The 144,179-nt window shown below is 43.4% G+C and overlaps 3 protein-coding genes, 1 long non-coding RNA gene and 1 pseudogene across 12 annotated transcripts; 2 read left to right on the top strand and 3 right to left on the bottom strand.

Annotated features, from left to right (window-relative positions):
* Positions 1-8,215: 8,215 nt before the first annotated feature.
* PYGB (glycogen phosphorylase B) lies at positions 8,216-71,993 on the bottom strand. Of its 2 annotated transcripts, none has more exons than XM_069955473.1 (20): positions 71,627-71,993; positions 48,637-48,738; positions 37,765-37,843; positions 36,032-36,135; positions 34,188-34,319; positions 33,169-33,280; positions 27,780-27,862; positions 27,125-27,268; positions 26,645-26,737; positions 25,762-25,908; positions 24,264-24,427; positions 23,429-23,543; positions 22,838-22,939; positions 20,462-20,609; positions 13,333-13,391; positions 12,278-12,419; positions 11,252-11,459; positions 10,457-10,591; positions 9,463-9,529; positions 8,216-9,378 (listed from the first exon to the last, which is right to left on the bottom strand). In XM_069955473.1, the coding sequence occupies exons 2-20, from the start codon at positions 48,706-48,708 to the stop codon at positions 9,226-9,228; spliced, it is 2,259 nt and encodes a 752-aa protein (XP_069811574.1). In that variant the 5' UTR covers positions 48,709-48,738; positions 71,627-71,993; the 3' UTR covers positions 8,216-9,225. The 2 variants fall into 2 exon arrangements, with proteins under 2 accessions (XP_069811574.1, XP_069811573.1); XM_069955472.1 differs by lacking the exon at positions 71,627-71,993 and adding an exon at positions 59,201-59,551.
* On the top strand, positions 71,602-85,632 carry BANF2 (BANF family member 2). Of its 6 annotated transcripts, none has more exons than XM_069955474.1 (4): positions 71,602-71,853; positions 73,309-73,397; positions 78,449-78,579; positions 85,421-85,632. In XM_069955474.1, exons 3-4 carry the CDS (start codon positions 78,454-78,456, stop codon positions 85,568-85,570), a joined length of 276 nt encoding a protein of 91 aa, XP_069811575.1. In that variant the 5' UTR covers positions 71,602-71,853; positions 73,309-73,397; positions 78,449-78,453; the 3' UTR covers positions 85,571-85,632. The 6 variants fall into 6 exon arrangements, with proteins under 6 accessions (XP_069811575.1, XP_069811577.1, XP_069811581.1 ...); XM_069955475.1 differs by lacking the exon at positions 71,602-71,853 and adding an exon at positions 72,091-72,209; XM_069955476.1 differs by lacking the exon at positions 73,309-73,397 and having other exon boundaries at positions 71,604-71,853.
* Positions 85,633-99,658: 14,026 nt separating this feature from the next.
* Positions 99,659-105,534, top strand: LOC138774057 (uncharacterized). The gene is made up of 3 exons (XR_011360244.1): positions 99,659-99,832; positions 101,072-105,154; positions 105,391-105,534. It is a non-coding gene; the product is annotated as an uncharacterized lncRNA (long non-coding RNA).
* Positions 105,535-113,362: 7,828 nt separating this feature from the next.
* Positions 113,363-113,563, bottom strand: LOC138774613 (U2 spliceosomal RNA; annotated as a pseudogene).
* A 2,011-nt stretch (positions 113,564-115,574) lies between these two features.
* Positions 115,575-138,481, bottom strand: ENTPD6 (ectonucleoside triphosphate diphosphohydrolase 6). 3 transcript variants are annotated; one of them, XM_069954803.1, is made up of 14 exons: positions 138,385-138,481; positions 135,172-135,422; positions 132,950-133,026; positions 130,500-130,643; positions 129,231-129,306; positions 129,073-129,108; positions 128,018-128,106; positions 127,295-127,374; positions 126,680-126,744; positions 125,285-125,386; positions 122,627-122,767; positions 122,462-122,518; positions 118,988-119,100; positions 115,575-118,680 (listed from the first exon to the last, which is right to left on the bottom strand). In XM_069954803.1, exons 1-14 carry the CDS (start codon positions 138,390-138,392, stop codon positions 118,594-118,596), a joined length of 1,326 nt encoding a protein of 441 aa, XP_069810904.1. In that variant the 5' UTR covers positions 138,393-138,481; the 3' UTR covers positions 115,575-118,593. The 3 variants fall into 3 exon arrangements, with proteins under 3 accessions (XP_069810904.1, XP_069810903.1, XP_069810901.1); XM_069954802.1 differs by having other exon boundaries at positions 135,172-135,425; XM_069954800.1 differs by lacking the exon at positions 138,385-138,481 and adding an exon at positions 138,263-138,349 and having other exon boundaries at positions 135,172-135,425.
* Between the last annotated feature and the right edge of the window lie 5,698 nt (positions 138,482-144,179).

Consider the following 144,179-nt stretch of genomic DNA (forward strand, 5'->3'; position numbering starts at 1 on the left):
CATGTGATGAGAAAAAATTACAACATGCGCCAGTACACAACCGGTTATACCAGGATAGATTGGGATCATCAGAGGAGAAACTGAAGGTCCTTCCTCCAGCTATATAGAGTTGTTGTATGTCCCATTTAATTGCTGAGGAAGCACCATTGTATAATAACTTTGGCAATTCATTGCCAATATCCGTGGGAAACCCAGCAGGTACAGCACCACTAATCAGAAAGTGTTGGTCTATCCTATCAATTTGCCATCATAATTACCTTTAACTTTAGATGGGGTTGTCCACTGCTAGAACTCAAAGTCCTTGGGGGGAAATTTATCAAGGGCTTTGCAACAGTTTAAGGTGAATAATTGGATTTTCCGCCTATTATTGGTCTTCAATTCTATTTCTGAACCAGTTTTTGACGGGAGAATATTTTTTAGATGCAACTTTCTTTTTAATCTGCCTGTCTTGAGTATTCACCCAAAGGTTTGCATAATCTGATAATAACGCCCAATTTATAATTTGTGACTTTTTAAAAAGTTGCATAAACTGGTGCAGGCCTGCGTCTGGTCAGTACCAGGTGAATTTATTTGCGACTCCTCATTAGGAGAGTCACAAATTAGACTTGGTGAAAATGAGACTCCCAATGTCAAAAGATACCTAGCTCTGTGCACCTCGAGGCCTGTCTCCTCAGTGCCTAGGACAAATAGGAGAGGGAGTGGATTGGCTTTTCTACCCTGAGAACATCATCTACAAATGAAGATTGGTACAAGGGTTTCAAGTCCCGTAGTCTAGGCTTTAAGAAGGCGATTAGTTGATTGTATACCAGAAAGTGCCCCGCATCCAGACCATAGATTGTATCTCTTCAAAAGTCAGGTATCTATAATTGACCATAACAATACCCTTGTCCCTCCATTTGTGCAACAACAAACTCCTCAAGCAGGCTGGAGTTCAGGATGAGACCACAACAGCATATCCTTCCCAATAACAAAGGGTAGCCCCACCTCCTTCTAGCTAGACTTCCAGGCCATTAGCGTGTCCCTAAGGAGTACACTCCTTTTTATATGTGGGGGCAAGGCTGGCAATTTAGTATATAGGAACGTAAGTTTGAGTACTTAGCAATGCAGAATAATTCAGTGGCACTCACCAGGGTAAGTTGCAAAATCAGTGAATATCTTTATTTCATTTTCTGGTCACTGGGATGGGTGCAGACGGGCGACGATCGTTTCGCGTGCTCAGCTGACGCACGCTTTGTCTCAGCCTAAGTTTGAGTACGTACCTCCCCCCTAATCCAAACTACCCCATGTCGTAACAGACACAACAAATTTATAGCGCCTGATGTCAGGGAAATTAAGCCCTCCCTGCTCACAGAATAACTGTAGCTTTTTCATGGAAATACTTGGGTGTTTACCCCAGGTAATGCAGGTATTGTCTGCATTGGATATAGCAGTCGTGAAGAGGCTATCATTTTCATTAGATGACACCTTGCCAAGAAAGGCAAGGGTAACTTTTTCCACCGATCCAATGAAGACAATATGGATTGGATAAGAGGGGGGGGGGGGTGATTAAGTATCCCCAAGTATCTCATATTTAGTCCTTGAAACAAGGTGCCCGTTCCCACTGAGCAAAAGTAGCGGAATTCCGCTACGGAATTGTCCGCCGTGGAATGCCGTTAGCCTCCCGCACATAATGGGAGTCTATGGGAGGCGCGTGCTCCTGCTCTGTCCGCGCTGAAGAATGAACATGTTCATTCTGCAGCGGACAATTCCGTCGCGGAATCCCGCTACTTTTGCTCAGTGGGAATGGGGCCTAAGCCTGGGCAAGCTGGCCCGCAGCTCTAGCAACGTGCTCTTTGAGATATTTACTCAAAAATCCTAACGAAGGCCAAAATTGAGCAAACACTCAAAAAACAGTGGTAGATCCCTAACTGGTTTATCCAGGAAAACGAGAAAGTCGTCCACGAATAGTGCAGCCTTCACAGGGATGCCCCCTACCTCTATCCCATCTACTGGCAATTGTTGAGCCAGGACTCTGGACAGAGTCTCGATGGCTATATTGAACAATAGGGGAGATAGCGGGCATCCCTAACGAGTACCTTTTTCAGGGTAAAAAGAGTGTAAAAAAAACGGGGGTGCTCAACCTCGCTTGTGGGTGAGTGTACAACGAGTGAAGGTAAGACATAAATGTCCCCTCAAAACCCATAGCGCCCATAACATCCCAGACCCACCGCACGTTGTCAAACGCTTTCTCCGTGTCAATTGACAAGATAGCCGGGAAGGGGTGTAGGTCGGGTCTCAAATGGACCTCATCTAAAACACTGTCTTTTCAAAGGTTGGTCACTGCAGAGCATCCCTGAACAAAATCCACCTGGTTTGGGGAAATCAATCTAAGCAGAACTGCGAGTCTGTCCGCCATGATTTTAGATATAACTTTGAGGTCGATATTAAAGATATTGGCCTATAGCCACCAGGAGATGTGAGGTCTTTCCCTTGCTTAGGGAGGACCTTTATGACCGCCGTGTTCATATCCTGCGATACAGGTAGGCCTTCCAGGTAGGAATTTTAAAGGGACATCAAAGAGGGACCAACTTCGTCAGCCAACAATTTGTAGAAGTCTTCAATAAACCCATCCGGGCTGGGGGCTTTGTTAGGTTTCAGTTGTTTAATAGTCTTTCCAATGTCCTCTTACGAGATAGGGGCGTTCAATCTCTCCCTTTCTTCATCTGTGAGCAAAGGTAAATCTCTTCAGAGAGATCATGTTAGGGGGATCTGAGTATAGCTATTGATAGAAAGCCTTAAGGATGCCATTGATTTTAGCTGGATGATTATGGAGCAATCCAGCTTGGTCTCTAAGCGACTGGATATGATGAAGTGAATAAGGCCACTTCGCCAGCTTAGCCAGAAGTCTCCCTGATTTATTACTATATCGAAAAAGGGTAGCCTCAAAGTCAGAGCCGTAAATATTTTCGTTCTGTTCTATTCAATGTTCATATTCAGCCTTATCTGACTGCCACTGCTCTTTAGAACTAGGGGAAGGGGAATTAGTAAAAGCAGTGTAAGCAGAGCGAAGCGTAGTACTATGTGCCTTGAGTTGAGTTGACCCCACACACACACACACACACCTCAAACAACTTGAACTGTCAGCTGCTTTTAATCCAAGATCTGTCCTGCGTTCCGTTTGGCAGGTGATGCAGTTATTGTCCTAAAAAACTACTTTTAAATTTGCAGCCCTGTGCCCAACTGTCGGGGCTTAGATTGTGTATGCATTAGGCTGGCACAACCTCTCTGTCTCTCCTTTCCGCCCTCTTCATCATTAGGAATGCTCCAGGCAGATTTTCTACTATTCATCACCTGTGTCAGTACGGCACATGGGCTGGATCGTTAGGGAACCTGTGCAGTGTTCACTGCAGAGGAATAGGAAAGAGGGTGAGGAGGAGGGATTGAGGATGGTGCAAAGTTAGGGCACAGATACTCCACGCCATGGCCATTGGGCACAGGGCTGCAAGTTTAAAGGGAACCTGTCACCTGGGATGCGGGCGCAGAGCCTGCCAGCCCCCCTGGTGCAGCCGGTCCCGCTACAGAGATATCGGCGTGCGCTGAGAGTTGAGCGTGCGCTGTATGCTAATCAGCAGAGATGAGTCCGATGCCCATACATCATGATTTCTTTATCTAACACCAACTTAGTCCTCACTGCTTTACTCAGCTTGTCATTGTCCCCATTAGGGCTCACAATCTAAATTCCAGAATGCTAAGAACAAACCCACGGAACCACAGGAAGAACATAAAAACGTTGTAGATGTTGTCCTTGGAATGTGAACCCAGGATCTCAGCGCTGAAAGGCAACAGCACTAGCCCCTTGCTAAACTTTTATTCGCTTGCCCATACAGTTTTATTAGAGGGGAGGTGTGAGGAGGAAACAGATGGGAAGGATTGGAAAAGAACTGAAAGCAGAGATGGTAAAGAAACAACACAAGAGCTTATACCCCAGTGCTGGAGTCCCAGCTTACGCTGTTTAGTACAGCTTTATAGTGTCCTCTGTGGTTCTGAATGTGTCCTATAGAGAGGTAGTAGAGGGGGATCTCCTGTGTGTGTACAATGTATGGAGATATCATAGTGGCTCATCTATACTCAAAAGCTGGTGAAAATAGCACTACTCATGTCACAAGGCAGCTTATCGTGAAACAACAAGCATGCCTTAAATCACTAAATTCCATTGCAATAAGTAATCCATTGTAATCATCAATAGTATAATCCATCAGTTAAAAAATAATCCATTACAAACATAAAGCATCCATCATAATCATGTAATCATCCATCTTAATCATGAAATAATCCATTGCAATTAGTGCTGCTCTCTCCTGGGTGCCTGAAAAAGCTGGATTTAGCTTTTCCCAGCACGGAGCAGCCGACTGCCGAGATAACGAAGTGCTTCGCTTTGTTATTACTGTATATTTGCTCATCTCTAATTGCAATCATAAATCAGCTATGACAAATAGAAGTCACCTATACATCAGGCATTGCAGTCATGAATCATCTATCACAATGGTAGGTCATCCTATGTACTGATGAGCGAATCTACAGTAGGATCGAATTGCTTCAATCCTATCTGTATTCCACTCATCAGGCTGCGGGGCTTTGAAGTCTGCTCCGCTTCCTGCCGCTCCTCCCCGGGTGCTGGAAAAAAGATGGATCCAGTCCTGGGAAACTGGGAGAAGTTTCCCAGGACTGGATCCATCTTTTGCCAGCAAAAGGGGGCTGAGTCTAGTGCTAATGGGGTTACTAGACTACTGTATGCTCACTTTATGGCCATTGTGATGGAGAGTACCGCCCAGCACTACACCATGTAGTTGAGGCACTCACTTGAATGGAGTGTTTTCGAAGGAGTAGGTACAGGCTTGTACAGTTTGATCAAAATGTATACTAACTAGCTGATGTGTAACACTAAGGCTGGACTCAACCTAGGATTTACTATACAGAGTTTCCTTTCTCTTATATTAAGGCTGCTCCGGTTCAGTATTAGGCCACACACACACTTATCCTCTGTTTTTGTCCTAGGGAAAATGGGATTTCGGAGAAGAATGGAATAAAGGAAAGCTTTATGTTTTCTGGAATCTTTTTCAGTTTTTCTCTAAAAATAGAGCTGGGAAATGCTGCAAACTATTCCTGTACTGACCCTTAAGGGTGCGTTCACACTGAGGAATCTGCACAGATTCTGCAAAGAATTGAAGAGAAAAGATTTCTGCTTGAAATTCCTCGCCTTTTCAGCTCTGGCAGAATTTAAGCTCAATTAACTTCTATAGGATTCCTCTAGCAGAATCTGCCCACAGAATTGACACATCAATTCTTCAGGCAGAATGCAGATCCGCAGCGGAATTTTCCTGACTGAAATTCTGTTATGTGAACAAATGAGGGTAAAGCCCATTCAACACAATTGAAAAATTTTTGTTAATTTTTTATGGCCGGCATTTACGGGCAAATTCTGTGCGTATTCCATAGTGTGAACGCACCCTTAGAGCACAGAGAAGCGTACAATGTTTCCACAAACAAGTTCTTTGACCCTTATAGATGTACACAGCACAATGCGAAACCTTCTCCAGAATCTGTGATAAACGTGTGATAAATGTGCAAGGTTTTCTCTGACACATATCTGATACATAACCTCTGGTGTCTGGATCTCAGGTTGGAGTTCGGCTACAGCAAAGGTCATTCTATTATACTACAGTTATCAGCAAACAATAAAATGATTAGATGAATTATCCTAATTTGACCTTAACAGTTTGTACAGTATAAGATGAGAAAATAAAGAGAAAAACCTTATATAAACAGCTGTAACAAACCAGATCAACACAGGATCCTACTCAGATCAGCAATATTTTCCCTGGATTCAAGGCCTCTACATCCTAGAGTTTCTGTGCTCTAGTATCCCAACACAAAACCTGCATCAATCCAACTATATACCGGATGGTTGCAGTAATGTCATAATCTTCTATTATTTCTTTGTATTGGGGGTTGTATATCCTTAAAGGAGAACTCCAGGCAAAATGTATTTTTTAATATGTTATTACATAAGCAAAGTTTGACAAATTCCTAATGTACACTAATTATGGGAAATGCACATACAGTGCTATTTCTCTCAATTTAGTAGTTCAGGCAGGCTTAAATAAAAAAAAAATAAAATAAAATAGGTGACGTCACGAATCAGATGTATTTACATGAAGTGTCCAGCAGGGGTATATGTAGAAATTACACGGTAATAATAACTGGCCTTACCTGTGCTTTAAGGCCCTACTCCACAGAATGATTATCGGGCGTATTCGGCCGATAATCGTCCTGTGGAATAAAAGCCAACGATCAGCCGACATCGTTCATGTCGGATGAGCGTTGCGTCGTTTGTCTTTCAAACATGTTGAAAGACAAACTACCAGGATAGAAGCAATCTGCTGTCAGCGCTCTGTGGATTAGGAGCGGCGGCAGCAGACCGTCCCCATCCTCTATGGGCTGCCAGGACGATCTAGCGATCACCTGAGCAGCCCCTCCCGCGCTCACTGCTGCCGCATGGAATAGTGGTGGCAGCGAGCGTGGAACGAGCAGCAAACAAGCGCTAATAGCGCTCGTTTGCTCTTCACTGTCGACCCGTGTAATAGGGCCTTTACTCTAGTTACTCACAAAATTTAGCTACTGTGCCCCCAACCTCCCCCTGCTCTGACAGGAGCCCTGTAGTGAAAACCGATCTCCCTGATCTCATCCCAGGTAACACAGCAGCACACCAACCCTATCCTATGTTGGGGTGGCCAGGAGGGGGGGGGGATGTTGTCACTGGGGGCTCCTTTTAGAGCTGGGGTGGGGGGAGGCAACATAGCATGGGGTTGCTGTGCTACCTGAGATGAGATCGGGCAGGAAAGTAAAGCACAGGAAAGGCAAGTTGTTATTACCATGTCATTTCTACACCTGACTTTTTTTTTTTTTTTTTTTAGAGAGAAATAGAAGCCTTCCTGAACTACTAAAGTGAGGGAAATAGCACTTTATATTAATTTCCCATAATTAGTGTTCATTAGGAATTTGTCTAACTGCTTATGTAATTAAATACTAAAAAATACATTTTGGCCGGAGTTCTTCTTTAATGGTTCCTAAACCTTTTTCCATTAGGAAACACTGTGCAATGTCTTTCTCTACTTTGCTGCCATCTAATGGTGAATATGTACAGTGCTTGGGATATCAGGTCCCATTGGTGTTAGCCCATGCACTTGAAAGCCATGTTTACACAGAGTATGTTTTCCATCCACTCCTGGTTTTCGTTGCAGAATACGGACCAAAATACTGTGTGGGAACATAGCCTAATGGTACATTTTCCATACCTGTAGTTGGAGTGTTCCTAACCCAGCCTCACAGGAGAGGTCAATCATCTGACCAGATAGGTGTCTAGCTCCAGTCTGTGCTGCATGTTACTGAGAGCCATGTGCCCCATGTAGTGTGTTGTACATCCACCTAGCTCATCTGTCAACACAGCTATTTAAATATATAAATGGCCCCTACAAGAAATATGGGGAAAAGATGTTCCAGGTACAACACCCTCAAAGGACAAGGGGGCACTGCCTCCGCCTGGAGAAAAAAAAAGGTTCAGTCTCTGGAGGCGACAAACCTTCTTTACCTTGAGAACAGTGAATCTGTGGAACAGTCTACCCCGGGATCTGGTCACAGCAACAACAGTGGAGGGCTTCAAAAGCGGCCTAGACAAGTTCTGTATCCATCCCCTCCTGGTATATCCCCCTTCCCTGTATCCATCCCCTCCTGGTATATCACCTTTCCCTGTATCCATCCCCTCCTTGGTTAAACTTGATGGACATGCAACTTTTTTCAACCATATAAACGAAGTAACTATGTAATGAGAAAGCACTGGAGGGCTCAAAATAGTCATGGGCTGGGAGTGAGCGTTCCTCTGCATCCTGCCATGTGTTTGTGAGAGAATAAAACTATTGAAAGACATTACACTTGGAGTGTCCCCTTATTGAGAGTGTGTGCACTAGAACACCCAACTCCAAGCTACTGCGACTTAAGCTTGAGTTATGGAAGTCCCAGCTGGCCTTCAGCATTGCAGTTGTATATTCCTATCTGCACCCTGCAATTGTGTTGGCTAAGCTTCCATTACAAGTAAATCCTATGGAATAATAATCATCTTAGATGAGAATGTTCACATGTCCCAACAACCAAATCCTTAAATAAATAACACTGCACAGGCTGAAATTAGGTACTAGGTTTATTGAAGATGAGTCCCACAAGCATGAAAGTGGAGTTAACGTGCAAATCTTTAGTCAGAAATACAGTACTTTGAAATCACACAACAAATGCTAAAACAACGGCGTCTTTGCAAAGACAAACACATGGAATATAATGCTTCACACAAAGCTAGCTCATCCTCTCCCACCAATGTGAGGCTATGCGGAGAGCATGGATATGACTCCCACATACTGGTGCACACTGCGGCACTGGAAAGTGTTTACTCTGTGTGGTCTGACGCCTAGGACTAAGCTTGAATGAGGGTTACTCCCTACTACATCGCTTCTATTACAGTACTTAGAACTCTGCCAGGGCTTTTCCCAGTGGCTTATGTCATAACAGTAGTCTATGGGCCATTCTACTGCTTAGAATACTCCATCCCATAACATATTGGGCTCCTCTCTGCTTTTATTGCCCAAAATATCTCCTAAAAACTAAGTCCCCATCTTGTTTCTCCAGCAATTCATAAGAAAGTTATACACTAAAATAGTAAAAAAAAAATGTGCTAAAACCGTAAAACAATGATACACTTGTAAGTGTCAAATGCAAGTGGAGAGGTGTAACATCTGTGCGTCCCTTTTGATCATACAGGGCAAATCGACTCGGTAAAATAATCCTGTGTGAATGGGTATTGTGGCGTACAGTGGTTTGATCATAGATGAACTTTGCTGCTTAGCACGAAGCACAGTGGCAAACACTGAGATGGTGACTGTGTTACCTAACCATATAGGTTGGGAATGGCTCCTCCTCTATAATATCCAGGCAAAGCCAATGCTTTGTGACACAGCACATATCTATTTATGTGGTCAGTTCTACAAAAAGTTAAAATAAATAAAAGGTTAAAATCATTCTGTTTCCCCCAAAGACAAGACTACGCTTTTATGGGAAGGCGATCACAACCGCTGAACAAACACTAACCCTGAGCCAACCAAACTACCAGCGGAAACAGTGAGCACATGCATCTCCCTGGAGCTATTCCCTGGGTATGTTGGGTGGAGGAATCTTCACAGCTGACGGTTCCACCCCCCAGATTTCAGTGGCGTATTCACTAATCGTCCTGTCGCTAGAAAACTTGCCGGAGCAAGCAATATTTTTGATGACTTTCTTGGTCCATTCCCTGAGATTCTGCAAAAGAGACATGAATGTCAGTATCTCGGGAACCATGGAACAGAATATGGCAAGTCGCTATAGCCAGTTCTTATGTCTTACCATGTATAATTGGTCCACTTTCTCTTGGCATTTAATATAGGCCTCAAAGTCTGCAAATACCTTGAACCTAAGAAAAGAAATACATGCTTAGGCATAGCATAGGGTCAATGATCAGTGCAGTAGTGCATTTGTGTGTACATGTATGAACTTTACTGAAATGACCTTTAGGGTATAAACCCACACACCGTATACGCAGCAGATTTGTTGGTACAGATTTGATGCTGTGTTCAGTTATTTAGATCTAATCTGCTGCGAGTTTGCTGCGAGTTTGCTGCGTATCGCAGCTGTAAATACGCTGCATATACGGTGTGTGGGTTTATACCCTTAGGGTAGCTTAACACACACCGTATCACAGCGGATTTTCTGCTGCGGATTCGCAGCAGATTTGATCTAAATAGGTGAAAACAGCATTAAATCTGCACCAACAGATCTGCTGCAGATCAGGTGTGTGTGAAGGCACCCTTAAATAGTAAAATTCTATATAGGCAGTGCACATCCTGGGTTCAGTTAATACCAGTAGAGATTATCGAACAGCGGGAATTTTCAGGTTCGTTCGAACTTGAACCATCAGCTTTTCATTCAAATCTGATGGTTCGAGTTCGAACGAACCTGAAAATTCCCGCTGTTCGATCATCTCTAAATACCAGTCCCGGCTATAATGCTGTCACTTCAGACTATTAAGCAGGCCACACATTTTCAATAACTGTTATCTCTTAAGGCAGGGGTAGAAAACTCTGACCTCTCCCAGAATAGGGTCAGAGAAAAAATCCAACAAGTTCAACCCTTCTCTCCACTGACATTAATTGCTGGTAGAGTCAGGAGACCAAAGTGTATATCAGAAAGTCAGCTGACCTCACAGCTTTAGTATAAGGGGTATGGACACATTTAGACTTACAAGAAAAGCTTGGATGTGGTACTATAAAATGGCTGTAAAATATAGCAATACACTTTCATCTAATTTGGACTTATATAGATAGCTGAGGCCTCTTCTTACCTGTCATGATACATCAGCATATTTACAACATCCTTAAACAAGTCTGGTTCTCTAGGTGAAAAGCGTCCATCTCTAATCTGATTGATCGCTTCCCGCAGCTCTGGAATTCTGTCATAGTAATCCTTAGCATTGTATCTAAACAAAAAAACAAGAAAAAAGAAAAGAAAAGAAAGAATTTATCAAGTAACAGGCAATCTAAGGAAATAGCCCTAAAACCTTCCGTCTTCAGGACTTAAGTCCTAATGGTCAGTGCTTGTGAAGGGCTGAGTGTGTTATATCCATTGTAACATATGTAACTAAAAGCCGAAAGAGTCACTGTCATAATATATATTTTTTGTTTTTTGCAGAAACCAATAGTCCAGGCGATTTTAAGAAACTTTGTAATTGGATTTATTAGGCAAATATGCCATTATCTGAATTTAAAAAGCCTTTTCCCAGCCCCCCCCCTCTCTCCTTTCTGTCATCCACTGCTCATTATCAGGAAATCTCAATCAGACGCGTCCTGTCTGTTCTATGAAGAGGGGAGTGCTATTCAGAGGTCAAAGGTAACATGAGAGGAGAGAGGACAGAGGGTAATGTAGCTTTTAATTAACTCATTGTTGTCCTTTTTTTTTCTCTTTTAGAGAACAATGAAGACAGGGGGGAGAGCTTCAACCTGCTTTTTCATGATAAAAATTCATTTTTCGGCTAATAAACCTAAATACAAAGTTTCTTAAAATCGCCTGTAGTATTGATTTCTGCAAAAAAAATATTTCACGACAGTAACTCTTTAAGCAATTATGCTGGAATACAAACCCTTTCTTATCCAGAGCTTCTACATCCTCCACCCTCATGCCAAAGATAAACAGGTTTTCTTCTCCTGCCTCCTCTGCCATCTCCACGTTGGCCCCATCCATTGTACCAATGGTAAGAGCTCCGTTCAGCATGAACTTCATATTCCCAGTACCAGAAGCCTCAGTGCCTGCTGTAGAGATCTGCTGAGACAGGTCGGCCGCAGGAATCACTACAAAAAAAAAAAAAAGATCACTGTTTAGTTTCTAGCATTACAGATCCACTAGAGCTTGTAAACAATGGTTCACAGGGCATAACTGCACTGCAAATAACCTTGATGCACTGCAAAAAAAAATTTTTGTGGATTTTGGTGCTGATTTTGATCCAGCTTTTTCTTTTAAAGCTCCAAATGAGGTCAATAGTCCGAAATCAATAAGAGTTCTCATGTGGAACTGCCCAGAAAACTGACATTTGACAAATAAATACAGTTTATTTCAACATCTCCCACTGAATCAATGGGAGATGTCCTCTTTAAGGTAAAACCATGCAGTTTTAGATGAGGAAACTGGCACCAATTTCACGAAAAACTAATTTGTTGCACGTGTGAATAAGTGCTTATTGTAACTATAAAATATAAAACCAATGTGCTTCAAGTGTACCTGACATGAAAAGAAAACCTTCTGACATGTCAGAGAGACGTGTCTAAAGTTTTGGTCAGTTGGGTCTGAGTGTTCAGACTATGACCGATCAGGAGAACAAGCCGGGAGAAGTCAGTGTGCTGCGCGTTCTCTCCCAACTATGTTGTGTGACCTGGACAACTGCATAATGAAAGTCTATGGGGCTGAACAGGTTGGAAAATGACACAGAGCTGGAGGTGAACGTGCTGCGCACAGACTTCTCTAGGCTCGCTATCCTGATCGGTTGCAGTCTGAGCAATCACAACCTGATCGGTCAAAACTTTAGACATGTCTCTCCGTCATGTCAGATTTTTTTTTTTTTATTCACGATAGTGCCCACTGAAAATAGTTTTTAAATAACAATAAAACCTACCCTTCTCTGCCAGAGAGACTCTGTAGTTCTCCAAATATATCACCTTTAGCCTGTCTCCAACCACTGGATCATTGTTCACAATGTCTGCAACAGATGTAATTAATTTGATGATCATTTTCGCCATATGGTAGCCAGGAGCTGCCTGTAGAATATAAAGAAGATCATTTGTAGACATATAACAAGTTTAGGAAAGAGAAGTCCTGAAAAGTCTTGAACATAAATGACCATTTACAATATGACAATTAAATTTTTTTTTTAAAAAGTGGAGGTAATGCTCATAGCAACCCAACAGGGCCATGCTTTCATCTTATGACTATGTTTACACACAGTAAAATAATACCAATTTACAGCTGTAATTTTGAGTAAAAATAAAATAACGTGAACAGGTATTTTGTAAATAATAAGCATGATCACTATTTGGACGGTCGCAATAAATTACAGTGGTTATTCTATAGGCTGCGTTCACACTACGTATATTTCAGTCAGTATATGTATATTTCAGTCAGTATTGCAACCAAAACCAGGAAAGGATTAAAAACACAGAAAGGCTCTGTTCACACAATGTTGAAATTGAGTGGATGGCCGTCATTTAATGGCAAATATTTGCTGTTATTTTAGAACAACGGCTGTTATATTGAAATAATGGCCGTTATTTACTGTTATATGGCGGCCATCCACTCAATTTCACCATTGTGTGAACAGAGCCTTTCTGTGTTTTTAATCCACTCCTGGTTTTGGTTGCTATATGAGGACCACAATACTGACTGAAATATACATAGTGTGAACGCAGCCATACTGTGTGTGCACTGCCAATTTCCCACTGACTTCAACAGAGAGCATTATTATAGTCAAAATGCAGCCGTATTTTACTCTTAAAATTACGGATGTATTTTTCTTTATTTTACAATTTGGGAACATAGCCTATAACTGAGAATACAATCTAAAACCCTCTCATTCTTTAAATCTCAAAAAAAATCTTATACACCAGCAACAGAAACAGCCAACAAAGAAGACAGTGAATTCTAGATTTATAGATGGGATTTATCATACTGTACCTTTCCCCCGATCATAACTGTCCTTGGCACGAATGTTTTGGATGGATCTTTTTTGATTCCTAGAAAATAGTCAGTGTGTTACGAAAAGCACACATTATAAAGTCTACAAACTGCTTTGGTGATGACACCTATGACTTATAGTTCTCTGTTGGGTAATCCTGGTCTTTAAACTAAATATTTTTCTGTCATATACCTCTGGGATTTATTCTGAATAGCTGCATCTGTGTCATTGTATACAAACCTTAATATTCATAGTTCACCATAACAATCTCATACAGTCATATATCATATTACATAATAATCATAGTTGCTTATAAGGATCCTGACAGCAGTCACTATAGACAGTATCCAGGGGTGACCTGTAGTTTACTCTGCCCACAAGGGTTGAAGCAGCTGTAATCTATAACCTACTGACATTTTTTAATATTTGGCTGTGGGCACTTTAAAGTGAATGTACCATTAGGTACATAGCATTTTTTTTTTTTAACGAGTCAATCCCGGCAGGGTTACATGAGCCAATGTAGGGTTCCCGGTGGCGTGTGACCACCTAGTTCATGTTTTCGGCGCTGTTCCTTCGCCATGCTCCAGCCCAGCCCTATGCACTGGGGGCAGGTCTGTCGCCCCCCCAGTGTGACCATATCCCCTCCCTCTTGTGACGCAGCTCCATTGATATGAAAAAATATGTCTTCAGACAACCACTTTAAGGCTGTGCACCATTTAGACGATGCTCACACACAGCAGATTTATTGCAGACATGGCTGCATAAAGGGACTTGCGTTAATCCATATACATGCTACAAAACCAACCACAGTTCACTTCAGGGGGTACTCTCATGTGGAGCACATCTATATCTACTTTTAGTTTATATTACCCTATGGCCATGTATAACTTCACTCTCTCAGCCCCATAAAGACAGTAATGTTAGCAAGAAGATGGGGCAGATGGAAGGGAGTATTACAAACCTACAGAAACAGATTGCACATGGGTTTTGTTTGTAGTTTGTGACGCATGACGCTTAAGAACTAAGAACTGGTGTGAACAGAACTTTACTGTTCCAAAAAAAAGATGCCCTCTTTATGCATGTAGGGGTTGCTCTTTTTTAAGCCCTCATGCAAATGAATGTATTTGGATTGGTATCTCACAGATTCCAAAACTAGCACCATTCGTACTTCTGTGCGCCATCAAGGCTGTATGCAAAAAGTTGCAAAAATGTGAAACTTTTTAGTCTTTTGCGCCCTATGCCACTAGCCTATGCCACTTCTAGAAAAAAGAGGATTTTTTACTCACCGTAAAATCTCTTTCTCGTAGTCTTCATTGGGGGACACAGATACCATGGGTATAGGCTGCTGCCACTAGGAGGCGCTGACACTAAGAGAAACAAAGGAAGTGACTCCTCCTGAGCAGGATATACCCGCCCACAGGCACTGAGCTAAACCAGTTTGTACAAGAGCAGTAGGAGAAGTCAAGAACAGGTAAAGTAGGAATAACACCAAAAACGGAGAAAACTACCATACCGAGGAAAAACCCCAAAAGAAAATGGGTGGGTGCTGTGTCCCCCAATGAAGACTACGAGAAAGAGATTTTACGGTGAGTAAAAAATCCTCTTTTCTCGTGCGTCTTATTGGGGGACACAGATACCATGGGACGTCCAAAAGCAGTCCATGGGGTGGGAAAGATAACCGCTAGACAAGAGCGCTTGGTGAGAAGGCACAGAATAGCACCAACACAACCATCAACTAGGAAGAGAGCAAGGGATGATGCTGAATGCATCAGAGAAAACCCCTACAGGTCCGCAGCAAAGGAAAAAATGTCTAGTCCCTGGAGCAACGTGCTGCACGGCAGACAGAGTGGGTTGTGTCCGTCCTGGAAGCCAGCAACATGATGTAACATCGAGTCCAACAGAACTAGTAGGCTAGATGTGGGGAAAAAAAGCAGACGCCCAGCCAAGTGGGTGACCACAGGCGGCAGGGACTTACTCTGAGGTAGAATAGAATAAAAGGCAAATACAACCATGACGGGAGAGACTGGAAAATGTTTCATGGCACATAGAGGTCTAAGGCGTCAAATAAAGGAGAGAGAGGACTGAGCGTCTCTCATAGAAGGTGCCACATGAGATGCAGGAGAAGCTGCGTCCTTGACTATGGAGCTGGGAAGAATGGCCAGGCTGGAAGCTCCATGGGCCTAGGAGTACAGTCTTCACTGAGAAGACAAAACTTGAGCACAAGAGAAGCCATGGCCTATGACATGAGTTATCCCATCTGAGAAACACATGTTAATAAGAAGAATCAAGCTGTCCAAGCATAATGCAGTCCAGGGAAGGAAGGAAAAACAAGATCAGAATCTTGAGTAAGTTGTCCTGGAAGGAGTACAGTAGTACCTGGTACCCCGCAGTGCCCGGCAGAAAAGAGGAGCAGAGGAAAGCCGGTAAGCCGGGGAAAAAACAACTCCATGGGCTGTTAGAGCCTTAGAAAGGAGGTTGATCATATAAAACACTCCGCTCCAAGGAAGCCTAGAGGTACTCGAGAGCCTGGAGTCCCAGAAGAAAACTGTCAAGGGAGGTCAAGGTAAGGCTGATGGGCATGGGAGTTGTCACAGGACAATGGGCACAACAGGTAATACATAGACTAGAGTCCATATGTAAACTAGATCCAGAAACCAACGCCTCAAAGGGTGAGCAGAGACGTTACTTGGTAAGAGCAGAACAGCAAATGTAAGTCCTGCCAGAATGGGCCAGTGAACAACCCTGTTTCCAAGGAGAGGAAACCCTTAAGGGATTAAGTTCTCAAGGAATCCACATGGGAGACAACATAAGGGAGGGGGATGGCCAGTCAACAACAAGACCAAGGACAAGGAATTCAAGCAGGAGTGCTCATAGAGGCCAGTGAGGGTCAGAAACCCACACCTGCCTGTCGGAAGAAGCTATTACGGAATAGCAGTCCTCAGGAGGATACTTATACTAAATATTCCATCCTCCTGGAGGAGGGAAGGGCTGCTTGAAGATTTTCTGAATGAGTGGTAAAAAACCAAACCCAGGATGGGGGGGTCATGCACAACAGTGCATTAAGCCAGGGAGAAGGAGTAATGGTGTAAGCGGGAGCACTGCAAAACCCTGAACTGAGAGCAATGCTTCATAGTCCATATGGCCAAGCAAGGACACCTGGAAAAGCTAGACCACGAAGAGACCATACACCTATGCTTAGGATGGTAGAGAAACAGTGCAGGCAGTAAACATGAAATCCTCACCCTGTGACACTGCAGCTGCCTAAGAGAGAAGACTAAATACTTGCCATGTTGGCCATAGGCAGATGCAGAAGGAGAAGTCCTAAAGTAGCACTGTGATAGACATGTAGGCAATTGATGTCCTACATACACCAGGGGTAGAAGAAACCCTTTACTGTTTTACCTGAGGAGCAGAGAGGCCTCACTTCATCCAGATCAAAGAGGGGACGGCCTAAGCAATTCAAGCCATACTACTGGGGAACAGCCAGCGAGACAAATGCCAGAACATGGTAGTTATGCCCAGACAAAGGACAGAAGAACTACCCTGACAGTACCAGGATGAAATAGTGACCGGATCTGTATGCTGCCGGCCACTCAGAGGACCAGAGTATGAGAGTCCAACAGTCCAGGGGCAGGTAAAGCGAGGGGTTCTGTACCTCGTGTAGTGGGACACGTAGCAGGATGCTTGGGCTTTAGAAAGGATACAGCCCAAGAGGAATACAACAAGGTTACGCTGCCTGAGAGCAGGTAATGAGACTTGTTAGTGGAAACATATAGAAGACAACATGGTGTAGTAACAAGTTACCCCATGATGATCCCCTGAAGTGACAGGCACAGATCATGGAAGTCCTACGAGGATGAAAGGTAATATACAGGGTAACACGAGCAGAGTAGCTGCAAGCAGTAAGTAACAGAAGACCAGCATTCAAGAGATACAAATACCTGGACTGGAAACAGGTAACGTGCCTGGTCAGACCTGTAAACAGAAGCCTACAGTGTGTGCTCTGGGAGCAGGGAAGAGAACAGGACTGTGTCCCAATGTAAATGAGGACTGGATACGAGAACTGCCCAGCATCACCAGGATAGTGAGCAAACCTGAAGGTTGTGTATTACATCGTGTAACAGAATACCACAATCTGTGCACACCGAACTACAGGTAATGTAGTTGGAGCCATATCATGCAGCAGAGGGGAGAGGTCTGAATAACCTTGTACCACCACCTGGGAGGGGGTAACATGTCCAGTTCTATGTCTGTGACATCATGTAGTAAAGGAATCTATGTCATGAAGATGAGAGGCAGGTCTGAAGCACCGCCCGCTAAGGGGTGATGTGAGTGACAGGACTGGAAGCTCTGAGTAACACCGGAACAACGACTGGCAATGGGTGATGAGTCTGGTCCCATAACCTGTCTAACAAACCATGTAGCAGACGGTTCTGTTGTGAGAGCACAGGAACACAGCATAGTAATAGGTAATGTGTCTGGTTCCATGTCCTGCTTGCGACATCATTTAGCAAAGGATTCTGCCTCAAGAACACAGTAGTCCCCTTAGGAACGGTAATGTGTCTGGTCTCATGTCCTGCTTGTGAAACCATGTAGCAGAGGGTTCTGCTCAGAGATAGTTTGTCAACGAGTAACGTGTCTGGTTCCATGTACATACCGTGACACTGTGTAGCAGAGGGTTCTGCTCAGGGCACAGATACACTGTCTGGAAACAGGTAACATGTCTGGTTCCGTGTACTTACCATGATACTGTGTAGCTGAGGGTTCTGCTCAGAGCACAGATACACTGTCTGGAAACAGGTAACGTGTCTGGTTCTGTGTACTTACCATGACACTGTGTAGCAGAGGGTTCTGCTCAGAGCACAGATACACTGTCTGGAAACAGGTAACGTGTCTGGTTCTGTGTACTTACCATGACACTGTGTAGCAGAGGGTTCTGCTCAGAGCACAGATACACTGTCTGGAAACAGGTAACGTGTCTGGTTCCGTGTACTTACCGTGACACTGTGTAGCAGAGGGTTCTGCTCAGAACACAGATACACTGTTTGGAAACAGGTAACATGTCTGGTTCCGTGTCCTGCTCGTGACACCGTGTAGCAGAGGGTTCTGCTCAGAGCACAGATACACCACCTGGATAGCGGGTAACGTGTCTGATTCCATGTACTTCTCGTGACACCATGTAGCAGAGGGTTCTCAGAGCACAGATACGCCACCTGATAGCGGGTAATGTGTCTGGTTCCATGAACATCTCGTGACACCATGTAGCAGAGAGTTCTCAGAGTACAGATACACCGCCTGGATAGCGGGTAACGTGTCTGGTTCCATGTACTTCTCGTGACACCATGTAGCAGAGGGTTCTGCTCAGAGCACAGATACACCGCCTGGATAGCGGGTAACGTGTCTGGTTCCATGAACTTCTCGTGACACCATGTAGCAGAGGATCTCACTGAGGGCACAGAAACACTGTATGGTGATGGGGAATATGTCTGTGCGTATGTGGTTGGAGGGGAACCAGAGTGTCTGTATATAAGTATTAATGTAATCTTATATATATAAAATCTGACACAGAGGTGTCAACCAGCACCAAAAATGCTGGATCTGCAGACCAAGGGTTGCTGGAACATTATATGGAACATTGGCCATAATAAAACATGATGCAAGCCATTCTCATATATGTAATGGTGTAATAACCACTTCCACCAGTAGGTGGCAGGAGAGATGCATCAAGTGTCCCAAGCTGCTGGAATAGAAGGGTAGTGTGTGTGGTAGCTCCATCAGGAGACCGCACACACACACATGGCAGGGGGAGGGGGAAGCAGCATCCCTCAGTGCAGGCTCTGGAGAGAGCCAAAAGGGTGAATGCCACGGTCCGCGCTGCACCCGAAAAGGGGCGGGGCCTACCGGGAGGGGGCGGAGCATCTTACTGTGAAGGCTCCACGGAGAGCCACAGGTAAGATTAAGGTGGGATGCTGAGGCCCACCCGACTCCCGAAGGGGGCGGGGCCTGCCGGGAGGGGGCGGAGCATTCCAGTGCAGGCTCCACAGTTAAGAAAAAAGGCGCAATTCTCCGGGCCGCGCGGCACCCGGAAGGGGCGGGGCTTACCTGAGAAGGCGGGGCATCCCCAGAGCAGGCTCCAGTGAGAGCCAAACATAATGAGAAGTAATGAAGAGGGCCGCGCAGCGCCCGAAAAGGGGCGGGGCATATCAGGAGGGGGCGGAGGTAGCCCTGTGTGTACTCTGGAGAGCCACAATATAGGGAAAAAAGGGCAGGATGCCGCGGCACCCGGTAAGGGGCGGGGCTTAGGGAAAAGGGGCGGAGCATCCTTTAGTATGGTCTCTAGAGCCACATGAAAAGGAAAAGTGCGGGAAGCTGCGGCCTGCGCAGCACCCAGTCAGGGGAGGAACATCCCTCACAGTGGCACCCAGAGAGAGAGACACTAATAAAAATAAAATGGTGGAGAGGGCTGGCCTGCTACCGACTGAGGGGAGAGGAGTATCTGCCTGGGGAGGGCTGCAAGTGACTGGAGAGGGAGAGCTGCCTATGTGGAGTAAAATGGCGGCCTGGGAGGGAGGGCAGGGGGAATATACTCACCTATATAGGAGCACATACTCACCATTGTCGTCTTCAGCCGGTGGGTGCCTCACCTTAACGCGCCAAGCTTTGGGGGGCGAGGCGGGAAGGGGCTGTGCGGATACAGAGTCCGCAGAAAGGCGACCAGATAGTCAGACTGATCTGGGGCCCTGGTGTCACGTTGCCGGCCGGTGGCGACCGAGGGGTCACAGCCCATTTACATTTATGGTCTGTTCCCTGGTCGCATAGTGGGGGGATCAGGGTGAGTTTTAGATAACCCACCGTGCCCAAGAATCCATAGGACCTAGAAGGAAAAAGAAAAACCAACTAACTAAACATAAAGGAAGAAACTGGTCTGGAGAACCCAGACCTGTGTCTGCCTCCTACTGACACTAAGCTAAACTGGTTTAGCTCAGTGCCTGTGGGCGGGTATATCCTGCTCAGGAGGAGTCACTTCCTTTGTTTCTCTTAGTGTCAGCGCCTCCTAGTGGCAGCAGCCTATACCCATGGTATCTGTGTCCCCCAATAAGACGCACGAGAAAAATAGATTGTACTTACTGTTGTACAGAGTGATGACGTGTAAGCAATTCAGAATCTGCCTTTTGTATTCGTGAATTCTCTTGACTTGGACATCAAACAAGGATGAAGGGTTAATCTTCACTTTGTATTCATTTTCTAGGTAGGCCGAGAACTTCAGCTTGTTTTCCTGGCAATTAGAAAAATAACAGCGCACTTACTGGAAGACCCTTAACGAAGAATATGGATCAAAGAGGCATAGATACACATGATGAGGGAATAGTTCTACCACTGTACAAAGTCTAGCCACTACTCAGACCACACATTCAATACTGCGAACAGTTTTGGGTGCCAGTGCACCAGGGAGACATAATGTAGCTTGAGCCGATCCATGGATGGAAAACCTAAATAATCAATGGTATGGGCAGACTACAGTACTACAGTTATTAAAGTTAGGGTTATTCAGTTTAGAGAAAAGATGCCTCAACACAATACCTAAGCAGGGCTATATCTTCTATTATGGTGTGTGTATTTATCAGTTGTGAACTTCATACATTAAGACTTGTTCACATGTCAAATAATAGATCCTGTCCTAATTTTGTCCAGAAAGCCTACGGAAGCATCCAGAATTCCGGATAGCTCTAGATGCACATCTGGAAATTGCCTGGAATAACGGATACATTGCTAGGCACCCTGGGCTGGCATCAGCAAGTACCCCTGAGGCTATGTCTGGCCCTATAACTGTATGCAGATCGCATGTATGCGGATACAAGTAAATGCGGCGCTGTGTTTGACAGGAAGAGGAGCCACTGCCTCTAAGCCCTATCAATCACTTTGTGGCTAGAGACAGCATTATATCTACAGCCACAAGAGGCCACCCTCTCCGCTAGCACTTGACACAGGAGCAGAGGAGAAGGAAGTGAGGAAGAGAAGCTCAGGTGCATCACATGCAGCAAGTTTGTCTTTTTATTATAATTTTTTTCTCTTCAGTTTTTACAGTCAGGAAATACTGATTGTTTCTTAAAGCCTCCTGAAAGTATTTCCTGACCATAAAAACTGACAAGGACGTATGAATGAGGCCTTACACTAAACTTATGTAGTGATGGATGGTGTATGTTTAAGTCTTTATGAAGGCCACTGTACTTTCATGGAGCTGCTTACTCAGGTGGCATAGGAAAAGAAAAACTCTACAATGACAAGGTAGAATAAAGGCCCTATTACACGGGACGATTATCGTGCGAAAAATCGTTATATCGTTCAAATTTAAATGATAATCGTTCTGTGTAATTGCAGGCAACAATCGAAAAATCGTTCGTATGTTGTTGATAGTTGATTTAGATCTGAACCTAAAATTATCGTTAATTGTTCGCTAATCGTTCGCTGCAATTCCACTTTGTTCCCTCAACTTCCGCATCTTTTCACTAATCATTCAGTGTAATAGCACATTGCCCATTATTTTCCTGAGATCAGAAGGAATAAACGATCATAGTAACGATCGCAATAACGATCGTATCCAACGTCCATCGTTCTGTGTAATATGGTGAATGATTTTCGTTCATCATTAGTCGTCAAAAATTGTTCCGTGTAATAGGACCCTGAGGGCCCTATTCCACAGAGCGATAATAGGCCGAATCGGCCCGATTTGGCCGATTATCGCTCCATGGACTACAGACAACGATCAGCCGATGATCGTTGTCATCGGCTGATCGTTGATATAGGTCCAGACCTATATTTGTCGGGCGCCGACCGCGTACCGCTACGGCGACTGACGATATACATTACCTATTTATGGTGCAGGGCTCCTCTTCTCCTGCTTTTTCCCGGGTCCCGCACGCTCCTCCAGCGTCAGGGCGGCCTGTGTCAGCTGGCAGGCCGCTCAGCCAATCACAGGCCGCAGCAGTCCCGGCCAGTGATTGGCTGAGCGGCTTGTCAGCTGACACAGGCCGCCCTGAAGCTGGAGGAGCACGTGGGACCCGGGAGAAGCAGGAGAAGAGGAGCCCTGCACCATGAATAGGTAATGTATACTAGTTAAGCAAGAGCTGCAAGGACATCGGTAACAATGTCCTTGCAGCCCTTGTTTAACGATAATCTGGCCCGTGGAATAGGCCCAGTAAACGAGCGCCCATCTGCGGCCCCATCGGCCCGTGGAATACCACTCTAAGTTTCAAAGTCCCAAGTAACACCCAGAGTATTACATGTGCAATATGTACTATAACCCTGCATTATAATGAACAGCATATACAGAAACATGGATCACTTAGCTCTTACTGTATCTCCCATGTACTATAATGCAGAGTGATTGAATATTGCAGCTCTTTCTCTGCTACAGCATAAAAACGGTATGTGCAGCCCTACAATAATAATGTGTATATTTTTTATGTTGTAAGACAACCAATCCCACAGGCCCAGCACACTAACCTGCTTGACTTTGGCTATGTCATGCACGAAACTCTCGTCATCTACGAAATCCAACAATTTCCTCAGCTGGCTCAAGTCAGTCACAAAATCTTCACCGATTTTCTTCATGGGGAAAAAAAATAATCACAAATAATTATAATTAAATGCACTATACACATAACATTACTATTATATGTAGAAACAAGCCACAAAAATATATTTTAAATAAGTTTCCATTTTAATAATTCCTAGCAGGAGTGTCAAACTTGCAGAAGGATAAAAAAAACTATAATTCCCATCATGCCTGGAGAGCCAAAGCTTTAGCTGTCCAGACATGATGGGTATTGTAGTTTTGCTACAGCTGGAGGGACGCAGTTTGAGACAGCAGATTTATAGTATAGTTACAGTCCCACTCCCACTCCTGGGACCCTAACCAACCATAAAGACCCCTATTTGATTTTTTTTTTTTACACACCAATAGGCTTGATAACATAACATAACATAGCATACATAAACGTAAAATGCAACAGACTAAAAAAGGTTTGCAAAAAAAAAAAAAAAAAGACCATAGTTAAATTCACACCACTAGGGGGCAGTATCATGGCAAATTACCTCAGCAATGATGTCTGCCAAGCCAGGGTTGCAAAGCATAAGCCATCTCCTTGGAGTGATGCCATTTGTCTTGTTCTGAAATTTATGTTGTTCAATTTCATAGAAGTCCTTGAAGCTATAACATAAAAAAACACATATTAGAACGTAATAGCTGTTGTGGCACGTTAGTAAAGGAGCTGGGTTAAAGGGGTTATTGCTGGCTGGCAGACGGAGATCCAAAGGATGGAGGTTCCTGGTCACCCAGAAGACAAGCTCAGTAATCACTCCATTTACTGGCCATGGGACTCCAAAACACAGGTAAGCACTGTAATCTGTGAGGCCTATACAAAGTCCTGAGTAAAGATTAGCCCATTCACAGTAGATGACTATGCCCCCCCCCCACACACACACACACACGTACAATGATCTGAGCATAGGTCACACAGCATGCCTAAAACACTCTCCTATGAAAGATAATGAATTATGTTTCAGTATATGTTGTTCAGTAGTAAAATGTATATGTGATACTGTACATTACCTTAAAAGTAGAGTTTATGTACAGGTGAATATAGATTATTGATCTCTGGCATGAGCCGTATCTCACAGGAAATGTTAATTATCCAAATATAGAGTAAGCATTAGCTATATAGAGGTATATGGTATATTTATACAAAAACGAGTTGGCACTCTTTATAATAGTATAAAATTGAAGCGTCAGACAATGTTATCAATAAAGGTCCATGCACTGAGACCACCACAATCAGCACTCAATGACCTCTACAGATAACACGTCCCAGGTTACTCACACTCTAATCCTTTCAATAATGGTAGAGTCTATTTTCTCCCAAGTACTTACACTGAGTGCTTCACTATATCCGAGTGGATCCTAGCCACACCATTGACAGCATGGGATCCGATCACACATAAATGTGCCATGTTTATCCTCTTACAGTCGCCTTCTTCTATGACAGACATCCTACGAAGACGATCCATATCCCCAGGATACAACGCTGCCACTTCCTGCAAATGTGTGGGCAGAAACACAATTTTATAGACAACTTTTATAGTTGAGGACAATGGTATTACTACAGATGAGCGCACGCTTGAGTTCGTCCGAACCTAGAAGTCTCTGCATTTGAATAGCAGTGGGAGAAGTTGGAAGCAGCCCCAATGCTGCCTTGAAAACACGAATACAGACTATGGCCATAGGTTGTATCCATGTTTTTCAGGCCTGTCTAGGGCTGCATCCAACTTCTTCAGCCACCCGTAATCAAACATAAGACATAAAGAAATTCAGGGTTCTGTATTCCAGTAAAGCTCGTCTCCTTGTCTGAACAAGTTATAAAACAGCTTGTCCCTTTTAATAAAAAACTTCCCGCTAGGGTTGTCCTGTGAACAACTATATGTGTTTAATCTCCCTGCTGTGCCTACATAGTGAAGATTACATAGTGGACAAAACCTTCAAGATGTTAGATGAACACTCAATATGTTCTAAAATATATATATATTATATACCTGAGGGAGTACGTATCAGGGTGGTTTGGTGCTCTCCCCACTAGGAGGCACCCCTTGGCAATGGGCTTCCTTCTCTGGAGAGAGGGATATCTGGCTATTCCCGTGTTTTGAGACTCGTAACTGAAGCTCCACGGACCCCTTTTTTGCATATTCAAATTTTGTATGGGACAATCAATGGAGACTCGTAAATGAGTACTCCATTGGAATTTTTCACTGTTCTCCCTGAGTTCAGTGATTGTTGTGTTTTGTTGGTCTATTTATCATTGCCCCAGTAGCCAGAATCCTGCTCCACACTGACGAGGGGCAAATACCCCGAAACTGCAGTCTGTGGATGGATGCCTAGTCTTGGTTACCCTTGTCTTATGTCGTTATACTCGCCACAGAGTTAGACTTTGACTCACAGGGGCCACCCTGGTGTTTCCCTATTTGGGTCCTAAAGCTCGCAACAGAGTGAGGACCTGAGGGACTACGTATCAGGGTGGTTTGGTGCTCTCCCCACTAAGAGGCACCCCTTGGCAATGGGCTTCCTTCTCTGGAGAGAGGGATATCTGGCTATTCCCGTGTTTTGAGACTCGTAACTGAGGCTCCACGGACCCCTTTTTTGCATATATATATATATATATATATATATATATATATATATATATATATATATAGCAAGCTGACTGCTCACTGGTATTTCTACGTTTTATCATCAATTATGAATATTCCCACCTGCTCTATAACAATGGGGGAATCAGAAATTCTTGGCTTTGACTCGAACCTTCTACAAATGCCCCTGAACACACGTAACAGGGGAACACACGTAACACGTAAACACTGAACACATAATCCCTTACATCCAGGTGTTTCTGGTTGATTGCATAGATAATCTCAAGGTGTCGGGGCAGCAGCTTCTCAAACAGGTGAACCGGCCAGCGCTCCAGAGCCTCGGGCAGCACGGTGTGGTTGGTATACGCACAAGTCCTCTTTGTTACGTCCCAGGCCTGGGGGAAGGAGCACATATCATCAGCACACTAATTACACTGGAGACGTTGACGTTGAATTTCAACCCATTTCCTTGGTTCTACTAAGAGATAAATTGCCACTAGAGTTGTCAGGCAGCAGCTTATCCTAATCTCCTATTGAGAGTACACGCACACTAAGCTGAGCCAAGTGTGCATATGTATGGAGGGGTCAGGAAAATAGCTGTTGGCTGAACAAACGATCCGCTAACAAACAATGACAAAGAACCTTACAGTGTAGCTATCATTCAAAGAAACTTCTGACAAGTCGTAGTGATATCTCAGAAGTTCGTATCGGTCGGGGTCTGGGTGCTGAGACTTCCACCAATTACTAGAATGATGGAGCAGACACACTCAGCAGAGGGCGCTCTGCCACTCCACTTTTAAATACTAGTGGTCTGTGTTATAACTGAAGCCTATGAAACTTACAGTAAACAGAATTACTGAAAGTTTCATAGGCTTCCATTATAACATACACTGCTAAAATTAGCAGTTTAGGATGGAGAAGAAAAGGCAAAGCATGTGCTGCTGAGCTTGTCTGCTCCTTCAATCTAGTGATCGGCAGGGGTCTCAGCCCCTGGACCCCCGCTGATACAAACCTCTGATAAGTCGTTATGAAATCTCAGGACTTTGTTTAAATGATAAGTTCACTTTAAGAATATATACACATTTACTACTAATCTGTGGATACCAGAGTAGGATTCTGCTGTAGTCTCACCTTGTCCCATTCCATGCCCTCCACATCTACTAAGATCCTCATAAGCTCAGGAATGGCCAGTGCAGGATGGGTATCATTCAGCTGTATAGCAACCTATGAAAGAGAAGTGTGGTCAGACAAGTTCATCTCTGGGGAACGTAGCAATATCTTGTATTTAGATCAGTTGAGATTATAGGTACAGAAGTAAAATGATCTTTCTATAACATAACATTACATATATAACCTATAGAAACACTCCAGGGCCTATTCATTTTTATATACTGTTACTGACATTTCAAAAGTCAAAACCAGTGGAGGTCTCGGTGCTGAGATCCCCTCTGATCATTAGATATAGTGAGGTGCACTGTCGCACCCAGCTATAGCTAACAATAACAATCAACTCTTTTTCTCATTTGGTGATACAACCTTACCAAGTATATACTATTATCGCTTATTAACAATGTCTCTTATTCCATACAAGCCATAAAAGCAGAAATTTACCTTATCAGGGAAGGTGTCAAAGCAGGTTCTAACTGGGTCCCGGCATCCAAACTTGGAAGACTTGAACCGCCTGATAATGTCTTGCAGGGTGGCGGCCACCACAAAGTACTCTTGCTTCAGCCGCAGCTCCTTACCTTCAAAGAACTGCAGAGAGAAGGCACAGAATATGTTCTTTATTCATATACATTCTGGGGTTTAACAGCAAAATTTACAGCAAAAGGGGTTATAAAGCAAAATCTATTGACGACTGATCCTCAAGATGAGTGAGTGCCCACACCTGAAATCCTGGGAGAGGAGCGGTTTTCCAAACCGTGATGCAGTCGTATACAGTGAAAATAAGCAGGAAGCAGACAGCTCCGTACACTGTACAGTGGCCAAGCCGGGTTACTGCAGGACAGCTCCCACTGAAGTGTATGAGGGCTGAGCTGTAGTACCCCAGCATGACCACTACATAATGTACATAGCTGTCTGCTTCCTGCTGGGTCTCCCCATGCATACATATGCCCCAGCTACAGAATGTAAAGGAGCACGGAGGTACAGTATAAGCTATAGGTGCCACATCCCAGATATGTACACCATGGATTAGTAATATGATCATGTGTATGAGGTCTAAGCCCAGACTTCTAACTTGTTTCCATACAAAAAGGCAACTTACATTATCGTTGGGGTACAAAACCCGGGAGATATTTTCAGCCAGATTCCTATCCAAAACAGCTTGTATGTAGTCACCGACATTAACTGTAAGAGAAAGGGTTCTATGTGTTATCATATAGGATTGTAACACTAAAGGGTCAGGACTCTGGCTGATGTACTTTATGGGGGAGATTTATCAAAGGGTGTAAAATTTAGACTGGTGCAAACTGCCCATAGCAACCAATCACAGCTCAGCTTTCCTTTCACCAGAGCTGGAAGCTGAGCTGTGATTGGTTGCTATGGGCAGTTTGCACCAGTCTAAATTTTACACCCTTTGATAAATCTCCCCCTATATGTACACTGATACATTGTAACTATCAGGACATATCCACTCTAAAATGTTGATAAATCTCATGATGAAAAGACAAAATACCACAATAAACTGTAAAACTACAAGACGTCAATCAAATGTTACTCAACTACTTAATGTTACTGCAATACAAGGTTGTCACCCAGGAGCCGCTTGTTGCAGTGAATAGATGGTATCTATGCAACATTTTACCTGTAGCTGGAACCTTCCCACATAGAATAAATGGAGAACAGAGGTCACAGGAACTATCACCTAGTAAACTTTGGTTTAGCCGGGTGAAAACTCAATACAGCTAAGAGTAAGTTGGAAAAAACGGGAAGGAAAGCATGCTTAAACAACATGGCATCCAGGTCCTACTAAAAGAAGGTAAATGACTTGTATACTCTGCGCTTTTAGGCTATGTTCACACTATGTAAAATTACGGCCGTAGTTCTCGCCGCAGAACTACGGGCGTAGTTTTGCGGGGTGTAACAAAGCCTTATGTGCAATGGGATCCCGGCCGGAGCGTACACACATCATATATGCTCCGGCCAGGATCCCATACGGCGCCGGAAAAAAACTGACAGGTCAGTTTTCTGCGGCCGGAATTCACTGAAAAGCCCTGTAAGTTTACACAGTGAAGCAAGCGGCTCAGGCCGTATGCTTCACTCTGTGCTATGGGAAGCTCTGATGCGGGCGCACGCTGATGCGCCCGCATCAGAGCTCTGTGGCCGGAAGGATCATCCAGCTGGTACTTAAGTACGGGCTAAGAACAGCCGTTCCGTGACGCAGCCGGGGTCACGGAACGGCCGGTTGTTCACGTAGTGTGAACATAGCCTTAAGATTAGCGAAAATCCTTTTCTTTGAAATCAACTGATATCAGAAAGTCATATAGATTTGTAATTTACTTTAAAATACTTATTAAATAATCTCAAGTCTCCCCATACTTATCAGCTGCTGTATGTCCTGCAGGAAATATTTATTTTCAGTCAATGCTCTCTGCTGACATCTATGACAGAGACAGGAACTCTGGCTCGGTTTTCTATGAATCGCCATAGAAAACCTCTCCTGCTCTGGACAGTTCCTGTCTCGGCCAGAGATGTCAGCAGAGAGCACTGTGTCAGATTGAAAATAAAACAACACTTCCTGCATGACACACAGCAGCTAATAAGTATAGGAAGACGTGAGATTTTTTAATAGAAGTAAATTACAAACCTATATAACTTTCTGGCACCAGTTGATTTGAAAGAAAATGATTTTCGCTGGACAACCCCTTAAAGGAAATAATGATGGAAACCCTGAAGGATCCAACTTTAAGTCAGTGGATTCTGAGTCCGTTTTTAGACTCTGTTGTTTGATGGATTTGGCAATAAGTTGTGGCCTACATTATAGATAATAACCACATAAGAGCGGCCTCGTGGTTGGAGTAGTACCTATAGTGTATAGTATACCAGATCCTTACATGAACGTAAAGGGAGAGCTAAATCCCTATCTCCCTGCAGTGCCTGTTACTAAGCAATAGCCTGGGTAACATATACAGGACATTCTTCTATAGAGATCACATATCATCAGAACAAAGCAGGGAAATGTTTCCTTAAAGGGAACCTGTCAGAACAAAAGGTAGCAAATATGCCACAATCATACAAATAAGAAATAAAAGTATAGATGCAAATGGGTACAATGGATTTCCCATTGTTATAATACATATTTTTTTCTTTTAGAATCTGCTTAACAACCCACTTTCATATAAAACTAATAAAGCATAAAACAACCTGATGACCTTGCCAGATTTCCCTCTTACATAGGGCTGCCTGGGGGTGACGCAGTTACCTTTTATAGCCATTGTGAGCTGCTGCTGCTTCCAGACCTCCAGTGATAACCAGAAGCACTCAGAGCTGTCACAGCCCTTGTAATGTTTTCTAATAGGGAAACCTGTTTATAGAAGCCTCTATCTACACTATTGTGTCATGCCAGCAACAGTGCGCTGCAGAACCAACATCAGGAATAGTCTAGACCAAAATAGCAGAGTGCTGATAGATGTGATCAGGGTCTAGAGATCCCGGAATGCAGAGCTCGCCTATATTAAAGATAGTCAATTGCTTCAATGAATAGTGGCTGCACAAAACTGACATGTCAGTTTTTAAATTGGAAATACTAATACTGTCATTATCCACCAACATTTGCTGCTGATGTCAGAACACCCTTTTACACATTAGTAAGCCATAGTAAGGCAGTCCCATAGAGGTTGCCAGAGTGACTAAACATATATATAGAATAATATGGGTTTAGAACAGTGAGATTCATTAATTATTACTCGGCTTTCAGAGAAGTGCTTCCCGGGAGCCTACTTTAAAATTCCATTAAAAGTAAAGAAAATGAAGAGTGACATCACTTTCCAGGACCAGTTCCAGAAAAAGAGTCACTTGAAAGCTGAACAATGTGATTGTGCCACGGGAGAGCCGCAATGGTAGCAACTAACAGAGATATTATTTATGGATTTCTCCTATACTAAATCTATTTTCTAAGACTCGGTGTACAATGTGAGCTGAAGCAGTAAGACATCATGTTTAGTGATGACCAGTGGATGTTAGGTTCAACAGGTTCGGCCAACCTTGAAAAAAAAAAGGCCGGTTCGGACACGTGTGCCCAGTGGTGACAGCCTTTTAACAAGCTTTATTTAGTAGCTGAACGCGGAACAGACCTCCGCGATAAAGTCTGTGTTTGGGTCCGGGTACCCTAACAGACAGATTCAGGCACGGACCCGGAATTTACAGTCCAGGTTCTCATCACTAATCACGTCACAATGTCTAGATTCCTCTCTCTTTGCCTTCAGTACAAGCTTCTAAGGGCCCATTTAGACAGGTCAGCCACTGACAATCTTTACACTACTCGATCATCTAGATATTTAAAGTGTCACTATGATATATATATTTTTTTTTTTTTTTTTTTTTTTTGCAGAAATCAATAGTACAGCAGATTTTAAGAAACTTTGTTATTTGGTTTATTAGGCAAATGTGCCACTATCTGCATTCAAAAAGACTTTCCCCAGCCCCCCCCCCCCCCCTCCTCTCTCTCATTCACTGCTCATTATCAGGAAACCTCGACTCTTTTACATCATTCAGGCCCTGTGCTACCTATGGAGAGGGGAGGGGGAAGGAGGGGGATTAGTCGCCAGCAGAGAACAAATGATTACACTGCGGGACCTGTGTGAAAGCCGGTATTCAGAGGTCAGAGAGGTCAGTGCTGGCTTCAGAGGAGATAGCCTGGTGATGTAGCTGTAAATTAAGCTATCACACCGATACAATCAGAGGTTATACAATGGGTGATTAATTCAATTTGTTTATGTATAGCTGGGATGAATGGCTTCATGAAATAGCGATTATGTGACAAACACAAACTAGTGATCATGTGACCATTAGATCTGGTGGTAAATGGAACACAGACATGTGACTCCGGGTGGAGCGCAAGCTGGGTTCTGGTATATACTATGGTGGAACACATGTCTGCTCATGCGCACTGGATGACATGCACGTGGGGATCTGCCATCATGGCGACATGCAGATGCTCCCCTTTAGCTGACAAGGTAACGGACACCTGATTTTTGTTTAGTTTATTGACTTTCCGGGCAAATGGATATATAAGGATTAGAAATGAACCCGAACCTTCAGCATTTGATTAGCGGTGGCTGCTGAACTTGGATAAAGCCCTAAGGCTATGTGGAAAACATGGATATAGTCATTGGCTGTATCCATGTTTTCCAGACAACCTTAGAGCTTTAGCAAAGTTCAGCAGCCCCAGCTTATCAAATGCCGAACGTTCGGGTTTGGATCTACTCTAACCAGAATCCGGTTCGCTCATCTCTGATAAGAATGTATGTATTGTTTAACCGTTACTCTTGACGAAGTCACGTGATGTGATGATACGCGCAGGGTCTGCAGTCCGGAGCCCCATTCCAGAGCCCTGGGTAATATGTTATGTTATAAGATCTTTGTTCAGTATTGACTCTCTATTTATGCATTTCTGTGAGCACGTGCACTTTAGGAGGTATTTATCATGAGTGTCATTATCTGAGACATATTCGGTTATAGAGTGTATAGGGCCTGGATATATTTTCTGTGTTGGGGCTGCGGTGGGAGTGACATATATATTTTCAAGTGTGCTCCCTGTGATGGTTTACCCTTATTGGGCTTTTAAGTGTTTTTAAGTGTGTGTCCATTTGTTGTGTTAGTTGTTGTATTTTTCTGATAATAAAGAAGCTATTGAGATATTGATTTTCTTGTTATACGTTTATGGCATTGCGCCATTTATCGTCTTTCTATGTCTACCTAAAACATGTTCTGTGGTTTGGACATGGGCAGCATCCCGTGTGTAGATTTTCGGCAGCTCCCACCTTTGTTTGTATAGGAAGTAGCTGTAAATTAACTCTTTGTTGTCCTGTTTTGGTGCCTTATCTCCCTCCACCCCTCCCCTCTCCATAAGAGAACCATAAAGACAGGGGGGAGAGCTTCAAACTGCTTTTTCATGATAAAAATGCATTTTTTGGCTAATAAACCCAATTACAAAGTTTCTTATACTCGCCTGTACTATTGATGTCTGCAAAAAAGATTAAACGACAGTGACACTTTAATTATTTGCAACTCGAAATATTTTTTTATGGGCAAAATGTTTAATGCTGGATGTCATATAATAAAGAGTTGTCAACTACAAGCACTGATAGCACTTCTTTTAGGGGCCCAATACATGAAATCCAAAGCTGGCATGCCATAATATGAGGGACTGTCCATCCCATGGAAAAAAAAACTAAGACGATCTAGAAGTTGAAAACACTCTAGTATTTCGATTCCGCCTACTTTCTAAAAGTGGCGCTGGTCACACAGCACTTGTCAGATGTCTCTGTCACCTGCCAGCGTATTGCCTACTGTAAGGGTGACACGTCATCCATAATGTTATCACCAATGCAGACAGCGTTTGTCTCTAGAGCACGGCCAAATGTCATCTGCTGGTTGAATAAAATGTTGGTGGAAATAAGCAATATATAGAGTAGGATCCGAAGATAACTTACACTCTTTCAGGTCAAACTCGTTTGGTGCCTTTGCTGACCAAAGCCTCATGGTGTTCACTGTGTTGTTCTTATAGCCAGGAACTGGAGTGTCATAAGGCATTGCAAGCACCATCTACACAGACAAAAAAAGGGTCATTTTGTTACACAGTAAGTATAGTTACGGGGAAAATAATAATAAAAGACATTTTAAGGAACACATGAAGACTAGTGATTAGCGAACTTGCCCAATGCTGAACCAAAATGCTTTGTGTTTGACTCCAGGTGGCTGAAAAAGTTGTATGCAGCTCTAAGAAGTGCTGTAAAACATGGACACAGAATATGGCTGTATCCCTGTTTTCCTGGCAGCCCTTGGGTTGCATCCAACTTCTCCAGCCACCAGGAGTCAAATACAAAGCATTTTGGTTCAGCGTTGGGCAAGTTCGCTCATCACTATTGAAGAACCAATATTAATATTCATTAATTCTATGATCCTAAACAAATTGGTAACCAACAGTCAAAGACAATTTTCCTTGCTTATAACTTGATTTCAAATTAGAATGTGAGACTGGTTATACCAATTTATCACAGGATCCCAGCACTTGCAAAACCAGGGGCAGCAGTCATTGAGACAGCAATTAAGCATGTGTTCTGCCACAGGGGACTGATGCAGATAGCTAGAGAGTGAATACATTTCATTCAAATGGGAAAGAAGAGACCCCACTGCTAACAATCAGGTGGGGTCCCAGGAGTCGGGCCCCACTAATCATAAAATAATCACCTGCCCTGTGGATAGGTGATAAGTTGTCATCTTGTCATAACCCCCTTCAACATGTATTAGTGTAAAATATATGTCTTTACTGTGTGTAGTGGGGACAACTGCTATCAAGCAAAATAGAAAGAGAAGAGTCACTGTATATACATATACAAGTAAAATTTTTATTTTTTTTTGCAATTTCAGTTACATTTTTTGTAGATGAGTTCTAAACAGATTCATTGCAGTTGCGGGTATAGTACAGGATGAATAAAGTGTGGATACAAACCTGAGTATCGACCCACTTTGCACCTTCAGCCGAGTGCTCTACTTTGCCATAGAAGTGTACTGGAAGCATGTACTCAGGACGGGCCTTCTCCCAGGGATTACCATACCGCAGCCAGTCATCGGCTTCCTCTACCTGTTACAAGAGGAATAAAAGCAATTTCTCACAAGTGCATGTGTGTTTTCAGCTTTTTATCTATTACATAAGTCAGATCACTTACTATCATGGCATCTCTCTATTATATATGCATCTTTAGGTACTCAAGCTTGTAAAAAATGGTGCATAGCGTCTATGTAAAACGACCTTAAAGGGGTATTCCAGGAAAAAGTAAGAGATTGTGGGGGGTGCAAAAGATGTATAGTGCTTTTATCTATAGAATACACAGGCTGTTTCCATAATTTGTTCATAGTCACTGAGTGATCGGGATTTAACTTTGTTGTCAATATTACCCATATTGCTTTTTATGTAAACCTTCAATTTAAAGTAAGTCTGTGGCTGTGAACTGGGCCGGCATCAAGCTGAAACAGACAAGAGGGTGCGCTGTAAGGAGTGCAGTGTCAATCAACAGCACTAAAGCTGATTGGCTGCTCCCATTCATGCTCCTCCCCAATGTCCATTCTAGGTTGATGCAGGAACAACAGTACATAGGCCTCTGCAGCTACACGGTAAATAATCAGTTTTTTCTTTATTGTGCGATATAGATATATTTGGCTAAAATGGATTAATAGAGAGGAATAGGGCTACTCACATAGTATTACACAGCAAAAATGACTCTGCACCAACCTTCTCAATAGGAAAATGTACAACCTCAGGATTTACAATTTTAATATTCCTTATAGTAAAAGGGAGTCCTGAAATGTTTGCTGCTGCTAATGTAAATGTGACCCATCTGTGTTTCTAATAGAAAGGATTCCAAATGTACCTGTCATCTGCAGCTTTTGAACCAATGAGCAACCTTAAAGGGATTTTCTGAATATTTTATCCTATGATTGGTATAGGCCTTTAATATGAGATCCGTGATTGGCTGTCTCTCTGCCCTTTTATTGATCATCAATTTGAATAGACCACATGTGCTTGGGACACTTCAATGTCTACGTGGGCCAGTACACCTAGAGAACATACACTAAAGGTTCTTTAAGACCAAGAGATTTCTCGGCCGTGGGGACAACAAATGAGATCGTCGGCTTGTTTGCTGGGCCTTTACACAGCTAGAGAAACTGAGCAGATGGGCTGCATGAGTGATCCTTGTATCGCTCATGCAGCCCTGGAAACTGACAGCACAGATATGTATATATTGGGTTCTGGGCTATTTATATATCCATGCTGTCAGTTGTCAGATCACAAGCAGCAATCTATACTGACCAGCCACTATACCTGTGATCCCCCATCTGTCTCTCTGGTCTGATATTCAGGCCCACCTCCTCCAGCTGTCAATCACTCTGAAGGAGGCGGAGCCTGGAGCTATAGCAGCAGCCAGAGGTACCAGTGAACCAGATGCCAAATCACAAGCAGCGTGGCTGGTATAGACAGGAAACTGACAGAACGGATATATACATATGCCAGACTCCAATATTTACATATCCAGAAGCCAGCTTCTCTTTTACACAGGGAGGTATGCAGCCAGTCCTTTTACACAGGCCGATTATCTGCTGCTGCAGTAACATTTCTAGCAATGCCCTAGCCGATAATCGAACTGTGTAAAAGAACCCTTAGTATGCACTTGGATGTGCATGATATAGCGGTGTTAACACATTCATCTGAGGATGAACTACTAATATTGAGATCAAGATATGCCACATTGTCAGTAATGGTGAGTGCGTTCTGCTCATTCAGTTTTGTAGATTTACCTGCCAGCCATTTATGATCCTTTGGTTAAATATCCCAAACTCATAACGAATTCCATAGCCATATGCAGCTAGTCCCAAAGTGGCCATAGAGTCCAGAAAACAAGCTAGATGAAAAAAAAAGGGAAGAGACAAATCATTGCAGAGGCAATGCTTTCTGCTGAAGTTGCATTGAAATAAAATGCAGACATTGTTATACAAAGAGTCAATTCACTGGGAAGGAATGCATTGTGTGTTTCTAAGTGTCTCTATGGTACTTAAGCTGGAAGCCCAGAAATGCTTCAGGGACGGTATCTTCTCTTGGAAAAGGAAGCAGCCATTAATGCACAGTGTGAGCCTGCGCAAAGCTGGCACACAACCCAAACAAGCAGCACATTAGCTAAATCTAATTCCTAAACTACAACTGGGCTGTGAAAGTTTAGGCCTATGGTATCTAAGATCTGCAAAATATCAGGTCCCCAAGTCTGACACACTGGTCCCAGGACATGACAAGTGAGGAGGGCAGCTGTTCTTCTTTGCTTGTGCTAAAAAAAATAACTTTGTACGGTCCATGTCAAGACTGATATCCAGTAACAGTGGAGGAGACTAGGCAGCTCCTGTCTCCTCCTCCTGCCCAGATGGGCTTGATTGACAGCCTAAGTGTGTAAGAAGAAGCGCTGCCCTGTCAACCAAGCCTGACTGGTGGGATAAGGGGGCAGTGAGTATGACTGAAGAAACAGAGATTTGGTTACTAATCCTCATGTTTCAAGCCTCTTGAAGGGTTCAAGTTGCAGGGATACCACCATCAACTTAGGGCATTAAAGCTCACTTTCTTCTGGAGGAGAGCTACTTTGCAACAAAACCATAGTGTGTAATACAACATCCTGATGGATATCCCATAAGACATTCTTAGTAAAACCTATAAACTGTTATGTCAAGTGCTTGAAAGTGTGGTATATGACTTAAAGGGGTTATACAGACGTGATAGCCTAGGCCATAAGAAACACAGAGTAACACCGAATATTAAAGTTCCTTTTTGTTCCAATAAAGAATATAATGTACAGAAGAACAAGTCTCTCTAGTATTAATAGAAAACCCAACTTTCACTGCTAATATAACTCTAGACCTGAGTCGCTTACACTGCCAGTAATATAGTATGGACAATACATACAGAGGAAGTTTTGTGAATATCGCACAGTATGGGAGCAACCTGACAGCAAAAATTAACATTACAGACATTGAAACCTGGGCATGCGGTAGTGATACTTCTATAAAACAGCAGCAGGTGAATAGGGAAATGAGATTACCTGCTGGCCCTGCTGGCTCATTTGCTTCCAGATTAGTCAAGTACAAAGTTTTACTATACAAAACTAACTGGCCCACCCCAGTATCATAGCTGTGTGTGTATATAACACTGGCTGCAGTATGGGAGGCTAAATGGGATAGACCGGTGTGCCTATAAATGTATTCACACACTAGGTCCATGTGTAAATACGTGTATGTGGTTTTCTATGCAGTCATTAGACGTGAGGACACTGTAATAACAATTTGCCATAATTCCCTGTAAAAAAAAAAGCAGATGTCTCATGCAGACTGAACACATCACAGTAGAGGATGGACCTGGATCTACACATACATCATTTACATGTGCACTGCTTATGCCTATGTGCACAGATAGTGTTATCCTATGATGATCCTGTGTTACATCATTTACAGGCTGTGAAATATGTTTAAGGAGAGAGAAGAGGATGTATTACCTGCCAAGCGTCCCAGCCCTCCATTTCCAAGACCTGCATCTTCTTCTATCTCCTCCAGCTCCTCCATGTCCAGGCCCAGCTGTGATAAGATGAAAGAGTAAAGATCAAATACATTGAAAGGGTGTTTATTACAATGGATGATACTCATCAGAACTACAACTCCCAGCAAGGGACTAGCAAGTTTTACGGAACAACCCAGATATCTTAGATTTGTCCAATGTCATATGTTATTTAACACAAAACTTCTGAACTTTGAACCCCACTATATGTTTAGGTGAAGAAATCTCCCCTTGGCCCCTAATCGTTAGGGTTGTTTCTAACTACAGAAGTTCTGACTGCTTAAAAAAAATAAAAAAAAATAGTGAACTATCTGGTTACAAAAGTATACTGTATGTCCATACGTGCTTTATTCTCCATACATATTCTAGTGGATGTCTATTTAAAGGGGTTATCCAGCGCTACAAAAACATGCCCACTTTCCCCCTACTGTTGTCTCCAGTTTGGGTGGGGTTTTGAAACTCAGTTCCATTGAAGTAAATGGAGCTTAATTACAAACCACACCTGAACTGGAGACAACAGTAGGGGGAAAAGTGGCCATGTTTTTGTAGCGCTGGATAACCCCTTTAAGTAACCATCTCACCATTAACTAAACTAAATCAGTCTAAAAGTTAGGAGATGTGATTCAGCTTTATTTACTGCCAAGAAAACTTTCTCCTCAAGAGCTTCAAGAGATGTAGAGGGGACAGGGTCAGGTCGGACATCCCAGGGGGTCGTGCAGCTGCATCCTTTGAATAACAGGACCCCCCCCCCCCATCTATGATTGTAGGAGGATACAATTGAAAACTGTTTTTTTTTTCTTTTTATTTTGCAGCCTTACCATGTTACAAAACTGTATATACAGTCACATAATGGTGTGTTATCAGATATATATGCACATAACAGTACAGCTGTAGAACAAACCAACTATAGGGCACTGACTTTTAGTATTAGGCAGGGTTTCTGTCTGTGGAGTGCCTATGTCCATGCCCAAACATATATGTTAGGAAAATTACCCAAATGTAGTGACTAGTTGACTATGCTCAGGCCATTAAAGTCTGCACAAAAGATGGTGGTATGCCACAAAGTGAAAAGATTAAAATTCACTTTGGTTATTGAGGCCCTGGCACTACTCCTGCGGCAAGATCCCTTGGCTGTAGGAATGACCTTTGGAGAGAGGGAAGATAGGATAGGCTTATATGCCGACAATTTGGTACTTTTTATGTCCCAGCCCAGAACTACCCTGCCCCATTTATTTCCCAAATCAACAAATTAGGAGAGACGTTGTTCCTTGCCAAAAAGACAATAGCCCTCCAGGGGATGGACTCCCGATCCCCAACGCTTTCTCAATCGAAACATTTGTGCATTGGTTTCCTTTTATTCCTTTTAAGTCCCCCACCATTGTAAATATTTAGGTCCCCTGATGAAACTCCTGAGATAAAAGAAATGTGTGGGGCAAGTATATACAGGGGAACACTGTGGAGCTGGGCTGATTTACCCAGCTTTCACCTAGAGCAAACTATGGCTGCTTAGGGTATCATTGTGTTTACTACCTATCACTCCTCCCGCCAAGTCTGCTTCAGTAAATTCACCTAAATTTACACATATTTTATTTGCATTATTTTTGCTTTCTCAATTACTAAAGTCATAAAAACAAACAAACAAAACAACAACAACATGGAAAGTGAGAGGGGAAGGAAAGGCACAAAATAAACAAAAGTGGAGAAAGGAGAAGGGAATGATGGGTACTGAGGAAACAGAAACCTCCAGCACCTGAAACCTCCGGGCAGGGAACGAGAAAACATAAAAGAATATCCAGATCTGCACATAGTCTATATATCTTGTTATTTGTTCATGTTAATAACAATAGCAGAAAAAAAACATCAATCATTGACGCCGGTTTAGTAGTCACAATAAGTCTATACAATATGGTTTAATGCCAGAAGAAAATGAGACGCTGTGGTTGCCCAGGGAAATACACAAAACAATTATGCAGAGATACAAAGAGTATAATACAACATAATATACCGCTACGCCTGAAACATTAGCAAGAATGGTTTATAGGTAGGAGAGGGCAACAAGACTAGCCAAGGTCTCCAGCTAGGTACTGTATATGAGGATGGCTTGCTGGAGTACCACCATTCTCTGGAGGTGTGGGATTTGGAACCACTCGGCTATGATAGGAGAACATGGATTCCTCCACAGGGGTGGAATCGCAGAATCACAGAAAGTAGCACAGCAGTAACTTGGAATACTACAGTGGTTCTCTTGTATTGTAGCGGGCAGAAACCTCATATCAAAGAACTTCACCGAATCCTTTGAAGAAAAGGAGATCTCTCCCCCAGGTGGAGAAACAAGTGTGTATTTAGTATTAAAGAGTGGACATTGTACTAGTCAATGGTAGAGAGAAATGCAAAATATTTCAAGTTAACAGGGTAAGCGCCTATCCACAGTACAATATCCAGCACCTGGCACCTCAGCTGTTTGGCAGAGCCATGGCCTTGGCACACACACAATGAATAGCTGGAAGAAACTGGTTCCGCTCATTATGTAGTGGTGACAATGGGTCACTGCAGCAATGCTACCATTGCAGTGAACAGGCGATCAAGAAGTAAAATGGACGGAAACCACTTTAAGAAATACTTACTGGTTTCATAAAAATTTCTGAACAGTGGATTTGTGAAAGTCAAGAAAAGTCTATCTGCTAGGCTTATGGATCTAGGTAGGCTTATAGGTAGAGCATAGCTAGGGATTAGAGATGAGTGCAACTCAAGCATGTTCAAGTCCAAACACTGGTGTCTGAAGAATTTGGATGCAGCCCTATGGAGTCCAGGAAACACTGATACATCCTATGGCCCATGGGCAACCTAGGGCTACATCCAACTTCTTCAGCCACCAGTAATCAAATGCTGAACGATCAGACTCCAATATTCTCAAGTTACCTTCATCTCTACTGGGGATAACTGTGATATGAACCTAAAAATAAAAAAAGGTAGGAAATGTGCAATGTTGGAAAATGCACTAAAATGGATGTGGAAACACTTGGGGTTTTTTTGCGGCACGTAGTAGGTGACAGATTGTTTTATAAGAATATGTTACTGTGAGATGAAAGAAAGAGAGCCAACCTGGGATGTAACAGGATCTGCACAATACACAATGGCAGGACTGTGAACGTGCCGCTTGATGTGATCTCACACAGGAAACTGGAGAGCTGCAGGCTGACAGATCCCACAAGCTGTCTGCATTATTCCCTGCGCACGCATTACTGATAACGTCACCTGGACGTAAACTTTCCATTGTTAACCCTTAACACCCCCCAGTGTACAGCTGTGGAAAAGTCAACTTTTATTGAAATGAAGAAATAAAAGGCAGGAAACAAAATGCTGAAAACTGGGCTTAACCCAGTTCTCAATATGTCATTCCTGCTGGCAGCTAAAGGATTACCAGTGTTTAGTATATATACACATACTGTAGTGCTTTTAAATATGTACGCCTATTTTACACAAAGACAACAGAGACTATAGAAAAGAGAGTGGAACAAGTAAATGTAACCTGAGCCAGTTCTAGAAATACACCTCCAGAAAGTCAATAGGTAAAGAGAATAGATTGAAGATGAACAAATTAAAGGATGAACACAGCGCTCATGTTCCACTTGGGCTCCTGTTCCCAAGATGGTGGTGGTGAGGGGGGGGTCCTAGAGGTCAAGCGTGCCGTTATCTGTCAATTATCCCTCACCCTGTGGATAAGGGATAAATATTTTAAGCAGGGACACCCCTTGCTAGCTCCCATACTGAAGACTATAGCTTTGACCTCTATCCTCCATTTGATGACTGTATATTTTCTTGGTATAACAAAGGTGTAATTTTATTTTTTTTTCCAATGCTATATGTATGCTTGTTGTTGAGCACCTTGGGAAGTGTAGGTCTAAGTGTAGATTTTAATGGGGTATCATGTCTGGCAAAGTCCTTGCTAATGGGAACAGTTGATTCTATCGGATCTCTGTTCTGGCTAACCCACTTTCACATGGCAGCACTTTGTATCAGTACTGGTAAGACAAAAGAACATAGAGAGAGAGAAGTCTTTCCACTATAGTTCTTCTCTTTGTGGGTTCCACTCTTCATTTTGGCTTTATAGTGTAGACTAGAGATGAGTGAACCTCGAGCATGATCAGGTTTAAAGCAAGCCGTATTTAACGGGACGACAATCATTCGAAAAATCGTTAGTCCGTTCGAATTTAAAAATAAACATTTTGTGTAACAGCAGGCAATAATTAAATGACCAAAGTGAAATCGTTGATTGTTTGATAGAATCTGGACCTATTTTCATAGTTGATCGTTCACAAATCGTTCGGTGTTATAACACATCACTCGGCCGTTCCCTGGTCTATCAGTCAGGAAAGGACAATCACAAGAACGACCGTAAGTTATGATCATCATTCTGTGTAATAGGGTGAGCGATTAAAGATCGTTCGTCATAGCGGTTATTTGAGATTGTTTATCGCTGAAAAATGGTCCAGTGTAATACCACCCTCATCTAAACCCGAGTGCGGCATTTGATTACCGGTGGCTGAAGAAGACAGAGATGGATCTTGAGCAGAGGAACCACCTTTATGATCTCCATATGCCCAACCAGGACAACTACTACTACGCAGGGTGGATAAAAATCAATGATTTTTTTAAAAAAATCAAAAAAATCTGATTTTTTTGATTTAAATCGGATTTTTTTGATTTAAATCGGATTTTTTTCAATAAACTGCTTTTTGAGGAAAATATTTTACCATCCAAAGGTTCTTCCATCATGAGATAAAGCTGAGTTGTTTAACTCAGTAGAATAAAGGCTGTATATGTTCTCAAATGTTACAACATGAACAGAGTTGAGAAAAAGACCTTAATCCTATTGTTCTACAAACCTATGAATACAGAATCATCCCCTTCAGTACCAAGTCCAAGAAGTTAGACAATATGTTTCTGATTGTTTGGACTATTTTTTTTTTTTTTTTTTTGTTTAGCCAAATTAGTTAACATGGATGTTTGTTTAAGCAAATAACGTATGCTGTAATGTTGTTATTGTTTCAGTTGAATAAATCCATTTAAATTGTTATTAAGTTCAGGATTATTTTTCTCCTTCCTAAGTACAACAGAACAGTGGTGTCCAAATATGAATGATTAACCCATTAAACTGGGGAGAAAAAAGTAATATAAAAAGTGATTCTAAAAATCTTCATCTACTTGCATGTTAAAGTAGCAAGAACTAGTTTAGGTAGAAACTTTGATTTAAATCACTGATTTAAATCAAGCCTTCCGGACTAGTGATTTAAATCGTGATTTAAATCGTGATTTAAATCAGTTTGATTTAAAACAAATCCACCCTGCTACTATGGCTATCAAAGTTCAATACCATATAAATATTTTTTTGCAGGCTAATTCAGTTCCTGGAAGCCTCCTTATAGGTCGCTATTAATATATATATATTAGATAGGTAGATATATCAGAGTGTTAAAATAACATGAAAGGCTTCCTTGTTTTCCCGTTTTGTTATGAAGCAGACAGCTGTCACACAGTCCGTTCATATCTTGTGTGAACGAAGCAAAGTACAAATGCTAAAGCTGCTCACAGGCCTTTCCAATTAGATTTCCTAATGTTTTAATGACAGGGTTAAAGCTGTCAGATGATAAGTAAAGAGAAGCAGTTAGCTGAAAACAATAACCAACCTCAGTCTGTACTGTTCAGAAAGTCACAAGAAACTTGGCAGCAAAAAGGCAATTTCCTTCCAGGCCCTAAAATATCATAACAAAGAGGAGGAATCGGAGCTGAACACCGAACCTGCGTCTGGATGGAGACAAACAAACGTGCACCGGGAAAGAATAAATGTATATAAAAGTAATGTCCTTACCTAAGTCTGGATATATTTTTTATAGTCCTACGTTAAACATGACTTTACATTCACCGCAGAAGCAGTATAAGCCAATGTGCATACTGCTGTTTTGTTAAAGGTCACCATTTACACAATCTCCTATGTGCTGGGCAGGGCCCCACAATCTTCAGTCAAGAGATTCACAAGATGAGGAGGTCCATTAGCTTTGTGGGGAGCAGATATCTTCGGCATTACCAAAAATGGTCTCTCTTTCTATAATGTCTTTGCCTTTTTCCGGTCAATATTACCCCTTAGGCGGTGTTCACAATAGGGAATCCGCGCGGATAACATCCCATGGATTCCGCCACTCGCCCCTACACACTTCCGATTGACTCTGTGCCCTCAGCATGAATCATTTTGGAAAAACTACCACAAAGCCAAAAAAAAAGTCCGCAAAATGCCACAGAAAAAAAAAAACTTCAAGCATTTCATAAAATTAGGGGGCAATGTATTAATGGAGGCTCTAGAATGAGCACTCCATTGGATATTTTTTGCTGATCTCCCTGAGCTCAGTGATTGTTGTGTTTTCTTGGTCTACTTTTAATTTCCCCCGTTAGCCAGAATCCTGCTTTACAATGACGAGGGGCAAATACCCCGAAACAGCTGTCTATGGATGGATGCCTGGCTCTGGTAATCCCTTGTCATGTTGTAATACTTGCGATTGGAGGGATATCTGGCTATTTCCGTGTTTTGAGACTCACAACCTAGGCTCCATGGACCCCTTTCTTGCATATTCATTTTTATAAGGGGCAATGTATCAATGGAAACTTCTGAATGAGTTCTCCATTGGAGTTGTTTTGCTGATCTCCCTAAGCTCAGTGTTTTCTGTGTTTTGTATTTCATAAAATTCCATTGATTAACGGCTAACAATAGTTAAATTTAAAGACTGTTCAACTTATACTATACAGTCTGGCACTATTCTGCCTTTTCCGTATGTTTTCTTTTCATCTTGGGGGCCTACGGGTGATTTAGGCCATTGTATACCTAGACATTGGAATTTGTTAGAGTCTTTTCCTTTGGGAATCACTCCAACCATACACTTAGGACAGAAGGCTTAAGGATGGCATAAACAAATATCATAAGACACAACATTTCTGGCTTTTTACTTCTATTGCTATTGATTTTGCTTTCATTTTCTATAACGGTCCGTACACTTTTAAATATTCAAGTGAATCATGAGGAAATTAGTTATTTTTACAGCTTTCTAATAAATAATTCAGAGTGTTGGCAAGCCTTCATGAAACACCATTATTCTGTGGCAAGACGGGCGGAGGAAATGTGCGCTGTGTCTGTATGTATTGATCAAAGGTGGAAGCAGCTTTATGCAAAGAACTTTTTCAGAAAAAAAGATCATACAAAGAACAAAAACAAAACGAGTCCTCCATATCAGAAAGAGAGAGAGAAACCGTGCCTCCCATATCTGTAACAACTGTGGTGATTCCTGTAAACCTGACAGGTCCTATATGGGAAGCCAAGATGCCTCTATGGGGCTAGATTTATATTTAGCTCATTGGAGCTTATATTGGTTCACAGGCCCTAAAGCAAATGCTTGACTTGGGCCCTTGTCCGATCTATAGTCTTATAGATATGCTGTCTCCAATAAATACACACACACACACATATATATATATATATATATATATATATATATATATATATATATATATATATATATATACACACACACATACACACACACACATATATGCTTTTCTTCTTGATAAGATAAGCAGCCGCAAGAGGTGATGCTCAGGCAGAATCAGTGAGGGCCTGTGCGGGTCTTAGCCTATAGATCCGGGATCTGTAATGCTAATCTTGCCCTGGTACTAGCTATAAATACCGAAACCAATCTATATAATAAAGAGTTAAAAATCATTTATTTTTAACCCTTGTTAGTGAGCAGCATAAGCTGATACCAAATTGGGTAGACGGGGTTAAGGGCCGCATGGGGGCTGATTACACCAAACGATATTGGCCGGCAATCGATATTGGCCAGCAATCATCCAAGTACGTCCGATAATCGTTTGATGTAATAGGGCCCTAACACACAGTTCTTATTTCCTCTGCTCCAGTCATGCAGCCTCTTATTTTATGACTTCTCTCACCTTTAACCTGTGTGACACCTCTGCAGCACAGACCTCCATATACTGCTGAGCACTGGAGCAGATGAATTTTAGCAGGTCGGCTATAGGCAGTAAAGCTTAAAGTAATGGGCCTGGCTGCAGCTGCAACCCCTATAGCTACTCCATTGTTGATTCCATCATGAACCCATACAAGGATTCAGCATACAGCTATGATTAAGAACAAAAGGACTGTCCAAAATGCATTGGTGGTGGATGAGACGAGAGCATTTATAAAGGTGCAATAAAGAACTGACATTTAGCACTTGAGCTGCAGACGTTTTATTCGGGTTGGAAGAAGTAAAGTATATACAAAGTATATGTAAAGTATATAAAAAAATTGCAGATTCTGTCCCAAATCATGAGCAGAAAATTAGCTAAGTAAAAAAAAAATTATATTGATTTGGGGATTTGTAGCACATTTTGATTTCCCCAAAATTCAAACCCATACCACTGGTCAACAGTTGTGCAGAAATTGTGCAGGTTGATCCCACAGTGCATGGATCATCCACATTGCTGTGTAGTGTAAATGCTATGGATTGTCCGCATGTGATATAGACGTACACGAACAGTTCCTATGAGAGTTGGCATTCTGCAATGTCTCTGCAATGTCAAAGCACTTCTACATTAGATGGATACATCCAGCCTGTTATATGGCTGTGTTTGTCCTTCACGTATTCCTAATGGAGCACATAAAAGGCAAATGCTCCATAGAGATCAATCTATAAAAAGACTACATCATAATTACAGAATGGCAAAAACTGTTTATGATTCCATTTCTGCTTTTAGTAAATGGTCTAAGGCTCGAAGCAGACTAAAAACTGCATGGGCTTTATGAGATGGACAAGACTTTATTATTTAAAATATCTTTAAAGGGAATCTGTCAGCTCCTGGGCCCTACCTGAGGTGCTGACAGTGTGCTGTAGCTGGCGGTCCCCCAGTAAGCATGGTGCCTTTTTGGTAATTTTCCGTGCAGCGGATTATGTACAATCTTATGTCTCCTACTGTCACAGAGCAGTTGTTTGTGCCACACTTGTCATGCATCCTCCTCCCTCTTCATGAATAATCAATGCTGCCCGGCCTCCTGCTGGCTCAGCTGTCAGATTGCAGATCAGTCCTCTTTAGGCAGGTTATGTCTGAAAGAATCTTTCCTCTGTAATGTGTTGGAGCTGTGGTCTAGAGGTAACTCACCTGTCTAGTGACATGCCAGCAGTTCATTTTCTAGTTCAAATCCACTGATGGAAATTAAATAGATGTCTTTTTCCCCCTATTATTGTATCATTTTTAAGGCTATGTTCACATACACAGTACTTTTGCTCAGTATTTTGCAACCAAAACCAGAAGAGAATTAAAAACACTGAAAGGCTATGTTCACACACTGTTGAAATTGAGTGGATGGCTGTCCTTTAATGGCAAATATTTGCTGTTTTTTTTTTTAAAAAACAACGTCCGATATTTGCCATTAAATGACAGAAATCTGCTCAATTTCAACAGTGTGAGAACATAGCCTTTCTGTGTTCTCAATCCACTCCTGGTTTTGGTGCCAAAATACTGAGCAAAAATACTATGTGTGAACATAGCCTTAAAAATGATACAATAATGAGAAAAAAGACATCTATTTAATTTCCATCAGGGGATTCAAACCAGAGAATGAACTGCTGGCAGGTCTCTAGACAGGTGAGTTACCCCTAGACCACAGCTCCAACACATTAGGGAGGGGAGATTCTTTTAGAGATAAACTGCCTACAGAGGACTGATCTGCAATCAGCTGACAGCTGAGCGAGCAGGAGGCTGGGCAGCATTGATTAATTATGAAGAGGGAGGAGGATGCATGACAAGTGTGGCACGAACAATTGCTCTGTGACAGTAGAAGACATAAGATTGTACATAATCCGCTGCACGGAAAATTACCAAAAAGGCATCATGCTCACTGCCAGCTACAGCACACTGTCAGCACCTTAGATAGTGACCGGGAGCTGACAGATTCCCTTTAAAAGTGTGGAGTAATGGTTTGCATACCCAGATTGCCGTGGAATCCCACCTGCCTCAGTATCAAACAGTGTCTCTATGGGAGGGCTTGCGCGCCTCCGCTCAGACAATTGAAATGTCAATTCTTTGAGCGGAGAGCAGAGGTGCGCGAGCCCTCCCATAGAGACACTGTTTGACACTGAGGCAGGTGGGATTTTGCGGCGAAGAGACAAATTTGCTCAGTGTGAACATACCCAATTCTGAAACAAACATCAATACTTCGTTATGACAGATAATGGCTGCCACAGGAGTAGTCTGAGTGATTGTTTTTTATTAAAGGGGTTGTCTAGGGTTTTACAACACTGATGGCCTATCCACAGAGCAGGCCAACAATGTCTGATCGGCAAGGTGCCGACACTTGGCAGGGTGTAGGACCAGTGTAGAGTTGTTATCCAGTAGTACACACACTGTTCCACCCTTAGTTGTCAAGCCAGTCACAGCAAACACTCAGTTTATACTGCTCCACCATTACATAGTACTGGTGAAAGTCCATTGGACAGGTTGGCAATGTGCTGGGGAATGATTTACACAGTAGATGGCATGTGGAGGGAAAAAGGGTTACTGATGCGTTGGGTTTGCAAAGTGCTGTGTGAGCAGAAAGAAACAACAGCAGCGTTTTGGTTCCTTTGTTGTGAAGGCAAGAACAGTCCTGTGTGATGCGGTATTCTTGTACACTATCAGAGAATTTGCAATGGCATCTCTAATGCACATATCAACAGTCATACTAACTGGTCACAATGTCAGTAAAGTTATATAAAAAGATAGGAGTGCATACCTGATATATAGCTTCATCACAAGCGTGCTGCAGACCTAAATTTAGCATGGTGTTCTGCAGAGTGCGTCCCATGTAGAATTCTAGAGAGAGGTAATATATACGCTGCAGGGGTAGAAAAGAAAAACAAATTGGGGTTAAAACACACAATATTAATGAATATATACACACACATACACATATGTGTGTGTGTGACGCATCTGCAATAGATAGTAAACAGGGTTGTGATTCCTTTGACGTTCAGAGTCAACAAGTTAAAAGTAAAAGTCAGTCCCTAAGTGACCTGGAGCTTTATCTGGGCTTGGGGTCAGTTGTCATTGGGTATTGTATCTTTAGATCTACAAGTTAATAAAGATAATGAGAGCGTGTACAGATAACCTTTAACAATAACCAAGTGAATGAACAGAAGATAATAGAAGAATATATACCAAGCGCTCCCAGAACAGAGCAGACTGCAGTTCTAATTACTGTAATAACCTTTGGTAAAGCATTAGGTGGCTGGAGAAAGAAGAAGATTAGAGGTAATTCTCTGCCTGATGGCATAATATGCTTTTAGGTATGAAATTAGATGCTCAGCCCATACTTCAGTGTGAAAGTATAGTTCAGGGACAGTAGCAATGAAAGCCTGCGGGGCAGATGGAAACTCTGCAGTCTGGTCATGGAGGTCAGTACTGATGGTGACTGGAGGATGTAAGCGGACCTGGGAGGGGGAGAATACTTCATTATAGGTGTCTCTCCAGCATAATTTTCCTTAGGATTGACATATAAAACACTGACTGTAATTTATTCCCCTTATGCTGCGTTTACACGGAACGATTATCGTGCAAATTCGCACAATAACATCGAATTTTGAACGATAATCGTACGTGTAAACGCAGGGAACGATCAAACGACGAGCAAGAAATCGTTCATTTTGATCTTTGAACATGTTCTCAAATCGTCGTTGATCATTTGCAAAAAAATTCGCAGATCGTTCCGTGTGAACAGTCGTTTGCCGATTTAACCAATGTGTGAGATAGGCTTAAGCGATCGCAAAACGAATTTTCCGTACGATATATCGTACCGTCTAAACGCTGATCGTTATGAAAAAAAAACAATTACAATTTTCATTTTGGCCACCAGACTACAGGCTGTATTACACGGCATGATGTAAAGAGGAAGTAAGTGCCAACCTGTCAGTTCAGGGCTCGCTTGCCCCTCGTTCCCCACATGCTGCCTGTGCTATTACATGCACAGACAGCGAGCAGAACACAGCGGGAGGGGCTGCCCGGATGATCCTTAGATCATTCAGGCGGTCCATTGCAGTCAGGGGAGGTCTGCTGCCACTGCTCCTATTACACAGAGCGACGAGCAGCAGACTGCCGAATCTCACCATGTTGATACAACAACCAACTGTCATTGTGCATGTCAGCTGATCATGGTTTAAGATGACCTATTACGCCAAAAGATTATCGGACATTCTAAAAGGTAAACAGCCAAGTACAAGCGATAATCGTTTGGTGAAATTAGGCCTTAAGCTGCTGGAAAGTGATTTGTAGCTAGCAGCAAAAGATGACACTACTATATAAAAAAAGACTATAACATCGCAGCTTCCCCCTCCCTGTGGAATGACCTTTGCACAGGTCACAGGAGTTACTAAGCATGCTTATAAATGTTTCCTATACAAAGAATAGGATCTGGAGATGTCCATTGTGTCTATGTCATAAAGCATGAACTAAGTGCTGTGAAAAACAGCTTAGGCATGATGGCTGTCCCCATAATAATGTAATAAAATAAAATAAAAAATTAGTGGTGTGCACTACCGTGTACACTACACTACACTAGAGATTCATCTAGTCAAAGACTTTGTTTCCTTGAACTAATTTTCAGAGAGTGTGTAATGTCTTAAACAGAATCAATCAGTAATAATGTCACTCTTCTCTCCTGTTCAGTGTAAGGCCCAAGCTAAGGAAGCTGCTGAACCTCTCACGCAAACCACATAAACATTTCTTTTTTTTCATCCAGCACAAATCATGTTTCATTGTTCAATTTACTGGGTTTATTCTATATTTGAATTCATTTTTTAATTGTTAAAGTGTCACTGTTGTTAAACTTTTTTAGTCCAGGCGAAGAAACTTTGTAATTGGGTTTATTAGCCGAAAAATGCATTTTTATCATGAAAAAGCAGTTTCAAGCTCTCCCCCCTGTCTTCTTTGTTCTCTTATGGAGAGGGGAGGGGTGGGGGGAGATGAGGCACCAAAACAGGACAACAAAGAGTTAATTTACAGCTACATCACCAGGCTCTCTCCTCTGACCTCAGCACTGACCTCTCTGACCTCTGAATAAGGCTTTCAGCGGCTCCCCGCTGTGTAATCCTTTGTTCTCTGCTGGCGACTAATCTCCCTCCTCCCCCCTCCCCTCTCCATAGCACAGACAGGATCGGAATGATGTAAAACAGTCGAGATTTCCTGATAATGAGCAGTGGATGATAGAAAGGAGAGGAGGGGGGGACCTGGGAAAAGTCTTTTTAAATGCAGATAATGGCATATTTGCCTAATAAACCCAATTACAAAGTTTCTTAACATCGACAGTGACGCTTTAAGGCCTCACGCAAGAAATACGGCCATAATTTTGAGGATAAAATACAGCTGTACTTTCTATATATTCGCTGCACTGAAGTCACTGGGAAATTGGCTGGCAGTGCACACTGTGTAAAATGGTTATTACAAATAATAAACATTTCATTATTTAACCCCTACGTTTGCAAAATATGGCAGTTTTTCCCCCTCATCTATTCACAGCTTTGCATTTAGCTTTTATTTTACTGTGTGTGTGAACCTAGCCTTAGTCACGTGTATATTATGGTCAGTATTTTGCTTGAGAATTCAGTCCTCTCTTCATGTTTCACTTTTGGTTTTGGCTTACAAATACTGATGCAAAGTATTGTCCAAAATATGCAAATGTGAATACGGCTCAATACTGAGCAATGCAGTTGGCTATCCATTACATAACAACAATAGTTGGCTTAAGAAAGTAGATGTCTGGTTGTCGTCTCAATTATTTATATTTACATTGTCAGTGCCCATAGTTAGTGGTTATATGCATTTGTGTTCACTGCTTTACTTCACGCACATATATTAGATTTCTGATAACTATTTACAATGACATCATAACTACAATATGTAGTACACATGTTTATTTCTATAGAAAGAAAAGAATACAGTGAAATCCCTCCAAAAGACCATCCCGTTATGAAGATCACCATATGCATAGTGACTATATTGGGAGATTTGACTATATCACTCTGGTTGAGGCCTATCCCTTTGGGAAACCACGAATGGGGCATATAAAAAACAACACACTTGGATGTCCACATATACTCTTCCACCCATTGTGACATCAGGTGTGGAGAGATGCAATGGCTTGCTAGGTTTGGGTTTCAAGGTACCTCTCAGATGCCCGGTGAGGGTTAATTAAATAATGTTTTTATTTTAAACATTTTGAAAGAATTTTTGACAATGTTTTTCTTTCCCATTTTTTTTAAAATCTTTATTATTAAATAAAAAATTATTTTTGCAGTTTTCATTTTCACCACCGGGACTAAAACTAAGCTGAGACTTCCTGTTCTGTTTGTGTTGATAAGAAGCAGTAAAGTGATCTGTACAGCAATGCAGTGACATGTGACACCAGTGGATAGACGAGACAATAGCGTCTCCCTGTGGAATGACCTCTTCAAAGGTTACACAGTACGCTCAGTAATGTCTCACATCTCAAGGGGACAGGCTCTGTCTATTGTCATCTATGTCCATGAGTCTTGCTGTAAAGCATGTCACTAAATGCTGTTAAAAACAGCTCAGGCAAGATGGCAGCCCCCATAATAATGTACAAAAAGTGAAATAAAAAAAAATTAGTCAGAGAATAGAAACAGATTAGAATAAAAGCTTTTGTATTTATAAACATTCTTTCTTTAACCTCTTAAGGAAAAGCAAGCAAAGCTTTTGCTTTAGATGTTATGGTCTAAAACCGGGATGGGGAACCTTTGGCCCCCCAGCTGTGGCAAAACTGTCCAGGCATGATAAGAAATGTAGTTTTGCAACAGCTGGAGGGCTGAAGGTTCCCCATCCCTGGTTTAAAACATGAGATCCATACAATGAAACATGGATGCGTGGAGCATCCAGCCCAGTCAATGACTTCAATGAGGTCAGCCTGTCAAGGTCACTTTGTTATTGTGCAGAGCCTCCTACTGTGAAACAGCACCAATCCAATAAAGATCTTAGCACTAACCATAAAACCTATAGTCATTTGTGCTGTTAATTTGATTTAAAGGATTCCCTTACTGATTTATATACAGTGCAAGAGTATTGCATGTGCTACATGGGGAATGAAATCATCTTTTGTGGCTCCTTTACTAGCTGCTTAGATCTTATTTGGATGCAGGAAGGATGTCATTAATCCCTCTGAGAGGTATATATAAATGACCCCGGTGTACAGGGAATCCTCGCCATCATTATAGACCTATCCAGGCATTCTGCTGGGAGATCAAAGAATTCAGTGACAGCAATTCTCTATTTTACAATCTTAACTACTAAGAGAAAATACTGGCAATAACTCTTTAAACTCTAAAATAACTTTATTTAAAATGTTAACTTGTTCTGTTGTCCCCAAATATTGTTAAAAAACATATGCGAAATAAAGCAAATCTAAAGATTAAATACACACTAAGGGTGGTATCAGAGCGATTATCGTTCGAAAAATCGTTAAATCGTTCGGATTTGAACGATAATTGTTTCATGTAATAGCAGGCAACGATTAAACGACCAACGAGAAATCGTTGATCGTTTAATAGGATCCGGACCTATTTTTATCGTTTGATTGTTCGCACATAGTTCGGTGGAATAAGAATTCGCAGCTGAAATGTACGCAATAGCGACGACTAAACGACCGCAAGAACGATCATAAATAACGATCATCGCTCCGTGTAATTGGGCGAACGATTTCGGGTTGTTTGCCTTAGCGGTCGTTTAAGATCGTTTATCGTTAATCGTCAAAAAATTGCTTGGTGTAATAGTACCCTAAGGCTCCGTTCACACGCAGCAAAACTGGCGGAATTCCGTGACGCAATTCCCCACCGCGAAATCCTGCCAGCCTCCCTGTCATATTAACAGTCTAAGGGAGGCTTGCACGCCTCCTCTCTCCGCGCTGAAGATTTATCAAACATGGTGTAAAGTGAAACTGGCTCAGTTGCCCCTAGCAACCAATCAGATTCCACCTTTCATTCCTCACAGACTCTTTGGGAAATGAATGGTAAAATCTCATTGGTTGCTAGGGGCAACTGAACCAGTTTCATTTTACATCATGTTAGATAAATCTCCTTCTATGTGTTTTTGTATATTTAGGCCTCATATATCAGTCTCTATTAAATCATTTGGGCTATGCTCACATCTGTGTTGAGGTTTTATTAAAGGTACACCTTATACACCTTACAAAACTGCCAGCCATAATTAATGGAAGAGGAGGAGTAAATCTAAGTCTGCTCTGGTGCTGGCTTATCCCTCCAAGAACAAAAGGGCTGGGGGGCAAAAATCCAGCACACCTGACTTTTTTCTCTGACATCCTGTGTAGAGTCAAGAGGCCCCCTTATACCTTATACTACTGGCCAAATACAGGTTTGGCCCAGTTCAGTATAAGGAGTATGGGCACCTTATCATCCTCTTTTAGAGACTTTGTTCAATCTAGTAAAGCTATTTTGCATCTTGATAAAAACCAGACAAACTATTATAGTCAATAAGGACTGTCAGGTGCCGCTGGAATCTGGCTCCGCTGTTATTTTCATTGTTCTTTTACACTGAACAATGGAAATGCATGGTGTGGTGTGAACCTAGACTTACTATAAAGAATACTAATTGTGCCATTGTAATACCAGTTTTGTGTCCTGATATCTATTGATAGACTACAGGCTGATCTACAAACCATTCCTGACATCTCACATATAAATGTTTAAGGCAATGTGGGGATAGTTGTACAATTATCTTCAATAATAAGAATTTTATTTAACAATACAATACATTTCATCATTTACTGTAGAAGTTTTTATGTTGTTTATCTTAAAGAGAGAAAAAACGTAGGAAATGAATGAATGAATGAATGAAGTATTTTGAGGTATAACCTATCTAGGGTAACAGAGATAATACGTAGAACAGCACATGTATGCACTGAATAGTAAATGTGTGTAAGGAGCTTATAGCTAAAGCAGATGAACCAATTACCAGAAAGCAGTATTCTAGTCACTGAAGTAAAAATACTGTGCACACAGCTGAGTCATCACACCACATATAGAGGGTGCAGGTGTGACATACACACAGTGACACCAGGATGCTGGGTATGAATGGCCGGCCCCTACTAATAACCAGCAGCTGACAGCATCCGTCTACAGGATTAACACACTACCCTTCATCTGACCTACAGATGGAGAACCTAAAGGCCCCTGTTTATAGTCCGTTCCTGACTGGCAGAAAAAATCTGTCAGATAATTTGGTATAATAGGGCCCTAAAGGACTGCAGCATATAAGCCTAATACCTGAAAATTATAAGGGAAAAGCTTAAAGGGTTTTTTGGTGTTATGCAAACAAACTATAACTATCCTATAAGGGAAGTTCAGTAACATTCTAGTATTCTATGTATAGGACTCTCTCAATATTTTTAAGATTTTTGCTGTAAGGCCGGGTTCACACTAAGTTTTTGCAATCCTTTTTTTTTTTAATTTGTTTCTGCAAAACACGGATGGGAAAACGGTTGCATTTGTGGTCATCCTTTTTGATCTGTTTTCCTATTGACTTCCAGTATTCAAAAAATGGATCAAAACATATACTTATAAGGTCAAGTACGTTTTTGTGTACTCTAAAAAAAACGGATGTGTTTAGATCCTTTTTTTTTTATAATAGAAGTCAATGGAAAAACCGGATCAAAAAGGATGCACACAATTCCATCCGTTTTTACATCGTTTGCTTTTTTTTTTGCAAAAACGGATCAAAACAACGGATTGCAAAAACGTAGTGTGAACCCAGCCTAAGATAACGAAAACTACAACTCCCATTATGCCTGGACAGCCAAAGCGCTTGAGTTTCTGCTATTTATTGCCAGTCATACGAGTAGTGCCAATGACTCTGTATTACCATAAACATGACTTATAGATGTACCCTACTTCTGCTGTCAACCAAAGGGCAATGTTAAAGCTATAGGTGCTAAATCAAATACATTATAATAAATCAAGTCAAGATGCCATGGAGCTATCCATATATAATTTATGCATAGGCTTTTTTAACCTCACAACCTTCTATCCTGAAGGTCACTTTATTGATCGGCCATCAATATTCTCAGCTCTCCTATACTAAATCATGCAATAGACACCATATTCTATCATCTACCCACACCCAGCTCACATCAACCTTTCCTTCACCGATCAGAGATAATGATAACTGGCATTAAATATAATATATCGATAAGGCGATGTTGGCTAGTAACTATAAATAATATATGTTATCTATAGGAATGCAATAGGGATGTATCTATTCCCTGGCATATCCCATGGTCAGAGGTCACTGTACAGTATATAGATGCGGACACATGCATTGTTTGGAGCTTCCACTATCGTTGGTTTAGTATCACGCAATGTACAATTACTAATAGGACTCTTATCCAGTATAAGCTCCCATCCAGTGTAAGGGTCCTATTACACGGAACGATTTTTAACGATTAACGACTAACGATAAACGATCGCAAACGAGATTGTTTATCGATAACCTGAAATCGTTCGCCATATATTACACAGAATGATAATCGTTAGATACGACAATGGGTAATGTGCTATTACACTAAACAATTAGTGAAAAAATTTGTTTCTATTTTCTGATTGGTATTTTATTTTTAGGACATTACTATGTATTATGGGGGCAGCCATCTTGCCTAAGCTGCTCTGAACAGCATTTAGAGACATGCTTTATGGACATAGACACAACAAACATCTCCAGTCCCTGTATGCTTGTAAGTATTATCTGTGGACTAATTCCACAGAAAGGGGGAAGCAGAACTGCCATTGTATTTGCTATCAACTGGTGTCGCCTTTCACTGATAGCTGTGGAGATCACTTTCCATCAGTCTCTACTTATAATCGCAGAATAAAACAGGAAGTGTCAGCTTAAAGGGGTTGTTCACCAAACAACACCAATCAACTGGAGCCAGAAAGTGTTACAGATTTGTGATTTACTTCTATTTAAAAAATCTAAAGTCTTCCAGTCCCTATCAGCTGCTGTATGTTTTGCAAGAAGTGATGTATTCATGCCAGACCAAAACAGTCCTCTCTGCTGCCACCTCTGACCATGTCAGGAACTGCCCAGAGCAGCAGCAAATCCCCACAGAAAACCTCTCCTGCTCTCTAGACTGGAAATAATACACCACTTCCTGCAGGACATAAAGCAGCTGGAAAGTACTGGAAGACTTGAGATTTTTTTAATAGAAGTAAATTTCAAATTGCTGGCACTTTCTGGCCCTTTTACAAGAAGCAAATATTGGCCTTATTTGTCATGCACAATGTCAGCTGATCGTGGTCTTTCAACATGCTGGAAGATCCCGATCGTGTCAGCAACGGTCAGCAGTGCATCACTCCGTGTAATAGGAGCAGTGGCAGCAGACCTCCGCTGACCTCAATGGGCCCCCTCTCCCCGCGGCCCCTCCCACTGCTCCCCGCTCGCTGTCTTTGCTTGTAGGGAAGTGAGTGCTGACATGGAGGGTAAGCGCTTGCCTCCCCCGGAAAATGTAAGCCTAGTGGTCTAAATAAAAAGATTCCAGGATTCGTCTATACTGTACACAGTACAATTTAAAAAAGAAAAAAAAAAAAACATAAAATTAAAATTAAACATAAACCCTGTATTTAGCAATAGGTTATTTTCTGATGACACATTCCCTTTAAAAAAGTGTGGATGAGAGGGATGGGTATGGGTACCTTTAGTGCAAGAGATGAGCTGCAATACCAGGAGTAACCACTAACACATGTCTTACACTGTGGTAGGTAGGTGTAAAACCAGCACTGGTGGTGGGGGGTCGGACCCCCACCTATCTGACAGTGATAGGTGGGGGTCATCAATACAAAAGTCAAGATGGACCACAGGTTTAAAAGGGAACACGCCACCACTTTTTTGTGCTTCCTAAACCACAAGTCATCAGGGTGTGATCCCCAGTGGATTTTGTCTACCCCATAAGCCTTGACTAATCAATCTCTTCATCTACCCAAACAGGGACAACAAATCTATCAACCTGGGCTGGTGGTGCAGGAAGAAGCCCCTGGGAACCACCCCCATGACTCCTGGTTAATGTAGAAAAAAAGTAATAACAGGTCTCTTTAAAAAAAAACATTGTATGCATCAACAACGAGACATTAAAGGTATATTCACAAGGGCAAATATCACTCTAAAAACCACCTCAAAGTCATTATGGATCCCGATACTGACGTTCAGATGGTTTTTCATGCATTTTTTTTTTCTTAAGATCCATTGATTTCAATGGGAGGTTTCACATGGAAAAGCACTGAAAAGTGAGTGGTCACTTTTTTTTTACATTTTCCATTGAAACCAATGGAAGATTAATTTTTATTTTTTATGTGAAATGTTGTGGTTTTGATGCTGTTTTCCCCTTGTAAACAAGTTAAGCATTTATCCAATAGAAACAAACTGTAACAACCCATCCTTTATATATATAACATACAGTTCTGTAAAATAAACAATGTATAGAGCCCCGAGCTGCCTGCAGAGGATGTGCAGATGATTCCCTCAAGGTCAGGAGGATACACTGTGGCTTCTCCTAGAGGAGGCCTCATCTATAAATGGCATTATATCCCTCCTCCACCAGCACCATACACATCACATAGTCACAGGCACTGGGGTGTGTGGCATCAGACAGACCCAGTATCACACCAGCACCATACACATCACATAGTCACTGGGGTGTGTGGCATCAGACAGACCCAGTATCACACCAGCACCATACACATCACATAGTCACAGGCACTGGGGTGTGTGGCATCAGACAGACCCAGTATCACACCAGCACCATACACATCACATAGTCACAGGCACTGGGGTGTGTGGCATCAGACAGACCCAGTATCACACCAGCACCATACACATCACATAGTCACAGGCACTGGGGTGTGTGGCATCAGACAGACCCAGTATCACACCAGCACCATACACATCACATAGTCACAGGCACTGGGGTGTGTGGCATCAGACAGACCCAGTATCACACCAGCACAATAACATGTCTCCTACAGTCTCTTCTAAGCCTACCCCCTGCAGTGCAATCCACATCCACAGATACTAGTAAAACCTGTTGGGGACCCCCCAGCTATAACAATGGATGATATGCATCCCTACCCTGGCTGCTGACATCCATATGAGTGCATGTAGTGATGTGCCAGGAGGGCAGGAGCTGGCACCAGGGATGCTGCAGTCATTCTGCACTAGCAGCCAAGATGGAAGATGTTGTGCAGTGAGGCTGCCCCCCTATACACGGCCATGGAGGCTGCTGCCCTTACCTTGGGGTCCTTCTCGTAGTAATACTGCTGGGTCCTGATCCATCTCCCCACCAGGTGGTCCCTGACAGTGTGTGCCAGGGCAAAGTAGTAGTCCCTGGGGGTGGAGACGTTCCTGTCTTTCACCAGGGTGAAGTGCAGGTGCCTGTTGAAGCTCTTCCTGACCTCGGACACATCCCCGAGCCCCGCGATGCCCCGGACACTGATCTGCTTCCTCTTGTCGCTGTCAGACAGTGGGGCAGCCATGGCTCTGCAGTGGGGACGTGACAGTGCAGCGCTGTGTGTGTCGTCAGGCTCGGCTCCCTCGTCTAAGCTGCTGCTGCAGAAGGAGGAGGAGGGATGCGCATGCGCCGGACCTGCCTCCTGTACACTGATCATCAATAACAGGGGATGTGCAAATAACAAGCACTACTGAATACCCTGCTCCTCCCCTACCTGCTGGCGGCCTCCTCTCTACGACTACCTGCAACTACTGGGTACGGATCTGTCTCTAGGAGATCTGCCCTGTGTGCTGTCAGTGTAGGTGCGCTGTAACATCAGTGGTCTCCTGCTGCAAAACTACAACTCCCAGCATGCCCGGACAGCTGGAGAGCCACAGGATGGAGACCACTCATCCAGAGGGAGCAGATCCTGCTGTGATCACATGGACATTGTGTTACATTCAGCTTTAAAGAAGAGGTCCGACAATTTTTTTTTTATTAAAATATTGTATTGCCCCCCTCCCCCTCTCTGAGCTGTGCGGGCTGTGGCTGCTGGAGAGGATGATGGCAGAGGGATGCTCAGTGTCCCCCCAGTGCCCTGTGTCCCTCAGTGTCCCCCTGCCATCATCCTCTCCAGCAGCCACAGCCCGCACAGCTCTGGGAGTCGGGTTGTGACATCACCATGTTATCCAGGTCGTGACATCGCCATGTTATCCAGAAAGTGAAGCCTTGATGCAGTAGTAAGTGCAGGGAAAAAAGCACTTTATGTGCATTTCCTGTAATAAGTGTATATTGGTGATTTGTATAAGTTGGGGGGCAATACAATACTTTAATAAAAAATTTTAGCTGGACTTCTACTTTAAGAGAAAAAAAATTAAAATCCTGAAAATTAAGCAAATCCCTGCAAAAAATACAATAATACGTGCAATAATTTAAAGTGACTGTACCACCAGGCCCAGGCTGAAGCACTGGAGGCGGGCCAACCTACCCTTAGTGGGAGGAAACCCCCTCCCCCCTATGATAGGGTTCCATTGATTCTAATGGAGTCACCTCATGGAGGGGCTGGGGTTTCCTCCCACTAAGGTGGGTCGGCCCCCTCCAGTGCTTCAGCCTGGGCCTGGTGGTACAGTCACTTCAATGTCAAAGACTTTTGTAAGTGATGGATTCCCTGTGTATCCTACAATACATTACACAGGGATGAGAGGTTACAGATCTCATCCAACCAATGCAGGCATCTTCTACACTCAGATTGATCACATTTCATAGCAGATTTTGGGCACCCTCACACATAGTCCGCTGAAGATTTCACATTGCATCTTTTATGGTATGTATAAAATATCAATAAACAGCTGTGTCTGTGGCTCCCATAAGAGAATGAATAAAGCAGCAACTCGCTTGGACGACCCGCAGTGTTAAGGTCCTATTACGCAAAGCGATTGTCGTCCATATTTGGCCGATTATTAGCCGTTACGGCCGATAATCTCTTGGTGTAATAGGTAATGTTAGAAGGCAACGATCAGCTGACATGCATGATGTTGGCTGATTGTTGCCTTTCAACGTCTTGCAAGAAAACAATGACGCTAGCGACAGCCTGCTGGCCATCACTCTTGTGGAAAAGGAGCGGCAGCAGCAGACGGTTGCTTCCTCCTATGGGCCACCCAGACAATCTAAGCATTATCTGGGCAGCCCCTCCTGCGGCTGCAGTCAGTGTAATAGCACCGTCAGCAGGAAGAGAACGAGGAGGGGAGTCAGTGCTCACTTGCTCCTTAGCATTGGCCCGTGTAATAGGGCCTTTAGGCTGGGTTCCCACTACGTATAAACAACGGCTGTTATTGTAAATGAAAATTTGAAATCTATGAACAGCGCCCGAAAAAAAAAATGAAATGAAAAGACATGAAAAGATGGGAAAACATATTCCTCCTACATCTGTCCGACATTCCACCCAGGAGCTATCGTCTCTCGGTTCTCTGACACCTGATCAACACTGCCCGGGCCTGTATTCCCGCCCTGTGGCGCCAACCCAACCCACCCAGTCTCTCCATGTGGATCCGGAAAGTAGAAAAGACCAAACGCATGGAGGACCTTACTGCATAACTGCACAATCAGAATTCCCGATTCGATCGGACCTGGTTTTACTGGGATCAGTTCACCGACACCGCCGAATATAGATCTGGCTCAGTGAGGAGCTATCTATTCCCCCACTCCCCCCTTTCCCTGTACTCCAATTCACGGCCCTATGGACGCTGTGTTCCCCCCTCTCACTCTCTCTACTCCTTTCCCTCCTTCTCCCCTCTTTTTCCTCTCTCCATCCTCCCCCCTGGTCTCGTGTTGAGCGCTAGCTCACTCCCTACCCTTACTGATGGTAAAAGTTAGTTTTGTATGGGAGCCGTGGTTTATCTTGTTCGGCCCGTTTTCCCGGTCATGGGCCTATGTTTGTCTGCATTTCTTCTGTTTTCAGTTGTATGTGTGTCTTGGCGCCCGTAAGGATGCCAGATGTTTCTTGTTTCCTTTTACCGTAAATTGTAAAAATTGAATAAAATTTTGAATTTAAAAAAAAAAGAAGAAAAGATGGAAAAACTGCTTTAATCAGGTGTGACTGTAGCCAATATGTAGGGGACGTTGTTGCAAATTGCAACACTGGCTGTGATTAATTGAAAATATACATTGCATTGAAGTCTACAGAATCCCGTCCGGAGTGTATACACTCTGTATACACTCCGACATGTCAGTTTTTTGCAGCCGCTATTCATTGAACTGACTGTGCAGACAATGTAAAGTCTGGCTCCAGCCGGACTTTAAATTGTGTGCAATGAGTAATTGGAATGCGGGCACACCGGAATGTGCCCACATTCCAATTAGAAAGAAATTAAGTTCATCCGGCCAGTACCGCCCGGGATGAACTTCACTGACGCCGGCCAAAACGGCCAGTGTCTTACGTGTCTAGAAACGCTTTCTTTTCTCATTCTACTCGGAACACATCCATGCTCAGCGAGCATGCTTCTATATGGAGTGGATCAGGAAAGATTTAAAGGGGTAGTGCGGCGCTAAACAATTATTCACTAAATAACACACATTACAAAGTTATACAACTTTGTAATGTATGATATGTTAGTGAATGGCCCCCTTCCCTGTGTTTCCCCCCACCCACGCCACCCCGTGTTTCCCCCCACCCACGCCACCCCCGGCCGAACCGCCCCGACCGTCCCTCGTGCCGGCCGCCCTCTGCCGCGTCATCAGCTGCTCAGCCGCGATTGGCTGAGCATAACTGTGCTCAGCCAATCGCGGCTGAGCAGCTGATGACGCGGCAGAGGCCGGCCAGCACTAGGGATTGTCGGAGCGGTTTGGTCGGGGGTGGCGTGGGTGGGGGGAAACACGGGGAAGGGGGCCATTCACTAACATATCATACATTACAAAGTTGTATAACTTTGTAATGTGGGTTATTTAGTGAATAATTGTTTAGTGCCGCACTACCCCTTTAATTTATATGTAAGGCTAAGGCCCAGTTCACACTACGCTGAGATTCCAAGTGGACGGAAAACCTCCCCACCCCCGCAGACTCGGTGTCGAATCCTGCCTTTTTTCAGTTTGAATGGGAGGGCTCATGCACCTTCGCTCTCTACGTCTCTCCGCTCAAAGAATGGACATCAATTCATGGCATGCATGCAAGCCCTCCCATTCAAACTGATAGAAGGCAGGATTTGATTCAGTAGTGTGAACAGGGCCTAACTTTACTGCTGCTGATCTCCAGGGTATAAAGCAGAGGTAGGGAACCTTGGCTTTCCAGCTGTTGCAAAACTACAACTCCCACCACGCCTGAACAGCCAAAGCTTTAGTTTTGCAAAAGCTAGTGAGCCAAGGTTCCCTACCCCTTGTGTAACGCCAGGAAGGATAGCTTGGGATTCTCTTGTTGTTTCAGAGCCATCTTGGAGCAGTTACAGAAAACACACCTGATGTTTTCTTCTTTCTGATAATTGACTAGAGGAGCCAGCACACAATGGAATAGCTGTTGGAAATTAATGTTGCTGTTCAGGTGCTCATACACTTTAGGAGAGATTTATCAACCCCTAGACAACCCAGGACGTAGAGTTACGTCATGGAAGTCTGTCACCAGACGACCCTGGACGTAACTGTACGTCCTGGGTGGTTCTCCCGCTATGAAGCGCGCTCCGGAGCGGAGCACGCTTCATAGGAGGTGGGGGCCGGCTGCAGTGAGCAGCCGGGACCTCACCGGTAATGACACGCTGCAGGGATCGCGCTGCTGCGTGTCATTAACCCCTTAAACGATTGCGGCGCGACCGCAGCGTTTAAGTGTAAGTGACAGGGGGAGTGTGACTGCGGGGGTCCCGATTGTTGAAACAGACCACCGGAGGTCTCTCACCTGCCTCCGTGCGGTCCGATCGGCGATCTCCTGCACTAAGCCTGCACAGGCAGGCTCAATGAGCAGAGCGCCGATAACACTGATCAATGCTATGCCTGTGGCATAGCAATCATCAGTGTAGAAATCAAACTAGTGTATGTAAAAGTCCCCCAAAGGGACTTCAAATGTGAAAAAAAATAAAAGTTCAAAACACTATTACACTACCCCAAAACCCCTCCCCCAATAAAAGTTGAAATCACCCCCCTATCCAATTATATAAATAAAACATATAAAAATAAATAAATAAACATATAATATACCGTAGCGTGCGTAATTGTCCAATCTATTAAAATATAACAAGCGTCATTGCGAACGGTGAACGGCGTACACGAAAAGAGGGGAAAAAGTGCGCGGATTACCGATTTTATGTTACATTATATATTTAAAAAAATCAATAAAAAGTGATCAAAATGTCCGATCTTCACAAATATGGTATTAATAAAAACTAGAGATCCTGGCGGAAAAATGACACCCCATACAGCCTCATGGGTGAAAAAATAAAACTGTTATAAGTGTCACAATAGGCCCATTTTATTAATATTTAATTGCCAAAAAAAAGGATTTTATAAAAAAATATATATATAACATTAGAGAATCTGTGTAACCTGCATATGGTTGTGTTCGGGCTGACCTATAGAATAATAGTATCATGTCGCTTTTACCATATAGTGCATTACGTAGACACAGGAACCCCCAAAACGTTACCATATTGCATTCTTTTTTACGATTTCACCTATTTATATCTTCATAAATAATATTTTTGGGATTCCATCATACATGTTATGGTAAAATAAATGACGCCATTACAAAGTACAACTATTCCTGTAAAACACAAGCCATTACATGGCTTGTAGATAGAAAACTGAGAGTGCTAGAGCTCTTAGAAGGGGAGGAGGGAAAAACGAAAACACTAAGATCAAAATTTGCGCGGTCTACTGGGTCATTTTGGGCCTGGTCCTCAAAGGGTTAAAGGACAACTCCAGCAAAAACATATTTTTTGATATGTTATTACTTATGGAAGGTTAGACAAATTCCTAATGTATATTAATTATGGGAAATGCACATATACTGCTATTTCCCGTAATTTAGTAGATCAGGCAGGCTTCAGATTCTGTAAAAAAAACATGATGTCCCGAATCAGTTGTAATTCCTATGGAGTGTCCAGCAGGGGGCGTACTATATGTAGAAGTCTAAGGCACCGTATTGTGTCTATGGATGTCTATGTAAAGTAATGCAATGTACAGTATGCCTTATTGATTGAATACATTTATGGAGTATTGCATAAATATATTCAATTAATATATTTGGAGGGTACCGATGATGGGGGAGTAGTACCAGGGCCATCCCCATCACCATAGAGCCCCCCCCTGCCGCCACCAAATATGCATTGTACTACTACACAGTATGAGAAAATGATGGGGAGTAGTACCAGGGCTATCCCCATCACCAGCACATCATCCCTGCCGCCGCTGATGCACTGCAGTTAACATGCCCTGCGGGGTGACATCAGGGAACGAGTCGGCAAGATGCGGGGGCGGCATTGAGCTCTGCAGTCCCCACCAGGGCATGTGAGCTGCAGTGCATCAGCGGCGGCAGGGATGTGCTTGTGATGGGGATAGTCCTGGTACTAGTCCCCCATCATCTGCTCATACTTTTCATGAGCAGATGATGGGAGGAGTAGTACAGTGTATATGTGTACATATATCGAAGAAAATGAATGCCGCACTCACTAGGTCCAATATCAGGCTTAGGCTTTATTCGTCCAGTCGTTATTGTTACATTTCACTGGTCACATGCACTTAATCACAATGTATTTTAGACACCTCCTCTCTGCAGGACGTAGACTCCTCAGCCGGAAGAAGGGGTGGAGCCCCGTAACGGCCGTAGCAAAGGAGACGCGTTCTGCACCCTGCATCATCCCCTTCCCATCGTGTATGTCCGACTGGACGAATAAAGCCTAAGCCTGATATTGGACCCGGTGAGTGCGGCATTCATTTTCTTTAATATTGTATCATCGTGTCTCTACTCTGCATATGCATAGCACCCCGGTTGGCTACTTTATTGCAATTAGTATCGCCCGCAGCAAGAGCTTCCTGAGATACAGCCTGAGTATAGCAGAGTAGTGCCCCCTGTACCTCTTTCATATTTTAGTGTATATGTGTCCCACAGCTCCCAGCAGGGAGGGAGGGGGGAGGTAGTTAGTTGCACAGGAACCTCTCTCCCTCCCTGCTCGGTGCCCTCCAAATGTATTGATTGAATACATTTATGGAATACTTTTGGGAGCAAGGACACTTGCTCCCAAAAGTATTACATAAATGTATTCAATCAATAAAGCACACTGTACATTACATTACATTACTTTACATAGACATCCATAGAAACAATACAGTGCCATAGACTTCTACATATACTGCGCCCCCTGCTGGACACTCTATAGGAATAACAACTGATTTGTGACGTCACAGTTTTTCACAGAATCTGAAGCCTGCCTGATCTACTAAATTAAGGGAAATAGCAGTATATGTGCATTTTCCATAATTAATGTATATTAGGAATTTGTCTATCTTTCCATAAGTAATAACATATTTAAAAATACTTTTGGCCGAACTTCTTCTTTAATAAACTCCCCCACTGGCACAGTTGTATGGGTGATTGTCTGTACGCCTTATGGCACTATAGTGGTAAATATCGGAAAGATGGCAGCACTGTGTAGAGAGTTTAAGCCTTTGTTTATACATAATAGCTTGGAATTGAGCGGAGTCATTTATAACTCTGGGTACACCTGTTGGGAATACAGAATCGTCTTGAGGTTGCTGTTAGGGTTGGTTTTGGATGCCTGGTCAGGATAATGTAGGTTAAAGTTAGTCACGACTGAGCATTATGACACCCAACAACATTTAAACAGCATCCTCTCATGAGGGATTTCCGTCACTGGGGATGTCACACACCCCACTGTAAACAAAGGACCAGCTGACTCAATAACCCCCTCCTTAGATTGGTTTATTATACTGTATTTCCAGTAAGAGAAACAGGGGATGCAGCCAGGTCCTCACTTGATGCTATATGCAACCAGGTCCTCACTGTTAATGATGAGGCGCCTACGATCACGCCGCAGCCCATCATTAACCCCTGCAGCGGCACTTACATCAGTGACAGACCGATCAGTACCCCCGCAGCAAGCAATGACATGATGCAGCACTGCAATGAAATCAATTACTGCAATTAAAGAATGCAGTCACATTGCATTTTCATTCCATTACTGCATGTGTGAACATAGCCTCAGGGCAGCATTCAAATTACTTGTAAATCCGGGTATGTAGTTCAGGGTTGAAAACCAAAGTTAATTTCAATTCCTGGGGGAGTATTACAATGCATGACTTCTGATTTATTTGTAGACCAGAGAGATTCCAAAACTGGTCCAACAGGTGTGTCAGGTTTGATAGTGAGATGAGACCGTTGGTGAGTGTCAATAATAGGTCATCAGAGACAAGGTTACGTTTATAGGCTATATTCCCACAACGTCTTTTTAGGTAAAATATTATACCCAATGATGGCCGTAAATAATGATTATCAAACAACAGACATTTTTTTTCGCCTGTTTACATCCAATGACTGGGATAGTGTGATAATAAGGTTAGTTTTGATTGCAGCAGCCTACAACGCAAATGCACAAGCAAAAAGGGCAGGAGAAAGGGAGCTTTATATTCCTTTCAATCTGCGCCAGCGTATATTTACAGCGTGGGCTTCAAGGGAATATATCAGCACGTTTGAGCATCCTAATTTACTGATAGATCCTAATAGGGGACATTGCAAAGAGATAGGGCCCTTTTACACAGAAAGATTATCTGACAGATTATCTGACAAAGATTTGAAGCCAAAGCCAGGAATGGATTTGAAAAAAGGAGAAATCTCAGGCTTTCCTTTATGACCTGATCTCTGTTTATAGTCTGTTCCTGGATTTGGCTTCAAATCTTTGGCAGATAATCTGTCAGATAACACAGGTCAACAAAAAAAAAAAATTTTACTGGTGTCCAAAATATTTTAATGATTTTGGGGTATTTTTGGGGTGCTGATTCTGAATATGCTATCAGTTTTGCCAGATTGGCTCAAGTTTTTTTTCATGTCTTGTTCATTTTTGAAGATTACTTTCTAAAACTAGTTAAAATAAACTAAAATCAACATTTACTTTGTAAAATTTATTGTATTCATGACAATAGCAATAAAGTTAATGTAGCAAATTATGTCTTTTGTTTTTTTACACATTTCACGAAAATTCTCAAAAACTTGAGCCAATCTGGCAAAACTGATGACATATTCAGAATCAGCACACCAAAGTTACCCTAAATTCGTTGAAATATCTTTGGCCCCAAAAATGCTGTTGACCTGTGTAATCTTTCTGTGTAAAAGGGCCCTTACATGGTACATCTCTTAGGGTGCGTTTACACAGACAGATTTATCTGACAGATCTTTGAAGCCAAAGCCAGGAACAGACTATAAACGGAACAGGTCATAAAGGAAAGACTGAGATTTCTCCTTTTTTCAAATCCATTCCTGGTTTTGGCTTTAAAAATCTGTCAGAAAAATCTGCCTGTGTAAACGCACCATTAGAGAGATCAATGCAGTACATATGTACTAAATTGATTACTATGGGCTGCTGGAACTTATTGTAAGCGATTGCCGAGCTAGGATCAGCATCAGCGTCGCTGTGGCCCAGCTCGAAGTATGGTTACGTGTTTACTGGAGCCACATACCACTATCCATTCTCATATATAGAGCCCAGGTGCCTGAGGATTAACGCTATATTCACGCGTTGTATTACTTAAGTACTGGCCGGATGATTTTCCGGCGGCAGGGTTCTCCCACAGCAGCCGGAGCCGCTCGCTTCATTGTGTGAACTGACAGGGTTTCCTACGGCTGCAATTTACTGAATTCCGGCCGCAGAAAACTGACATGTCAGTTATTTGCGGCGCCGCATGGGATCCCGGCCGGAGTGTATACGATGTGTATACGCTCCGGCCGAGATCCCGTGGATCAATAGGCAGTGTTCACAGGCGCATAAAGTACGTAGTGTGAACATAGCCTAAGACTGGTGCTATTCCCTTCACCCTCATCACTGCATAGCCATTTAAATGCTGCTGTCAGTTTTGACAGTGGGATTTAAATGGTTAATTAACTGGGCACAGCGATTGATAATTTCTGTGGTCCCTGTCACAGTGTGACCCCTATCTAACCTCCTTCCCGTCCCTGGGTATGTGATGGGGCAGGATGTGTATCCAGAAAGTTTCTGAGGCTTGCAATACACAGGGGGTAGCCAAGCTGCTCCAGAAACCTTCTCACACTTTGTGAGATATGTCTAGACTCACTACTAACTGGTGGATAGCTGGATTTTCTCTCTGAGGTTTGAGAAAAGTTTGAGTGAGTGATCTCACACTTCCTAGGGCTTCTTACCAAATAAACCTATTGGCTCGTGTGGTGCATTGCTCCCTTCTTGCAATACAGTCTTACCACAATACATCCATTAGATGGCAGCAACATTCTCAATGAACATATGGATATCAATGATGCATTGACGGTGTACATGGCATGAAACAAAAGTGCAGTACACTATACCTGGCAACTATTAGGAAGTACAAACAACATGCATTAGGATACTGCCTTATGTCTACGTCTAGTCCTACGTCTTTTAAAGTGATTGTACCACCAGGCCCAGGCTGAAGCACTGGAGGCAGGCCGACACACCCTTAGTAGAAGGACACCCTAGCCCCACTATGATAGGGTTCCATTGATTCTAATGGAGTCACGTCATGTAGGGGCTGGAGTTTCTTCCCTCTAAGGGTGGGTCGGCCCGCCTCCAGTGTTTCAGCCTGGGCCTGGTGGTACAGTCACTTTAAGTGTCTGTCACAGTACATAACAGAACTTACCAGCCACAGTATCCACCTGACCATGCCGCCCATACATCTGCAGTTTACCTATTGGATCTCAGCTAACAAACACAGCATCTTATCAGGGAAAAAAAATGCTGTGTGTCATCCGTAGTCCCCCTCAGAAAAATGTGGTGTGAGAAACAACCCTGAAGGTATGTGCACACTACAGAATTACACTACAGACCTATAAGCGGAGTTTCGCCTGTCCCATTGACTCATGTTTTCTTAAGTGCAATCTGCAATCTGCCCAAACAAGTGACAGTTGTTTATGCATCATGCAAAATCAAGCTTGGGTTTGTTAAGAAAATTATATTTTGCTGGTGAATTTTTTTATTTTTATTTCGGAAAAGAAACTCGCAGTAGGGTTTTCACCTGTTTCCATGTGTGAAAATTTATTTATTTCCCTAATGACGGAATGTAATTGATCTGGTAATTTTGGTGCGTTTACACGGAGCGATAATTTGCCCAATCGATCGTTTAACGATTTTAAAGCAACGATTAGATTTTTATAACGATCAGAGTTTAGACGAAGAGGAAAATTATTTAAAAAATCGTTATTGCAATCGTTTTAAGATCGCTTAAGACTACCTCACACATAGGATGAATCTGTGAAAGACTGTTTAGATGAAGCGATCTGCGAATTTTTAGTGAACAACCAACGATGATTTGAGAACATGTTAAAAAATCACAATCAACGATTTCTCGCTCGTTGCTTGATCATTTGCTGTGTTTACGAGCCGATTATCGCTCAAATGTGATCGTTACTGCGACAATTCGAACGATAATCGTTTCGTGTAAACGCACCATTACAAGTAACAACCTGTGATTTTGGATGGAGTTAAAGGGTTTTCTTGAGCTAAAAATAAGCTGTGTTGCTGCCTGTTTTGGGGGGGGGGGGGTGTACTTATATCTACCTCCTTGGCTCACGCTATTCACCGGCAAAGGAAAGACTGCACACGCCGACCCCAGACACAGCAAATGATGTCTACCAGGTCTGGTGCTGGTAGACAGAAGGCAGCATGAGCCTAGGAGGTTAATATAAGTACCAAGCTTTTTAGCTAAAAAAAAAACACCTTTAGTTTACATATTACTATGTTGTTTATAGAAAAATTGCATGGGGATTTGCTACTTCTAGGGACAGTTTCTGACAGAGGTCAGAGGTAGGTGTCATACTGGGATTAAAGTGACTGTACCACCAGGCCCAGGCTGAAACACTGGAGGCGGGCCGAGCCACCCCCAGTGGTAAGAAACCCCAGCCCCTCCATGACGTGACTCCATTACAATCAATGGAACCCTATCATACAGTGCTTCAGCCTGGGCCTGGTGGTACAGTCACTTAAATACATTACTTCCTGTAGGACGTACAGAAGCTGGTAAGTACTGGAAGACTTGAGGATTAGGGTTACTAAAATCATCTAACTATCCCCTTCCCACACAAGCACCCTAACCCTCGGGGTTGGTACTAATCAGGAGGGTTAGGGTTGGGGCTGTGGGGAGGGTTATACATGAGAAATCAGTGGACGTAACCCTAATCCGACCCCCAACCCTAATAATAAACGCTCGGATTAGGGTCAGGGGTCCGGCAGTGTCTGATTTTAACTGATAGGAAGCCCAGAGTGGAGCAGCCAATGAAATCCGGCCGGGGCGGGGCTTTCCTGGGAGCTGTGTGCGCGCACCCAGTGAGGTCCCTTTGCGGTATGGGATTTAGACACTACCATAATTATTTATAGCAGCGCTCACCCAACCTGTGGCTCTCCAGCTCTGGACTACAACTACTACTTGGGAAAGATAGTGTAGTACGACTTTATTTTCTACCACACATGATACAGAGTGGCCGCCCCTGTATCTTCCCCCAACTCGACGTAGCAACACCACAAGCAACCGCTACCTCTGTGCATAAAAACTGCTCCTATTTCTTGTCACGTGACTGACGACTTCCTGCCCGCGCGCTGCCCGTCTGTGGGGGAAATTGCGGGAAGCTGTGACCTGACCAGCAGGGGGAGGAGCTAAATCCAGAGCGATTCTGTGAGGAGAGGAGCCAAGCCAAACTGATAGCCGCGTGTCGTGACTCGTAGAGGAGCCGTCTCTGGGATCAGAGAGACGCTGCTACTCCAGGTACATAGATTGTACATACGGGCAGCGGCTCCCTCTAGTGGCCCCTGCTGAGTATGGCAGCCCCCTATCCTTCATTACAGTGTTATGTGTGAATAATGGGAGAGGGATAGACGGTGCACGGCGATAGGTGCTCAAATTGTCAGCAAGTACACGCGCGGATTTGTGAAGGCCCCGTCCCATTGGCTCCCCTCTATCACGCGGTCACAGGGCGGGGCTAAAATACCAGGGGAGAGAGGCGTGGCGTAGAGATCCTGGCGCGCTGCGATCACCTGGTGCGCGTTGTCAGTGCCCGCCTCTCGTAGTCTCGCGGTGACGGGCGGTGTTCTCTGCCTCCTGTCTTGGTCTCTGCGCACTTGGTATGAAGCGGCTCACAGCTATTATATGGTGAACAGGTGTCTGTTTTCATAGGAATGTATTACACTGCCCCCTGGCGGATAGTTTGTTAGTGTCGTTCTGACTTTTTATTTTTTTTATATATATTTTTGCTTCTTGCAATTGTGAACTGTTTTGCAGCAGGTTAGAAAGCAAATTTGCCACATGCATTGTCACCCGAGGCCCCTGATGTGAGGCCTCTGTGCTGTATGGCCTATGCTGGACTACATGGTACAGATGGAGGCTACAGTGTGTGAGCCCTGCTCCTTAGATTATGGGTTGTTTAGGATTGGGGGGTCTCTACGGTCTGGAGGCTCTGTGGTGTGGTGATAGGCTCCTGATAATGGAGCACCAAGCTGGCTTGATGATCAGTTACTTTTGAAGCTGTGATCTCCTATGAGTGGGGAACCATGTCCCTTGCATTGTCCAATGGTTGCCGATAATCCGAGAGATACCGCTTACACCGTTCGCCCCATGGTAAAACTAACATGTTATTTATGTTCCTCCATTTGCTACGATTACAACAATATATAACATGTACAACTTTTAATTTATATGATGGCTTTTAGAAAATGAAAACCTTTTAAAAAGATAAGTTCTTCAAATTGCAGGTCCTGACAGTTCCCACACACTATATACTCGCTGCGGTCTGAATGACCGCAGCGAGTATGTAATTCTACCACCCTTAACCGCTTCTGCTCCCGCCCGGCTCCCCCGCTGTAAGCATACATTACCTGTCCTCGCTGCACGGGTCCCGCGTCCTGCTCTCCCGTCCGGCCAATCAGTGGCTGCGGCTGGGCAACACACTGATTGGCCGGACGGGAGAGCAGGACGCGGGACCCGTGCAGCGAGGACAGGTAATGTATGCTTACAGCGGGGGGGAGCCGGGCGGGAGCAGAAGCGGTTAAGGGTGGTAGAATTACATACTCGCTGCGGTCGTTCAGACCGCAGCGAGTATATAGTGTAAGAGACCTGCCGGACTCGCAGCGAGGATCTCGCTGCGAGTCCGTTCGTGTGAATATACCCTTATAACAGTTTTATTTTTTATTTTATTATAATTTTTCTGCATTTCATGTGCCACAGGTTTTTGCGCTTAAGCTGTTTACCGTGCGAGATCAGGAATTGGATAATTTAATAGTTTGGGCGATTACGCACACAGCGATACCAAATATGTATGTATGTTTAATTTTATTTATAAAATAGCAAAAGGGGGGTGATTCAGACTTTTATTAGGGGAGGGGATTTTTTATTGATTAAAAAAAACTTAATTTTTTTTTTCTACTTTAACTTTTAGTGCCCCTGCAGGACTTTTATTATTACTGCAGTTATCTCCCATAGAGATCACTGCAGTGTTCTACCTACAATACACTGATCAATATGATCAGTGATAGATTGCTTAGGGCTGCTGGAGCCAGAAGCAATCAATTACCGAGCCAGGATCAGTGTCATACAGATGCTGAGGGTAGGAAGAAAGATAGACCCTCCGCAATTGCATTGTGTGTGTGTGTGTGTGGGGGGGGGGGGGTGTTGGGCGCGCTATCTCCCCCACTAGACACCAGGGATGTGGATGTAACGTTAGTTAGATGCAACTCCGGTGCCAGGAGCCCTCTCTGCATCATCTTAACGGCAGCATGACATACTTGTCGTGTGTCTTTAAGGGGTTAAGTGGAATACCCCTTTAAACAAACATGGCCACTTTTTTCCAGAGACAGCACCTCCAGTTCAGGTGCAGTTTGCAATTAAAGGGGTTGTGCGGCGGTAAAGAATTATTCACAGAATAACACACATTACAAAGTTATATAACTTTGTAATGTATGTTATGTCTGTGAATGGCCCCCTTCCCCGTGTCCCACCCCCCCACCCGCAGGGTGGATAAAAATCAATGATTTTTTTAAAAAAATCAAAAAAATCAGATTTTTTTGATTTAAATCGGATTTTTTTGATTTAAATCGGATTTTTTTCAATAAACTGCTTTTTGAGGAAAATATTTTACCATCCAAAGGTTCTTCCATCATGAGATAAAACTGAGTTGTTTAACTCAGTAGAATAAAGGCTGTATATGTTCTCAAATGTTACAACATGAACAGAGTTGAGAAAAAGACCTTAATCCTATTGTTCTACAAACCTATGAATACAGAATCATCCCCTTCAGTACCAAGTCCAAGAAGTTAGACAATATGTTTCTGATTGTTTGGACTATTTTTTTTTTTTTGTTTAGCCAAATTAGTTAACATGGATGTTTGTTTAAGCAAATAACGTATGCTGTAATGTTGTTATTGTTTCAGTTGAATAAATCCATTTAAATTGTTAAGTTCAGGATTATTTTTCTCCTTCCTAAGTACAACAGAACAGTGGTGTCCAAATATGAATGATTAACCCATTAAACTGGGGAGAAAAAAGTAATATAAAAAGTGATTCTAAAAATCTTCATCTACTTGCATGTTAAAGTAGCAAGAACTAGTTTAGGTAGAAACTTTGATTTAAATCACTGATTTAAATCAAGCCTTCCGGACTAGTGATTTAAATCGTGATTTAAATCGTGATTTAAATCAGTTTGATTTAAAACAAATCCACCCTGCCCACCCGTATACCCGGAAGTGTGGTGCGCTATACATACCTGTCACGTGCCGACTCGTCTCCGATCTTCAGTCAGTGAAGTCATCTTCGGTCGGCCGGGCCGAATCCCTCCCGACCGTCCTGAGTGGCGGCCGCCCTCTGCCGCGTTATTGGCTGCTCAGCCGCGATTGGCTGAGCACAGTTATGCTCAGCCAATCGCAGCTGAGCAGCCGATGACGCGGCAGAGGGTGGCCGGTACTCAGGACGGTCGGAGGGATTCGGCCCAGCCGTCCGAAGATGACTTCACTGTAGGGATGTCACGATACCAAAATTTTGAGTTCGATACCGATACCAGCTTTCGGATTTCGATACTCAATACCAATTCGATACTAAATAAAAAGTTTGAGAAAAAAACACGTAAAAATACAAATATAATTTCCCTTTTCCCTGACTACAGATATGTTCCCCCAGTGCACAACATTTTTATTTATGTGACTTCTTGATCACTTTGTTACATTTTATAGTTCGGACAATTCACATGTAATGGATACATGTATGTTCTTTTTTTTTTTTTTTTTTAACTTTTTTTTTACTTTTTTTTTTAAAAAAAGGGAAAAGGGGGGATTATTAGAACCTTTATTATTTTTTGTTTTATTTTAAAAAACTTTTTTTACATTTTTTATTACCCTCTAACCTCAAGCATACCTCCCTGTGCACAACAACTCCCAGAATACCTTCTTGTGGGGAGTTGTAGTGCACAGGGAGGTATGCTAGGAGTTGTAGTGCATAAGAAGGTATGCTGGGATGTTTTGAAAGGCTGCTGCCGCGCAACTGCAACTCCCAGCATACCTCCTTGTGCACTACACCTCCCAGCATACCTCCTGGTGCACTACAACTCCCAGCATACCTCCTGGTGAACAACAACTTCCAGCATAATTCCTTGTGCTTTGCAACTCCCCACAAGAAGGTAGGCTGGGAGTTGTAGTGCACAAGGAGGTATGCTGGGAATTGCAGTTGTGCAGCTCCTGACACAACAACTCCGTGCAGCATACATTCTTGTGCACTACAACTCCCAGCATGCCTCCTCGTGCACAAAGAGGTATGCTGGGGGATGTAGTGCACAAGGAGGTATGCTGCTGGGAGTTGTAATGCATTAGCAGCCTCCTGGCACAACAACTCCCAGCATGCCTCCTTGTGAACAACAACTCCCCACAAGAAGGTATTCTGGGAGTTGTTGTGCCACTGTATCGGTGGGCCCTGCGGGAAGGGGGGGGGTCAACAGGATTGTGGACCCGGAAGTTGGGGAACTGGCTGGTGTAAGGGACCGCTGCCGCAGCACCGGCGGGTCCCGTATTTGGAATGGTTGAATGACTGCCGCCCGCGGTATTGCGGGCCGCAGTCATTAGCAGTGAGGGGCCGATCCATATGCAGCAGACTCGTGCTGCATATGGAGCGGCTCTGCAGGAGTTTAATGCCGCTGTCGGTTATGACAGCGGCATCTACCCTTTAAAATAGCCGGCACTAGCGATCGCTTTGTGCCGGCTATTTAAATTTGGCGCCGCCGTGTTCTCTGCACCATACTAGTGTTGCACGATGCACCAAAATATCGATACTACTATCGATATTCCGGGCCGAAAAACAGTTCGATACCAGGATTTCCTGGTATCGAAACTTTATGTTAAACTGCGCTATTATGCAGTTTAACATAAAGTATAGCGCAGAGAACACGGCCGGCAGCTATATGAGCGCCGGCCGTGTTCTCTGTGTGCCGCCCCCTGCTCCCACCTGTCACCTCCTCAGCGCGCACCCTCTTCCCCCGTTGGCGCCAAATTCAAATAGTCGGCCTGACTCTGACTGGGAGGGGGAGGGGGGCTGTAACCTGCAGATCACAGACAAATCCAGGTCACCGGTAAGCATGCCCTGACACCAGGAATAGTAAAACTACAGCCCCCATCATCCCCCCTGCTGGCTGGTGTGTTATATGGCTACAACCCCCATCATCGCCCCTGCTGGCTGGTGTGTTATATGGCTACAACCCCCATCACCCCCCTGCTGGCTGGTGTCTGTTATATGGCTACAACCCCCATCATCCCCCCTGCTGGCTGGTGTGTTATATGGCTACAACCCCCATCATCCCCCCTGCTGGCTGGTGTGTGTTATATGGCTACAACCCCCATCATCCCCCCTGCTGGCTGGTGTGTGTTATATGGCTACAACCCCCATCATCCCCCCTGCTGGCTGGTGTGTGTTATATGGCTACAACCCCCATCATCCCCCCTGCTGGCTGGTGTGTGTTATATGGCTACAACCCCCATCATCCCCCCTGCTGGCTGGTGTGTGTTATATGGCTACAACCCCCATCATCCCCCCTGCTGGCTGGTGTCTGTTATATGGCTACAACCCCTATCACCCTCGGATTGTTAAAGTGTTACATGACTACAACCCCCATCCTCCCACCTGATAGCAGTTGTGTGTTACATAACTACAATCCCCATCCCTGGCAGCTGAAGTGTTATTGTCCATACTACCTGTCACTTTCCTGACCACGGTAAACCGAGCAAGTGCAGAAACCACCCAATTCAGTACCCCACAAAAAGATGGTACTAAATAAAACTACAGATCACAGCGCAAAAAATGCCCCTCACCCCCCAGCCAGACAGGCGGAGAGATAAAAAAAGTGAGTCAGAGTTGGGCAAGTTTTTATTTATTTTAAATAATGGGGACTTTATTTTTAAAGTAATAAAATTAGGGAACATAAATTGGTTCGTACTGACCTGAACCTGGGGGAGGGGGGGGGGGGGAGTCATTTCTATTCTTATGTTTTTTGTTTTTTTTTCTTAAATATAATTTTTTAAGTATCGAATTGGTATCGAGCATTGAAAAAAAAAAGTTGGTATCGAACTCATCGAACTGGTATCGTGACATCACTACACCATACTTCATGTTAATCTGCACTATTATGCAGATTAACATGAAGTATCGATACCAGGGAATCCTGATATCGAACCGTTTTTCTGACCGAAATATCGATAGTAGTATCGATATTTCAGTGCATCGTGCATCACTACTTCACTGACTGAAGATCGGAGACGAGTCGGCACGTGACAGGTATATATAGCGCACCACACTTCGGGTACACGGGTGGGGGTGGTGGGACACGGGGAAGGGGGCCATTCACAGACATAACATACATTACAAAGTTATATAACTTTGTAATGTGTGTTATTCTGTGAATAATTCTTTACCGCCGCACTACCCCTTTAAGCTAAATTCACTTCAATGGAACTGAGTTACAAAACCTGCACCCAAACTGGGGACAAGAGTGGTGCTGTCTTTGGAAGAAAGTGGCCATTTTTTTTGTAGGGCTTGATAACCCCTTTAAAGGACCCTTACGTGACATGCCAGTATTACAGATGGTGTGGAGTCCACACAAGGAGCAGGTTACACTGTGTATTGTATGGTTGGCCAGTCATACGGATACCTTGCATATATGACTGTATGGCAGTATTGGCCATTTTAAGGTTCCCTCCGTATTGTCTGGGGCTGGATCCATAGTGACTAAAGCTGTCAGATATCGGATACTTGCTGCAAGTGAAGCAAAAATGTCCAACCACAGAGCCCAGCAATTGGTTACTTTGAGTAACATTTGTTGTCCCTTGTCTTGCAGAAAAGATGTCTCACACATCACAGAAGCATCGAGACTTTGTCTCTGAGCCCATGGGCGACAAGCCAATTACAGCCTTGGCTGGTATCGGAGAAGTCCTTGGTGGTAAATTAGAGGAGCAAGGCTTTGATAAGGTAATGTATATGAAGAGTAACCTATGTGAAGTAAACTCACTGTCACTATTTGGGTTAAGTAACTGCACAGCAGACATGATGTAGATCTGTTCCTGTCAATGGACATACAGAAAATGAAGAAATCCAACAGCATCTGAAGCATTTGGATTCGGCCCTCATACTTTCCCCATCCAGTTGGTCCCGCTACCAATGCTGATATGGCCGCCTGCTTATCTGCAAGCTCAACATGCAAATGAGCGGAAATTAGTCCGACGTCCTAAGGAATATTCAGTATTTCCTGTGGATGTTGGACTCCTCTCCACTCATTTGCTTATTGAGAGTGCAGATAAGCAGACGGTGGCACCGACCGGATGGGGTAAGCATGGGGGAGGGGTTTAGGGGTTTTCCAGGGGTGACAGGTTCCCTTTAATTAACTTGACATTAGATTTGTTTGTTTGTTTTTGAAAATCACAAATTCGATAAAAAAAAAAATTGCATTCTGACCCACAGAGGGAACAGTGGCACTCAGGGCCTGGGCAGTGTGCTTGCCGGCAGCCTTCAGCATGAGTCTGGTCAGGCCTGGAGCTGCAGCTGCTCTTCCAGGTTACAGTGCCCCCTGCTGGATCCAGTGCTGCTGTGTCCGCATGCTGGAGAATCCTCCAGGAGCAGCAGCAGTTGGGCCCTGAGTAGCCCCTGTGGCAGGAGAGACCCAGAGTGACATCATCGGAGAGCGGGTGAGGACCTGGAACTGTTTCCCGCCCAGGGGCGTAGCTAAAGGCTGATGGGCCCTGGTGCAAAATTTTAGCTTGGGGCCCCCCCATCTCCCCCCGATCAGGCAAATTCCTATCTAACGTTATATCCAATTACTCTAATGTGCCACCATGTTCTAATGCCCTGTCACTGCCTCCACCTCATGTACTGCCCCCTATAATTAATGGACTGTACTGTGTCATTGTCTAATCATTGTATTCCAATCTTTGACTCTACAGCTGAAAAACTACAACTCTCATCATGAACTGCCAGTTGGAAACGATGGGGGTTGTAGTGCTGCAACCTGAAGAGCCACATGCTGCAAAACTACAACTCCCATTATAAACTGTCAGCAGGGCATGATGAAGTTTGAACTTCTGCAACCTGGAGAAGTCACCTGATATCACCTGCAGTCCTATGTAACACCACAGATAACAGTGATATCCCTCTGAGTACAGATAATGTAGTAGTCATCTGCAGTCCTATGTAACACCACAGATAACGCAGTGATATCTCTGAGTACAGATCATGTAGTAGATGTCCCCTGCAGTCCTATGTAACACCACAGATAACACAGTGATATCTCTGAGTACAGATCATGTAGTAGATGTCCCCTGCAGTCCTATGTAACACCACAGATAACACAGTAATATCTCTGAGTACAGATAATGTAGATGCAGCACAAGCTGGAGCTCAACGCGGTAAAGATACGGCCATAGGACACAGCTTGGGCCGCCAAGGCAGATGTCTGGAGGAGGGGGCGCTGGTACTTGCTGTCATCTGATTGGGCCTCTTACCTAATCAGATGACAGCATGTGCCAGCGGGCGCAGCGGGACAGATTAGTGCAGTGCTTCCTAACCTTTTCCACCTCGGGGCACCCCTACTAAATGATGTTCTACAAAATAAGAAAACCGTCATACAGTGACTCACCGGTGATGTCTTCTTTGATCTGAGGCGTCACTTTCCCTTTTCCTCTTCATCCGGCCCAGTCCTCCAAGATGATTCCTTCCAGATACGTTTCATCCCCTTAGAACCTGCGAGACAAACAATTTAGGCTCCGCACATTTCTAGCAACTTCCTTCCCTTCCTCCCTCCTGTAGGCTCCCATAGTAACTGCGCTGTGTGGTGTAATGTGCAGTAAAGTGAGTAGGAATGTGGGATGTCCCCTGTATGTAGGATTCCCTGCTGTGCCCCCATGAGCTAATAATGCCCCCAGAGGTGCCCCCATACAATAATGCCCCAGAGGTGCCCTCATGAGCTAATTATGCCCCCAGAGGTGCATCCATGAGCTAATAATGCCCCCAGAGGCGCCCTCATGAGCTAATAATGCCCCCAGAGGCGCCCTCATGAGCTAATAATGCCCCCAGAGGTGCCCCCATGGACTAATAATGCCCCCAGAGGTGCCCCCATGAACTAATAATGCCCCCAGAGGTGCCCCCATCAACTAATAATGCCCCCAGAGGTGCCCCCATACAATAATAATGCCGCCAGAGGTGCCCTCATGAGCTAATTATGCCCCCAGAGGTGCCCCCATACAATAATAATGCCCCCAGAGGTGCCCCCATACAATAATAATGCCCCCAGAGGTGCCCTCATGAGCTAATTATGCCCCCAGAGGTGCCCCCATGAGCTAATTATGCCCCCAGAGGTGCCCCCATACAATAATAATGCCCCCAGAGGTGCCCTCATGAGCTAATTATGCCCCCAGAGGTGCCCCCATGAGCTAATTATGCCCCCAGAGGTGCCCCCATGAGCTAATAATGCCCCCAGAGGTGCCCCCATGAGCTAATAATGCCCCCAGAGGTGCCCCCATGAGCTAATAATGCCCCCAGAGGTGCCCCCATGAGCTAATAATGCCCCCAGAGGTGCCCCCATGAGCTAATAATGCCCCCAGAGGTGCCCCCATGAGCTAATAATGCCCCCAGAGGTGCCCCCATGAGCTAATAATGCCCCCAGAGGTGCCCCCATGAACTAATAATGACTCCAGAGGTGCCCCCATGAGCTAATAGTGCCCCCAGAGGTGCCCCCATATACTAATAATGCCCCCAGAGGTGCCCCCATATACTAATAATGCCCCCAGAGGTGCCCCCATGAGCTAATAATGCCCCCAGAGGTGCCCCCATCAACTAATAATGCCCCCAGAGGTGCCCCCATGAGCTAATAATGCCCCCAGAGGTGCCCCATGAACTAATAACGCCCACAGAGTTGCCCCCATGAACTAATAATGCCCCCAGAGGTGCCCCCATACAATAATAATGCCCCAGAGGTGCCCCCATATACTAATAATGCCCCCAGAGGTGCCCCCAATAACTAATAATGCCCCCAGAGGTGCCCCCATACAATAATAATGCCCCCAGAGGTGCCCCCATACAATAATAATGCCCCCAGAGGTGCCCCCATATACTAATAATGCCCCCAGAGGTGCCCCCATGAGCTAATAATGCCCCCAGAGTTGCCCCCATCAACTAATAATGCCCCCAGAGGTGCCCCCATGAGCTAATAACGCCCACAGAGTTGCCCCCATGAACTAATAACGCCCACAGAGTTGCCCCCATGAACTAATAATGCCCCCAGAGGTGCCCCCATACAATAATAATGCCCCAGAGGTGCCCCCATATACTAATAATGCCCCCAGAGGTGCCCCCAAGAACTAGTAATGCCCCCAGAGGTGCCCCCATGAACTAATAATGCCCCCAGAGGTGCCCCCATACAATAATAATGCCCCCAGAGGTGCCCCCATATACTAATAATGCCCCCAGAGGTGCCCCCATGAGCTAATAATGCCCCCAGAGGTTTCCCCATGCAATAATAATGCCCCAGAGGTGCCCCCATATACTAATAATGCCCCCCAGAGGTGCCCCCATATACTAATAATGCCCCCAGAGGTGCCCCCATACAATAATAATGCCCCCAGAGGTGCCCCCAAGAACTAATAATGCCCCCAGAGGTGCCCCCATATACTAATAATGCCCCCAGAGGTGCCCCCATATACTAATAATGCCCCCAGAGGTGCCCCCATATACTAATAATGCCCCCAGAGGTGCCCCCATATACTAATAATGCCCCCAGAGGTGCCCCCATATACTAATAATGCCCCCAGAGGTGCCCCCAAGAACTAATAATGCCCCCAGAGGTGCCCCTAAAAAAACAAACATCCTACTCACCTAATCGGCGCTGTGTAGCTGCAGGCAGCAGCTCTCCTCCTCCTCTTCGGGCTCCATCTTGCGAGCCGCAGGGACGGGACTTCCGGCAGACGTGATGAAGTCACATCCTCACGCCTGCCGGAAAGGTCACGGCCCGGCCTCCCATAGGCTGCTGGTATGAAGTGCCGGCAGCCTATGGGAGAGAATACAGGAGGAGGACGCTGACAGGTCCTTCTCCTGTATTCTGATCGCTTTAATGTTCCGCCCGCTCACTGTGCGGGCGGAACATCAAAGCGATCTGTGCATCCCGAGAAGCTGCGCGGCCGCAGCTTCTCGGGATGCTTAAAGTGACACTGTCACAAGTGGCAAGGGGGGGCCGTGGGGGCCCCCCTAGCGTAGGGGCCCGGTCGCCATGGCGACCCCTATAGCTACGCCACTGTTCCCGCCCCTTATCCACCATGACTATGAAGTAACTGCTACCCCCACTACAACTACTAATACTACTCCCAGTACTACTAGCACTACAACTACTACCAATACTACTGCAGCTACTACTCCCACTACTGTTACTATTATATTTCACTACAACACCTCCCAGTACTTCTCCTACTGTAACTACTACTGTTACTCCCAATACTACTCCCAGTCCTACTACTTAAAAATCGAGTGGTTATTTTTTTGGCCATATCGCCCAGCCCTAATTGGTCATGGCCTTAAAGGAGAAGTCTGGGCAAAGCTATTTTTTTAAGTGCTGGTGAGGATAAAAGAAGTAATGTGCTCTTACCTTACGGAGGAGGAGGAGGTAAGAGCATGTTTGTCTTTTTGTCTTTTTTCGTCCCCTTCCCCAGCTCCTATTAAAAAAAAGGACTTCTCCTTTAACGCTCAGAGCCCCACCAATCTTTAAAGCAAGATAGGAGAACCATGGGGTTATGTGCTTCACTCCCTGGCTCACTGCTAAGACAAGTTCCATAGGCTTAAACCTTCTAAATGAGTTTACTTAGGCAGCAGGCATATGGCTTCTCACAAGCCGCATTCACATGAATAGAGAGTTGCAGAAATTTAGTTGCAGCTGTAATTCATGTTCCAAATGGCAGACATTGTTCTATAGCTATTAGGGTGAGGAGACACATAGCATTCATATAGCTCTCTGTGCTTTCATAACATAGAGCAATGCTTTTATTCTCTGTGCCAAATGTTAGAGGTATTCCAAAGCTCCTGAAGTGCTGAGTAGGGATGGTCCGAACCTGCCGAGGTTCGGGTTCGTACGAACCCGAACTCTCGGCAATGATTCCCGCTGTCTGCCCGCTCCGTGGAGAGGGTGGATACAGCGGGAGGACCGCCTGGAAAACTGGGATATAGCCATAGGCTGTATCCCAGTTTTCCAGGTGGTCCTCCCAGACAGCGGGAATCTGATGCAGAGCGTTCGGGTTCATACGAACCCGAACCTCGGCAGGTTCGGACCATCCTTAGTGCTGAGAGCTAAAACCTCTTTTCGCTCCCCCTCCCATCCCTGTCTCTGATTGAATAACAATAATATTTATATAGCACCATAGTTCGCTGCACTTAACAATTTTCGGGAAACATATAGACAAAATCAGACATTAGCAATACACATGTAATTACTAAGCTGTACATGAGGAATGAGGGCCCTGGTTGCAAGAGCTTACAGACTGAGGAATGGATGAAGACAGAGGGGAAAAAGTGTGTTATTGTTACTTTGGTCTTGCCATCTTAATAAATAGGACAGTGCAGGTAAAGGTGGGTGAACCAAACACCAACCAATTCCTATATGTACTGGTCTAAGTGCTTAGGGGGGAGGGGCCAAATTAAGGAACCTGATAGGGCTGATTGAATAGATGAGTTTTAAGGGCACGTTTGATGTTTTGGGTATTGGAGATGAGTCTGACAGTCTTAGGTAATGCATTCCATAGAATTGGTGCAGCTCTCGGTTATAGTCCTTAAGACAGGCGTGCGGATTAGTGATGGAGGATGTTAGGGCCCGTCCACACTACGTATTCGGCACAGAGATTCCACTCTGAACCCCTGCCCGCACCGAATCCCTCCTGCTATGTTTCATCAATGGGAAGTCTACGCCTCCCCTCTCAAAGATTTAAAATGTCAATTCTTTGAGTAGAAAGGATACAGACATAAAGCACGGTATACACTGCAGTAATCTACAAATATATATGTCCAAATCTAGAAAACACCATTAGGGAGAACTGAGCACGTCAGCACAGAGGAACATCACCATGTAAGCAGCATAAGGAATTTATTTCTATGATACGGCAATAATGTGTGCCCAAAATCCTGTGCCAGGTGTAAGCACAAAGCATACACAAGAAACTCTGTATTACTGTCTAATAATATCCTATGCTACACTATATATGCAAAAAAAAAAATCTAGGAGTGCTTCTGTGAATGGGGTGGGGATCGCAGAGTGGAGAGCAAGGAGGCACTATGACCCTTTTCAGGGGCTTGGGAAGCCTCTTTAAAAGGGTTATCCAGCGCTACAAGCTTTCTTTCAGAGACAGCCCCACTCTTGTCTGCAGCTTGGGCATGTTTTTTCTGCTCAGTTCCATTGAAATGAATGGAGCTTATTTGCAAACCGCACCTGAACTGGAAAGAAAGAAAGTGGCCAAGTTTTTGGAGCACTGGATAACCCCTTTAACTGATACAAGAAAGGCACCATCTCTGCGCCTATCTAACAGGGTCAGCAGGGTGGAGCTGACAGATTCCCTTGTGGTATCTGATGATCACAGGGCTCCTATCAGCCGGTTTTATGACATCATTGAGGAAATGTCTGAGATGAGAAGGTGTTGTCCACACTGGACCATGCCTTTTGTGTCCAGTCCTGATGATATTGCACATGTATAGTTAGTGCAGTCACGTATACCTTCATTGTTACCAGAATATATATTGACACTTTCATCTTGCCGAAGAAGGTAACATTAAAAAGTTATTTTTTTAGGCTTATTTGCTTCTGGGACAGTTTCTTATCCTAAAGAAAGATGCAGATGACCTCTTTAAAGAATGGCTGAAGGATTCCTGTGGGGCCAATTCCCGGCAAGCCGAGCTGTGTTCTTCCTGTCTGAAGGAATGGTGTTCGTCTTTCCTGTGACGCTTTCTTGCCTGCAGTTTTGTTCATTTTGATGTTTTTACCTGCAATTCAATCGCTTGTTATGAAGTTTTCTAAAAAATAAAAGATAAAAAGCGATCTTTTCTAAAGTTGTGCATTGTATTGTGTTGAGTATCTGCACCACACCAGACTACTTGTATATTTAATTTGAAGACATGTGAGAACACTCGGTTGCAGAGATGAGCGAGATTACTGTAGGAATCTATGACTTTGAAACTGAAACCTCAGCAGCAGACTTGTTTAGAGAGAGTCCCACTTTACAAATGCTTTTCTAAGTGCCCCGATTCCCTGGAAAAGTACTTGTAAAGTGGATCTTTTCCTTGATAATTTCTTTATCATAGATTTTCCTGTAGTTTTACCTATCTCTACTGGGTTAACATAGAAGAAAAATTCATAGTCATCAAGTGAATGTCCATGGCCAAATGTGTGACATCATGTGCTGTACTAGAATAAGTATGGTGATAGTAGAACACAGGTGCCTGGAGGATTATCTGGTCTTTTGTTAGTAAAGCTGGTCCTGTAAGTGTAATATAGACCTTTTTTTTTATTTTAGCCAAAAGAGAATTTGAAATTGTGATAGGGAAATGGGAATTAACGCTATGTTTGGGTACCCAAACCCAGGATGAAGTGCTAATATACAGTAAGGGTATGTGCTAATATACAGTAAGGGTATGTGCACACTGTGCAATCCCGGTGGATCACCCGCTGCCACTGCGGATTCCACAGCTTGCCCCCGCTCGTAGGCGATGGCGGACGCACGCATTTCCACTGGTCCCAAAAGCTTCATTCTATTGTTTGCTGTCCGCCCAAAGAATGAACCCGCTCATTCTTTGGGTGGAATCTGGCAAACCATAGAATGAAGCTTATGGGACCAGCAGGGGTGAGCTGCAGAATCCGCAACAGGTGATCCGGATTCCATAGTGTGCACATACACTAACAATGGCCTTTAACTCGGTGCTGCTCTGCTCCAGGTGCTGGGAAAAGAGAAGTTTCCCAGGACTAGATCCTGCTTTATCCAGCACCCAGGGAGGAGCAGAACAGATTTAGAAGGCATCCGACTGGTAGGATCACTGCTGAGATAATGAAGTGATTTGCTTCGTTATTACTGTAAATTCGCTCAACCCTAGTTGTGACAAAAGAAATCCTGGCCTATGCCTAATCCAATTTACAAAAAATGTAAAATACTAATGAAGGCCTAGATTTATCAAAGGGTGTAAACTATACACTGGTGTAAACTGCCCTCAGCAACCAAGCACAGCTCCTTTCATTTTACCAGAGCAAAGCTGTGATTGGTTGCTGTGGGCAGTTTACACCCTTCGATAAATCTCCCCCGTAGTGTATAAAGATTTTGTGGTGTTTTTGTGAATTCTATTAGAATCATAAACCCTTGGGTCAAAAGCACAACCTTCCAGTAAAAGAGCACCAAAGAGCGATGCCCTATATCGTAAGCCAATCCTTTTACCCCGTTCTAGACCAAACACTGTGGCCTGCATGGGTCAATTTTGGCTTATTATTTATTGCCTTCTATCTGGATCAGCAAGGAAGGTGGCCGTTTGTGCTGTCAGGTCCAGAGGCTGCCAGAAGCTGTCAAGGGATATGGGGTGGGGGGCATGTGTGTGTTTGGGCTCACAGGACGCACTGCCAGCAGCTTTCTGGGGGGAAAGGGGACATGGGATCCATGTTTCTCACAGATTCCATGGATGTAGCATTCGTGGAATCGGTGAAAAACACGGATTCCATAGAGTTCTGGATGAATTATATAGATTGTATGAACGGACTCACCGGATTCTATGGTCACAGGTTGGCTTTCACAGATAATTTCACGGGACATGTGAGTAAGGCCTAAAGTAGCCAGCAGTCAGGCTTCACCTGAACAGAAGAGAAAGCTAGGACTGGGCAAATTGGCCCAAAAAAATATAAATAAATATATATATTTTTTTTTTTACCAATTACTATGGGTGTAGTAGTGGAGTAATAGTAAAGGTATTGAAGATAAGGGGTGGAGTTGTAGATAAAGGGAGTTACAGTAATGAGAGTAGTAGAGTAGTAATATCAGGAGTGGGAGTAGTAGTATCAGGAATAAGTGTAGTAATACTAATGCCCCAGAAGCTGCTCAGTCCCTGGCTTCTGCTGGATCTGTTGCAGGTGGGCTTGCCGGCAGTGATCTTGTGTGTGTCGGTGGGCATAGGCCAGTTGGCGGCAGTCACGTGGGCATCTTGTGGGTGTGAGTGGCTGATGGTGGCTGACGGCTATCACATGGCTAGCATGTGGTTCTCCTCTGATCTTTAGGATGAGCAGCTAGCCTGGAGTGCCACTGCTCCCCCTACAGGTTGGAGTACACATTTTCTTTCTTTCCAAAAATGTTTTTGATTAATCACCCAGTCGTAGAGGAAACTATTGTTACTTCTGTATCTGTAAGGTAGCCTTATTATTAGGGCTGGGCGATAATGGCCTAAATGAATATCGCGATTTATCGTACATGTAGCCGCGGTAACGATAAATTGAACGATAATTATGACACGCCCCTTTTAAAAGCCACACCCCTTTTGAAAACCCCATTTTCCGATGGTAATACAAACGTGGATTTATTCCATATAACTAAGCAAACTTCACAAGTAGTACACAACGTTTTGGCGTCTCCTACACCATTTTCAAGTGCCACTTGAAAATGGCGTAGGAGACGGCGAAACATCGTATATATCTTGTAAAGTTTGCTGCACATTGTTATATGTAATAAATTCACGTTTGTATTACCATCAGAGTGTATCTATATCATCTATCTCCTATCTATCTATCTATCTATCTATCTCCTATCTACGTATATCATCTATCTATCTATCTCCTATCTATCTGTCTATACATACACACACACACACATATATGTGTGTGTGGTGGGTGGTGGGTGTGTGTGTGTGTGTGTGCGTGTATGTATAGACAGATAGATAGGAGATAGATAGATAGATGATATAGATAGGAGATAGATAGATAGATAGATGATATAGATAGGAGATAGATAGGAGATAGATAGGAGATAGATAGGATATAGATAGATAGATGATATAGATAGGAGATAGATAGATAGATGATATAGATAGGAGATAGATGATATAGATAGATAGGAGATAGATAGATAGATGATATAGATACATAGATAGGAGATAGATAGAAGATAGATAGATAGATAGATAGATAGATAGATAGATAGATAGATAGGAGATAGATAGGAGATAGATAGATAATTGATTGACAGATAGATAGATAGGAGATAGACAGATAGATAGATAGATATAGGAGATAGATAGACAGATAATAGATAGATATTGAAGAGGAGATGTTAACCCATTCTCTGTTGCTGGCACTCCCATTATCATTACTGTGAATGCACTAAATTGTGATAGATAGATAGATAGATAGATAGATAGATAGATAGGAGATAGATAGATAGATAGATAGATAGATAGATAGATAGGAAGGAGATAGATAGATAGATAGATAGATAGATAGATAGATAGATAGGAGATAGATAGATAGATAGATAGATAGATAGGAAGGAGATAGATAGATAGATAGATAGATAGGAGATAGATGATATCTATCTATATCATCTATCTATATCATATCATCTATCTATCTTCTATCTATCCATCCATCCATCCCCAGTCACTCAGTGGCTGCAGGGGGTCAGGTATAGGTCGGCACCTCCATGTTCCCCCGGGCACCGCTCTCTCCCGCACAGGAATCCTCGGCCCCTGTCACGCAGTGCTGTAGCACATGTATCTGTGTTCCGGACTGAGCGTCGCACACAGCCGCTTCCAGCACTGACAAAACATAACGGGGCTCCGAGAATTCCTGTGCGGGACAGAGTGCGGTGGCCAGTGGAGCATGGAGGTGCCGACCGATACCTGACCCCAACTGTATGTGCGGGGGAGGGGGGGCAGGGCTCACCGTGCAGCTTCCAGAGAAGCTAGAAGTGAGCCCCCGGCAGCAGCAGCACAAAGCACTCACTGGAGGGGACCCTGCCGTCTGTGTGCAGCCTGTCACATCTCCAGTCTTCCTCTTCAGCCCCCCGCAGCAGGATCTTCCATCCCTTCCCCTGCAGCAGTATATGTGTCCTGGCTCGGGAGGTAAATCGGATCATCAGCTGTCCAGCCTTCACCTCTTCACCCGGGACCCCTCTCTCTCCCTGCACCAGAGCACGCGGCCGCCGGGTGGGGGGGGAAATACCGCAGATACCGTCCTGGCAGAGTTGAGGTCGGTTAACCGACGCCAGTGACGGTATCGGTATTTTTGCGGTATACCGCCCAGCCCTACTTATTATCCAGTATTTTTGTAAATATTTTAATTTATTTTTTGCTGGGCTTGACTTTGCACACAGATTTTTGCGGGTGGAAGCTGATAATGAATTTACACAGCGGACTTAATGCTCGGGGGGCTAATGGGGCCTTTATAAGTCCCTAGTAGTGACATGTCTCCCCTGTTCCATCATGTGCTGTCAGTAGTCACATTGTACACCTGAGGCCGTACACAGCAAGATACACGGTCACTAGTATACCATTACTTCATCATTGTTTCTATTTACATTTTATTGACCCCATAGGAGATCGTGTGATGACAGCTCCTGTAACAGGGACAAAAAAAGTATCATGTGACCACAGCAACCAATCAGATCATTGCTCCATTGGCAAACCTAAGCAGTAATCTGATTGGTTGCCACAGGCATTGACCCTAGCAACCAATCAGATCATTGCTTCAGTTGGCAAACCTATAAGCAGAAATCTGATTGGCTGCCACAATAGTGGTATAAACAAAGTGATGTCACCATGCCTCTGGTTAACATGACAACAGGGATCAGATACACAGATGTCATCCACAGCTTGCTGCCACCAGAGAAACCACAGCACACTATATACATCACAGGAGCGTCCTCCATCTCCTGCTACACAGACATCTCCTCCTGGGACATGACTGGAACAACGTCCTACATGTGTATGCTGGAGTACAGGGTGAAGACTGAACTACAATACAGGTGGGTCTATCTAGGCCGACTGTGTGCAAGGTGCGGTGGGGGTGGGTGATAGACAATGGGGGAGGGGCAGGTGTAAGATACAACCTATAATGTTGTTTTCTATTAAAGGGATGAAACGCTATGGCTGTGCGCAGTTACTGGATGTGGCTGTACTGGGACTCCACCAGCTATAGTTATGGACACAGGCAGTATAACATTTCTTCTTATATCCAGGTTACACACACATGTATTACACTGAGATACACCAGACTTTCAAGGATAATGTTTGCTGGAAATAACAATGTTATAAAATGAAAGCTGGGCTCTGATTGGTCGCTATGGGAACCACAGTTGTTCTGTTAAACAGTTTTGCTACAAATGTTTCTTTCTTTTAAAGCTGCGGAGCGCTGGAGAGAGAACGACCCCGGGGCAAAGACTACAGGTGACGTCTATCTAATATTACTAGAGGGGGGATTGGGCAATTCTGCTGTCTACACTGGTCGCCTTTGCAACGGACAGTGTGGTATCACCTGCAGGAACATTATCCATTTACAACGTCCGCAATTCAATTAACCATTGACCAAAATCTAAAGTACGGCTGCCAGCCCTATTTTACATTGTGTGAACAGCTATTGTTAATAGACCTGTTCTTTATTTTAACGTCTATTCTAAAGAACTGATGTTAAAACGACAAAGTAGAAACATAGTGGGCGGCATTGCCTTGACTACCATGCAATGCCACCGCTGCAGAAAAGAATGGACGTTGATTTAATTGCAATCAGCGTCCGTTCTTTTCTAAAATAACAAGCCTTAGGCTATGTTCACACATTAAGGGAGATTTATCAAACTGGTGCAAAGTAGAATTGTCTTAGTTGCCCCTAGCAACCAATCAGATTCCACTTTTCATTCCTCATAGACTCTTTGAAAAATGAAAGGTGGAATCTGATTGGTTGCTAGGGGCAACTAAGACAATTCTACTTGAAACCATGTTTGATAAATCTCCCCCATTGTGTTTAATTAGCACCATTTTATTGGGAATTGCGCAATTTGCTGGAAAAAAAGCTAAGTAAAGCTACCTGTAAGCATAGCCTTATGTATGTACCAATGTTATTTATGAGGGGATAGATGACATATTATCTGTGGTCATGTGCTGGGGTAGCCATAGTATCATTTTGCATAATTTGTTGGTCAATAAAAAATAATATTCCAATCAGTACATCATTTGAGAAAAAGAAAACCACAACTAAACATGGCACACGATCTAGGCTTTCTATTTGTAAAACACTGTATTAGAGAGAATAAAAATCTGATAAAAGTCCATGGGCAAGGACAATATGCCAGCTAGAGATAAAGACTATTACAGTAACCATCAATGAAATAGAAGACATGGAAGAAGAAGAAAGGTAAAGACTCTTATTAAACCCATCATTTCTAACCACAGGCTACCTCCCAAATACTGCGCATGTGTATGTTATTTGTTGTATGATAGTTGTGCTGTATGTCTGTGATCATGTGCTAGAAGTAGCTGTGGATTCCATTATGAGAGAAGATGTTGTGGCCAGGAAGAAGATCGAATAAGAAGATCCGGAACAGAGGACCGCCCTCCATGGACAACAAGCCAGCTAAAGATAAATATGAGTATGCTATCATACCCATCATTTCTCACCACAGGCTATCTTTTTAAATACTGCACATGTGAATGATGTATGCTGTATGATAGTTGTGGTGTATGTCTGTGATCATGTGCTAGAAGGAGCTGTCGTTTCTGTTCTGCAAGAGGATGGCGTGGTGAGAAAGAAGATTTAACAAGAAGATCTGGGACAAGGGACTACCCTCCTAAAAAAGCGATCTAAACAGAATGATTATTATGCCATCATACCCATAATTTCTCACCACAGGCTATCTTCTAAATACTGCGCATGTGAATGTTGTATGCTGTATGATAGTTGTGGTCTATGTCTGATCATGTGCTAGAGGTAGCTGTGGATCCTGTTCTGCAAGAAGATGCCTTGGCCAGAAAGAAGATAGAATAAGAAGACCTGGGACAGATGACTACATGACTACCCTCCATGGGCAAGAAGCCAGCTAAAAAGAAAAATGGGTATTTGATCATACCCATCATTTCTCACCACAGGCTATCTTCCAAATATCGCACATGTGAATGATGTATGCTGTATGATAGTTGTGGCGTACGTCTGTGATCATGTGCTAGATGTAGCTGTGGTTTCCATTCTTAGAGAAGATTTTGTGGCCAGAAAGAAGATAGAGCAAGAACACCTTGGACAGAGGACTACCCTCCATGGGCAAAAAGTCAGCTACATAGAATGATGGGTATTCTATCATACCCATCATTTCTCACCACAGGCTACATTCCAAATATTGCACATGTGAATGATGTATGCTGTATGATAGTTGTGGTGTATGTCTCTGACCATGTGCTAGAAGGAGCTGTGGTTTTTCTTCTACAAGAGGATGCCTTGGCCAGAAAGATGATTGAACAAAAAGACCTGGGATAGATGACCACCCTCCATGGGCAATTAGCCAGCTAGAGAGAATGATGGGTATGTGATCATACCTATAACTTTTTACCACAGGCTATCTTCTAAATATTGCGCATGTGAATGTTGTATGCTGTATGATAGTTGTGGTGTATGTCTGTGATCATGTGCTAGAAGGAGCTGTGGATCTAGTTCCGCACAAAGATCCTGTGGCCAGAAAGAAGATTGAATAAGATGACCTAGGACAGAGGACTACTCTCCAAGAGCAAGAAGCCAGCTAAAGATAATGATGGGTATGTTTTTATACCCATCATTTCTCACTACAGGCTATCTTCCAAATATTGCACATGTGAATGCTGTATGCTGTATACTAGTTGTGGCGTATGTCTGCGATTATGTGCTAGAAGTAGCTGTGAATTCCATTTTGCAAGAAGATGCCGTGGCCAATAAGAAGATGGAACAAGAAGATTGTTACCATCAGCCATGTGTGCCTGATATGTGTGATCACGTTATACGGGTAGCTATATGGTATTCTTTTTTGTAAAATGATGTATTGGAATAATAAAATGTATTGGAAGAATCTGGGAGAATATCAGCTACAGGTGAAGGCTGGTATTGTGCTATCTTTCCTTACCTCTGCCTGCCTTATGTACATATGTACGAATGTCGGATGTCCTATATGAGTAACATAAGAGATGATGTTGTATACAGTATAAGGCAATACATGTGGCAGTGTAGATTTGGCTGTTTGTGTGACATTTGTAGTGTTTGCTATTTAAAGATCTAACTATCTTTTAATGTTTCTCTTTCATGTTGAGCTGAAGAGAGAAACTGCGCTCTGGACGGCACATATAACTACTAAAAGCTTCTGTGGTGTTCCTGAGACTCTATCCCTTATTAACAAATTGAACACAAGAACAAGCGGACACAATCTGAGGTTAGATGGGAAAAGATCAGAAGCAATATGAGAAAATGTGACTTTACTGAAAGGTTAGTAGATGCTAGGAACAGCCTCTAAGTAGATGTGGTTAGCCGGGGCATAATTACCACTGTAGCAGCCATAACAGCTGCTATGGGGCCCACTGCATCAGGGGGCCCTGATGCCCCCTCCTGCAATACACTGGGCCCCCTGAGCTATTCTCATTTGCAGCACCAGGTGGCCAAGCGAGCCTACTGGGTTCTCCAAACATCCTTTTAACTGCAAGCAGTCCTGACCATCGCTTGCAGTTATGAGAAGACTTGAAGGCTTAGTGGTCAGTCGGGACGGGGGAGGCTCAATCAAAAGTTTGCAATGGGGCCCAGCCATTTCTAGTTACTCCTCTGGTGGTTAGTAAATGTACTGTAAGTGAATGTAAACCTGCCTGGGATACACATATAGCTATCCGAGGATAATAGTAAAGGAAATAATAGAAGGGCGGACTACAGTAGATGGACTAGATGGACTTTTTCCGCTGAGAATCTTCTATGTTTTTTACAGTAAATTAAAATTGGAGGATGGTTGAACAGTATCTGGAGCTTGGATTACCACACAGCTATGAACGTCCATTCAGAAGTGGTTGTTCGGCCAAGTGTGTTTGAAGAAGATCCTACGCTCTTGAGATGCAATCCTACCATCCAGAAAGATGCGGGATTATTGTAAATAAATATTGTATTGTAAAAAAACTGAATTCTTCTTTTGTGTTGTTTGTTTTATTGAATCTGAGAGCTCATGAACAAGGTACAATTTTTGGTGATATTTTCTAAATTTCCAATTTCATCATCTATATTATAAAATGATCCGGAGATCTTCAGTTTTGTTAACTTTTACAGGTCCCAATACACTTTACACTTTAGTTGGTGGTCCTCCTCACAGTTCCTGGAACAGACAGAGGTGGCAGCAGGGGGCACTAAGTGATAAATCTGTGCAAATCTTAGGCTATGTTCACACACTTTGCAACAACTGCCATGATTTATACAAAACATACTATTCTATTTGAATTACGTACGTTCTATTTGAATTATTTGAATCCTGGTCGGAGTGTATACACATTCGGCTGCACAAAAAACTGACATGACAGTTTTCTGCAGCCGTTATTTATTGAATTGCGGCTGCACAAGACATGTTAGTTCACACAGTTGTGTAAAGCGGTGAAATGGGATGTGGGCGCACACGGGTGTGACTGCATCCCAATTCACCAGAAATGAAGATCATCCGGTATGGTCTTCTGTAACACCGGCAGTTCTGTGACCCGGCTGTTCTGTGAACAGCCAGCATTATACGTAGTATGAACCCAGCCTAAGACTGTGTAAAGTTTTGAGTTTTTATCTTCCCTACTTTGTGCCACCAACTTAAAGAGGACCTGTCACCCCTGTGCCGAGGTGACAGGCTCCTGACCCCCCGTTAGAACCCCCTATACTCACCTAATCCCACCGGGTCCCGCTTCTGGATCCGGTCGGGTGACGGAGATCTCAGCCGCTGAGAGATGAGTTCAACATCCATAGAGAATGACAGGAGAGTCCAGCGCTCCGTCATTCTCTATAAACGCTGAGATCTCCGTCACCCGACCGGATCCAGAAGCGGGACCCGGCGGGATTAGGTGAGTACAGGGAGCTCTAACTGGGGGTCGGGAGCCTGTCACCCCGGCACGGGGGGGGTGACAGGTTCCCTTTAAGTCCTCATTCACACGTCCAGTGATTTTTAAGGACTGTGATTCCGTCCCGCTAGCTAGTTTTGTGGAAAATCATGCGTGATTGCATCCGGTTTTATATCTGTGTCTGTATGCATCACCCCACTATATATTCCACCTTGTGTAGGCTGAGCTCTATAGTCTCCTTCTATGACATGCTGATGTAATGTCCCAGCACGGGTGTGCCACTGAGTTTTTGTTGGACCTGCGTAAAGTAGCTCCTGAAACAGTGATTTCCTATGGCCATCCCACTCATCTCACCTGCATATTGAGTTTGCTAATGAGCCGATGGCCATATCCCCACGACAGGACCAAAACAGGGATCGGGAAGCGCAGGAGTCGGTATGTATGCCGTGCCCTGTACAGGGGTTGGGTGGGTTTTGGGGGGTGACCCGGCTGACTGGCTTCCTTTAAGTCTGAGTCGGGAAAGGTGCACAGAAGTCTTTTTTAATATACTGTTGAAATCTGCAGATGGAGTTCGCTATATTGAGATTTATGATGTACCATGAGATGTTTATGATCATTTCTCATACACATTATTTACTGTGTTACAAATTGTCCCTCTAGTTTCCTTCTGGTTTCCATTTATGTGGTAGGATTTGAGATGATGAGATGGGAAGGACGTGATGAGATGGGGAGGAGGCGTGGCCTCTTCTCGTGCCTCATTTTTTATGATTTACGCCTGCTTGCAGGCGTAAATCATTATCAAAATCCACACCTGCTTGGAAGCGTGCCTCTCTTAGTGAATCCTGCCGTGGAAAAGGGGGCGGGGCCTTAAATAAGACCGTCGTGCTTGTACGACGGTCTTCATAAATCCCCCCCTATGTGTTTAGATGTTCAGATAATTTTACAAGAGGGACCCGACAGGGCTGTTCCCTGTCACCCTTTCTGTTTAATCTTGACATTAAACATTGAACCTTAAGGGGAAAGGATATGTCAACAGGAGGGAATACAGGGGTTCAGAATGGAAGGAAATAGCGATAAACCTCTGCTTTATGCAGATGATGTGTTGCTTTTTGTTACAAATACCATTCAAAATATCCCTTGGTTAATGGAACCAATTTCAGTTTTTGGGCAGTTTGAAGGTCTTAGAGTAAATGGGGAAAAATCCTCAGAGCTTCCATTATCAGGTGATAGAGGTCCCACTAATATTGAGTACTTAGGTATTGGGAGGGTTAAAGTAATTGAATACCTAGGGGATAAAATATTGGCAGACAAAAATAAATACCTAGAACTGAATATTAAGCCATTGAATTAGAAAACTAAGAAAAAAATGGCAATGGCAGAAAGAATCGCAATAGTTAAGATGGTCCTGCTCCCTCAATCGCTATATTATTTACAAGCAGCCCCACTTTGGATCCCAGACTCATGGTTCATGAAAATAGAAGTATTGATGAGTAGACTGGTATGGGGAAGAAAAAAGGTTAGAATAAAATATTGTGTTCTGGTTAGACTGGATTGGCGGGGTGGTCTTTCCTTGCCGGACTTTGGGCTTAATTTTTGGCTGCTGGAGACCAGACCCTGGTGAGGTGGACCTCCTTGTCCATTTTAGGTGTTATTATGAATCAAACAGGTGTTACCAAGAATATTTTTGAAGCACTGGAGGCTGGGAGCTTCTTTTCCACAATTATATGATAAAATTTGGAACAAAATCAAAAAGCTGTGCAGGATTAAAAATAGCTTGTCATGTACACCATTGTGGGGAAATAAAAATCTGAGAGAATTTTTCAAACGTAGAATGGCACGGTTTTGAGGAATTAAAGGGGTTATATATGTTAATCAATTATTTAGTAATGGTAAATGTGGGGAAAAAGTTTAATGTATGACTATTTTCTGAGAAATAATAAAAATTTAAATAAAAAAAATTGCAGCTATTAAATTAATATTTTAACCTTTGTACAACTTTGGGTCATTGATTCCTCAATGCCCAGGTCGTTTTGGGACTTCAGCTTATGGGACCATAATGGGACCAGGCTGTTAGAAGCCTGTAACAGCAGCAGGGGAGAGAGGGGAGGGGACCTTACCTCTTTCCCGTTCCCTGACGGCCTCTGTAGCCAGGGCGTGTCTATGGCTACCATCGGGGCTCTGTGATCACATCCCTCTGAAGCCCTATAGATGCTGCGGTCGTGTCATCCTGCAACGTTAGTTAACGTTGCTGCAGCCTCTGTGGTGATAAAAAGGCCTCTGTCTGCTGCCAAGGGCGCTGAAAGGGCTTAGGGCCATGTTACATGGCTCAATATTTCCGGTAAGCCAGCAGCGATTTAGTATATCAGGGCTCGCTTACAGAGCCTAATACACGTCTCGATTATAGGGCAGCAAGGGCTGTATATATAATGTTAGTGTCCGTGTAGCCTTCGCTTTATTGTAAAATAATATACATACTTACCTGGTCTTGTTCCTCGGTGTCCTCAGGCCTTATCTATTGGATTCTGTGGTCACTGCAGCATCAGCTCTCACTACTGATCCTGTCTCTGAAGTGACAAGCCACTCAGCCAATCACAGGCCACGGTGCTGTCCTGTTTCTACCAGTGATTGGCTGAGTGGCCTGTCACTTCATAGACGGGACCAGAAGCGAGAGCTGCAGCTGCGGTGACCTGGGAATCCCACAGACAAAGCAGCAAGCACGCAGTGTAATGCAGTGTAGTGCAGGGTGCACATGACAGGGATATAATGGGGAACATGTAATGGGTTAATATGAGTGTGACGGGAGACTAAGAGGAGGTTGAACCACAGGGTAAGGGGAGGTATTAATAGATATATAAGGAAGGTGTAATAGGAAGGGGACATTGTGGAGCGGCTCTTCAGCTGATCGTTGTCTTTATTACATGGAGTGATATCGGTCTGATTTGGCATATTGTCGCTCTGTGTAATAGGGCCCTTATCCTCCACTGTGTATTGCACACCTCAGATGGGCTGTAAAACCCCCGCTGCACATGATGCAAACTCTTAGGCTATGTTCACACTACGTAAAAAACACGGCCGTATTTCATAACAACGGCCGTATTTGCGCAAATAACATCTGTTGTTTGCGTAAATACGGCCATTGTTATGAAAGATGGCCGTGTTTTTTATGTAGTGTGAACCCGGTCTTAGACTGTACACACACACACACACACACACAGACAATTTACTTTACCATCATTTTTTCCCATGTTTGAATCACAAAACCACACTGCGCTCTTACTGCGTTTTTACCTTTAATTGCAGCGACTTTGCTTTGTGGTTATTGCAATACCAGTATAACAGGTGACAGACATGTAAACACACTGAGAGATAGGACCACACTCTATCTAGTAATACATCTGTGTTTGTTGCCCGTAGAAACCAATCAGAACTCGGTAAGATGAAAGCTCGGCTCTAGTTTGTTGCTATGGGAGAAAAGCCACAGATTTACTAGTAGATGGTTATTACTGATCTCCCCAGTAGTGAGATGTCTCCCCTGTTCCATCATGTGCTGTCACTGGTCACATTGTACACCTGAGGCCGTACACAGCAAGATACACTGTCACTAATATACCATTACTTCATCATTGTTTCTATTTACATTTTATTGCCCCCATAGGAGATCATGTGATGACAGATGTTGTAACAGGGACAAAAAAAACTATCATGTGACCATAGCAACCAATCAGATCATTGCTTCAATTGGAAAACCTATAAGCACTAATCTGATTGGCTGCCCCAGGTATTGACCCTAGCAACCATTCAGATCATTGCTTCTATTGTCAAACCTATAAGCACTAATCTGATTGGCTGCCCCAGGTATTGACCCTAGCAACCAATCAGATCATTGCTTCTATTGTCAAACCTATAAGCACTAATCTGATTGGCTGCCACAATAGTGGTATAAACAAAGTGATGTCACCATGCCTCTGGTTAACATGACAACAGGGATCAAATAGACAGATGTCATCCACAGCTTGCTGCCACCAGAGAAACCACAGCACACTATATACATCACAGGAGCGTCCTCCATCTCCTGCTACACAGACATCTCCTCCTGGGACATGACTGGAACAACGACCTACATGTGTATGCTGGAGTACCACAGGGTGAAGACTGAACTACAATACAGGTGGGTCTATCTAGGCCGGGTGGGGATGAGTGATAGATAATGGGGGAGGGGCAGGTGTAAGATACAACCTATAATGTTTTCTATTAAAGGGATGAAACGCTATTGCTGTGCGCAGTTACTGGATGTGGCTGTACTGGGACTCCACCAGCTATAGTTATAGACACAGGCAGTATAACATTTCTTCTTATATCCAGGTTACACACACATGTATTACACTGAGATACACCAGACTTTTAATGATAATGTTTGCTATAAAATGAAAGCTGGGCTCTGATTGGTCTCTATGGGAACCACAGTTGTTCTGTTAAACACTATCGGCTAGAGGGGCTAAAATAGTGAACAAGAAGCAATATACTGCAATGCTAATGTCTCCTGTGATATTGTAGCAATGACAGATGCAGATGGATTGGATCACAGTTACAATGAATATTGGTATGGTATCAAACAGATTGACCTGCTCCGTGATGAGGATGATTGTGTTGAAGATGATATGAGTGATAGTAATATCCAGATAGGGGTCAGCAGGTGGGTGAGTAGTCCATGATGTCCAATTTTTGTAACTTCAACGAGTTATCTCCAAAAAGAACAAATAATACTTCTTCTGGCAGGTGGCGCTCTGCAGGTGGTGCTCTGCGTGACCAGTCTGTCAGTGACTGAATTCACCGCTTGGCAGGAGTGTGCACACTACCGGCCGGAGCGCGCCACCTGCCAGAAGAAGTACTATTTGTTCTTTTTGGAGATAACTCTATGGATATACAAAAATTGGACATCATGGACTACTCACCCACCTGCTGACCCCTATCTGGATATTACTATCACTCATATCATCTTCAACACAATTATCCTCATCACGGAGCAGGTCAATCCTCATCACGGAGCAGGTCAGTCTGTTTGATACCATACCACTATTCATTGTAACTGTGATACAATCCATCTGCATCTGTCATTGCTACAATATCACAGGAGACATTAGCATTGCAGTATATTGCTTCTTGTTCACCATTTTAGCCCCTCTAGCTGATATTTAGAGTGCCCAGGGACCAATCAATACATAGCGCGGAACGGCATCATTTTATAATAAGCACCTTGCATCTCACATTTGGCGTGCAGATAGCCATATTGCCCAGTACTTTGCTTCACACAACTTTCCTAGGGTCCTGAACGGCAGCGCTGGTATGCATTTTTTCTTTACTGTTCTGTTAACAGTTTTAATACAAATGTTTCCTCTTTCTTTTAAAGCTGCGGAGCGCTGGAGAGAGAACAATCCTGGGGCAAAGACTACAGGTGACGTCAATCCAACATTACTGGGAGGGGATTGGGCAATTCTGCTCTGTACACTGGTCGCCTTTGCAACAGTGTTACAAATGCCCGCAATTCAATTATCCATTGACCACAATGTAAAGTACGGCTGCTGGACGTGTTTTACATTGTGTGAACAGCTATTGTTAATAGGCATGTTCTTTATTTTAACGTCCAATCTGAAAAACGGATGTTAAAATGATGAAGTTGGAACACAGTGGGCGGCATTACATTGAATTCAATGCAATGCCGCGGCTGCAGAAAAGAATAGACATTGATTTAATTGCAATCAGTGTCGGTTCTTTTCCAAAAAACAAGCCTTAGGCACACAATTTAGACTGGCCCAAACTGCCCACAGCAACCAATCACAGCTCAGCTTTCAGCTCTGATAAAATGAACCAGAGCTGTGATTGGCTGCTGTGAGCAGTTTGCACCAGTCTAAATTTTTATTTTGTTAATAGTGTTAATTAGCTCCATTTTATTGCGAATAATGGAATTTGCTGCAAACAAAAAAAATAAAAATTAAAGCTACCTGTAAGCATAGCCTTATGTTTGTACCAATGTTATTTATGAGGGGATAGATGACATATTATCTGTGGTCATGTGCTGGGGTAGCCATAGTATCATTTTTGTATAATTTGTTGGTCAATATAAAATAATAATCCGATCAGTACATCATTGGGTAAAAGAAAAAGAAAACCACAACTAAACATGGCACACGATCTAGGCTTTCTATTTGTAAAACACTGTATTGGAGAGAACAAAAATCAGATAAAAGTCCAGGGGCAAGGGCAATATGCCAGCTAGAGATAAAGACTGTTATAGTGCCCATCATTGAAATAGAAGACATGGGAGAAGAAGAAAGGTAAAGACTGTTATCAAACCCATCATTTCTAACCACAGGCTACTTCCCAAATATTGCACATGTGAATGTAGTATGCTGTATGATAGTTGTGGCGTATGTCTGTGATCATGTGCTAGAAGTAGCTGTGGTTTCCGTTTTGACAGAAGATGTGGTGGCCAGAAAGAAGATAGAACAAGAAGACCTGGGGCGGAGGACTACCCTCCATGGACAACAAGCCAGCTAAAGATAAAGATGAGTATGCTATTATACCCATTCATTCTCACCACAGGCTATCTTTTAAATATTGCGCATGTGAATGATGAATGCTGTATGATAGTGGTGGCGTATGTCTGTGATCATGTGCTAGAAGTAGCTGTGGATCCCGTTCTGCAAGAAGAGGCAGTGGCCAGAAAGAAGATTGAACTAAAAGACAGCTACTCTCCATGGGCCAAAAGTCAGCTAAAAAGAAAAATGGGTATTTAATTATACCCATCATTTTTCACCACAGGCTATCTTACAAATATGGCACATGTGAATGTTGTATGCTGTATGATAGTTGTGGCGTATGTCTGTGATCATGTGCTAGAAGGAGCTGTGGATCCTGTTCTGCACGAAGATTCTGTGGCCAGAAAGAACATAGAACAAGAAGACCTGGAACAGATGACTACTTTCTATGAGCAAGCCAGCTAAGGATGAAGTTGGGTATGGTAGTATACCCATTATTTCTTACCACAGGCTATCTTCTAAATATTGCACATGTGAATGATGTATGCTGTATGATACATGTGGTGTATGTCTGTGATCATGTGCTAGAAGTAGCTGCGGATCTTGTTCTGCAAGAAGATGCCTTGGCCAGAAGGAAGATAGACCAAGAAGACCTGGGACAGAGGACTATCCTCCATGGACAAGATGCCAGCTGAAGAGAATGATGGGTATGTGATTATACTCACCACATGCTATGTTCTAAATATTGCACATGTGAATGCTGTATGCTGCATGATAGTTGTGGTGAATGTCTGTATTCATGTGCTAGAAGTAGCTGTGGATCTAGTTCTGCAAGAAGATGCCTTGGCCAGAAAGAAGCTAGAACAAAAAGAGCTAGGACAGATGACTTCCCTCCATGGGTAATAAGCCAGCTAAAAAGAAAAATGGGTATTTGACCATACTCATTATTTCTCACCACAGACTGCCTCTCAAATATTGCACATGTGAATGTTGTATGCTGTATGATAGTTGTGGCGTATATCTGTGATCATGTGCTAGAAGTAGCTGTGGTTTCTGTTCTGCAAGAGGAGGCCATGGCAAGAAAGAAGATAGAACAAGAAGACTTGGGACAGATGACGACTCACCAAGGGCAAGATGTCAACTAAAAAGAATAACAGATATGTGATTATACCCATGATTTCTCACCACAGACTGCCTCTCAAATATTGCGCATGTGAATGATGTATGCTGTATGATAGTTGTGGGGTATGTCTGTGATTTTGTGCTAGAAGTAGCTGTGGTTTCCGTTCTGCAAGAAGATTCTGTGGCCAGAAAGAAGATGGAACAAGAAGACCTGGGACAGAGGACTACTCTCCTCGGGCAAGAAGTCAGCTAAAACGAAAAATAGGTATTTAAATATACCCATGATTTCTCACCACAGACTGTCTTCCAAATATTGCGCATGTGAATGTTGTATGCTGTATACTAGTTGTGGCGTATGTCTGTGATCATGTGCTAGAAGAGGTGTCTGTTCTGAGAAAAGATTTTGTGGCCAGAAAGAAGATAGAACAAGAAGACCAGGGAGAGATGACTACTCTCCAAGGATAAGATGCCAGCTAAACCTATCATTTCTCAACACAGGCTCCCAAATATTGCACATGTGAATGTTGTATGCTGTATGATAGTTGTGGCCTTTGTCTGTTATCATGTGCTAGAAGTAGCTGCAAGAAGATGCTGTGGCCAGAAAGTAGATTGAACAAGATGACCTGGGACACAGGACTACCGTCCATGGACAAAAAAAAAACAAACAGTTAAAGAGAATGATGGGTGTCCCATCCAACCTATCATGTCTCACCACAAACGGTCTTCTAAATATTGCACATGTGAATGATGTATGCTGTACGCTAGCTGTGGCGTTTGTGATCATGTGCTAGAAGTAGCTGTGGTTTCCGTTCTGCAAGAAGATGTCGTGAAGAAAAAAAAGATGGAACAAGAAGACCTGGGACAGATCACTACTCTCCAAGGGCAAGATGCCAGCTAAAGAGAATGATGGATATATGATTATACCCATCATTTCTAAATACAGGCTAATCTTCTAAATATTGCACATGTGAATGATGTATGCTGTATGATAGTTGTGGCGTATGTCTGTGATCATGTGCTAGAAGTAGCTGTGGTTTCCATTATGCAAGAAGATGCTGTGGCGAGAAGATTGAACAAGAGGACCGGGGATAGAGGACTACCCTCCATGGGGGAAAATCTGGATCCTCTATTTTTCATCCACAATCCGCAAAAAATCATTTGTTTTGAATCCGTATTTTTATCCATTGTTTGCGGATCCACAAAAAAAGGTGTAGTGAAGAGAAAAGAGTGGATGGCAAAAATGATGTCAGAAGCTGGCCCAACCCCCCAAAAAAGGTCACCTGGTCAACTGGGGGTCTTTCTACAGTCATTTCTATCAGGCAGGATATTTCTGGCAAGAGGAGCTTGGTGATGTCACAAAAAAAAAACGGATCGTATATAAGGGCGGGTTCACACTACGGAATTCTCGCGGACAATGTCTGCGGAATTCTGTCAGCTGTCCGCCCGCACGGGCACACGCTTTTCCGCCGGCTCCATAGACACCATTCTATGGGCCGGCGTATTCCGCGATCCACTGAAAGAAGTGTCATGTCACGGCGCCCAGATGTGCGGGCGGACACCTGACGGAATTCCGCGGACATTGTCCGCGAGAATTCCGTAGTGTGAACCCCCCCTAAGACAGTACATGTGGCAGTGTAGATTTGGCTGTTTGTGTGACATTTGTAGTGTGTGCTATTGAAAGATCTAACTATCTTTTAATGTTTCTCTTTTATGTTGAGCTGAAGAGAGAAACTGCGCTCTGGACGGCACTAAAAGCTTCTGTGGTGTTCCTGTGATGTTCCTCTGGCCCTTAATAACAAATTGAACACAAGAACAAGTGGACACAATCTGAGGTTAGTTGGGGAAAGATCAGAAGCAATATGAGAAAATATGGCTGTACTGAAAGCTTAGTAGATGCTTGGAACAGCCTCTAAGCAGATGTGGTTAGTAAATGTTCTGTAAGTGAATGTAAACCTGTCCAGGATACACATATAGCTATCCGAGGATAATAGTAAAGGAAATAAAGTGCGGACTAGATGGACTAGTTTTTTTCTGCTGACAATGTTTCATTTTTTATTTTTTTTTACAGTAATCTTAAACTGGAGGATGGTTGAACAGTATCTGGAGCTTGGATTACCACGCAACTATGAACGTCCATTCAGAAGTGGTTGTTCGACCAAGTGTGATGGAAGAAGATCCTACGCTCTTCAGATGCAATCCTACCATCCAGAAAGATGCCGGATTATTGTAAATAAATATTGTATTGTAAAAAAACACTAAATGCTTCATTTGTGTCATTTGTTTTATTGAATCTGAGAGCTCATGAATGTGGAAGAATTTTTGGTGATATTTTCTAAATTTCCCATTTCACCATCTATATTATAAAATGATCCCGAGATCTTCAGTTTTGTTAACTTGGTTTAAAGGTCCCAATAGACTTTACACTTCAGTCCTCTGGACAGTTCCTCACACGGACAGAGGTGGCAGCAGGGGGCACTGTGTGATAAATCTAGTGCATACTTAAACCCATATTACACATAGCGATTATCATTTAAAGATTTCCAATAACGATCGGCCGCTAATGAAAACTAGCGATTTTGTAGCAAACGATTCTGAGGTTATTATATTCCCAGATTACTGTTATGAGCGATCGTTTTTACGTTCCTCAGGATGACTCACATGTTTTATCAGTGAACGGCTTATTACAAAAACAGATGTGCGAACGATCGGTGAACTACCAACGAAAATTTTTCAATATGTTAAAAATCAGAAATTAACTATTTTTCATTCGTCATTTGATCGTTGGGTGTTATTTCACGGAAAGATAATCGCTCATTTTAGGTTGTTATATCGAATTTTTAAATGATAATCACTTCATGTAATAGGGCTTTTAGACTGTCTAGTCCAGGCATGTCAAACTCTAGCCCGCAGGCCGTTATTTTTGGCCCTTAATGTAATTTAATTTGAACTATATCTGGCCCGTCGACATTGCATTAAATTATAATATGGGTGGTCTGGACAGCCGCTTGAACTGCCCATATTATAATGTTGTAAGCCAAAGGCAGTGTTCAGCCTGTGGCCTGTGAATATTTGAGCGGATACCCGACATCAGCAGCGCAGTGATGTCATCGCACAAGTCCAGGGGCCGCAGAAAAAGCCTATTGGGACAACCTGTTTTGGTACTCTCCCTGCCGGGTCAGCTAGTATGGTGGTGTGCTAGATGAGTGGGCCTAAGGTCACTTGGGCACTTTTCACGGTAACCTGGAGTAGTATAGGACCCACCCCAATACATTAGAAAAATAGAACAGTTTACTTGGGAGAATGTAGTGCAATACACTTAGTACGTTCTAAGGAATGCAGTTTAGTGCAATACAAAAATACAATCTTGCAAGATACTTAGGTGCCTGTAGTTGAGGTAGACACAAGGTGCTTGTAAGAAGAGATTTGTGCAGTAGTGAGAGAAGAGTAAAGGGGTTGACAGAGGCCTTGTCCAGTGTAGAAGTGTACTCTGCTGGGGGCGTGGCCTGGACAGCGAGGAGAGCAGACGCATGTGAGAGCTGCTCTGTGAGAACCCCGCTAATCCATTATCCTGAACTGATCCTGAGCACACTGGTTACCTGCATCTGCAAGATGAGCCCCACTAGAGAGCAATTGGCAGCGGCGGAGCCGCTGGTGGAGTTTGCCCGTAAGGAGGCCCAAGATGGCACCGGCTCTTCACAGGCGCCGAGCTCGGAGCACAGCGAGGCCTCTGATGGAGAGGAGCAGCCGGAACCCACTCTAAAAGAGGTATCGGCACAGCTTACCTCCGTACTGGAGGCTATTGCAGCGAGCACTACTTCCCTTACCGGGAAGATGGAGGAGGTGAAAATAGATGTGGGGCTCCTGAGACACGACATGCAGGCACTCAGAGAGAGGGTCCGCCATGTGGAAGATCGGGTATCCAGTCTAGAGGACAGGATGGAGCCGATGCCTGCAGCAGTTATTGCGTTGGAACACCAAGCAGAAGGTTGGCGCCAAAAGGCGGACGATCTGAAAAAATTGCCTCAGGCGAAACAACCTGCGGATACTAGGCCTGCCGGAGCGGGCTGAAGGGCATGACCTGATCGCCTTCACAACTCAGTGGCTGACTTCCTTGTTTCCTGAGGTAACCTTTTTCTCTGCATTTGCCATTGAACGCGCTCACAGAGTGCCAGCTCGACCTCCGCAGCCAGGGGCTCCCCCTAGACCATTTTTGGCCCGTCTTTTGAATAGCACAGACTGTGATTTGGTCCTACGCCATGCTAGACGCCTGCCAGAGATTACATATAATGTTGCTCCTGTTTCCATCTTCCCTGACTTCTCAGCGGAGTTACAGAAGAAACGAGCGACATACATGGCGGTGAAACGCAAGTTGAAAGAGAAAAATATTCCTTACTCGATGGCATACCCTGCACGTCTCCGAGTGGTGGATGGTGATAGAGCGGTGTTCTTTGGGACTCCACAAGAGGCGGAGGAATAACTCTATCGCCAGCACGGCCGTTCTCCTAACCGTCCATAGCTTGCTATATGTCTTATCAATCTCCATGTACAGGAGTGTTTAGCCACTGCGGCTGTTTTGAGGCATGTGTACCAGTACTTGTTCTTGAGAAGCCTCTGGTTTGCTATATACTTTAGGCACGCTGTGCTTGCTTTCCTTCATACTGTGGAAAACGACTGAGATGCTGGTGCTGTTCTGGATATATACTTTCTTGGTACTATGTTGCTAGTTGCAGAGCTTACTGCATGACAAGACTGGTTGCTCCTGAAGTGGCCCTGACTACTTCTGATTGGCACCATGCCTTTTTTCACTTCTTTCTTAATTGTTACTCTTGTTCCCCCCCCCCCTTTTTTTTTGTTTGCCGTCCTGGATATACCCTGTTTGTTTCTCCCATATGTGAATGTTTATTCTGTACGTGTCGGTGTTACCCAAAAGCTACCGCTAGGGGGCGATAGAGCCTCACATAATGTCTGTATATGCAGCTCTGTTTATGGTTGCAAAGTCTTGCGTTCCTACTCGGCCTTGAAACATTCTGTCCACTGACAGCACACTCAGTTACATATGTTCATTGGTTTGTAGTGGCACCTGTGTTTCGGGTCTGGAACATAGGGGTTACTACACTATGTTTGATGCTCCAGTCTTTCCTATCTTCTTTTTCTTCCCCCTTGTATCTTCATTATAATGTGTTGCTAGATACATCATATGGTATAGCGGGATTCTTCCCCCGTATTGTGATTTTTCACGACTATCAGTGCGATGGAGATGTCTCAATCTCTGCTTTTTCTCTTATTGGTTGGAGTTCAGTGTGTTTCATCACCACGGTTTGGTGATCTAGTTACTAAGCACTGGGGCAGTGACCTTTTATCTTTACTCTATATACTCCCCACACCGTATAGTATTGTCTATGCCACTCTCCGGAATGGACATCTCTCATCAGGGATGGCACCTACTGTTTATTATTTGTATTGTGTTACGATATGGCGTCCGTTACGGTAATGTCATGGAACGTCAGAGGATTGGGGACACCAAGGAAGCGAGTTATGGTCTTTTCACATATTAGACGATTTAACCCTCACATTTTATGTCTCCAGGAGACACATCTTACACCCCACACATCTCATAGGTTGCGGAGGCAATGGGTCCAGTGGTCTGAACATGCATGTCATACTTCTTATTCCAGGGGGGTGTCATTGCTAATTAACAAGTCTCTGAAGTGGGACCCTATTACTGTGTGGAGGGATAATGAGGGGAGGTTTGTGTTTGTCTTTGCATACATAGACAGTAACCCTTATGTGATTCTGGGCATCTATAATCCCCCGCATGCTTCCTTGCGAGTGTTGCATCAGGCTGCGGTTTTTGCAGCCACATACCCGCAAGCTAGGGTGCTTTGTGTCGGTGATCTTAATATGATGGTTAACCCCCTCGTGGATAAACACAGTGTGGGAATGTCAGTAACTTCTCAGTCTACTTCGCCTTTGAGATCACTACTGGATGAACTGGGGTGGGTAGACATATATAGGCACCATCACCCCAATGGGAGGGATTACTCATGTCACGCAGCGGGTAGACACTCCCTATCTAGAATAGACCATGCGATAGGTACGCTGTCTATGGCCTCTGCCGTGTCTAGGGTGTCCTACTCACAGAGGGGAATATCTGACCATTCAGCGTTGCTTATATATATTAATACTACAGGATCGCCCAGAGCGAGGAAACCATAGGATACATCCCTTTTGGTTGTCCCTGATAGGCTCCCATGATGGGATCCCCGACCAGATATCCCAATTTATCTTGGCTAATGACCCACATGAGGATAAAAACACTTTATGGGAAACGTTTAAAGCGTATTTACGAGGATTTGTGCAGTCCACTGTTTCTTATCTGAAGCGTGAGTCCACCCGGGAGGAGATGGAGTTAGCTGCCCGTTGTATGCGTTTAGAAACGCAATTTGTACAAAATCCCACTGAGGCACATAAGCAAGCATGGTTGGCAGCGGGTCATCAATATCTATTCCATATAAAGGAAAAAACTAATTGGAATTTATTCTTTACTAAGCAAACGTATTTTGAATTGGGGAACCAATCTAGTAAAATGTTTGCACATTTAATTCACCAAAATTCTGCCTCTCCAGCTGTTATTAAAATACGGGACTCCCAGGGTGTGATTCACACTTCGGATGATGGAATAGCTGCCTGTTTTACGGATTTCTATGTAGACCTGTATACAACTAGGGTAGACTACACCCAGTCAGAACTTTGTGGTTATCTAGACGATCTTTCCTTTCCCACCCTATCGGCTGATAGTAGATCAGATTTGGAAGCCGTATTTACCACCAAAGAGCTTCTAGATGCTATATCAGATATTAATGCAGGTAAGGCGCCCGGCCCGGATGGAATCCCGGTTGATGTTTTTAAACGTTATGTAGACCAGATCCCTTCTCTTATGCTAAGCATGTTTCAGTATGCTTTTGCTGAGAATAAGCTGCCAGATTATATGAATGAGGCCACTATTATCGTGTTATTAAAGCCTGACAAGGATCCATTGGAATGCAGCTCATATAGGCCCATTTGTCTACTCAATCTAGATTACAAAATTCTCACAAAAATGCTGGCCAATAGGCTTAATAAATATATTACCGAAATAATTCACTGTGATCAGTCGGGATTCATTCCGGGTCGCTCCACCTCAGATAATATCCGTAGAGTACAATCCCTTGTTCAGGTGGGCGGTGCAAGGGGTGTAGACTGGGCCTTGGCCTCGTTAGACGCGGCCAAGGCGTTTGATTCCGTAGAATGGGGATATTTATTGGAGGTGCTGAATAGATTTGGGTTTGGCCCTAATTTCCTTAAGTGGGTGTCATTATTGTACCAAGCTCCGAAAGCACGTATTATGGTGAACGGTGTGTACTCCCGATACTTCTCGCTGTCCCATGGCACCCGCCAAGGGTGTCCACTGTCACCCTTATTATTCGCTTTAGCAATCCAACCTATGGCATTGAGGTTAAGGAAGAATCCGTTGTATAAAGGTATTATCAATGGTGATCGGGAAGATAGGGTAGGATTATATGCTAATGACACTATCCTTTTTATGTCCTCCCCTCTTACTACCCTCCCTCTGGCGATTTCCCTCATTAACTCCTTTGGCCAATACTCCGGTTTATATATTAATTGGTCTAAATCAGTATTTATGCCCCTATGTCCCGAAGGTTGGGCGGCTAACGCCCATGGGTTGCCCATTGTATTACGATCTGTAGACAATATTCCCAGGATCTCACCATGAATATTTACCCACTATTAGATTACATAAAAGCTAAGTTTAAGATTTGGGCGACTCTTCCTCTAGCTGTGCCAGGGCGTATTAACCTCATTAAAATGGTTATTCTACCAAAATGCCTGTACATGTTGGAGCACGCTTCTGCCCCGGTGCCAATGTCTTTCTTTAAGAGTCTTCACTCCCTTTTCCCCTCCTTTGTTTGGGGTGCTTCTAGGTCAAAATTAAGTCTACTCACACTTCAGAGACCCAAGGCTTATGGTGGGATGTCCCTCCCAGATATTTATTTGTATTATTTAGCTGGACAATTGCGGTATCTTAGGAAATGGGTGGAGGCGGAGATTTTACCAAACAGGGAACACCATTTAGCTCACTTTTTGGACCTCAAACATCTGTGGCCCATTCTAGAAAAGGTGTTTCCGAAACCTTCTAAGCTCCTACCACTGCATAACCTAGCCTCACAAGTCTGGGGTGCTGCTAAAAAGTTATTACGATTTCAGGGAGTGGTGACGGAAACGCCATTATGGTATCACCCTCACCTACCACATTTTTCTGACCAATTGGAACCTCATTTTTGGATACGACACGGAATCTGTAAGGTAGGGGATGTGTGCAGGGACCAAACATTTTGCTCTTTTCAGCAGTTGCAAGATAAACATGATTTACCAAGAGGGTCTATGTACAGATATTTACAGCTTAGCCATGCTTTCCGTGCCCAGTTTCCAAGGTCTTCTTTGCCTTTCTCTGATTATCCTCTTATTGGTGTATTTAGGTCTCAGGGCCCTGGAGGCCTAATTTCTGCATTATACTCATTTCTCATTCAGTATCGCATAGAAAATAACCCTCTGCCAGTAGAAGGAAGATGGGGAAGTGCTTTAGGAGAACTGTCTGAAGATGAGTGGTCTGATGTCCTGTCCTCCCATTTATATGTTTCTTCTGCCGTTAACAACAGGATGACGCAGTTGTTTATCATTCTTCAGAGCTATTTAACACCTGTACGTATGCATAGAATGGGCAGATATCCTTCGGAGGAATGTCACAGGTGCCATTGCCCGAAATCAGACATTCTGGCATATGATTTGGGCCTGTCCAGATGTAGGCGCCTTTTGGTCAGAAGTATCGATCCAATTGTCGCAAATTATAGGTATTACGGTACCATGTAGGCCCAAAGTGTGTTTATTGGACTTATTAGATGAAGAAGAATGGCCACATTATCTCAGGATTTTCTTGAGAGAATCGTTGTTTATGGCACGAAAGACGATTGCAATGAGATGGATGGATATCAGACCCCCATCAGTGAGTAAATGGAAAAAAACTAGTCAATTCCATATTGTCTCATGAGTTTATTATATACAAACATAGAGGATGTCCTGGGAAATTCCGCAAAGTATGGGGTTGGTGGTGTGACTCGCCTCTGACAGCATTTCAACCTAGTAGGTTTGTGCGAACGTAATGTTCCTTCACCCAGTGGTGATAAATAATTTACTCTTATGTCCTTTTTGTGTAGAGATGTCCTTCACGGTGTTTCTCTTTTTTTTTCTGATTTGTGTGGCGTTGTTACTTTTTCTACCTATGTAACTTGGTTCTTACTGCCATTTTTCAGTGTTCATATGTGTGTTTTACGGACACAGGTGCACTTATATCTGCTCTGCTGAGCTGTCATGTACAAGTCTGATGTGATATGACTTATTACTTGTGTCTGTTCTTTCTCCTTCAATAAAGAGTTTTAAAAAAAAGTGTACTCTGCTGGAACAGTAGAGGTGTGTAGAAGAAAATAGAGAATATTTGTACTCGCGGATCACTTCTAGTCTTACTACCTTTTGCACCTTAGTTGCGGGATACCCATCTTAAGTGGGTAAATACGAGAACCATGCCTTCTCATCTGGTCTAAGCAGACTCCTGAGACTTACCAGTTGTCCTGCACTGTGCAGTGGAATATGTAGACTTTTTGTACCTTTGTTCTAGCACTGCATAGCGATTCTGGTGCTCATCAGAAAAAAAACTGGGAAAAAATTCTTTTCTACAGGGTTCCGTCTAACCCTGCCTGTGATTGGTGGGCTGTGTGTGTGCAGAGAAAGGAAGGAAAGGATAGGCTAAAGAAAAGAGGGAAAGCACCTTCACCTGTGAGTGGGCAAAGGGCAACATGTGACATACCATAGTTAACCCTTGGAAGGCTTCAGCTGTGCATAAAAGAGACTTTAAACAAACACAGTAGTGACACCTAGTGGGAAAACGCTAACTGCAGTGGCTACCTCATCCCACTTGCGTGAACCCGAGGGAGTTACCTTAGTCAGGTGCAATAAGACTTAGGGGCCCGTACCGGGTCACTACAAATGTCTACAGAGGACATAAGCTCTTTTTTCTCCCTGTTCTAAACATCCATTTATTATATGGTCCCAGATAGGGGACATATCGGATTTTAAACTGATAAGAACAGATACTACACTTGTTTTTAGCCGAAAGGCCATATAACTGTTCTAGAAAAACCCTCTAATATAGTATAGTAATTCTCACAACTTTAGCAGTATGCCAAACATACAAATTAAATGGTTTGAACAGCACCTCCCCGCATTTTCCTTGCTACCTATCAATCTGGTTGGCTGGCTGCAACTAGTGTCTGCCTGCCTGGCAGTTATATGTGACATCACAGCCTTGATGACATCACAGATTACTTTTCTGTGTATGCTAGATGTAAACAACTTTTGCTCTATTGACACATGGCAAATGTATAGCCTTATGTGCACTCCCCTTCGATCTGAAGCTAGGAAACTGGCATCCATTGTTGAGTCACGTGCCAGATTACAGCTTTCTTTGGCACCTCACCAGGGTATAATGGTGTCCAATAGGGTCAGTGTGCTGGCTTCATTTACTGTAGCAGCATCCTAGATGCATTCTCCCATGCCCTGTGGCGTATTTGTATAGTTATGTACTGATGGCCTGGACGTAGATTATTCTGTTCCTCAGCAGCTACTGTAGAAACTAATGTTCCATATTATATGATCTTGTTCACACTGTCACACTCACAAGGGGCAAACAGTAGTCTCCATTCCATGAAATGATACAGAGGTATTGAAGAAAAGCAGCTCTTTGCTCAGCTTCATGCAGTAGATCTGACTTGACATTTTCATAGGAAGTCTAATTTGGTTGTTTAATCTGAAATTCCAAGACATATTATAGATGCAGTAGAGCTTAACTTGTTGCAAAACTCTGCTCAACTACACATGAAAGTCTTAGAACACTAAAAACTAGAAGGAAAGAGGTCACTCTGTTTATTTCTGCAGCAGCCAAAATATCAGTGAATTGGGTACATGTTCACACCTGGCTACAATGGATAGTTTCTACCGACACAATGTCAAAGCAACGGCCAGAAAATCAACATCATGGCGTCTTTATCCCGTGCATTATACCTGCCAGAAATAATCATTGTCCTGCTCTGACACCACTATGGGCCGTATCTTTACCTAGTAGTACAGGGTCAAATGATCCTAATTCATAATCTGAACCCACTGTTTAAAGTGTTTGTTACTAGGAAAAACATCTACCTTGCAGAGATATTACATAAAGTATTGATGGCTCTGGGATCTGAGTGTTCAGACCCCTACTAGTGTCTACAATGGGCAGGGAGGAGTGCATAGCTATGAAATCTCTGCAATCTCTGTCTCACTGCGCCAGACAAGCTCTATCATAAGTCTGTGCAGCGACATACAAAAGTCAGTGAGCTGAGGAGTGAAGCATATATCTGCCTGCCTCTCCTGCCATCTTTCGGAGATTGGTCAGGGCCTGAACACACAAACCCCCAACCAATGAAAACACTTCATATGTCTCTGCTACAGGTAAGTGTAGTGGGCCAGATATGGAAGAGAGCGAGAAGGGATGACCGCGGTTGTAGTAGGAGTGGCCCCTCTCCTGGTGTATAGTATTATAGCTCGGAATGAGAGGATTGGTGCTAAGCTACTGGAGGGTTCAGAGTAACTCAGACCTGCGGGATGTCAGGGCATTGTAGTGCACCAGAGCCCCTTTACTCACCCTGCCTTGTCACAGTCACTGGTGGTTCTAAGGACTTTTACAGGGGGCAGTCTGCTCTCTAGTACTTCCCTTGAATATATGTCTTTCTCTTGGGGGTCCACTGTAGAGGTTTTGGGGTGGCTGTGTCTTTGGTAGTAATGGTAGTCAGTTTAATAATACAGCTGTCTGTGAGGATAATAAAATGGTGGGGAGTCCCTTGTTGTGCAGATGTTAAAACCAGACACCACGGAGACAAGGGAGACTCCTATTATGAACTGCCAATGGGACATAATGGGGGTTGTTGTTCTGCAACCTGGATAACCACAGGCTGTGTTCTGGGGGGAGGGTTGAGCATAGTATCGATCATTGCTGAGGTCTAGGAGGGGAAGCATGGCATCAATGGAAATTGGAAAAACTAAATATTTAATCTCTGATGTTTTTAGTCTTTAAAGAGTTAAAGAATTAAAAGTAAAACACTAAAATTGAGATTAGAAAACTACATCTTTATTAAATAGAACATTTACATATCTACAAAAAAAAATATGCTCATAATAACAGATTAATAAATTAAACAGACTTGTACAATCTCTTTCATGAATGAGCTGACATTTTGTACCTATTAGAAGAGGACTTTGCATGGAAGGTATTCATGATAAACCTGCCCATGAGGAGGAACATGTGACTGTCAGCAATGACTCCAGAGATGCAGTAGAAGCCCTGGGAGGTAGGAGGTGGTCGGCAGCAATCATCACTGCTTGGCATCCACCTAATTTTAATAAAATCTATTAAAATGGCACAAAGTGGACGGGAATCACTTAAATTTGCACCAACAGTACATTGTTAAGACGCTGTAACAAATCGTGATCGGGTGATGTCTTTGTACTGCTACTACAGGCTGTGGTGCACAATTTGTTTGATACAGAACATTAGTATGATGTCCTACCCCATATTGCTACTTGTAACCTATATAGGGGGAATATATGTTTTTAGCTACATATGGTGCCTATTGACCTAAATAGAGACCATATGTAGGCTGGCCCAATTTTGGGATAGTAGCTCTGTAATGAAGACAGTAATTCCGGCATATGACGGTGGGGATATTTCCATTTAATAGTTCTCTTCTTGCCAGATGACATTTCTAGGTAATTAAACTGTAAATAGTCTATGATCAGTGCATGAAAATTTTCCAAAAAGTTACATAGAACCTCCAAATCTTTGGTATACCAAAGTAATGCAATTGAATGGATCTAATTGGCATTCACACGTTATCTGAAGGATTCTTCTCTGCAAATTTTAAACACAGACAATTGGATAATATGACAGACACTAAAGATCTCAAGTACCCTTGGCATCAGTAGAATGAGCAGGGAAGCTTTCCTTCCTCTGTATGCAAGATAGACCCATACACAATGGGTTTCTCTGGGTTATATGACACAAAGGCAAGAGAGGACTGTATCCATGTTTTCCTGGCAGCCTTAGAGTGCCATCCAACTGCTTCAGCTACCGCTAGTCAAAGGCAGAGCGCTGCGGTTTGGATGAAGCCAAACATGTTCAAGGTTCGCACATCCCTACATGCTATGTGCACACTTATCCTGTCTCATTCTACTGATTTGGGGTCCGAGTACTCTTGGAGACATCAAAAGTTTTGATCAGGCTGCGCCTATTGACATTATACAATGCATTTTTGTAACTTTTTGTTCTTAATTTACTGCAGACTGGATTTAAATTAAAGGAACATTATTAAAGAGTTACTGTGAAGGTGAAAAGTGAAGTACACAGCGGCGAGCCTCACTGGGTTATATCAGTGTAAAGTGGGGCTCACCATGGACACCCCAACAAATAAGCTTTTGATAGGTCTCACAGACATATCAAAAGTTTTCATGTAAAAAATGTCATCCTTGCATGTTGAGATAAAAGCAGGAATCGCTCTTCAAGAGATTTGGGGGCAGGGGAATATCATCTTTTTATGTCTAACTGCGCCCATGTACAGGAATTCTGTTGGGCTGGACAACCCCTACAAACATATTTCAGCTGAAATCTCCTAACAGTGCAATCAGAAGAGTAGAAGTGTGTATTTGAAAAAATCTAAAAGAATCAAGTTAGAGCAGGACTTATCACATTATATAAATCTCAGTAAAATCCAAAGGCTTTAAAGGCTATGGACACCATTAAAACATTTTTTTTTTGTCTTTCTTCTTACCTATTATGGTGCAAAAAAAATCTTCATAGATCTGCTAATTCTTAATTGCAGCTAGGTGGTAGGAAATTTGAAATGAAGAATATTTACAAAGATTCTTTAATGCTTTATATTGCACTGAGATAAAAAAAAAAAATATATATAAAAAGAACAAAAATAAAAAAAATACAAAAAAAGGTGTCTATAGCCCTTAAAGGGGTTATGCAGTGCTACAAAAACATGGCCACTTTCTTCCAGAGACAGCAGCACTCTTGTCTCCAGTTCAGGTGTGGTTTGCAATTAAGCTTTATTTACTTCAATGGAACAGAGTTACAAAACCCGCACCCAAACCGGAGACAAGAGCGGTGCTGTCTCTGGAAGAAAGTGGCCATGTTTTTGTAGCGCTGGATAACCTCTTTGAGGCTATGTTCACACTACGTATATGTCCGGCCGCATATTTTTCGCGGCCGGACATATACGTGTAAAACTCCGTCCGGGATTTACGCAAGTTGCGGCCGGCTACATATGGTCCGCGAACTTGCGCCCGTAAGCTACGTACGCTTCCCGAGCGGCGTATGTAGCGATCTGACAGCAGTATTTTACTTGGATATCTTCGGCTAGCCCTGGACACCCCGCAGAACCTTTTGGATCGGCAAATCAAAGTGTAAAAATGAAGATATCACCACTCCGTACGGGACCGCATGTTACGCTACGGGCGTCAGTTACAGCATTTCCGTCCCGAAACAATGGTCTGGTTCATTTTTTACAGCGCCGCATACGATCCGGGCGTAAGTTCGTACGTAGTGTGAACTGTGCAGCTGTAGATCGTATACTTTGCATTGTACGCAAACTACGTAAATCTCCGGCCGCTTATTCACGGAACGCGCTACGGCCGGAAACTTACGTAGTGTGAACATAGCCTTAAAGCACACCTATATTAAGGAAGAACTTCTGACATGGAGAAATGTTTTAAACAATCAAGTTCTCGGTGCTAAGTCCCCCACATTGACCAGTAGAACAAGTGCTTCACTTCGCCACTGTTATTCAGCTCCAATAAGCGAATCCCAGCCAGTAAAGTGTTGGACAGAGATCACTGCGCGCCAGGGAGTGAGATGCGCTACCATGTGCTTCTTCCCATTCTGTGACAGGTCAAAAGTTTTTCCAAATGATAGAGCATATTTAAACTTTTCAGTCAACATTAGTGGAGAATACAAATCAATGCTAGCACCGAGTTATATGGCACATAATATGGCAAGGTCTCTGAAAACATCAGAAACTGTTCAAGTATTGTGCCCCTTCCCCACACTTCATCACATTGAGATGTTCTAGATGCTGTTCTTCATAATATCCATGTAATAAAACGTTGCACCGAGGGCCCAGCTAGTTTCTACATCATTGATTTTCTTTACAAGCTGTGGACATAAAGCAAAAGAAAAACTTAAGACAAATAGATAAAACAGAACTAGAGATATTGGCTTGTTACTTTTAAGTTGGTGCTTCAATGTCAAAGTATTAGAGGGGTGTTTTAGTTTATGCTAATGTAATACTTTGTATGAAGAAAGGTTATACTTTCTGTATCGGTGAAGGACAATACAAAGACAAAGAAAGATGCAGAAACTAACAACTCAACTAATATTATAAATGAGATCTATGTACAAATGACAAACATTGTATGTACATAGTTATCACTGGTCAAAAGAACCCTCAAAGACTTGTTACCTTTAGGCGTTTGTCACTGGAAAAACCAAGATCCTTAAGAAGCTGCGTTATATATGTTAGATCCATGCAGAGGTAAGGTCTGCTGCCTGGTGTCTTTTCCATCCTTGCACATTCTAAGTGTAATGGGAGAAAAAAAAAAGTTAATTTTACATACTTTTTCAAGGAATAGGGTATACTATCTATACATTTACATATGCCATGAAAATACAAAAGACAAAAAAAAAATAAAAATAAATAAAATCAGCAGGTGGTGTGCGTTGTACACTATTTCCATTACAGTAAGTTGAATGTTCACATACAGAAAACAAGGCCAAAGATTTGTGTGTATGTAGGAAAAAAAACACAACATACATTTCAGTTTTTTTCCCCTTACTAATATAAGCCAATAGTAGGGCTGGGCGATATGGGCCTAAATCAATATCGTGGTTTATCGCACATGTAGCCGCGGTAACGATAATTCAACGATAATTATGACACGCCGCTTTTTGCAAACCACACCCACTTTTCATGCCAAACTGGCGATATTTTGAATAGAAAAAGTAAAAAAGAACTGAGCAGCAACCCATGTTTACTCAATTATCATTATTACTATTTGTCATTATTAGGGGGTCTCAGCAGAGACCTGGATGTGTATATACAGGTATAAAGCCACTACAGGATGTGTATACACAGGGGGTCTTATAGGAATACATGTGTATAACTATATGGGGGGGGGGGGGGGAATAGGTGCATATGACTATATGGGTGGGAAGGATTGGGATGTATTACTATACAGGAGGTACATAGGGATAGAAGTGTATGACTATACAGGAGGTACATAGGGATAGGGTGTATGACTATACATGGGAGTATACAGGGATAGGGGTGTATGACTATACAGGGGGTACATAGGGATAGGGGCAGATAAGGGTGTATGACTATACAGGGGGCACATAGGTGTAGGGGCAGATAGGGGTGTATGACTATACAGGGGGTACATAGGGGTAGGGGCGGATAGGGGTGTATGACTATATGTGGGGGGGGCAGACAGGGGTTTATGACTATATGGGGGGGGATAGGGTTGTATGACTATATGGGGAAGCAGACAGGGGTGTATGACTATACGAGGGGGATTGGGGTTTATGACTATACGTGGGGGCGGGGTGGACAGGGGTGTATGACTATAGGGGGGGATAGGGGTGTATGACTGTACAGGGAGGACGGGTGGACAGTGGTGTATGACTGTACAGGGGGGGGCAGGGTGGACAGGGGTGTATGACTGTACAGGTGGGGCGGACAGGGGTGAATGACTGTACAGGGGGGGCGGACAGGGGTGAATGACTGTACAGGGGGGGTGGACAGGGGTGAATGACTGTACAGGGGGGGTGGACAGGGGTGAATGACTGTACAGGGGTGAATGACTGTACAGGGGGGGGTGGGGGGTGGACAGGGGTGTATGACTATACGGGGGGGCGGACAGGGGTGCATGACTGCACCGGGGGGCAAATAGGGTTGAATGACTATACACGTTGGGAGGGGGGGGGGGGAATAGGGGTGTATGACTATACGGGGGGGGGGGGGGGGGGGGGCGCGGACAGGGGTGCATGACTGCACAGGGGTTTATGACTATACGGGGGGGGGGGGGCGGACAGGGGTGCATGACTGTATAGGTGGGGCGGACAGGGGTGCATGACTGTATAGGTGGGGCAGACAGGGGTGTATGACTGTACAGGGGGGGGGGAGACCGGGGTGTATGACTGTACAGGGGGGGGGGGGGGGCGGTAACAGGCGTGTATGACTGTAGTCCCCTCAGTAACAGTACAGGACTGTAACATAGGAGGAATGGATGTGCTGCAGCAGGCAGGATACCACACACAGCTATAACTTCTCCTGCCTGCTGCAGCACATTATTCCTCCTATGTTACAGTCCTGTACTGGTACTTAGGGGACGACAGGTCAGCTGCTCCTTCACCTCCTGCTATGACATGGCCGCGTCCCTGCACACACAGGACAACGTGTGCGCGCATGGGGGGGGGGGGGTCGCTTGGACCAGACAGGGGCGGGGCGGAGCAACATTGTCACCTGGGCCCTGCTGCTCCTCCAGCTCCCGCTCCGATACTGGCGTCCCTGCACATGACGTGCAGCGCTCGTGCCGGGCCGCTCGTGTGTGTGTGCGGGGGGCTCTGACAGGACGGGTGCGGGGACATAAATACAAAAATACCGCAATTACCGTCCTGGCTAAGTTGAAGTTGGCTAACCGACGCCAGTGACGGTATCGGTATTTTTGCGGTATACCGCCGAGCCCTAGCCAAAAGGAAATCTGATTTGGCTGAAGGGCAATAGGCTAGACACAGTGGATATGTTTGCTCTGCTTCAGATATGTATATATATTTTGTATGTAGGTATATATTTTATTTGTGGGATAGAAAAGGACATTTACCATGCTAGGGTGTCACAAAACTAAACCTAAATAGGACCAAACATACACACAAGTAGACAATAATCTATCTGCTCAACCCATGCGCAATTTGATTTGATTGACAGCCGAGGTGAGAAGCATGCTGCCACGCACTCCCCCAGGTTAATCTTGGGATCACAGTGACATGTGGGAGGAAGTTACATGAAATAACAGTAATGCTTTGTATACTGTGGCATGCCTGTGGGTTAAACAGATGAAAAGTAGTCTACTTCTGAGTATGTCCATGACATTACCTCAAATGACAGTAACACTTTAAAGTGACTTTCTGTATGACAAGGGAGAGAAAAAGAAGAAAAAAAGCGGGCACCGGCACCTCGTGTGATACCTCAATACACCAAGGATAAGGATTATGTGAGAAGGTGGTCACTTTGTTTTATCTGATGAAGAGGACGTATGTCTTCGAAACGCGTAATGTTTGTGCTATACTAAGTACTTCTTTACTATATTAAATTCATTTATTTAAGCTTTCGGCCACTTCTCTGTGTGAACAGCGCTGACCTAGAGTACCTTAATTTCCTTTTATTTTATTCACTTACTTTCTGTATGAGGACTTCTTTACAAAGCTCTATAACTTTAATTCTGCAGTTTTCATACCTTACTTTAAAACAGATTTCTTTGTGCTTGGTCCAATGAAAAATGCTTTGTATCACTGGTGGATTGTGCCACTTGGCGGGGCTTCACGGGAGCAGCGCCACTTGGCCCTACCCACATGAGCTCCGTAGCCCCACCCCTGAGTGACAACATCGTCGTCTAGGCCCTGCCCCCTAGGAGGCCATTGTAATGGGCCAACCTAGAGCGAGTGGGACCTGGACTTCTCGACTAAAAAGCATTTTTTTACTGGACCAAGCACCTATAATAAAGTAAGGTATGAAAACTGCAGAATTTAGGCTTTACAGCTGCGTAAAGAAGTCCTCATACAGAAAAGGGGGTGACTGTCACTTTAAATACCTTGCCCTTGTGCCCTTATGACACAAGCATTTTAACAAATGCCAAACAGCCCACGATTATTAACTCACCTTTCTTGGCTGCCATCTCAAAATCGCTCAATTTTAAAAAGCCACCAACCCTTGGATCTAAGCAAGAATAAAAAAAAACAAAAAAAAAAACAAAAAAAACTTGTTAAAATAAAATGTACCAGTGTGTATATATGGTGTTTAGCAACACTCTGCATGGTTACATACCTATTATATTTGCGTCCTCAGCTCGGTCAAAGTAATAGGAGAAAGCATACATGAAGAGATCCTCCACTTCCTTGGCCCGGTTTACTTTGCCAGCTAGCTTCTGACCTACGCTTTTATAGCACGATTCATATAAAGATTTCACTGCACAAAAACAGAGGGAAAGGAAACGGTAAACAAAAACAAGAGACATTCCCACACTCTGAACGGTAAAGAAAATACATGAAGGTCATTCAGATCTTATATACATTGGCTTAAAGGGACTATCATTAGAAAATTACTTTTACTGGAAAAATATTTTTAATTTTCGTTTATATTTTTATACAAAAAAAAATGCCAGTTTTCAGCATTGCTTTATCATTAGACAGATCAGGTCACACAGAAATTTGTTACATGTGTTATGGTGGTACTGGGGTTTCTTTGATCCCCTTCTCCGAACATCCTCCATTCTCTCTATGCAGTCTACACCAAGCAGTCATTTCCCGTCCGCACACCACACCACCAAATGTTGTAAAGATGATGAAAGTGGCAATGCTGGTCATGAAAAGCTGCTTCTAGTCTTTCATTTCTTAGTGATTGGATTTGAGCATAAGTGGACATGAGTGACCATGAATCAGGTGGACATTCTATGAAAGGATTTAACAGATTCCCAGGAGGCATTAACAAGTAACAAAAACCTAGACACATGAACATTTGTAAGTTATTTAAAGGGGTTATCCAGTGCTACAAAAACCATGGCCACTTTCTTTCACAGACAGCTCCACCTCTTGTCTCCAACTTCTGCTTTGTTCCATTGAGGTGAATGGAGCTTAATTGCAAACCGCACCTGAACTGAAGACAAGAGTCGTGTTGTCTCTGAAATAAAATTGCCATATTTTTATAGTACTGGACAACCCCTTTAACTCTTAGAAGAGCGGGACAATTTAAATTTTTGCACTTAGTTTTTTCGGTGTGTTTAAAAATCCATAGCACTTTTTTTTACCTACATGAGCCCTTACTTTTTGCATCACTAATTGTACTTTGCAATGACAGACTTATTTTTTGCATATAATAATCATATAATAATATTTGGTGAAATTGAAAATAAAATGCATTTTTTGCCCTATGGTAAAAAGGACTTATACATGTTCCTCAAGTTAGTACGATTACAATGATATGCAACTTGTATAACTTTTATTTTAATTTGGTTGCGTTTAAAAAATTAAACCTTTAAAAAAAAAAAAAAAAAAAAAAAAATTGCTCTATGACCTTGCTTATAACGCTTTTATCTTTTGGTCTGTGGGGCTATGTGGGGTGTCATTTTCTGCGCCATGATCTGTACTTTCTTTCGGTACCTTGATTGCGTATATGCGACTTTTTGATCACATTTTATTACAATTTTTATGGATTTGATGCAACCAAAAATGTGCAATTGTGCTTGACAGCTGCATTTAAATGGCTAATTATAAGGCATGATTAAGGGAGCCCGTCTCCCAAAAAATCACGGCAGGGGAAGGAACACCAGTTACTCCAGTGTCTGAACACACAGCTATGGTTTATGGAAGATTCCATGTAAAATAAAAGAAAAAGGAATAAAATCTTCGGAGAAGACGACTAAATGCGAGAGGATGATTAATCACCGACGCTCACATACATAATGCTGTTTGCCTAAATCAGTATTTCTGCGACCTTCAGGTGATTTAGTGTGCACAGAAAAACCAGTTGCCCAAAAGTACTTTCTTGCAAAAAGAGCACCACCCCTGTCCTTAGGTTGTGTGTGGTTTTACAATTCTGCTCCATTCACTTCAAAAGAACTGAGCTGCAAAACTACACTAAAACTAAGGACAGGAGAGGTGCTGTTTCTGGAAGAAATGAGCCATTTATTTCTAAGGGTGCATTTACACAGAGATTTATCAAACAGATTTTTGAAGCCAAAGCAAGAACAGACTATAAACAGAGAGCAGGTTATAAAGGAAAGGTTGAGATTTCTTCTCTTTTCAAATCCATTCCTGGCTTTGGCTTCAAGAATCTGTCAGATAAATCTCTCTGTGTAAACACCATTAAGGTGGGTTCAGACTGAGGAATAATGCTGCGTTTACACGGAGTGATAATTTGCCCAATCAAACGATTGACGGAACAATATATTGTTTGGAAAATTCGTTATTGCAATAGGCTTAAGCGATCTTAAAACTATCTCACACGTAGGGTGAATCGGCAAAAGACTGTTTACACAAAGCGGTCTGCGAATTTTTAGCAAACAAACAATGTTGAAAGATCAAAGTGAAAGAGTTCTCGCCTGTCGCTTGATCATTTGCTGTGCTTACACGAGCCAATTATCGCTCAAATGTGATCGTTATTGCGAAAATTCGAACAATAATCGTTCCGTGTAAACGCACCATTATCCATCACAATTCGGCCCTTCTCAAAGTCACCTGGATATTGACAGCTGTCCATTTACATGTCTTTACACATCAAATTTAAGGACTGACTGTACATATTGATTGATAGCATTTCCACTCACCACCACTCCCATGTTGTCATGTGATAATGTTATCCACTTCACATTAGAATATATGTGTGTGTGTGTGTGTGTGTGTGTGTGTGTGTGTGTGTGTGTGTGTGTGTGTATATAATCACACTACTAAAACAGGCTTATAAAAAAAAAAAAAAAACCATACATACCATCATTCTGTCCCTTAACTTTATAAGTTATTCCTGCATGGTTAAACTCTGTGACAAATCCTGGTGTTACACAAGCTGTCACCAATTCTTCATTTGATGGCACTACACAAAAGAGTGTAAAAAAATACAATAAATTTCAGTTTTCCAACTAAAATGAGATTCTCCACTAAATGCATTCAGGGATCTTCCTCTAAAATAGCACTCTGCATGTCCTGTTTTGTTTTGCTCTTTTTACAAAGCGGAACATTCCCGCTATGGCCAATTTGGAATCAACTGTTGTGGGAAGATTATTGACATAATCAAAAATGCAAATATAATGTGTAGGGACAACTGTCAATGTATATATGGGATTGAACAAATCCACCACCCACTTCCAGTACATTTGTCCTTCAATGTTAAGGGGGCCGTCTCATGAGTTTTGACAGTGTGTGTGTGTGTATGTGTATGTGTATATATATGCCCTCTAGCAAGCCGCAGGCCATTCAGTGTCACATAAGGTGGTCTATGGGTTGAGAGTTATCAATTCTACATGCAAATCTGGAAATTGTTCAATGCCCCAGCTGATATTTTGTGTCTTCAGTCTAAGAAAATAGGTCAAGATATCCCTGGTAGCATCAGACTCAGATGCCAGATCCCATCCCCAAAAATGCTGTAATTGAGAAGTGGGTTTGGTACCACCTTAATGTGAGCCACCCCATCCCCAGGTCTTTTACATGGGGAAATAATCTAACATAATATAAAATAATCTGCCCTTATTTCCCTCTAGTAAAAACCCTGTAAGTCACTCCCTTTCTGAGGCACAGATTGTGCCACTGTAAGTGAGGAAGTGACCACCGGGGTGCGCAATAGGCAAGACCTTTTCTGCTTCTTGGGCAACACCTTTGTATTTGCAACCATGGTAGAGGGGGGTACATGTTCCCCAAAGCACCTGCTCCAGTGTTCATGATGCATGTTCTCATGTGTGTTTAATTGATAGGGCATGTCATCATTTTAACATTTGGATGCTATGGAGCCCCTGAAGATGAAAATCCTGGAAGATATGGGCTTTGTTGTAGACCAGGTCTAGAATTACTAATGTCCAGTCCTTGTACATACCAGATTATGACAATCTTAGTATGGTGGAGAACTGCTCCTTGTATAATTGCTATAAGTGTAGCTTCTCCATATGTGAGCCTGTATTTACCAACCTATGTGCCTTCAAACCGTTCACCTGCACCATTTTGCATCAGCCTGGGCTTTAAAATAGAATTTGACATCTTCTCAGAGGAAAATGTGTAAGTAGAAGTAAAGAATCCCCTCCCCTTTTTGCACCCGCACCTTCCTCCTTCTCTCCTTGGTTAAACATAATGTGTCTCCTTTCAACCATTTTTTGTAACTACGTCACAAAAGACTTACATGGTTTTCCTTCGACGCCTCCCATGATTTGCAGTCTTGCTGACATTAGCCCAAGGCCAAGGTAACTGCAGACAAAAAGATAAACCAACAAATAGCTAAGACCTGATGAATGATGTGAAAATCAAGCATAACATTTACAAAAATACATGGTTGAATGCAACCTTATCCTTAGTGTAAGTGCCCTATTAGTCAGCCCAAGCTGTGCTGTGAACAGGCGCTGATCTCACAAAACAGAATACACAGTAAGGCTATGTTCACACAACGTAAGTTCCGTGGGAGTCAGTGCACACTATGGAGCGAACAGCTCCAGCTGCACGCTCCACGGTGTGCTGTGGGGAGTTCTGATGCGGACGCGCACAGATTCTCCCGCATCAGAACTAGGTGGTGCTAAAGATCATCCAGCTGGTACTGCAGTATGATCTTTTCAGAGACCGGCTGGGTCACAGAACGGCAGGTTTCTTACCGTGTGTGAACATAGCCTAATCGTGTAGTCACAACTTCACCAATGATCACTGGATCACTCCTGTGGCCCTTTGTTACAATCAGCCTTCGGCTGTACATCTATCCATTAAGCCCCTGTTAGAAAATACTACCATAAATCAAGTTATAACTTACCTGTGTGAATACAGGTGGAATGTGCGGTTAAACAGCTGAAAGTTGGTGATATATCCAGCTGGGGCACTTGGAAATGTTGTCTGAATATGAAAGAAGAAAAAAAAAAGTGATTTCATCATACTAATTTAACCCCTTGTAAAAACAAGTAAACTGTATTGTAAATGTCAGTATGAATACAGCGATGCCAAATATGTGTGTTTTTATATGCTTTAGTACTGAGGTTCCATGGAGGCAAAGGCCACATTCCAACACGTCAATGTAAGAATGTAGCTGAAACCACGCCCCAATGGCGTCACCTATGGCCGTGCAATGTTGCTGGAATTTTCTGTAACATTTTGTGGCTATTATTAAACGCACGGCAGCATGCTTTCAGCATGTGGGGATGAAGCCTTAGAGGGCATTTACACGTTCCATGCATGGTACAATGTGCTACAAGGCAGAGTTCGGAACTCCCAGCATCATCGTTTGTAATGATGCGAGAGCTACTGTACTGACAATGTGTGAGACAAAATGGGCAGCCATTTTGGCAACAGTGGCCCTACCCATGACATCACTACATGTGTGCATACATCTGTTACCTGTTCAGTTGGCCTAGCGCTGGACATACACTTTTATACCATGAATGGGTTGTCTATAAAACCATATGATGAACAATGGAGTGTTGTCCACTAGAAACAGCTGGTTCAAGTAATTACAATAAGAGGTCATTTTGGCCAACCATACCTTTTCATACGGATAGAAGGTAATTTGTGTAGAGCCACCACCAAGATCCAGCATCCCAGCCAACTTAGCAGATGGATTTGTTAAACTTCCTATAAGCAAAAAGCAAAAATAGTTCATGCAAGAGGCACAAACCTTATACGTTAATATATACCTTTATCATTCATAAACAATATGATAGAAGTAAACAAAACATATGAATATTATGCAGCTCGAGTACATCCATCAGATACCTATAGGGTCAGATTAACTATGGCTGCTTCCTTAGAATGGTGACACAACAGCAACCATAACTCTTTTACAATACATGTAATATAGAAACATGGGTATGGCATTACAACTTTGGCATGAAGTAACAAACTAATAGTTGGTTTAAATTAGTGATGGGGAACCTTTGGCCATTCAGCTGTTGCAAAACTACAATTCCCATCATGCCTGGACAGCCAAAGGCTGTCCAGGCATGATGGGAGTTGTAGTTTTGCAACAGCTGGAGGATCAAAGGTTAACCATCCCTGCTCTAGACAGTTCACACCGAGTAAACCAGTTCCACCTGCCTCAGTGTGCTATAGCCGGTCTATGGAAGAGCGCGCTCTTTTCCACTGCTGCCATTTATGACATGTCACTTCTTTGAGCGGAGAGCGGGGCAGCGGAGGAGCGCGCACTCTCCCATAGATAGGCTATGGCACACTGAAGCGGGTGGGATTCCGTGGCAGAATTACGCCTGATTTACACCCTTAAACAATAAAAAAAAACAGTGATAAATCTGGCACTTTGTAGACTTTCTAGTCTATGTTTACAATGTCAGAGAATTATATAAATTTAGGAGATTAGGGTATCATCTAAAACCCAATAAAACACAGCACTAAAAATTAATTGAACTCTCAAGGCAAAAAAAAATATATACAAAGTTGTGAGTAGATGTATATTAATAAGCAGCGCATTTTGCCAGTTCTAGTCTTTGGGCACTTTAATCCCAGTACCCAACCCATTTGTCCTTTATGATTGTCACATACATTAAGATAAAGTCTTACAATAAAAATATGGTCACTGATGCTTACCTGTTAGAAAGTTAACAGTGATCCAAGCAAATATTCCTGAAATATAAAAATGTACATGTTTACTGGGATATTGTATATTTTGGGGGAGAGTCATGTTTTTATTTCTAAATGTATAAATGCTGCCGTTTGCAGGTAGCCAGAACAGACATCCCGCTTACCTTCATCTGTACCATCCATAATAGACACACTTTCTTTTCCAACAAGGAATGGAGATGATTGAAAAATGTTCTTTACCTAAAACAGATGGAGAATAAAAAAGTAAATCAAGTGAATAAAAAAACGTAAATTAAGTTTTTTCTCATTCAATTTATAGGACGTACTTTATACCTATTCCCCTTAACTGTAGACAAGGGGTGTAAAATGGACGCTGTATGGCCAAAAGTACATACTGATACTATTCCAAATAAAAGGCAATAATATGGAGAGAGTCCCCTCTTTGCAGTTATGACAATCATCACTCCTCTAGGAAGACTCCCCTAAGATTTTAGAGTGTCTGTGGGAATTTACATTTATGCAAAAAAGCATTTGTCTGGTCTGACGTGTATGTTGGAGGACAGGGCCTCTCTATCTTTATTCTAGTTCAGCAGGGCTGAGGCCGTTGCAGTTCCACTACACTAACTCAAACAATGTCTTTACACCTCTTATATGGTGCATCCTAAGACAGCCGACTTTTATTTAAGCCGGTATTGATAAATTCCTCCCATACAGTGTGAGGATAAGATTTAGGAAGTCCCGTGAAAACAAAAAATCAGCAAGCGGGAGTGGGTGAAAGAAAACAAGTGAACTCCCGAGTCCCCATGTCTCCGCTGCCCTGCTCCCAGCAGCCAGCTGTCATCCAGCAGCAGTGTCTCTTCCAGCAGCAGTGTCAAGGCTCGGCGGAGCGATTACCCACTCAGCCAGTCAGTGACTGGGATGGTGTCCTGCCCCAGTCACTGATTGGCTGAGCGGGCAATCACTCGACCAGGAACGTCACATTGCAACTAGCTGGGCTGCAGGACCCTGGCTGCTGTGAACAGGACCCCAGAGCAGCGCTACGAGGCATAAAGATGGTGAGTTTACTTGTTTATTATTCCCCACCCCCCTCCCTCGCCTTCTCCTTTAACATTTATATGGTGCAATTCTCTGAATATGGAGCCTTTCCTCTAAGTCACTGACTACAATAAATGTATTCATTGTCGTGTCAACATTATCCTTACGTCAGGTCATTGTTATTTGTTCACAGCTTACAAACGTACATTGTCCTGGAACAATTCTATAGAGGAAGAGCAAGATTATTGTAACCACTCTTTTCCAGATAACGATATAGGTTTTGACAGACTCTCCGCTCATCACACTATGTTCTAAGAAGGTATTACAGAAAGTTTCCTTAACCAGACCGCCCCTTTTACTGAACCTTTCCATGAAAGCCCTCTTTTTAAAACCATTACCGTATCCAGTAGCTTCTGTGCCTTGTCTTCTGGTAGGAGGCGTAATCCAGCTGTAGCTTTGAGGACGAGCGGAGTAGATCTTCTGAGGTCTTCAGGTATTTCTTGAATTGCAATATCTAGAAGCTCTTGTATTCCTGCAGTACACTGTGAATGAAAAAAAAAGTCATTAATGTATGTTCTTGTCAAATACAAAGACATATGGGGCACCACAATAATATGACTATGTGGTTCTTCCTATATGCAAACTACACAGAAATATTACAGTAGTCATAATCACAGGTTCTTCCTGTTGGGGTGGAGGTCTTGTCCACAGCTCCCGATAATGAAATAGGACCTCTGCACAAGTTAGGCTTCCTGCACTCCACAGCACAGTTTGCGGACCGCAAAATTATGAATCCAAAAATCCACAAAAAACATATGCCATGCACCTGTAAGACACTGGTATTTGTGCATCCACTATTGGCAAGGCTGTTCTGCAAATATGCATGCTAGAGATGAACGCAACTAGAGCATGCTTGGGTCCATCTGAACCAGAGCGTGCGGTGGCTGCAGAAGTTGGATGCAGCCTCAGGGAGTCCTGGAAAACATAGCTACAGCCTATAGCCCATAGCCATAGCTAAGTTTTCCAGGCAGCTTCCAACTTCTGCAGCCTCCGCTAATCAAATGCTGCACGCTCAGGTTCGGATGGACCCAAGCGTGTGCAAGTTGCGCTAATCTCTAATGGACACAAATAATGGCAGGTGCTATTTTTTCAGAACAGATCCCAGTCCCAATATGGATCAGTAAAAAAAAAAATTCAATGGGTCCTATGCTGTCTGCAGGTGTGGACAGTCTGGAAATACAGCAGTGTACAGGAAGCCTTACATGGTTTCCTCAGTGAATGCATCACTCATCTGTCGGAAAAGACTTATCACTTCATTAAAGGGGTTGGCCACTTTATAGTAAAATAGTTCAGTGTACTGTATTAGTAGGTGTTCTCACTGTACATACTGACAGAAGCTCCGTGTGTGCACCCCTCTCCCCGAGGCTGGGCTGCCCTGCTCTGTGGTATTTCCGTCCATAAGATGGCTGACATGGAGGAACATGTGACCATGCCCCACCCCCCAGTGTCCACCACTGAGCCTGTATATGCCTATGGAGGACACTTACTGATACTACACACAAAACTATTTTACTATAAAAAGAGGCCAACCCCTTTAATATGTGCTTTTTCCAGTTGTACTCAAGTCAATGGCTATTGCATTTAAAAGGAAAAACCAGTTGAAAATCCTGCACCCGGCAGGGGAGAAATTTAATCAGGAGTAGGCACTTACCTCTCCCCATGCCCACAGTAAGAAGTAGGACCAGCCTCGCAATACCGGCCAGGCATCGGGATCTCTGGTGTGTACACGTCACGACCCGGCTGATGGACTGGCCATTCAGCCTGTCAGTGACTGGGGCAGGATGCTGCTCCAGTCACTGATAGGCTGAGCAGCCAGCCCATTAGTTGGGAGAGGCATTTCCCCCCCAGAGTAATGATGTCATCACAACTCAGGAAAAAAAAAAAAAAAAAAGACTTCCAGTGGGGATCCCGAGGTTGGTCCCACCGCTCATTGCGGACACAGGGACGTGTAAGTGCCTACTCCTGATCAAATTCCCCCCTGCAGGATTTTCAAAATCGCCGGACTTCTCCTTTAAAGAAGGGACTTTTTCAGAACTATTCCCAGAGATCTTACACAGCACCTTTGCAAACAAGTTACATCCCGGTCATGGGAAATAAGTAAAGGTTTAATACCAAGTACTGATCACAAGTACTTCACAAGAACAAATAAGGCGATTAATAACCTAATGTTTGTTTTGGCTACTAGCAGTGCCAGCAATAGCTCCCAAGTGTTTTGCTTTGTTCCCCTATAGGAATACATTCCTTCTTTCCTTTCCCAGGATAACCTTGCTTTAATAAAAATATAGGTGCAATTTTTTAAAAATTATTTTTAATATTGGCATCTCCCAAATTCTATATTGCACTTGTAGAGACCTTAGACAGTGTCATATTTACTGAGGTATTAAAGATGTAAAAGAGACAGTTTTATAAAGCCTCTCACAGTCTGCTATGAATGGATTGCATTTGTATCACTTTTTTTTGCAAATGACAATGGAAAAAAAACAAAAAGATCTCTACAGTTCTGAGTAGAGATGAGCAAACTGGGTTCAGGTTCGAGTCGATCCGAACCAGAACGTTCGGTATTTGATTAGCTGGGGCTGCTGAACTTGGATAAAGCTCTAAGGTTGTCTGGAAAACATGGATACAGCCAATGACTATATCCATGTTTTCCACATAGCCTGAGGGCTTTATCCAACTTCAGCAGCCACCGCTAATCAAATGCCGAATGTTCGGGTTCGGATCGACTCGAGCATGCTCAAGGTTCGCTCATCTCTAGTTCTGAGAGATCTACTCTAAGAGGTGAACTTGCCTTATGTGGCTCATCAGCGTATTCTGACAGTCCGGGTTTTATAGCCTTAAACAGTTCATGCTCCAGGTGAGGCGCTCCTAAGAAGAGACAAAATCCTCGCATCAGGACAAATATCACATGGTCAACAAACCAAGCATCAGCATCATCAGTCAAGATATACAGGTATTAGCACGTGCCGTTCCCCACTCCAATATCAGATCAATGTGTGGAATCAGAAAGCGCGCTGGAATAAAACTTCTTTTTCCCACCATGTAAAGCTACTGCAAAGACGCGGCTGGTAGCTTCATGGAGCTGAACAGTAGATCTATACTGTGCAACTGGAAAGCATATCAGCACAACTGTGCTGCTTGGTTCCCTTTAAAGGCTCTAGGAATGTGAAAAAAATATTTTGTGCAAAAATAAAATAAATAAATCTGTAAAGTTAAAATAGTATTTACACCCTATAATAAATGTAAAGAAAAAAAGTGTATGGGCCACTTCATAATGCATAGCTTCTGATTCAGAGCACATCAAACATTATGTGCCCCAGATATTCAGAACGTGATCCCTCTTATGTGATGACGAGGACAGATAGACCGACCATGTTTGGGGTCCCTGCGATGTCCTCGCCGTACCCAATGCCCTGTGGTTCTGTGGCTATACGTTTTATTTGGAGCATGTTATGGAAGATTACCCATTCCTACTTCTTTTCTGAAAGAGAATCCACCCCCTGCAGGCACGGAGTCAGTGAACCTGCCTTTAGAGGTGTGATCTCAACAATCTAATCCACAAACTCCTTTTCAGCTCTATTCTTATTGCCCCCCTGCAGAGCGGATCCACAAGGTAAACAGACGGCCTGACTCCATGCTAATCACTGCATATCATTAACTGGGAACACAAAAATACTATTACACTCAATATAGGAACTATCCATTGCACAAATACATATAAAAGCACACCACATATAATAATCACTTTACATATTCATGAATAAAGACAAGGCTGTACATATTCCGCACAGTTGGTCCAATCTAAAAGGCTTTAGGGATGGATACTGGGAGTAGAACAGAGTGATAGACAAATACAGAAGATTACTGCTCCATTCACTCGGGACAAGAGACCCTCTTTCAAGTAATTATTGGGGATTCCAGCAGTTGGAGCCCCGCAATCAAATACGTTTAAAGTGTCATTGTTGTTTTGAAAAACTATTGACATGTCAGAGACGTGTCAAAAATTTTGATCACTCCGGGTCTCTCCTGGCTCTGTCACGTGAACAGTCAGACTCCGTCTGATTGTCTTTGTAAGTCTATGGAGCCCGATGGATATTACATGACAAAGAGCTGGAAGAGGACGCGCTGCAGTGTGGTCCTCTCCCCGCTTGTTCTCATGATCAGTACGAGTTTGAACACTCAGACCTGGTGCCATCAAAGCTTTTGACGTCAGAAGTTTTTTTTTGTTTTTTTTTTAAGTCTTCGAATAACCCCTTTAAGTTGAATTATGGACTGTACTCCCTCATTTCCACATATACTCAGGATACTGTGTGAAGCTGACAAGCAGTTCATTAAAAAAAAAAAAATAATAATAATCTGAATAGTGGCTGATGTATGAATTGTAAATGACAACCTGCCCAGTAATGCTGAACAATCTGCTAACTATGACCAAGAAACTCTAAACATAAAATGGAAAACCTGATCTCCATGTCCATTATAAGAAACGTCCTGATCTGGCAGCTGATGTCAGCACAACGTGTTTCTTTTAGGCATCCTTGTAATTTTGGCCTATGATTCAGGGTGCACTAATGTGGATAGGTCCGGCTTCCTGAATCCCTATTTACAATCTTTAATTTATTTATAGCATTTACTGAAATGCGAATAATGACAGAAGGTTTATGATTGGTACGGGGGACATGTTATATCACGATTCTGTACTCCCGGCGTGAATCACACGCACAGCAGGACTGGAAGCTATTATTAGATTACTTTCACAATATGGTTTGCAGTTTCTAGCAGAGGAATACAGACCTCCCATAGACTACCACTGAATCTAAAAAAAAAAAAAAAAAAAGGAGCGGCCAAATGGAGGCTAATAGACACACTTAAAAATAAATAAATATATATATATATATATATATATATATATATATATATATATACACACACACGCAACCATTTTTCTAGGACAGGGCATATAGCCTTGGTCTGTCCTACTGCACCAATAATAGGCTTGTACGCAGGATTACTTACCTGAGGATGTCTGACTGAACTTGTAGACGTGCACTCTGGTGCCGGTGCTCCCAGCATCAAACATGATACCATAGAATACTTCATTTGCAGCGCTCACTCTCTCACTCCCATAGACAGACTTCAGGTTAGGCCCAGACTTCTCGATCTGTGTACCAGGACTCCATCGGAGGTAGCTGACGTACAGAGTGATGCAGAATGCGACGAACAGGAGCAGCGGGAGCTTGGAAATTTTCATGGTAGTTGATTCAGAACTGCTAAATATATAGATACAGATAATGATTATTATTGAGGAATTTCAATGTTTAGATAAGTGGATAATAGTAATGCCCAATACTATAGCCAAAGAATAAATGACAGTAGCCTGACTATTATTATTATTATTTTTTAGAGTATTCTGTTTTCCCCTTACAAACATATGCAGACTCACTTGAGCGAAGTGCGCATGTGTACAGTTGGAAAGATGGCAGATCATGGATTACAGATGTATACAGTGGTGCCTCAACTTACAATGGCGTCAGATTACAATATTTTCAGTATACAATGTTCCTTTCTAGACCAAATGAACTTGACACCACACTCAACATACAATGGATCTGTGGCGCTTGTGGATAAGATGATCAACCATTAAAAGTAAACATTTTACTGGTAAAATCCCAGTGTCGCTGAAGTGTAAGCAGTGACTGAGGACCTAGTGTCTCCTCTTTACTGTACAGTGATAAAACATGTCCTGTACTGCTGTGTGTCTAGTATCTCCTCTCTACTGTACAGTGTGATACTACATGTCCTGTACTCCTGTGTGTGTCTAGTATCTCCTCTCTACAGTATAGTGTGATACTACATGTCCTGTACTGCTGTGTGTCTAGTATCTCCTCCCTACAGTACAGTGTGATACTACATGTCCTGTACTGCTGTGTGTATAGTATCTCCTCTCTACAGTAGTGTGATACTACATGTCCTGTACTGCTGTGTGTATAGTATCTCCTCTCTACAGTACAATGTGATACTACATGTCCTGTACTGCTGTGTGTCTAGTATCTCCTCTCTACAGTACAATGTGATACTAGACACACAGCAGTATAGGACATGTAGTATCACATTGTACTGTAGAGAGGAGATACTAGACACACAGCAGTACAGGACATGTAGTATCACACTACTGTAGAGAGGAGACACTAGGCACACACAGCAGTACAGGACATGGAGTATCACACTGTACTGTAGAGGAGATACTAGACACACACAGCAGTACAGGACATGTAGTATCACACTGTACTATAGAGAGGAGATACTAGACACACACAGCAGTACAGGACATGTAGTATCACACTGTACTGTAGAGAGGAAATACTAGACACACACACAGGAGTACAGGACATGTAGTATCACACTGTACTGTAAAGAGGAGATACTAGACACACAGCAGTACAGGACATGTAGTATCACTCTGTACTGTAGAGAGGAGATACTAGACACACAGCAATACAGGACATGTAGTATCTCCTCTCTACAGTACAGAGTGATACTACATGTCCTGTACTGCTGTGTGTGTCTAGTATCTCCTCTACAGTACAGTGTGATACTACATGTCCTGTACTGCTGTGTGTCTAGTATCTCCTCTCTACAGTACAATGTGATACTACATGTCCTGTACTGCTGTGTGTCTAGTATCTCCTCTCTACAGTACAATGTGATACTAGACACACAGCAGTACAGGACATGTAGTATCACATTGTACTGTAGAGAGGAGATACTAGACACACAGCAGTACAGGACATGTAGTATCACACTGTACTGTAGAGGAGATACTAGACACACACAGCAGTACAGGACATGTAGTATCACACTGTACTATAGAGAGGAGATACTAGACACACACAGCAGTACAGGACATGTAGTATCACACTGTACTGTAGAGAGGAAATACTAGACACACACAGCAGTACAGGACATGTAGTATCACTCTGTACTGTAGAGAGGAGATACTAGACACACAGCAGTACAGGACATGTAGTATCTCCTCTCTACAGTACAGAGTGATACTACATGTTCTGTACTGCTGTGTGTGTCTAGTATCTCCTCTTTACAGTACAGTGTGATACTACATGTCCTGTACTGCTGTGTGTGTGTCTAGTATCTTCTCTCTACTGTACAGTGTGATACTACATGTCCTGTACTCCTGTGTGTGTGTGTAGTATTTCCTCTCTACAGTACAGTGTGATACTACATGTCCTGTACTGCTGTGTGTGTGTAGTATCTCCTCTCTACTGTACAGTGTGATACTACATGTCCTGTATTCCTGTGTGTGTGTAGTATTTCCTCTCTACAGTATAATGTGATACTACATGCCCTGTACTGCTGTGTGTGTCTAGTATCTCCTCTCTACAGTACAGTGTGATACTACATGTCCTGTACTGCTGTGTGTGTCTAGTATCTCCTCTCTACAGTACAGTGTGATACTACATGTCCTGTACTGCTCTTTACCTGCACCAGGATGAGTAGCTCCTTTGGGCATCAGGTGATAGAGGCTTACTTTACGTTTTCTGGGACCCTGAAAACGCTCTGTCTATATAGAAAAAAACTTTACAGTCTCTAGAAGCTCGGCCTGTTGTATATAATAAGGACTTGCTTTATCCACATTAGTCATCTGCTTATTGTTCTTTTGGGATTATGGGGGCTTCAGATCTCCATAGAGTTTAGGTTTTCAACATACAATGGTCATACTGGAAGCAGTTAATATTGTATGCTGAGGGAGCCCTGTATCTACATTCTCTTACCCTTTACCTCTCTCTAGGAAAGCTGGGTGACGATAAATACAGCTCCTATTACAACCAACACAGTGACCTACGCTACAGGAATAGGTCTGGGATCATAGCCCCAGTGTAGCGGCACCATTACCGCCCATAGTAGATCCCGCAGGTGTACCAGAGCTTTCTCCGGAGATCCAGGAATATCCCTATATAGACAGAATCTTTTCATTCACTGAAAGTAATCAGAGATCTTAAAACTATCACAAAACTTAACACAAAGTATACTAAAATGTAGCTAAACTTTTCACTATACAATAAAATACTTAAAGTTAACAAAAACTTACTTCTTTGGCGACTTCATCATAGTCTATTAATTGCTATGGGCAACTTACAGGTCACTCTAAAAAGCCCGTCAGAGAGCGCAGAGTCTTTAGATTAGAGCCGTAGCTCATGTGTCCGCACTCACCTGTACATAGTCAGAAGCCATAGGAGCGCTCGGTGCCAGCTCTTCTCCTGTCACTGCTCCACATCACAGCCCGGCACTGCTGTACGTCATTCCGACGCGTCTGGGAGGGCGGGAACAAGAGCTGGCGCATGCGCTGATAGAAGTATGGCGGGGAGGTCACGTGATCAGGCAGGAGTTGGGCGTGGCCTGATGTCCGTGGGTGACGTGTACTGTGTGCATTCCGATGTGTTCTCCCGAGTGGAACTCGCTGTCAGTATAATAATTATATGTAATGGCACAGAGCAGTGTTCTCCAACCAGTGGCTCTCCTGCTGGGCATTGTAGTTCTGCATGCATGGTATTCCTGAACTTTTTTAAGGGATTTTCTGTGCATATTTTCCTCTGATCTGACATCTTCCAGGTTGTGACCATCTAACAACTAGCATGGGTCTCATTAAAGCCATTTTTCCCCAATCAGTATATGAGGGCATGATGCCACTCTTTATTTTACTGTATAACGTGCTATGAAGCCAAAACAATTGACGGGTGGGTAAAAATGGTACCCCCCCCCCCCCCGCAGTAGACTAATGCTACGTTTACACGAAACGATTATCGGGCGAATTTTCGTGATAACGATCGAATTCGAACGATAATCGTACGTTTAAACGCGTCGAACGATCGAAAAATCGTTCATTTTGATCTTTTAACATGTTCATAAATCGTCGTTCGCCGATCGCAAAAAATTCGCCGATCGCTCAGTGTAAACAGTGCTCGCGCAATAGTCCGGCCACCCGCAGCCCCGCCCACCGCCCGGCCCCCCGCTCATCCGCAGCCCCCTGCGTCGGCTCGATCGCCACCCCCGCCGCTCTGATCGACACCCCCACCTCCCCGATCGCCTCCCCCGCCGCCGCTCCGATCCGAACGATTTAACGATTTTTCGCACGATAATCGCCCTGTGTAATAGGGCCCTTAGAATGCAGCGTCAAAAAGTGTGTTTTTTTTATAATGACAGACACTTGCCCTGTTTATTCCTTCACTGGTGATAAGTCGGGGTCCTGGTGTTCAGGTCAGGGTGTAATAAAAGCGGGGGGATCAGGTGATGCAGTTGCCCTATGTCTAACTACCTTGACTAGGGATGAGAAACCTTTGGCCCTTTAGCTGTTACAAAACTACAGTTCCCATCATGCCTGGACAGGCAGACAGGCAAAGCTTTCGCTGCCTAGGCATGATGGGAATTGTAGTTTTGTAACAGCTGGAGGGCCGAAGCTTGACCATGACAACTAGGAGTTTAACCCCTTAAGGACAGAGCCTGAAATGGCCTTAATGACAGAGACAAATTTTATGAATATGACCAGTGTCACTTTATTCATTAATAGCTTCGGGATGCTTTTACCTATCCGGCTGATTCTGAGATTGTTTTCTCGTGACATATTGTACTTTACATTTCTGGTAAATTGGAGTCGATACTCATAACAAATCTTTATGAAAAAAAACCAAATAATGTGAAAAAATGCATTTTTCCAACTTTGAAACTTTTTTGCGTATACAGAAAGTGGTTATACCACATAAATTATATATTAAATAGCATTAGCAACATGTCTACTTTATGTTGGCGGCATTTATTAAACTATCTTTCATTTTTTTTAGACGATAGGAAGCTTAAAACATTAGCAGCAAATTTCCAAATTTTCAGTAAAATTTCAAAATCAGATATTTTTAGGGACCTGTTCAGGTTTAAAGTGTATTTGAGGGGCCTGTATGTTAGAAAGCCCCACAAAGCACCCCATTTCAGAAACTGCACCCCCCACACTCTGCAAAAGCACATCCAGAAAGTGTTTTAACCCTTTAGGGGAGTCACAGAAATAAAAGCGAAGTGTGTAAGGAATTTGAAAATTTTAATTTTCTCTGCAGAGATTTTATTGTAATCCAATATTTTTCATAATTATAAACCTATTACCAGAGAAATGCACCCCAATAATTATTGCCCCGTTTCTGCAGTTTATAGAAATACCCCATATGTGGCCCTATTGCGCTACTTGACGCAACCACAAGCCTCAGATATAAGGGAGCGCCTAGTGAATTTCAACGCCTCCGTTATATTTGGTCATTTTTGACTGTACCACTTCAGGTTGGCAGAGGCTCTGGGGTGTCAAAACCTAAAAAACACCCCTAAAGGGACACCATTTAGAAAACTACACCCCTCAAGGAATGTAACAAGGGGTGCGGTGAGCATCTGGACCCCACAGGTGCTTCACAGATTTTCCGAACAATATGGCGTGAAAAAAGAAAAATTTATTTTTTACACTAAAACGTTGTTCTAGCCTTCAATTTTTCATTTTCTTAAAGGGATAAGAGGCAAAAAAAGACAAAAAATGTGTAGCGCAGTTTCTCCCGAGTACAGAAGTACCCCACATGTGGCGATAGAGTGCCAAGGGGGCGCAGGACGAGCCTCCAAAGGTAAGGAGCGCCAATTGGCTTTTGGAAGCTGAATTTCACTGAAAAGGATTTCAAGGGCCATGTCGCATTTACAGAGCCCTTGTGCTGCCAAGACACTGGAAACCCCCCACAAGTGATTCCATTCTGGAAACTACACCCCTCAAGGAATCTAACAAGGGGTGCAGTGAGCATATGGACCCCACTGGTGACGGGCACAAATGTGGAACAATGTGACGTGAAAGGGAAAAATTTCATTTTTTCACTTTTACGGCACAAATGTGCCCGTCATCAAGGGGTTCATATCCTCACTGCACCCCTTGTTAGATTCCCTGAGGGCTGCAGTTTCCAGAATGGGGTCACTTGTGGGGGGTTTCCAGTGTTTTGGCAGCACGAGGGCTCTGTAAATGCGACATGGCGTTCATCATCCATTCTAGCCAAATCCAACCTCCAAAATCCAAATGGCGCTCCTTCCCTTCGGAGGCTTGCCCTGCGCCCACATGGCGCTTTATGTCCACATGTGGGGTATTTATGGACTCGGGGGAAATTGCTCTACACATATTGTGTGTTTTTTTCTCTTTTAACCCCTTGTGAAAATGATAAATTCAAGGCTAAACCAACATTATAGTGTAAAAAATGTAATATTTCATTTTCACGCCACATTGTTCCACATTTGTGCCCGTCACCAGTGGGGTCCATATGCTCACTACACCCCTTGTTACATTCCTTGAGGGGTGTAGTTTCCATAATGGGGTCACTTGTGGGGGGTTTCAACTGTCTTGGCAACACAGAGGCCTTTTGAATGCAACATGGCCCCTCAAAATCCATTCCATCCAAATCCAGCCTTCAAAAACGAAATGGTGCTCCTTCCCTTCGGAGGCTTACCCTGCACCCGCATGGTGCTTTATGTCCACATGTGGGGTATTTACGGACTCGGGGGAAATTGCGCTACACATTTAGTTTTTTTCCCCTCTTTTAACCCCTTGTGAAAATGATATATTCAAGGCTAAACCAACATTATAGTGTAAAAAATGTAATATTTCATTTTCACGCCACATTGTTCCACATTTGTGTCCGTCACCAGTGGGGTCCATATGCTCACTACACCCCTTGTTACATTCCTTGAGGGGTGCAGTTTCCATAATGGGGTCACTTGTGGGGGGTTTCAACTGTCTTGGCAACACAGGGGCCTTTTGAATGCAACATGGCCCCTCGAAATCCATTCCATCCAAATCCAGCCTTCAAAAACCAAATGGCGCTTCTTCCCTTCGGAGGCTTACCCTGCACCCGCATGGCGCTTTATGTCCACATGTGGGGTATTTCCGTACTCAGGGGAAATTGCTCTACACATTAAATGTTTTTTTTATCTTTTAGCCCCTTGTGAAAATGAAAAAACATGACAAGATTAATGATTTAGAGTAAAAATTTTACAAAAATTACACTAAATGTTGGTCTAGCCTTGATTTTTTTCCATTTCCACAAGGGGTTAAAAAAGAAAATGAACACAAAACGTGTAGGGTAGTTTCCCCTGAGTACGAAAATACCCCACATGTGGGCATAATGTGCCATATGGGCACAGGGCAAGTCACCAAAGGGACAGAGCGCCATTTAGAGGCTGGAATGGAGGATGGAGGCCATGTCGCAATTACAAAGCTCCTGTGCTGCCAGGACAGTAGAAACCCCCGACAAGTGACCCCATTCTGGAAACTACACCCCATAAGGAATCTAACAAGGGGTGCAGTGAGCATATGGACCCCACTGGTGACAGGCACTTACGTAGAACATGTGCCAAGAAAATAAAAAATACAATTTTTTTCATTTTCACGTCCCAAATGTGGCCGTCACCAGGGGGCCATATCCCCGCTGCCCCACTTGTTAGATTCCTTATGGGGTGTAGTTTCCAGAATGGGGTCACTTGTGGGGGGTTTCTACTGTCCTGGCCGCACAGAGGCTTTGTAATTGCATCATGGCATCCTCTAATGGGAATGGCGGCCATACCTATTTAGCTGGGGAAAAGGGACAATTCTAATTTATTTGGGGGTATTAGGCCAATTATTAGTTTATAAGGTTGGAAATGACAGGTGTCCATCAAATTCAACCTGTGTTGATCCAGAGGAAGGCAAAAAAAACCCCTCATAAGGCAGACGACAGTAGCCTCATCACAGGGGAAAAATTCCTTCCCGACTCCATATTGGCGATCAGAATAATCCCTGGATCAACGTGACCCCTGAAATAGGAATAAGGGACAGAATTTAGATAATGTAGAACCCCAGTGACGTGTGGTGCACCTTGGAGCGATCCAGTATGCAGAGGCCGGGGGGATCAGGACAGGTGTCACACAGGAAAATGGTGTCCTACCTGATCCCCCTGTTACGCCACACTGCACTTCTTCTGGGGTCTCCCTTTCTCCAGTGTGGGGGACGTCACCTGGAAAATGTTGTCCTGGTGCGATACGGGGTCCTTCATATCCAGAAGCGCTGGGTCCGCTCCATGGCTGCTAAATATTAGGGCTGTATTACTGCTTCTGATATGTTCGGATCGTGCCGCAAGCTACAGTAGCTCGGGCAGCGAGGGACCAGAAGAGGGGGTGCTGGTATAAGAGTTATCCCCGTACAGGTGGTGAACTTTATCCAGCAGTGGGAAGATCAGTTCCCGGACGATCTTCCCACTAACTCCGAGGATGGGGGGGGGGCATCTGGGGGCTGGATTCGGGTGTCCCTTCCTACATACACTCTAAGGGTACATGCACACTGCGGAATCGCGACAGATAACCCTTCGTGCATTCCACAGCTGGCACCCACCGGCGGACTGATGCAGGCGCACGTCTCCATCCGTGTCATAGACTCCATTCTATGCACGGGCGGATTCCGCTCTCCGTCCAATGTGTTCATTCTTTGGATGGACGACGGATTCCGCCCGTGCATAGAATGGAGTCTATGACACGGGTAGAGACATGCGCCTCCATCAGTCCACCGGCGGGTGCCAGCTGCGGAATGCATGAAGGGTTATCCTTCGCCATTCCGCAGTGTGCACGTACCCCAAATCTGTAAGTGTACCCTGAGGTACGCTCACACAGTTTGTAGAATTTCACACCATACCGTGATCTCTTATTGGGACGGTACTGGCGGAAAAGACGTGTCTGGGCGGCAGCGTACGCTACGCTACCCCCCAGACACGTCACTGGATGATGAGGATGATGAGGATGATGAGGATGAATGGAGGAAAGAAGGATCCCCCCATTCATCCTCACTGGCTGTTTCGGTGTCGGAGGTAATAATAACGTATCCCTCTGACGCTGAAAACACCCTGGGGGGCATCTTTATACGGGGACTAGTATATGGGGTATATAGTGGTGTAGTGTCAAACTTTATTCAATGTAGTGTA

This window comes from Dendropsophus ebraccatus, chromosome 15 (assembly GCF_027789765.1).
Source record: "Dendropsophus ebraccatus isolate aDenEbr1 chromosome 15, aDenEbr1.pat, whole genome shotgun sequence".
NCBI lineage: Eukaryota > Metazoa > Chordata > Amphibia > Anura > Hylidae > Dendropsophus > Dendropsophus ebraccatus.

Excerpts from the sequence above, each read along its gene's own strand:
- BANF2 (XM_069955474.1), top strand. The coding sequence starts at position 78,454 with ATGTCTCACACATCACAGAAGCATCGAGACTTTGTCTCTGAGCCCATG. Across the intron at positions 78,580-85,420 it reads AGGAGCAAGGCTTTGATAAG|GCTTATTTGCTTCTGGGACA; the intron begins GTAATGTATATG and ends TTATTTTTTTAG.
- ENTPD6 (XM_069954800.1), bottom strand. The coding sequence starts at position 138,282 with ATGATGAAGTCGCCAAAGAA. Across the intron at positions 133,027-135,171 it reads GTTCAGTCAGACATCCTCAG|GAGCGCCTCACCTGGAGCAT; the intron begins GTAAGTAATCCT and ends GTCTCTTCTTAG. Across the intron at positions 119,101-122,461 it reads TGAGATGGCAGCCAAGAAAG|AATGTGCAAGGATGGAAAAG; the intron begins GTGAGTTAATAA and ends CATTACACTTAG.
- PYGB (XM_069955472.1), bottom strand. The coding sequence starts at position 59,443 with ATGGCTGCCCCACTGTCTGACAGCGACAAGAGGAAGCAGATCAGTGTC. Across the intron at positions 37,844-48,636 it reads GTGATGAAGCTATATATCAG|CTGGGCCTGGACATGGAGGA; the intron begins GTATGCACTCCT and ends ATCTTATCACAG. Across the intron at positions 10,592-11,251 it reads GAAGCTCTGGATAAGAAAGG|ATACAATGCTAAGGATTACT; the intron begins GTTTGTATTCCA and ends TTTTTTGTTTAG.